Consider the following 144,179-nt stretch of genomic DNA (forward strand, 5'->3'; position numbering starts at 1 on the left):
GCTCACTGACAGCACAGGACGTCACTGAGCTGAAGCTTATAGGAGTAAGATTTGAGAGCTTTTTTTTTAAAGCGTTCAGGAATCATCAAAGTTACAAAACATCAGAACTCATCTTACCCCTTCATTTAACTTTGTCTTGTAATCGTGGAAGTCGACCTCGGTTTTAGTTGTGCAAAAAACAGGAAAGACTGAATGCTGCACATGCTCATTGAGGTTATCTATGTTGTTTGACATGGCAAACACTAATTAGAGCGAGAGACTGTTCTATATTGATGTGATAGATTGATATCAAGGAACAGCTGAGATTTATGGTTAAAGTTTTACAGCAGGAGGTGCCTTCAGTATACCAGGATCTTCTAGTCTTCTAATAGTCTAAGTGGATCTTTACTGTGTGTGGGTTATGGTGTGTGTCTCTGCGTGAGAGCGTCGTGTGTTTGAATGGTGTCTGTGAAATCATAAAAAGATGCTAATGTCTGGGTGCGTGCGTGCATATGTGCACATCTCTATGTCTGTTTGCATTAGTCCTTGTGATTTGCCCTGAGACTAGAGACAGAGGCCACAGCTGCAGCCCACAACCCTCCCCTCCCGCTGTGCTTCACTGTGTGCAGGACCCAGCGAGAGACACCCATCTCTGTGTCATTCCTAAATATAAAAATACACCTCGAATGAAGTAGTGCAAGGCCATGTCTGGTCACCATGTCTCAAGCTTGAAATTGGGCACTAGTTATATTATGAGGTTAGTATTTGAGCCTTTCCGTCGGGGTGCTAATTCAAGAAGCTAACCCACTGCTTGTGCTTCCTGCAGATTAAATACTTAAATAAAGTTTCACACTGTTTATTCTACTCAAGTCAATCCCAATACAATACTAACAGGCCCATATGCACATGGAAAGAGTTATGAATTGCTTAATTCAATCCTCCTGTTCATACCAACCTTGAACATTTTCAAGGTAAAAGATAAAATCCACATTCTTCATTTTGTGCAAAAATGCACGACAGCTGAATGCCAATGTGAGGTTTCAAGGGTCTGAATTTGTCAAATTATGTATTCAAGTCTTTTTAGTATGACATTCCCTCTTTGTGTCACTATCTCTTGTCTGTCTCACAGTCTGTGGGGAAACACAAAGGGGGAATTTCGTGCTCCACAGACATTGACTTTGTAAGATACCCACTTGATTTGACTGTCAACGGCTGATCAAGCCTCATGTTAGCTTCTACTGAACTTTAAAATGTATTTGTGGATTTTGTCTCCCATCTCTAACCTTGGCTTCACACTGTTAAGGAGTCATTTTATGGCCAGTATGAAAAGTACGTTTAGTCTACAGAAGGGTATTTGAGTCTTGTATTAACACAGATTTATAAGTATGTAAATCTTTCTTTTAAAGTTCTACTCCTTTTAAAATGACTGAATAAGCTCATTTAAAATGTATTTATTGAATAGCCATGACTGAAGTCGTTCAACAGCATCGTATTCTCAAGTACATCTAAATTAATTTGAACTCTGCCCGGTGATATATAAGTGGTGGGTGTTGACACACAGTTGCTTTCACACCTCCAGGTAGACCGACCCAACAGATCTACAGAGGGACATGGACAAGGTCACAGAGGTGGGAGTGGATGATATACAGTATGTTGGAACATGGCCCATGATAATGGCTGCCACGCAGATTATAGGTGGAGGTTAAAAGAATAAGCTACATTTCCTATTATGGTTTAAGGATTAAATGATTTCACTTTCCCTTGTTTTATTGTCAAATCCACTCTAGCTCCAGGTTATACAGATGAGATATTATGATCACTGCCGTCACATCGAGAGCCTGACTTTATTTTGAGTTAAAAGTTCACGCACAGATTGGGCTGCATGCAGGATCCTTGAGCCCTCACACTTCACAATAATGTTTCTCAAACACTGGGTATTTTTGAGCTTGTTATTTATGTGTAAATATTGTGGAGATTAATAGCAAAATCCAATGGGTGATCATTGAAAATGAGCTGCTTTTTGGGCATTTGTGTATTTACAGACCTGACCTGAACAGTGACAGAATAGCAATTATAAAACTGTGCTTACAATTCAGTGCTTTAGACGTCTTCAAAGACGAAAGATGCTTGTCAATATACAGCCTTGAAGTCTCTTTGACTGCTAACATTTTATGAAAAATCAGGACGGGAAATTCATAAATACTCTGTAAACTGCAAGGAAGAGCTGCTTTCTTTGGCACGTTCAGCTTCTAAATGTATTCAGTGCTTTTTCATACTAGGCTTTCCTCATCTTGAAAAACTCCATACTCGTTTAATGTACAAACAGGAATAGTTTTGAGGACATGGAAAGTTCCATTGCCATCCTAATCAGTGAAGTGGTGCCACCGTCTCTCACTGACTTCCTTTCTGGCTCACAGTCTTCAGAGATGGGCTAAAATGAGTGGGTCATCTATCACAACAGAGGGGAGAGTGGTAAATTTATAGCTGTGAAAATGGGTCAGAGCACAGCACTGATGGAATAGATAGAGTGTAATTAGGGCAAGGTTAGCCTGCCTCACACACAGGCATGCGTGCGCACACATACACACTATTTATTATTAATTACGTGACACACATACATTCAAGGGAGTGTTTGTGTGTCTTCGCTCGCAAACACTCAAATTCTTGAACCACCTCTCCTCTTTCATAACTTAAAACAAAGCGAAGAAAATTCAAATCTCTCAAGCAGTCGTGGTCAATTATTATATTGCACACGCATACATATGCCTTACATATTCACACTCATTTACACCCTCGCACCCTTTCTGGGATAAACACATGCATTGAACACTCTGCTAACTGACACACATCTCCTCCTCCGGTATCATCTGTTTACCTCTCTTCAGTTGAAAACTTCCAGCACATGCAAAAAAACAACAACAACTGAACTCTCTTGACATTAACCGCTCTCGCTCTTTCTCCTTCATGCTGTTTCTCCCCACTTGCTAAATTTCTGTCCCCAATGAACAGTTCACAACTCATACTCATTTTCACGCCGTCTCAGTGCTTTAATTTCCACTTCCGTCAAAACCCACACTTTTCTCCCCGCAGCTTTTGCCCCCACTTCTTTCTGTCCATCCCTCCTCACCAGCAGCCTGCAAGCATTCGGCCCCCTTGTTCCATGTAACACACACTGCCTTTAGACGCAGCACACTAACACACACACAGAGGGCTGCCCCCTGTCGTCCAGGGCAGTGCTGTAAGCCTATGGAGCAGATGGGCTCAGGGCTGACTGACTGAGCTGTGCTCTGACAAACTGTCTCTCTGTACAGTGTTGCTCAGATGAGGGGATGATGTCCTTTGCACGGGCGCTAATCTAAATCTGGCCGCCCACAGACTTGCCAATGTAGAAGCTGGCAACCGGTCGGAAAAATCTGGCATCTCAAGCGCTTCAGCACAGACAACCCAGAGACGTTTTGATACAGTATAGCCATCAGTTTTACTGTTTCCAGGATGGCAGAGCTTCTCTCTGTTAATGAAAATATTGGACGTAGGATTCTCACCCTGTCTTGGAGAGAGGAGTCCATTTGTTTGGGGAACTATTTCATGGCGGAACTCTTTCATGGCAGGAAATGTTTTAACTGGCTAATATTGTTTAAATGGATGAAATCTTCATTCAGTGAGTTTTTAAATAGTTAAATATTAAGACAGGTCCTTTACAGAAAGCAAAAAGAGGGATGTGTGACTGTTCAAAGACTGACAGAATGATGAAGTACTATATATTAGATGTGACAGTCCCCATTAGAGTTCACCCAATTTCGTTTTTTGAGAATCAAAAATTGATCCCAGTACTTTATATTTCTTCCTCCTATTTAACTCCTTTAAAGTTTAAACCCTCCCAAACACGTGTCCCTCTGTACCAACACTCTAGTATTTCTGACAAATTAGCAGTGGTGGACAGAAGCTGTATTTAAAGCTACGACAGGGAACTCTCCTATTGTGTTGATTTTGGCGGTCCCTGTGAACGAAGGTGGTAGTGTTTCCGAGCACCAGATTCCCTTTCCCAGCAGAAAACCTCTCATGTTACTGCAGCAGGGTCTGACAGTCTGCTCCGCTCAGTAAACCTGGTGAGCCTGTATGATATAATCTGCACCAATGACAAGCATTAGGAATGACAATCTATTCGCTGATGGTCTCGTTTACCTATGTAGGTCACACAGAGTCAATCAGTATTAAATTGAGACTGTAACCAGTTAAAAGGTCCTCACAATAACTTTACTTAATAGTTGTACTTTACTTGAGTATTTCTATTTGATGCTACTACTTCACTTCTACTATTGTACTTTTTACTTCACTACATGTATTTGATGGCAGCAGGAAGTAGTTACTTTTCCAATTTGGACTTTGCTTTAAATACATATGTACACGATAGTCTTATACAATACAATAAACAACAATAAACAGTATATTTTTCATTTCATTCAGGCTGGAAATATGTTGTCACTCTGATTCATGAGCATCATGAAGAGAAAATTGGCAACATAGTTTCAGGTATGGTTCTGGGAAACATTACTTGACATCCAGACAGACCTTTTTCATCACATCTCCAATGCTTTCTGTCAGACTCAGGGACTGACAAATATATCCTCACAACATCCCCACACGCTGTACGAAAACGTCAAGAGAGTGATGCAACGCTTGTATTGAGTGTTATCGCCCTCTTCTGGTCAGTGGCGTCAACTGCCCTGTGGCTCTGAGGTAGCGGTGGCCGAGAGAACGAGTAAGGTCATGAATTGGAGACGGTGCCAAACACCCCTTTCCCCACTTGAAGAGCAGATGGCAGCTCCCCAGTGCACAAGGCAGGGAGATGCTACCACCAGACGCTCTAAGCAGGGTGTAAAACACACCCAAACACAGACACATTAACATTCTTGTTTGCACTATTCTCTATGAGCACTGTACACACAGACTGAGATGCTCTTGTCTCTCCAGGCTAATGAATGCAGAGGCTTGACCTGAATTACTTGAAGCGTCACGTATGGGTCAAAATGTCTCTTGACCTCTATTATTAATACTTTGCAGTGATACTGTGGTAGGTTGGTGTCAAATCTACTAAAATTAGTGGTTATGAAAGATGCATAAATATATGCTGACAGGCTTAATGAAAACTGTATTACCTGCAACAACTGGGACCACACCCATCTTTGAACTTGGCCTTCATTTTGATCTCAACTACACAGCTGTAAAGTTTAACTGCATCTTGCGCGGTTGGGATGCTATCGCGGTGAAAAAATCAGTCCACTGACAGACAGACATTAACACCTGGCAAAGTACTCAAAACCACCTCGGTGGTAGTTCCCGCTGCAGTGGGTTTCTCCAGGACCACATTTTGTATATTCAATGATAACCATGTCGCATACTGTCACGGCTGGTAATCGCTGAGTATGCCTTTAATGACCTATGACTTAGCATCTTAATTAGCTCATAATCAGTGCTTTATTAAAGCCAATGCACTGGGAAGGTCAACCACTTAATAATATAGAACATGTCAACTATAAGACAAGTCTGCTATATGTTTTTCTGCTATAAATCTGTAATTAGAGGGATTGAGATCCAGGCCATTTCTAGGTCTTTAATATACAAAACAGACACATATTTCTCACTTCTCTTTTACTTGTATCTTACTTGTGTTTAGTATAGTTACCTACAATTATTGCGCATTTACCAAGAAACACTAACATTTTGTGAATGTGCTAAAGTGTCCAAAACTTTTGACTGGCAGGGTACAGTTTACAATCCCGCCTGCATTAATAATGCAGCTATCACTGTCATTTCGAGGCGTGCTGGTTGACACATTGAGGAGGGTACGCTAAGCTCAGCTGAGTGGCGTGTCGCAACGGGATATGAGGCAGTTAGTTAATGTGGTGTAAAAGGATTTAGAGGATTTGACCCTATCAGCAGAGATGGCACTCAGAGAGGCTCTGTTAATGACACTAAATGAGTCTGTGCCTGCAGCATGCTAATAATGGTGGCATGAAAGCCAGGCTTATAATTTATATGTTTTTTTGCAAATAGCTAATTGCTAGAAGTGTTTTAAAGTAATATGTGTGTGCACATACAGTATTATGTAAAGGCAAGGTCACACAATTCATTTCAGTGCCTTTTCTGACACAATCACAACAACTCACATTGGGCTTTTAATCTTTCTGGTATTTTTGCAATAAGAGTCCATACAATAAGAGCACTTGTAATAAGCGAAGCAGCTGAAAAATGATTGAATTCAAGATGTCGTTGGCAAGACTGGCTGACTTCCTCTTGATAAATTAAGAATAAATGTACCGTGCTGAGGATGAAATTGAGTTTTTAACACTTTATTAGTTTTCTTCACATCTGCTGGAACTCTGCAGGGGCTCTAATGACAAGATGTATCGTTCATCTTTTTTCTCCTGTTCAATCTAAATCTAACATCCTCCATGCTAGGTCACTATACACACTATAAACTACTATTTATCTTGGAGAGGAATTTGATGGGATGGCAAGGAATGATTTGAATATTAGATATTTGAATATTAGATATTTTGAGTTATCAGGGCTGATTTAAACATTCAGCTGCAGCTGCCAATACTAAATGACAAATGGATTGGGGAAAGTCTGGGTTTTTCAAACCTGTAGACCCGAAGCAGAACAATAATCTTTTAAACTGCATTCACTGAACTACACCAACAGAGATAAGAAAGGAGCATCCATACTGTTTTCAATAATGGTATCTGCCTCGACATGCAGGGCTCCTTTAGTCCAGAATGATTTTTTTTTGTAATATTGCAATACTTCATTTATTCTTAAGGAATAGTGATCTTTTTGCTCAAAATGTAAGCATGAGACCAACTCTGTTTGAATGCTCCCCGCCATTCTTTTACAGACGGTGGTGATTATTCCACACTGGATAAGGAGCCACTCATAAATAATACCTGTCAATGCATGAATACCATAACAATCTCGATCACATTCGCTTTCGTTTTCAATGCATGAAGTACCATCATTGCCGCCTTGCCAGGCAGGGCATTGGCACAGCTTGACTGATAGGACAAAGAGGTGTAGCTGCCAACTCCTGCAACCCACCCCCCCGCTGGTCAAATCCTCTTTACTGGTTTCACTATGACAGTCTGCCCCGCCGTCCTTGGCTCGCCATGCAAGGATAGGACGGGAGCTCAGTGACCAGTGCCAGGGATACCCACTAGAGGTGGGAGGAAGAGAGAGAGGGAGAGAGAGATAAACAGATGGAATAATGGGCAGAGAAAGAGCTACAAGCTGAAAGAAAGGGTTCTCCCAGAGATTAGGTTGTTGTGTATCACAGCTAACCTGTAGGATGTGCTGAGAGGCAGCAGGTCTATTATTGAAGGGCAAATGGTTCAATATCCAATGCTAGACCAACACAACGTTTCATTTGTGATTAATCCACATGAAGGGAAATGTTTGTGCTGTGTGGATTCGTTGTCTTTTTCTGAATGTGATTAGACCGAAAAGAGCAGATATTTGTTGACTGACTGCTGGCATACACTGTAGCCCCACATAGCTGTGGAGGTGTCTGGAGTTGCAGATGAGTGCCAGCGATTGTTCTTTTTCTCATAATGTATGCCCTAGCCCACTGGCTATTGCTCGTCAGTGTTCCACGCGTTGTTTTTCCATTCACTTCCAGCATTTTAACAGTGATGTTCTCTGTGGGAGGCAATGGAAAGCTGGCTCATTCGCTGCATAGTATTTCCCTTACAGCTAGCCTGTTTGTAGTCGGTTTTGGCACATACGTGGGCGTGTGTGTGTGGCTGAGCTGATAGGCACTGTTGAGTCTGCATGTGAATGTCTGTGTCCTGTATTACCCAGCTCTACATTAAACCTCTTCCGTCTCTCGTGTGTCTTTCTGCCCTCTAGGAATCACCCTCAAGGTAATCAATCATCTCTATTTGGCCTGGGGGTCTTCTAGAAGGTCGGACCTCCTCGCCACCATGAAAGGGCTGGGTACCAACCGTAACAGGCACCTGTCTGAGTCCTGTGAACCTTCCTCCGGCCATCCAGAGGCCCTCTACTCTCAGAAGACCAGCACGCTCACACGCAGCCCCTACCTGCTGAGCCCGACAATGGACCACTATGGCACCATGGACCCCCATCTCTATCCTTCAGCCAACCCAGGCTCCCTTCCACCGGACTGCATGCTGCCCCTCAACAACCAGCTGTCCAACAGCAGCACCTTCCCCAGGATTCACTACAACTCCTACGACCAGTCTGACTTCTCCCCACCTGGAGACAGCATCGGGGGGATAAGTACAGGGACCATGGGCACGTCCATGTCCATGGGCATGGGCATGGGAACAGGTATGGGCATGGGCATGGGCATGGCAGGGCTGAGCGGACGAACACCTATGATTACGAGTGGCTCAGCAACTATATCGCATCATATGACCAAGAACCAGGCACCATCCAGTCTGCTGGAGTTTGATAAGCAGCTACCTGGAGGCCGTGACGGATTCAGCACGTTGCAGTTTCATCGAACGTCTGCTGTTGCTGCTGCAAAGCAGCACACAGACAGTCCTGGCCGGATCCGTTACATGCTGCATTCAGTGCAGAAACTCTTTGCAAAGTCCCAGTCACTGGAAAGCCAAAACATGAAAGGAAATTTCAATGGACGCTCCACTGGCAGTGGTGGAGGCTCGTCTGGCACTGAAGATGGAGGAAAGCAGAATCGCAGGTCCAAAAGCAAAGATCGGGGTACAAAATCAGAGGCGACTGCCAAGCGACGACCACGCTCCAACATGTCAGGCTATTGGAGCTCAGACGATTTGGACAGCAGCGATTTGAGCAGCTACCATAACACCATGGCCATGATGACTCTGGGGCGTCCAACTGGCCATGACAGTCAGGGGGCGCAGACCAGATACATCCAAAGTGGCTACAACACTATCAGCTCCTCCAAAAGCAGCAATGACATGAAGTATCAGGCACTTACTGGGCCTGTGGGTGGAGGAGGTCGTGGACTAGGTGGAGCGGGAAGAATGGTGATAAATGATAATGACTATATGAAAGGAGGGTCCTGGTCCACACTGACCATGGGCCAGCCGAGACAGGTGATCCAGAAGGGCTCAGCTACTCTGGACAGATCCATGCTCAAGTCCAAATCCTGCCAACCTGAACTAACTTGCAACTACCTGCAGGTTGGACGAAGGGTGAGTAGGCCTGAAGTGAATGTAGTGCTTGACAAATATCAAGCTATGCTAACTATCAAGAGCTATAATACAGTGATAAAGGGCTGACATTGATTGTTAAAGACTAATTTTATCCACTTGATGCTGCCTGTAGGGGGATTGGAGTAGCACATTAGGCCGCAGCGGAGGTGCCAATGAAATCCCATGTCGGCGGATGCGCAGTGGTAGCTATGTGAAGGCCATGGGAGACATGGAAGACAGCGACGACTCGGAGGGAAGCCCCAAACCCTCGCCAAAATCCGCCGCTCGCCGCCAGAGCTACCTCAGGGCTACGCAGCAGTCTCTGAGCGACCAGCTACCCCCACGCAAGTAAGACAACAGACTGAGAAACAGAGCTGTGATTTATTAATGCAGTACATATTAATATTCAGCAGCAAGGAAGACAAACCTCATGTTAAACACCAGATTGCAACCTGCCATCAGCAGGATACAGGTTTGTTAAAAAAAGAGTCTAACATGAAACAGTTGTGAATCTGAGCTATTGTTTTCTGATGCCATTAAAAGTCTGTTTACCTTAGTAAAGGCCTTATATCCTGTTTGAGACATAGTGTACTTGGATTAAAAGATACTGTTTTGGCCTTTAACATTTGTGGCAATAAATGTTGTTCTTGTGTGTGTTGTTAAAAGTCAATAAATGTTGACTTTTAAGAACACACAGGTATAAAAACGGATTAGCACACCCTCTCAACTATCAAAGGAAAATAAATAAGCCACTCTTTTCTGGACATACAGGAAGGAAACTACCACTCCCAGCCTCACTATGACAGTATGCAGGAAAATACAAAATGCATGCAAGCACACACACTCCACGCTGCGCTAACTCATGCATAGAATTCAGTGGTGTCAGACTCCCTGTTGTCCCCCACATGCCAGCCTTACTACGATACCTCAGCTGTGATTTACCTTCCTATTGTTGGACCCACAAAGAACCAGTCTAGCTAAGAGGACACAGACAACATTGGTGTAGTTTACATAATATGGCGCTGGCATTTGTTTCCACTGAACCAGTAAATCACCACAAATCAGCCTCATCTCTCCGACTGACTGGCATTGCGCCTCACTTGTCTTTAAATTACATGCTTTCTGAAGCAGACATATTGCACAATATGTGATGCAGGCGCAGTGGGACAAAGCTGAGTTGACTGTGCCTTTCCAGAAAATGACAGAAAATGCATTCACATTCTTTTGATTTGCATCTAAGGCAATGTTGAGCAAATGTAAACGAGACAGAACTGTCATGTTTTGTAATGTCGAGGAACAATCACGACGCCCTGAAGTTACAAAAGGTTTCGTCAGCAGTTCCATCTGCTGTCTAATAGAAATTGTTTCTATGTTTCTATTTGAAATAACTGTCTGCAGGGGTTTGCTAAAGACATTTAAGGAATGTTTATCAAGATAAGATATAAAATAAAAACTTTTTTAAACTTATTATTCAATACATTGTTGTCTAGTGCCATAGATTTTCATGCTTTGGCATACTTGAAAGCTTCAAGACAATATCTTTGTGACAATACCTTCTATAAAGCAGCTCTTGTTTTTGTTTTCAGTGTGGTCCTCAAGTTTGGAGGTTGCAGTGTCAAAATATCAGTGCCGCACTATATGCAAACGCTTTAACAGTGGGTGCATTTCTGGTTGGATCAAAGGAGTATTGATGTAAGATTTCATTCACCCGAAACAAGAAGGCATCATCCTGAGAAACCCAGCCACAGGCCTACCTGAGATTCTCTCCTCCACTTACATAAAAAGATTTCAAGTCCGTTTAAAGTCTATGTTTAGAAAACATAAGGATTTATTCTTCCCTAAAGCGTGCTTGAATGACTAACCCTACTCCCCCTGCCGATCCCTGACCACCCAACCCCACTCTCTTTCGCTCCGCTCCACCCTGATTGGCTTGAGCAGCAGAACCCTGGATTACACCTCTTTGCAGGGGGAGCTGGATGCCCTGTGGTCTCCCCTCCACAGTGTGTCCTCTCTGCACCAGCTGGGCAGGTCAATGAGCAGGTCAGTGATAGGTCTGTAAGCCACGTCTCAGGAGCGTGGTGCAAAACACTTTTGTCTCATTGGATCATTTACAACCAATGGCTTTGCACTGCCCCACTCAGATGCCTGTAAAGTCAGTGGCAACTCCAAATGCCAATTCATGCCCTGCTGCTAACAACTGCCAACCTCCCTTAAGCTTGTAAATACCATCTGCCCGGTGCTTTTAGCAGAAAAGTAGCTGAGTGTGACTCTATTCCAACGGGGGAATGAGTGGACATCAGTGTCCATACACCATGTCATGGCAGCTTACTGTCACTGTGTGCCAACAAGGAATATGTAAATAATGTAGAGCTGCAGTTTGATTCAACTTAAACCTGTTCTTTGTCTTTGGCACCATGATGGCACAGAGGGCTGTATACATACGTCGCCTGACATCCCTGGCTTTGCATGCCCAGATGCTACAATGACGGATGCCAAAATGAGATGAAATTGAAACAGATTTAGGATTTGGAGTCACGATGACTCATGAATGAAAGTGGAAATGAAAGGGGGTAACTTGAATGACAACCTTATCCTCCTTTTATCTCTCTTTCAATTTTTTGTTTTGCTGATCATTCATTTTCTCCCCCCGATCCATGTTTCCCTTCTGCCTCCCTGTCATCGTATATTAACATCAACTGTCTTTTCCCTGAATATGTCCACATGCACTCCTGACATCGCGTTTCATTTCCCTCCTTATATTTCATATCCGTAACACATCTCCTTTGTTTTGTCTTACCTCTCACCTTACCCCTCTTCCTAGCTGTCTTCCATCTCTCAGAGAGCTCTCCAATAATCGCAGCCTGGACAACCTAGACTGCATCGGGGGTACCGTCTCATCTTCGCCCCACTGGGATGACGATGACTTCAGCCAGGCCTGCAGCACCTTGGGCAGACGTAGCTGCTTGGGACAGGTCAGTGCTTGCCTGGACAGGACAGACAGGGGTTGTATTAAATGTGAGCTGTCAAGAGTTGAAATACTAATTCTGTTTCTCTCTGTCTGTGTGTGCCTCTCTTTTACTCTCATTAGTTCAGCAGATATGTTTCTAATGAGTTGAGAATAGATTTGTACTAGCTCGAAATGTGCATGTCTTGGCTCCAAGCAAACTCTCTACTTTCAAATCAACAATCAGTTTCAAAGACCCTTTTCTCTGCCTTGAGCTACTAACACGTATTTCCGTAGTATAATTTGCATTTTCACAGATACAGCCTTGAATGACAGTAATAAAATGGGCTTCCTCTGAACACAGACTCCCTATTTTCCAAATGTATCTCATACTAATGTTATGAACCTAAGATCCAAATGAATGAAATTGGTGGTTTTAAGTCTAATTTATCCACTCGCATAAGAGCTATTAGCCTCCCACTGACAAGGTCACTAAGATAATGAACAACTACGCGGAGTGGCTCTGATCTTTTTCAATGAACTAGTCAAATGAGGCAGTGTAGGCTATTAGTATGGGATTTACATCCAATCTCTTGACAGGCCACCACATTACAACAAATGTGTCCAATATAGGAATTTATTGTTTGGATTTGCATGCACAGCAGCATGCCGAAACATTTAATATGCATTATAATTTAGATTGGTTGAGGTCAAGTTGTATAACTTGGAACGTTTTCCAAAACATAAATGTATTCAGAACAGGGAGCTTAATCCGAACAAGTGGAAATCACCCAAACACAAAATTTAACATAACTCCAAGATGTGTGTATGTGTATATTCTCTGCTTTATTTTCTTTTGTGCTGCCTCTCATGCACTCACCCCCTCATATGCCTCTGTTACCAGTCAGTGAACCATCATAATAACTTTGCTTCTAACACATTTTTAACTCCTACTCGGGCTCTTTCTGTCAATAAACAGAATATGAAACCTGTCATCTGTAGGGCTGGTTCTTACTCTTCAAAAGACGTCTCAGAAAGAGCATTCAGTTGTTGTATACAACTTTTCAAAGTGATGCCTCTCGCCTTGGCATTTCTTTTGTATTCTGTAAATTGACAGGTCTTACATAGCTGGCCATGCAAGAAATGTCAAAGAAATGAAAATGCATTTCACAGATGAAAGCAGATGAAGCCCATCCAGAAACCCAGCATGTGGAGGAGTAACGCTAGTTCCACTGGGGATGAACTGCACTGTGCTCTGCCCTACCTAGCACTAATTGTACCTCATTGTACCTGGTTGCCACACACTTAAACCTTTGACTCTTGGCTCCATTTCATTTCATCCCATCAGATGCGTCTCACAAATAAAGATTGCCCCTTTACAGAAACAGTCAGCTGGGTAGTCAGTGGTCACCTCCAGTTCTCCTTGCCACACTACTGCTGCTGTCTGTGCTAATCTTGCCCTTTGCTTTCATCCAGCTACGGGACCTGGAAATGAGTCATCAGTATGAGGACCGCAGCTCCGAGTCCACATACAGAGATTCCCGTTCCCACTCTCAGGACAACCCAGAGCCTCTAGACTTGCCCATGCCGACATGCTTCCGATCCCGCAGCCACAGCTACCTGAGAGCCATCCAGGCCGGCTGTTCCCAAGATGACGACACAGCATCCATAGACTCAGGCTGCTCACCGCCTCCTATTGACACCACTGTTCGCAGCTACAGCGCCAGCACTGGTGAGTCACTGGCTGAAAAAACAAATTCTACATTTGCTGCAAATGTATTTATTTGAATTCATAAACCATATGAGGTGGTCTCTTGGGGTTCTTACTATGATGCAGTGATATGTTTCCAAACTGTGATCTGAATGCCTTCTTTGTTACAATATGTATAGTGCAAATCTCTTTTGGTTATTTATTTGGTTTAAGCTTTAATGATTTTTTTGCAATTGTGACCCCTATTCCAGAGGGGCACATGGGCCAAATTCTTGGCTTCATTTGTATTTCCCATAACATTACCTTGACTGCTCTTCATAGCCTTGATCCTGGGTGGGACACTAGTCCTCCAACGGGCACGCCCCAGCATATTAGCTCAAATGCAGCCTCTTTTGCCCATGCTAGACGACCTTTCTACACAGTGGAAGACATGGAAAGAGCAGTTTGGCTCTTACCTGATAGCCACTGGCTTGGACAAAGCCCCAAAGGAGAAACAGCTTGCAATTTTTCTTCAGCGTTTTGGGACAGACAGACAACGCATCGTACCCCCACACACAGGTAATACATTCTAACCAGCTCATCTGCCCTAATCCTTTTTTTTTTTTTTAAATCAATGTACCACTTCAAGGACTACACAAGAAACTCACTATCAAGACAAATGCTAGTGGAGCTTTGGTTGTCATTGAAATTGATTACAGGACACAGCAGTACAAGAAAGCGCTGTGCAATCTGCTTTTGACTTTGATGTTGAATTTGCTATAGCAAAGGAATAGTGAATGTGTGTGATGACACACATTAGGCAACAACGCTTTGTACTGGTGGTTGACTTTCAGCTTATCTAGGCTCCTAGACTGTGTCAATGCTATTAGGGGCTGGATGGCAGAAGATTGTTTACGACTCACGACGGAGGTTGTGGTTATTGCACCAGATGAAGTTGTCCCTATGATCCAGCACAGTATTGGTCCATTCTCACATCACCCCCATACGCAGATCTCTTCACTGCCTCCCTGTAGCATATAGGATCCACTTTAAAATTCTCACTCTGACTTACAAAGTAATACACGGTCAGACTCCTGCATATGTGGCTGAACTACTTCCCTATTTACCAGCCCGCGCTCTGAGATCAGACTTGTTAAATTTTCTGTCCGTCCCACGCACTCGCCTTAAGGCCCGCGGTGACCCAGCTTTTGAGGCAGTAGCACCAAAGCCGTGGAACGCTCTGCCTGCACCCCTACAGTTTGCTGATTCAGTGAATTTGTTTAAAAATCAGCTCAAGACACACCTGTTTAGACTGGCGTTTGGGTACAATTCATGCTCTAGGTCTGCTTTTTAATCTATGTTTTTATTGTGTATTTCACTGTTTATTGTGCCTTCTTAAATACATTTCATGTTTTGAAAACGGCCCTTGGTTTTTAATTATTGGCCCCTGTATGGTCCCATTGTGTTATTTATGTTTGTGACCTTTTTCTGTAAAAAAAGCGCTCAATAAATACATTTTACTTACTTACTTATTTATTACTGGCTGCACCCCGTGTTCATAAAATAACGTGGATATTATGAGCATCTGCTTGGTTGAGTATTACCACGGAGTCTCCACCACGTGACGCTCTTCCCCATAGTCAAATAGACTTTAGAGAATATGCTGCCTTCAGGATAGTAGAACGTTTCAGGTTCCATTCTGATATTGCTGGAGATCTACAGGATCTTTACGGGTGTTTGTTCCCTGTAGTGTAGTACACATTTATTTATTCGTCCTATGCGAGAATAATACTGAATGTTGTTGGTTCTTTGTGATTCATCAAAGAGCTTAGAAGCTTTTTTACAACATGTAATAAAACTGTGTCCCCATAAAAAAAAACTATACAACGTGGTACAGTACCTACAGTATCCACGTTATTATTCAATTGCCTCATCAAAAGTGCATCAAAAGCACCTCAATGTGCACCATATTCACTTTTAGGTAAAATAGTCAAACTGTGGCGCTCGAGTGTCCAAGGCGGCCCTGGAGGCATCAGTAGACACGCCACCACGCCTCCCTCGGGCTCAGTGACACAAACAAAGGCAACGAAAGCCGGCGTTTCAACTCCACAGCCTGGACAAGAGGCAGTGGACGTCAGCTCCGGTTACAGTTACCCGGTAAATAATTAGCCTTCACTCAACACAGCGCTGTGCTGTATACTTGTTACTGTGCCTGACAGCAGGGTGAGTATTTTTTTTTAACCGTTATTGTTATAGAGTTTAACGTTAATTGTGTTGTGCACAGTGTGTTTTCCGTTCCAAACGACAACTACTAGCTCCAGGTGCAGGCACTTTTTGACCATTAAGCAGTGCTAAACAAGTGTGCAGGATATGAGGAGAGTCATCAGTTTGATATCTGCAAACTCCGAGAATAATATCGGTCTGTCGGTCTCCACAACTGCCTCCATCGTTGAAATGTGTTTATGGTCTCTCATACTTCCAGTGCTGCTATAAGATGCACTCTCTACTATATGTATTATTGAGTGTACCCTTCCATGTGTTCAGTGCAAAGTGCTGTGTTGCTGACCCCAGCAAAAAAGCATGTACCCACTATGTGTGCACTCCCATGCTTACACCATGGGAGTCAGATAAGTGGGGTGCTGTTAAAACTGTGTGAGGATGTTATAGTAGTATTATTATTATTACTTCAGTCGCTTACACCTAATAAAAGCTGCTTCTTTTCAGTTGCTGAAATGGAAAGTTGGTTTTCACAGGGGGATTATTTGAGGGTTGCCCCACTTTGGTCCCACATGGTGTCCTGTGTTTTGCAACATGGATTAAAATCCCATTTTGAGGTCACCTTTTAATACAAAGATTGTACGGATTTGTAGCTGTGTTGTTGTTGAAAGCATTTTAATGTGATCATTCATTTGGAATAATAATGGCTTCGCTCATAAGGGAGCCCGGATAGTTTCAGGCAAAGTTATCTGTGTCTTGTGACTGTTTTAATTGATTAAACAATACAGATGGGTCGACTGGCGGGCAGCAGGCGGCTTTGGCAAGCAGTACTAAACCGTTAAATAGAGCATCACAAGCCACCCTTTGTCTTTTGTTGTCCCTGGTTCTTGTCCAGCTCCAACTGACCACAAAACAGCGCCACCTAAACCAGTCAGCTTAAAATGTAGATTGTTGCTGTTGAATAGTTCACCAGGCTTTATACCACTAGAGAAAGCTAGACCAAAACTGTCATCCTGAGTGTCTCATCTGCCCCGCAACGTTTGAGATGTTGGACTGTATTACATAATGAAGAAGAGGAGAGATTGGATCAGGGCTCGTCAGTGAAATGATGCATTCTGTAACGTGACCAATGAGGGAATGAATCCACTAACATGGACATTTCAGACCCAAGTTTGCTAACTGAGTTAGAAATGCTTTCATTTCATCTATGTTAACAACAACAATCTTACCACATATGTTGCCACTTTGCAACATTACTGACAATTTAACGTGGACATTCTGTAATAATTAGGCGAAATATTTTAAAACCTGATCTTGAATTTCAGGGTCTAAAACAACGATGTCATTGCGGGCAGTGTGGTTGGTTAATTACCTCTCCACAGCTAACGTGGTAGAATGCTATTAACAGGGAGGAGATATCATCTGTTAGTGTGCAGAGAGTTGGTTACACTGGTGAGAGGAAAGCAGTCACGGGGTTGTTGCCGTAGCTTCATGCTATCAAGCCTATAGTTGTTTTCCGGCCTTGAAAATCCCGTCTTGAACCAGGGCTCACTGTGGACAGCAAAACCACTGTCCATATGGCATGAAGACAGCAGTGCTCAGTGCCCACTCAAGATTCCACTCCAACATTTTGGCACAAAGCATCTGCTTGTCTCTGTTGTTAAATTCCCTTCTGTAGAGCAACCATTAGTTCTACTGAGCAGCTCCTGCAGACAGTGGCTCTAAGCTATGATCTCTTGGCTTCACTTTTAAGTTCTGTTTATACCTTCGTTTTTTTAGTTTTGGACATTATTCAATTACTAATTACTCACCAGTTTCACAGCTGAGATCTGGGATGTGGCATAGCCAGTAGCTAACAGCCATAGTACAGTGTGTTCAGTGGACGATGTGGTCAAACTCAAAACCTGTTTGATCCCTTGTGTGGTTGTCCTGTGCATGCAATTGTTAAGCTGTGTCTCTTAGTAGAATCACAAAAATCTTAAAAACATAATGATGGGGCGCACCTTGTATTGAGTCTGAGTCCTTACCGCATCAGACCGGGTATGAATCTGACCCCCCTCTCGCTCCCCCTTTTCTATCTAATACCTGCCCAAAAAAAAGCCCATTAAATAATCTTTTTTTTCTTCTTTTTAAATGACAATGCTACTGATAATGTTTAGCATGTTCTCGACTTAAGTAACATTTCCTAATTGGCATCAAACACAAAGTACAGCTGAGGATGATTGGATTGTCTAGGTGTGTTAAGTCATACACTAAAGTATTGGTACATTTTAACCTGATGACAAAGGTATACAGGAAGTCCGAGGATAACCGAAGTTGTTGCAAACGATCCTGAAATGGGGCATGAATGTCTGTACCAACTCCCATGGCAATCCATCGTGGGGAAGCTACTGTATGTGATGACAACACCGTTTCCAAAATAAAGTACATCGTCTTTAGCATTCCTGTACTGCCGTTTCTTGTTACTTATTGGCCGACATATGTGGCATTTGTCATGAGCTGAAAATATTTTCCCGGCCCATTTATTGTGTCCAGCTCTGCTACTTTATCTCCTGTCTAATCTCAGAGGCAGCTGTCAGTTATGATTTTAGGGCTTGTTTCGGTGAGCCAAGCAGATTCTGTGGTATTAAGACTTAAGGGTGAATTCTGTTCGGAGTGACGAAAGCATGATGTGACGCTTGGAGAACTGCAGGGCACACACACACACACACACACACACACACACACATCTATGCCCTCTCACACCCAGTTAGTGAAAATGACAGTCCTGCAGACCGGGATGCAGGTGTGCAGCTGGTGCCGCATCAGCGACAATCCTATTCTGCCCAACATCTATCTCTGTCAGGAGAGGAAACATGGACAGTGAAAAAGCTGTCTCAGCAGGTTTTCCTAAGGCAAAGATGGTGGTCAGAGGCCAGTGGATAATCCATGGCTATAGGTGCATGTAGGCTACCGTTTAGCTATGGTGCATGCTAAACTGGATTTCAGCCTTTGAACTTGCCAAGAGTGGGCTCTGGATATCAGTAAGATGCTGTGGTTGACACTTCTATTTATCTATCTTGTGGATGTCGGGGGGGGACCGCAGGTCTGACTTTCAGACTGGGTTGGTGATTTACATCTTTAAAATGGGGAGCTGAGGGTGTGTTCCAACAATTTTTAAATCATCACAGTGAGCGAGTGATGTTCGTACTGTCAGCTTATTATTTACACTAAGGGCTGGATGTGCAAAAGGGTGTGTGTGTGTGTTTTTTTTGTGATGTACGTGTGTGTGGGATGTGAAGGCACAGCAAAGGTCTGGAGATGGTGCAATTTGGGTGTTGTCTCTGTTGTTTACAGAAGGTGTCAGTGTTTTAATTGATCGATCTTTATTGAAATGAATGTTTGAGAGCGTCGGAGCAGTTTGCTGTTTAGAGTTTCAGCTGGGGCTCTGTCCTGGAATAAGTCAGGTGTAGAATGTAGGAGTTCTGGTGTGTTCATGGTAAGATACGGATTAAAAAGACACTGATCAATAGCAGAACCAGTCTGTAATTGCCTCCGCACTACGTTTGCTCAGTGCAAACACGATGAATGGTTTGACTGAACCCACTGTCATTCTGGGTTGGGTATTTTTTTTTTTTGTTAGTGTGTTTAAACAGTCTGAGTCATCAAAGGGACAACCCGAACTATGCCAAAGAAGCTCTTGGGCAGAGGACCAGGTGGAGCTTGGGCCCGGTGATGTAACTATTCTTTGCAATAGTTTGACTGACTGCAGCTCGGTGTTGTGGGAGGTCATATGAGTTCTGTGATAGGTGAGGTTGCATGAACATTAGAGATGAAGCTAAGAAGCGGATTACAATAAACAACAACCCTTTTGTTGAGGTGTTTTCTCAGCAGATCACATGTTTGCTGCAAGCAGATCACAGCATTCAGTGCAATCCTGAGTGAAAGTTCTGCACACGGATGGGATGGGCCATTTATTTTCGCTCTCACTGATATACTTGAGACTGTAAGGGAACGTAGCATTGACCTCATCACAGACAGCTGACTGACTGGTTGGTGGACGAGAGAGAAGCGAATGAGCGGCTCTACTGGTAGTGAAATAATGTAGCCGGACGGAGCAGTGAAGGGAGATGTTTCAGTCTGTTCTGCGCAAATCAGCTTTTTATGTTGAGTGCTGTGGATTTCATCATGTAAGCCCACATTCACACTGTAAGGAGCTCAGCTTTAGATTTTTAACCTTGTATACAGGCTGCCATGTGACCGTGAAACTAAGCGCCGTAAAAATAATCCAACATTAACAAAGCTTAGTACTTTTGCCAATTGTATCCGTTTTTTGGAGGCTCCTCGGGACTTTTTGATGACGTGTATCCTTAAATCATTGAGAGAATGGGACTGAACATCTGCATTAAACAGGTTTTCGCTCTTTCTGTGGTTAATGTGCCTTTCTATGATCTCTTTTACAGCTGGAGGGTATATGTGGTCTGGCATTAGGGAGTGGTCCACCTAAATGTCCTCGTTCAACTTCGCAACCATAATTGGTCTTCAGAGTCTGATGGTCCACAAATTGCTTTGCTGATTTCATTACCTGTTTAATGATCGAGGCTTTTAAGCGTGGCGTGTGTGTGTGTGTGTGTGATTTCATTTCGTCACCTGCGTGACGATGTGGGAATGTTGGTTCAATGTCCTGCCTGATTTGATTTTCCGCCTTCCTGATGTTGCTGGTGTTCCAGCTAGTGCTGTGACTGCTGTCACTGCACCATTATCATGGACAAACTAGTTCACCATAACAGTATTATCGCAATATCTTTATAAAAAAACGATAATGCTTTCAGTCAAATTCAGCGTTCTATGTGCGGGATTCGCGGCATTGAGCAGAGAATGAAGTCACACTGTGTGCTTTGTTTACATAGTAGTCGGGCTGGCCGCACATGCATTTTAAGTGCATGTGAATCTCTGTTGTGCTCCACTGGCTGGCTAATCGTTGCCGCTCTGCGCTCATACGTTGGCTACTGTTGACCGCGCCGTCCCGACCCATGACGTCATAGGAGGGTAGGATTTGCTAAAACACCTTCACCTCCTTCATTTGTAATCCTTCAACCTTTTTCTTTCTCTCTTTCTCATGTCTTTTTCTTCTTGATTCCCCTCCCCCTCTTCTCTGCTTCAGTCTCCACATGCATCACCACCTGTAAGAAGGCCGCTCCTCCGCCGGTGCCGCCCCGTACGACCTCCAAGCCCTACATCTCTGTGACGGTGCAGAGCAGCACAGAGTCGGCCCAGGACAACTACCTGGACCAACAGGACCGGAGGTCGGAGGTCAACAGCCAGTCCAGCCACGCTCACAGCAACTCCTCTGACAGCCTTGACAGCACCCGTGCCAACAGCCTGGCCCGGGGTATCACCCGCCCTCCACACATCATCCCCACGCCCATCGCCATCCAGAGAGAGCCAATCGCACCCACCACCTCCAATGCTTCCACTGAGACAAGTGACTCAGTAGTGCAGCACGAATCCCTGAAATCAGGATTAAACAAAGTGAATCTGTTGGCAGAGGAACCCCAAGTGGCACCAGTACCCAGACGGAAACTGTCCTCCATTGGCATACAGGTAGGCAATGGGACTGTTGCACTATCCAGGGCTAGTACCGTTGGATCAACAGAGAGCCCGAGATACAGCTGGAGTACAGCTCCACAACGCCTGTTGAGTTTGAATCCAGAAAAAAAAAAAGTTTTTTAGCAGTAATGTCTGTGGTGTATGGCTACGTCTGTGTGTGTCGCCTCAAGCCAAAACATGTGCTTGCAAGCTAAAAGGTCTCATTAGGGTGAACGTCCCTCTATCATTAGAGCTGGCTGGACTTTTTTACAAAATTCCTATTTGTGATCCTCCTAAACCATAACGTTTCTGTTCCGTATGTACTGAAATAACAGAACCTCTTCTCCATTTTGCACTTTTTAATTGAAAATCAAGCACAAAATGATACAGATTTTCTCCGAATTATTCTTCTGGTGATTTGGTTTATCACTTGGAAAGTTAAAAACCCTGCATAACTGTACTTGCACTAGCTGGATTTAAAGGTCTGTGAAATCATTCGTGCCAAGATTTTAGTTTCAGAGTCGGTGATATTGTTTTTATTTACATTCCACTCTTTACTTGTTCTCAGGTTGACTGTATTCAGGAAGTTCCACGAGAGGAGACCCCACCTTTGGCCAAATTTCAGTCAATTGGAGTACAGGTGGAGGACGGGTGGCAGTAAGTCCTCTTCCTGTCCTTGTAACAACGTGAGGAATTTACATTATAGCCACACACACTGGTCTGACTATTCCTTCCCTTTACAGAAGCTTTGTAAATGTGAAAACAATGTGAATGTGGTTTTGTCTGTGTGGTGTTAAAATGGATTCCTGGCGTGAGTTGTCAATGTTTAAACTTGTCTCTGCTTACTGTATATTTGAGATGCGTTTCTAAGTTACTGCCGTCTTGTTTGCATTCGGTGCTTTTGACGATTTGAATGCCAGGAAGTTCCTCTGGCCTCCTCCTGTATTTATTGGTTTTGCATGCTGCAGTGCATTTAGTGTCTGGTATCTAGCAGCTGTTCTGAGTCCTGACAGATATTGTATCAACTTAACCAGCTAAACAAGAGTTCCTCTGTGATATGTTTTTCCTTCCTTGTGTTTTTATCAATGTTGTGCCCACATTTTGTACTGTGACATTCCCTCGGCTGCTTTTCCAGTCCTCCTCTGATTTTTCTTTAAAATCCTTCAGTCGGGCCAGCATAATATTTAGTTAATTGCAACTTCTAAGCATTTCCAGACAAGAAACGGAAGTAATGTTCAGCCTGTTCTTTCCTTTTGTCAAATGAAAACAAGAACCTAGACTCCCGCTGACGAGAGATCAGTTGAAACCAGTCTGAGTGCACCATTATCAAAGGCCAGCCTCTGATCGATCCTGTTTATTTATATCTGTATTGACCAGCAGAAGTCGATAATAAGTATTGTGTGTTTGTTCGTATTTCAGATATTCTTCTTAAATAATTTATTGTTTTCTTTGTCCGCTGTTTTGCATATAACAGTGAACAAAACAAAACAATTAAATTGGCAAAACTGTTTTGACTGAAAGGCCCCGTGTGTAACAGTGAGTCTCGCTCTTTGTTTCAGGCTCAGTCGCTCCAGTAGCATGGCCTCAAAACAAGAAACAGACTCAGACACACAAGACTTCCCTGTCATCTCGTATACCAATAATGCCAAACAATTTGAGAAGAAAGTCATGGTCAACAGTGCCAGCCAAGCCATGAGCTCCCCTCCCGGACACGACTATCTAGACAACGGAGACACTACCGGTGACATCGCGTCACCTCCACCGCCCAGGCAGTTCCTCAATCGCTCCACCACACGAAGTAGCTCCTCCTCCTTCTCAGAAAGTCTAGACCCGGCGCTGGACCCCTCGTCTCTACCGCCTCCGGACCCTTGGCTGGAGAGTGGGAATGGGAGTAACATCAGCGTTCCCCAGAGCGGAGGTGGGGGAACGCTCTGTCGGAGAGACGGCCACTGGTTCCTGAAGCTGCTGCAGGCCGAGACGGGACGCATGGAAGGCTGGTGCCAGCAGATGGAGCAGGAGACCAAAGACAACCAGCTCTCTGAGGAGGGTAAGGCTGTCCGGGTACTCTTCACCAAACCCAGGTGTTTTTGTCCTACTCCCTCCACGCCTCCAGGTTTCCAACGCCAGGCGAGGGTGTATTGTGAGGCACTGAATGAAACGAGTTGTTTCTGGGTAGCTTGCACAATGTGGGGATCATTGCACTATCCAATCCTTTTTTTTGTTCCCATACCAAAGCATGCAATATTTAGCTGCTAGACATACAAAAATGTTAGGGGCATGATCCGTATCTAACTAATATTCTTGAGGTGTCCTCTTGGGCTCGCGTAATTAATGTCCATCTACTATTTAATCTACTTTTTAATTTAAATACAGTTATTTGGCCCAGGAAAACCCCCAGAACAAAGCCAAATGTACAGTCAAAGCAGTGCTGAAGTCAAACATGTGCAGGCCCTCTGAATGAACCCTGCGTCTTGAGCCTCCTTCCAGAGGTCTGCTGCTGTCTGACCTCACCATGTGCTTTATCGGGCTCTGCCTCAGTCACAATCGCTCTATCAGACATACTCGGCATGGAGGGGATGAGGCGGTAATACCTGGGGTTACCACACACAAGCAGGCCTGTAATCCCCAGAATTACACAAATCTACTCTGGAACTGATTAAACCTCCAGATTAGATCAGTGCTCCAACATCAGCAAGTGAGGACACACACTGTACACATAAACAAACAAACAGTAGGAAGGCTTTGGATGCTCAGTTCATATCAGAAGCACATATGAACAAGGCTCTGTGTGTGTGTGTGTGAGAGACCTTTTTACTGTAAAGTAGTCTGTATTAAAATATGACATAAATCTGTACTATAGAGCTGCGTCTCACCACACAATAATCACATTGCCATAAATTTCCCTGTTTTGTCTGGTATAGGCTGGTCTTGGTGTGTCCTCCACTATAGCAGTAAAGACCGTTTCTGTGTCATACATCGCTTGATTAACAGGATGCTTCTGAGATTAACAATTATTAGAATAATTGTCACAAATGCATGTGTTTTGAAGTTGAAACAAATGAATGTGTGTTGCTTTCTGTTCTCTCTTCAGTGCTGGGGAAGGTTCGCAGTGCAGTCGGAAGTGCCCAGCTCCTAATGGCCCAGAAGTTCCAGCAGTTTCGGGGACTGTGTGACCAAAACGTGGTATGTCTGTAGCCTTTCTGGGACCTTCCACTCTACAGGTCCTCAGGGGCATGAAACCGAGACCCACGCTTTTTTTTTTTTTTAACCAAACCTAACGTTATATTTTTGTTATTCTGTCCTCTTCATTACATGCTTGCCACGATACACGTACAAGCGTTCTCACAAATATAAAAACGGGCTAATCTGGGAACAGCCATGATCACAACATATTAGGCCTACACAGAATAAGGCATGGTGGCCCACCAGCACAGAACACAAGGAGCTTATAATAAGCCAATAATCCATTCCTCTCTGTTGACGAGTTTTTATGGGCAAAGACTTTCTACACCGTAGCATTTCAAATGAATAAACTGTTTTTTAAATAACTTTTGGTTCATATGAAGCTCAACTTTCCAAATATTGGCCAGATGATCATGGCTGGAAAATGTCTTTCATTATGTCATCATGGTCTTAAGACGCTGCCATCATGACGAAAGACAGGAACATTTCTAAATAGATTATATCTGTAACCATAGGTAACAAAATGACCTAATACAGACATGTACCCTGTCAATGTGTCAGGGCTCGGCTAATTAAACATCTTATATTAATATTTTGCACAGGGTTCATTGGGTAGCTGCCCAGAGAAGCTGCTAGGCATATCTTCTGCTTTGCACATTCAATCCATTAGGAATGTAATCATGAGCAATCATTTGTTTTCTGTTTCCGGAACTTCACAGGTCCTTTAGCATGATCGCAACACAGCAAGTGTGTTTTGCCTAAAATGTCTGGACATCCCAGCAGTGAATGCAGCATCGTGAATATGAAGAGTAGTGTGCGAGCCCGCACAAACAAAAGCCAGTCTGCCTGGAGCATTACAAACTCTGTGTCAGGGGAACAGAAGTAGGAACAGGATATCCTTCATGTGTTTGCCAATCTGCGCTTTGTGCCAACGATAAACAGCAGCTGTTTGTAAGCAAGCGAGAGGTTTGATCTGTTGTTACTTTTTAATCTTAATGCGACGCTGGATCATTTCTTTTTGTTGACATTATCATAAATGTAATGCCCCCTTTTTGTATTACTCCGGCTCATCGTGTAGGCTTATTTTTCTTTGGCTGTGTTGAAACATTTTTAGTATTTTATCTTACTAAAAGAGACAAAGCTCAGTTGTGATCTTTTTAATTTTGTCTTGAGATAAACGTTTCAAAAGAATTTAGTTGTGAAATGGCTCCCTCTAGTGATGAATAGGCACAGAGCAACACTTGATGACGAGCAGTGTGTTAGTGATGCAGAGGTGGAGTACAGTAGTGAGCTGCACCCTGATGGTCTGGTGGATGTGACGCCCCGACCAGGAAACGCAACTTCCCTGGTTGTGTTGCATGACGTTCTCTATCTCTCTCCACGCGTTTCCTGTCATCTATCTTCTGTCAACTACCTAAAAAATGGGATAAACCGAGACGGTCGTTTTGCACCAGACCACCATCACTCTAATCTCACCTAAAAGCCATGCAATACAATACAAACAAGCAATATATAAGCTGAACCACAATTAGTTTGAGCAAGACACAATTCTGCAGTGACATTTTGATGCAATATAGTTATAATAAGTTGAATTACTCACTTAAAGTTAGTGACTGTCTGTAGTCTTTATATCGCATCAGCTGCTTAAGTTGCATTAGCAGAATGGATGTGAAGATGTGTCATAACACTATTTTATAACCAGGACCACCATGAGCTTGGATGGGTGGTTTTGTTGATCGTGACCCAAAAAAGCTCACCCACAGGTACCCCACCCACAGCCCTGATTTTCACAAAATTGACACATTTAGGACAAAGTATTTTTAGGAAAACAGCCTAGTTTTTACTTGCCGAATCTTCTTAAATATAGTTGAGAAGAATTTATTTTTGATATTTTTTTTGACTTGATCCATCTCTACCGCTGATCACAGTGGATGCATTGAAAGTAGACTCAGTCGTGTCTTTGTTTTGTTTTGTTTTGTTCTTCAAGGCCAAACAGTTTAGTGTGCACATAGGTAGCCTATAACAAGATGTAAAATAGACGTGTAACGGGCTCTGACTAGTTTATTCACAGCTGAACAAAAAGGACGACTTACACCAAACTCAACAAATGGAAAGAGCTGAGTAAAACCCCCAATGGGCATTTTTACATTTCAGTTTCAAAGATAAGGCATGATGCATTCCACACTCCACCATTGACTGTGTCCTCTCTCCTCATCATTCATTGTTTGTTCTTTCATTTTCCCTCCCCTCTCCCCCTCTCGGTCAGAATGTGAATGCCAACCCGCGGCCCACAGCCCAGGACCTGGCAGGTTTCTGGGACCTGCTGCAGCTCTCCATCGAGGACATCAGCCTCAAGTTTGATGAGCTCTACCATCTTAAGTCCAATGACTGGCAGCCCGTGCTGTCTGCGGCTGCCCAGTCGCCCCCTGAGTGGAAGGTACTTCCCACCCCTGCTGCCCAGTGCCCTGGCTGGGGTAGGAAAGCCGCCGAAACCGGCCTCTCTCCTCCCACCACCACCACCATTTCTCCCACTCTTTTTTTTTTTCTTCTTTTTTTTTAACCTCCCCTCTGCGTGGGATGAACTCTTAACAGGGCCTCCCTGTCCAATACAAAGGGGTCAGAGGGATCCCTTTAGGCATGCATGGAAGAAAAATCTTCTCAAAGAGGGCTGTCGTTGGTGTGTTTTTAAATGTAAAGCCCTGCTTTGAGCATGCATGCGTCACTTACTGCGCTGCTGGTTGCAGTGGAGCACTGGCTCATGTGACAGAATGCAGTCTTGCTTTTGCTACCGCTCTGTTTAGATCTCTTTGCTTGTGTAAGCGTGTCATTGTTTCTAGCTCTCTGTCTCTCTGTCTTTCTGGTCTGTGGTTTGTCTTTATATATTTGTGTGTGTGCGTGTGCGCGTGTGTGTGTGTGTGTGTGTGTGTGTGTGTGTGTGTGTGTGTGTGTGTGTGTGTGTGTGTGTGTGTGTGTGTGTGTGTGTGTGTGTGTGTGTGTGTGTGTGTGTGTGTGTGTGTGTGTGTGTGTGTGTGTGTGTTTCAAGTTTATGGTTCTGTGGCTGAGGTGCTCTTGCTTTATGTTGCTTTGCGGACTGTGTGTCTTGTGATCCCTTTATTGTCCTTTTAAGTTAGCTCCAATGTGGCCATCAATTCATGTTACCATTTCATGTCTACAAAAATGGTCATATAAATGTTTGCCTGTCTTTACCAGTTGTCTACCTGTCAGTGTTTGTCTGTTTAACGCCTAAAGCCACGAAATGTTGTTTCAAGCTTTAACGAATACAATCAGCATTGTCAAAGTGTGTTTGTCAAAGTCCTGTCTGCCAAACCTGTCTAGACGACCAAAACCTCCAGAAGACAGTTTCCATCGTACATTCTCTCACTGTCCTGTATCTGTCTCCTTTCTCCTCCTTCCTGTCTGTCATGTTTCATCGCTGCACACCACAGGACGAGGAGAAGGAGGCCGCTCCAGCGTCAAAGAAGCCCGGTAAGGGACGGCCATCGCTGGGCCGCGAGAAGAGCGCCGACTCCTCGTCCACCTCCTCTTCGGCCTCAGCAGAGAAGCAGAGACACGAGGCTCGCAAGCGTCTACTGGCTGCTAAGAAGGCCGCCTCGTTTCGCCAGAACTCCGCCACAGAGAGCGCGGACAGCATCGAAATCTATGTCCCCGAGGCCCAGACCCGCCTCTGAGACAGTGAGAAGGAAGGAAACTAGGGTCGGATCAAAGGACAGATAAGTGTCGCTGAAATACCTGGAAAAGGGAGTGGAAATCCTTTGCAATGCAAATGAGCTACTCTGAGTAAAGATGGTTGTGGGGGGGGGGGGTCAGATTCCGTAAGATTGGGGGGGGGGGGGGGGGGGGGGGGTGAATAGGGCATTTTTCACACACACTCTTTCACACATAGTTATGGGCTGGTCCTGGTGGCATCAAATACTCATCTTAAAAAAAAGAAATTAAACATGTTACTTTTGAGGACTCGACAGACTATGAAGCAGGAGACTCCTCATTTGAGGCTGCCATTGAAAACCTCAGCTGACGAACTTTTGTCTTTTCTTGTGACTACTCTTGATATCATAGAATTGTTAATGAAGCTATCGTTATTATGACAATTATATCTTAAAGAATCTATATGAAGACTGTTTTAAACGTTGCTCTATCTTGGCTATAAGATCTATTAAGTGGACAGAAGGCAAACATTACTGCTCTTCTGTCTCCCATCGTCGTCCTCTCTTTCCAGATCATTGGCCATCTTGTAGCTTTACACAACACCACCCTGTGGCCATCACGCACACTGCGCACACTACATCCACTGCGCTCGCACGCACATGACAAACTCACACACTATGTATGTCTTCCTTGTATTTATTTGTTTACTTTACTCATCCTTTTTGTTTTGTATAAATCCATTTGGATCTGGTTATTATGAATATTTTTGGTATGATGAAATTGGATGTCCGATTTGAAGGGGTGTTTATATATAGTTCCTAACAATTAACTCTTGTGTGTTTCCCTCCAAATGTTCTTGTGTCAAAGATTTAAACATCTGTAAAGTTTAGTTTCTTAATGGTTTTTAATGAAAGCAACATCCCGATATTAACGGTGACCGAGCATGACTATCTCCGTTTCAGTCAGAATGTCAGTGGCCACAATAATATTAGAAATAATTTTCTTTGGAGGGACAATATCTTCTTTTTTCTTTTCAATCTCTTTGTCCCATTAACTTTGGTTTTCATGTTTGTGCTCTAACTGCAGATTCAGGAATATTTCAGTCAGGATTTTTGTTCCATCTGTTTTAATGCTTCTTTAAGTGCTTTTAATAACCTCACTTAGCATTCAACTCGATCAATCTCAAATGAATTTAGGGCTTTTATTGAAATAATGCAGCAGGCTGATTATGCAGGGTAATGTGTGTTATTGTTTGTGGGGACACACAATCGGACATGTGTCTTGCTGTTGTTTTTATACTATGATTCCAAAAGCATTTGATTTATTTTTGCCTCCCTTCACTCAACAAATTCAATCTTCTTCAATTTGTTGTCATTATTGTTTCCCCGCATTGAACATCATCCAAAGTACCTGCACTTTTTTTATTCAAAGAAACAAATATTTAATTAAAACATTACATCCATCATTCTTGTGTTTTCATCATTTAATTAAATGCGACTTGCCTTTTTTAATTAATGGAAGACTGCATAAGCCAAAGATGAATTCACCGTTTCAAATTCGACTGACTGTATTTAAATGTCAGCAGCAGGGAGCTCGACAGTAGCGGTGCTTACTGTTGAAATGGAGTGGAGTGCAGCCACAGCACTGCATTTATTTCAGTTTTAACATTAATATATGCACATCCCCAAAGCTCAACTAGAATTGCCCATCACTACAACCGAGGTATTGCTCAGCAGAAGGACCCCCCCCCCCTTTCTCAGACAGGAAACTGACATTTTGAAATGTCTCATTTCTGACCTCTAGAGGGCAACAGTGGTTAATCAAATACACAGCACATTGTAGTATACCGTACTGTGTGCATTCACATTATAAGACGACATTGAGCCCTGCACTGTTCAGCTGGAAGGGGACACATTGTGTGCATTACACATATTTACAGACTCCTGTCTCATTTGAAGCCGTTTCCCAAAACAAAGCGGCCTCTTGGTTTTTGAGTCATTCACAAACTTCTGGATTTCACTAAGAAGTACACATCCAACCACAAAGTCAACCCACAGTAGTTCGTCTGACCACCACCCTCACATTTGGGTTCTTCCAAATGCTAAGCAAACATCACTTCCCCTTCCTAATTAGTTATGTTAAACTATGACAATGGGACTGATTCGGCTGCTGCTATGACTCATTCTCACCTTCTCTCGCCCAATAATGCCGCCTGAGGCGTTGAATTGGAAAAGTCAGATGGCCACTGTTCTCGCTCTATCTCGGCAAGAGCTTTCTCTTGATGGCAGGCCTTTGTTTGCCGGCTGGGGATGACTCCCAGCATGGAAAATGGCTCAGGGGTGTCAATAGTCTGTTCCCTGGGTGCTGTCAATGCCCCCCCCCCCCCCCCCCCCCCCCCTCTCTCTTTTAGTGGGGTGGAGAGCATCGTTAGCACCTATAGGCCTTTTGTGTGACTTGAAACTCAGTCGATGACTTGATTTGATTTGAGACCACCAGGAAAAAGTTGTCTGACAAGTTGTTTTTCTGAAAGAAGCGGTGGTTTCAATGTTGGTGTCTCACAGTTCTCCACAAAAAAATGATTGCCACATTTTGACAATCTTAATGTCATGAGTATTTAATATTCAGTCTTAGAAATGAATGAGTATTGTATAACATAGCTTGTGGGCAATATATTGCAACAACTACATTTAAAATCTCTTTCTCATATGCAAACCACTGCCAGAACATTTTTAACATTTAAAACCGTTTCATAACATATCATATCCCTTTTCTTCCCATTTGCCACATTTTGGGGCCCAAAACCCTGCTGTCTGTCACCCTCCTTCACACAAAACCGCAGGTCTGCCTGACGGATCAAACTAAATTGTGGCATCTCAAGTACGCTGAGGGAAGGAGGGCTGGAACGCAGAGAAAGTTGTGCTACGATCTAACCGTCACCAAACTGAAAAGCAATGCTTTTCCAGACGTTGGACGTCTACAAATGCTAAGAGATGTCAGTGACATACTTAAAGAGAGACAAGAGAGCTCATGCATTTAAACAAGTCTTCCCTCCAATACACACAGATATCACTGGGGTGATCCATGATCCAAACAGCTGCGGTGTGGCATTGCTGCTGTAAAGCCATTGATTTGAGGGTGATAACGGTCCCCCAAATTGGTGTGACGGGTTTGACCTTTTAGAGTCAAAACCTGTTTTGGTAAAGCTTCATTTTGACTAGTCAACTGGATTTTCACTGCTTCTATTCAGCTGCACTCCTTCAATCGCAATAGCGAAGTTATCATTCATAAAAGCAAGCAGAAAAAAAGTTTAGCAAAATGGTTTATGATGTAGCTATGCTCCAAATTGTACCATATCTTCTGTGATACCAATGTATGTTTTCACTTTTTCCCTCTAAAAATGGGTCTGACATCACACCTTTTATATAAAGTTTAGCTACCCTTTGACTTTGTTTTGTTTCTGCATTCCAGGACTGAGAAAATAGTTTTATCAGTACAGGCGAAGAGAGACAGTTTAATCCCAGTGAGAGCATACCTCAGCTGGGATAGTGAATCCATTCCCATACAGTAGTCCAAAGGCCTGCTTGCAAAAACAACAAGCTCATTAGCATCTGTGCTTTGTTCCTCCGAGTGGGGCATACAACTGGGGAAGGGGTGAGGGGCAGAGCTCCTACCACAAGGGATGATATAGCAAAAAGTGTCTGTAAAAAATACTAGAAGATATATTTTATGAAGCAAGCGCTTATTTTAAAGTGTTCGGTATTATACTCTGTAGGCTGTATGGCAGGGTTTGTAGGGTTTAGTATAAAAGGGTTGTTCTGTTTGAGACACGGTTGTGAGTGAGAGGGTCTGTTGTTCATAAAATGAGATTTACCTAGATTCTTGTCACTATATTCTGGTAAAAATGTAAGGTATAAGTGCAATACTGAGTAAAAGGGTTCTTTGATATTAAAATGAAACTAATAATCTTGCATTTCTCCCCCTGTGCTTCTTAAAGTTGTCTTCTGTAAATAGACCAGACTGAAAATTTTACAATGCTGTAGATCTATCTATTTATACTATTTCAAGGTTGTTCAAATGTATAATGGAGAGACGTAATATTCAATAAAATGCACACGATACTTTTCTCAAAAAGTCCATCATGGTTGTATGTGCTTACTGTTGTGAACGGACAAGATGTTTACATTTGTGGCTGTTATTTTTCTTTTGACTATTTTTAGAGATGCAGTACTTTACATTGCCTGTTGTTGTTTTTAACCCTGCTAAAATTCAATTATAGCTTTAAATCTGTGTCAATATGTTCTTTTTTTTTGTTGCTATTTCCTCTTTTCAAACTCAGAGCAGACTCAGTGACTCAGTGAGTATATTTTATCACAACACAGGTCGGTTACAACAGGTAGATTGAAGTGTTGTAATATTTCTTTTAATCTGAGCTCACTCCCGCTCCTTTGGCCTGGGGAATCTCCCAAGAGACTTTGGGGAATCAAATCATCACAACACATATTCAAACTGTAAAGCTGATGTCTAACTATCAGATCTGAAATGACTCCGGGCAGTGCGAGTCCAAATAACTTGGTTAATTGTGTTATGAGCTGGTTCAATGCGGTCACCGATCGACGCTTTCGACGTTTCTGATTTATGTAACCAGAACATTTTGCTCAACGTTACGTAAAGCCAATGTAGCCGTCTCCCGCACACAGGGATAGAAACGACCACGGTGCTTACAAACGAGCTCTACGGTTCTCTTCATATTCAGGCTCGTGTCAACGTAACCGTAGGATTTCAACCGCGTCGAGAAAATAACATTGTTTCAATTGACTGCGCTGTACTTTGAATGAAATGGCTCTCCCCGTCAGTCACAATTACACGAAGCCCGTCTGCTGTCTGGCGGAGCGCCGTGATTGGCTAACGACCGCCCAGGAGGCGCAATGGAGGTCCGTGATTGGTTGACAGCTGTCGATGAGGCGGGATCATTTCAGCTGCGACTGTCAAGATTGGTAAAAAAAAAAGAGAAAAAAAAAAAAAGCTGGCGCTGCTGCGTGCAGGTAAAAAGGAACAAGCGACACAAAACAGAAAACATTTGTCTTGGCAGAAAGCGAGGGCTGCGATGGAGACGGAGAAACATTTTCGTGCCACGGAACCCCAAAAGCGAAGCGTTTAAGTCGGTGAAAAAAGGCGCAACACCTTCGGCTTTCTTGGAAGAAAGTGCCGTTGTGTCAACCATCGCTCGGGCTCCCGGGGCACGCTTTGTACAGCGAGCAACTTGGACAGCTGCGTGTTTTCAAGCAAGCCATCAACAAAGAATGAAAGCATTCAAACGAGGTGAGCAGGCGTTCGCATCGTGTTGTGTTTTGTTTTTTTTAATCACTGCCATGCACGTTTATAACCCACGAAGTGTCCCGTCTGCGAGCACACTGTGTCTCCCCGCTGTTGGTTTTGCCTGGTATGCGGGCTTTTTTTTGTGTGTTGCGAAGCAAATGCAGCGTGTGTGTTGTGTGCTCCCGTTTGGAGGGACAGCTAGCCAGCTAGTTATCTCTGGAGGCGGGCATGGTGTCCATCTGGCGGCGTGACATGCGGGAGGCTGCGCTTTCCTGCCTGCCTCCTTTGTGCGCTCCAGATGGCTAATTTACCGAGTAGCTCGCTTTATATCTTTTATGAATGTAACATTTAGCATTATATTCCAGAGGGTTTGTTTTTTTGGCGTATATTTAGTTTCACTCTTGAGCGTGACGTTATCGCGCAACGAGACAAAGCGAGCGGATCTCCAAAGTTGATGTTTGGTGTGTAACGTTACTAACGGTCAGATTCAAATCCGTACCTCGGAGTGTGTTGTGAAGTTTAGTTCACCGTTGAGCTCTTTGGCCTCGTGTTCATATTAATATACAGAATGCTAGCAGCACTTTCCACATGACCAACGTGTACGTAACGTTAGAGGAGACGGTTGGTAAACAAAAAGTTGGGTTTGACTGCCTGTGAGTTGTTAACATGTGGCTGTTGCTGATGTGACACAATGTACTCTTAAGCTAACGTCAGTTTAAAATCTTTTGTTTTCTGTACTGAGTCTCGCATGGAATGAGGGCACATATGGTGCATCTTTAAATGTCTATGCGGTGATATAGTGGAGTGTTGTGGGCCACATAGTTTCTCTCAATGTTATTATAAGTAGGTTAACGTGAGATGTCTGTCAAGCATTAATGGGAGACTCGTGTTACAGACTACAGTACCTTCATACCAAATTAGACTTCATTTAACTCAGACATTATTAAAAGTTTACCTCATTCCAGAGGTTTTAAGAAAGATTTTTATTTATTTTTTGCCAAATGTCTGCAAAACTAGTGCAGTGATAAATGCATTATATCAGACAAGACACTTGATAAAACAAATGTTTCAGTAAGTGTTTTTTGTGTGCAAATGATCATTTAATTAATTGGGACCACAACATTTCATCCCAAATGATAAATCAGTCCTTAAATCTAGAGCTCAACTAAAACATTTAAATCAACAGGTCTGGTGTATTATTTTTAGGTGCTAGAGTGAAGCTCATTTAAAGAAATGGGGGGGGGGGGGGGGGGGGGGTGCATTGAGTTTGTATTTGTATGTTTTGTTTTTTTATTTGACCCCCACTAACTTGATTGTAGCACCCTCGTTGTCGAGGAATGCCGAATTCAAAAGATTTAGTCAACTACTCCTGCAGTACTGAGCCGAAGTGGCATGAGGTGAAAACGGCCTGCTTTGCATGGTCAATAGGCTCCTGGGCCACTGGCTACTGTGATGTTGATATGCACACAATCTTCTTTGTGAAGACAGGCGCTGCCCCGGGGGTCAGGTTTCACCCCAGCCCCACAGAAAGACATTCACTGCATTTTGTGGCCCACCCCTGGGATCAGGCATGCTCCATTTTGAGGGGAGATTCTCTCCAGTGGCCAACCGGAGACCGACCAAAAAAAAAAAAGCCCACAACAAAGTCCTGACCCCGAAGCCATTGTTTGAATTTATTCAGACCACAAACCTTACTTTTAAATTGGGTTAAATCGAGAGGTTAAAAGCAACCGTTGAGGATTGTGCACTTGTTCACAAATCAGGGAAAATCACTCCTTGAGTTTGCAAAACAGCCACTCGTACAACATGTTACAAGTTATCTGACACCTCATTTACAACGAGGGCCCATGATGAGCAACACAGAGGACTCTCTTAACTCTTTTATCTCAAATTATTTCCCCCTTTTCCCCTCAGCTCTGGAAGAAGAGCTTCGCCCGGAGCAGGAGCACTCCTCGGCCGTGTCGGACAGCGATGACGGCTCCCCGCTCGACCTGTCGGGACGGGGTCTATTTGGGAAACGCCGTCGCCGGGGCAACCTGCCGAAGGAGGCGGTGCATATCCTGCGGAGCTGGCTGTACGAGCACCGCTTCAACGCCTACCCGTCGGAGCAGGAGAAGCTCAGTCTGTCCGGTCAGACCAACCTCTCTGTGCTGCAGGTGAGGATTTATTTCATCTTGTTTTTGCCACAAGCACTCTGCACTTACCAGAGGAAATGACACTTTTGGTCTTCACTGTTTCTGCTTTCTGCTGGATGTATTCCCCTCTGAAGTAGAGCTGATTTTTACAGGTTCCACTGGATTTAAATGCTTTGTGTGTGAATATTATTTGTACTATTTGTAAAGCACATAAGTAGGTGGTAAATTATTACTCGTCTTGTAGCACAAAAGGCAGATCATCGGACTCAATTTAGTAATGTTTTATCTCTCTGAAGTTTGATTCACCGCAAGAACGGGGTTGGAACTATAGTCGTAACACCTTTTCCGTTTCTGTGATACTAAATTTTACCAACACGGTGAACACTTGAAAGCAAAACAACAACCTGGTGGTATTTGCACACTGCTGCTGAGAGTGAGCTTTTCCCAGCCCTCCCTTTTCACTTCATTACATCAGAAGAAGACATTTCCTCTTTCCCTCTCAACACTCGCAGGCATGCACGAACAGGCGGGCAGCATTAAAGACGGCATTACAGATTAGCATGAGGCAGCAGCAGCAGAGTTTCTTGGTGTGTAGTCAGTTCCCTGGAATGCCTTTGGCTGGCTTCTCTGTGGCTCAGCATATTTTAGCTCAGTCCTTCATTATTGCCAGCTGTCTGAGGGCTCTCATCTCGTCTGTCTCCCTCTCTTTCTTCCTTCCTTGTGTGGGAGGCCGTACCACTAGAGGGGGTAAGTAAGGCCTGTGTAAAGAAAATGTGTAGGTGGTTATTAAAATCACAGGCCTCAGATCATTTTTAGACCGTGGCTGTAATGCAGGCCCCCCAAGAGAAAAATGTAAAAGTACACCTTTGTGACTGAAAAGCCTTTTCTTTTTATTCAAGTAAAGCATCCGTGCAAGCAGCCAGTGTCAGTTATGTTCATGCAGAATTTCTTCCTCTTTTCCCAGATATGTAACTGGTTCATCAACGCACGTCGCCGCCTCCTCCCCGACCTGCTTCGCAAGGACGGCAAAGATCCCACAAAGTTCACCATCTCCCGCAAGGTCGGAGCTAAAAGTGAAGTCCACTCGGCTAACGGGGGCGGAGCCAGCTCTCCGGAAAGCAACTCCTCCACCGGCTCGTCTCAACAGCGGCCGTCCGTCATCCGCTCCGCCCCTACGCTGGACCTCAGTCTCCTCGGGAACACGGCGACGGCCATTCTGACCGGAGCGGGCTACCCGGGCAAGGAAGGGTCCGTCCAGGCGCTGATGAAGCTGGACACCCAAAGTCTGCTGAGGGAAGCGGAGGAACAGGGGGCCAATATGGTTTGTCTCACCAGCACAACAATGGCAGCTAGCCCCACCAGTGGCCTCTTCAACACGCCGCCCCCGACTCCTCCCGAGCTGTTCCCCACCCAGGACTTCAGCGACTTGAGGCTCCTGGTCGACGCGGCACTGCAAAGGGCGGCGGAGCAGGAGAACCTGAAGAGGCTCCAGGAGAGCCAGAACGGACCCGCAGAGGCTGTAAAGACTGAACTGGTGGAGGCAAAGTGTAGCGCGTACAGCAGTGACACGGGGCCCACACCGCCTCCAGAGGACAGCCAACAAGTCATGGATCCCTCCAGGGTGCAGAGTCTGATGGAGAAGGCTATGGCTGTTCCAGTGTCAACTGTGACTTCAGGAAAGGATCCAGTGCCTCTGTCTTTAACCGCGTCTGTCCCAGTCGCACCTCCGTTCTTGGTTTCTGCCTCGAGGCTATCTCCTCTCCTGATGGATAAAGTAATCTGGAGCCCCTTAGACAAGGACACAGCCTCCAGCCCAAACCAGCCTCAGCTCATCACAGCGCATCTGCCTACTGTAGTGCCAGTGTCTGCCTCAGTTTTAGAACAACCGAATTCCCAGAAACCAGCCGCTGCTTCAGCCTCGAGCTCACTTCCAGCTCCACTGCCCGTCTCTTTGCCATCAGCAGTCCTAGTCCCGGCCACAAGCCCCGCCTCTGTCACGGCTCCTAGCCAGGCTTCTTCCCAGACTGTAGCGCTTGTTCCAGCTGCTCCACCTCCAGCCGTCACCTCTTTCACAGACCCCAGAGGATTCCCGCTTTGCCTGCCGTTCCACATGTCCCCCATAATCCCAGTCAGTGTTCCGTGTCCGTCACCCGCTTCGACCGCAGAGTCGTCTCCAGCCCCCGTTCACAACCCAGTCTTTGCCTCGACGCAAACTCCAACTCCTCTGTCCGCCTCAGCACAAATATCCTCCTCTACGCCAGCGATGACGCCTCTTCTGGGCCTGGCTTCCCCCCTCACTGCTCCGCTCCAGCCTTCCTCCACTACCACCAGCATCAGTAGCAGGAATTCAGCAGCGGTGCCCAGTGTTTGGAGCATGGTCCATGCTGACACCAGGCAACCCAGTTCTCTTCAAGGGGTAAAGACCCCCATCACCACAGTGTGGGGCCCGCAGCACAGCCTGCACTCAGTGAGTGAAGCTGTTAACTAGGAGCCGGAAGTTGGCCCACCCCTTTTCTTTTTTTTTATATATATATCTGGGAGGAGAGAAGCCAAACATTCCTGTTGGCTGGACAACACTGTATATAGGAGAATGTATCTTCATCACAAGTCCCCTTTAGTCATTAACGCCTGTGCCTGCAGAATACAGGGAATGAGATCAGATGAACTGGGACAAAGTGAAGCAACAAACGAGAGGTGTTATAGAGACTTGCTGTTTCAAGCAACTTTTTATTGTTTAAATATGCTGTTCTTGACTGAGGCACCTGCGGGTAAGAACACTTTTTCCTTTTTTTTTTTTTTATGTCATATCTCGACAGGAGCATTCCTCGGTGCAGAGTCATTGTATTGTACAGTTTTTGATGCCATTTGTCTTTCCACATTACAATTTATAAACGAGGAGGAAATATCCCATAATTGTACAAAATGTCGAACGGTGTCGTTTTCAGGACCAGCAGTTAGCCTCTTCAGTAGCAGTACTGGACATTATTGAATGTACTAAAAGACATAGATATCATTGCCTATCATCCATTCTCCTCCAGGATAAAAAGGAGGACATGAATGGTTTTTCCCCACGCTCGGCAACAACACCATAGACCTCTTAAGAATTGAGTCTGTTTTTTACTCTTTACATTTCCCCCCATTTTTTCCTCTGAAATGACCAGAAAGGGAAATTGATTGTACTGCAGCGAGCCTGATTGAATGACGCGATGCATCTGTCTCCCCCCCCCCCCCCCCCCCCCTCCTGCCTTTTTATAGCTAAGGAGCTTCATTGTCATCTCAACCTTTCAACACATGCTCTCAAGCGCCACGTGTTCCTTTGTTTGCCGTTTCCAATTTATAAATAGGAGCCATGTTTTAGCTGGAAGTGAAGCGGTTCTGTCCGTTACTTTGTGCGTCCTTGATTGGTTGTGTACGATTTTCAGGGATTGTTGAGGAGGAGGAGGAGGGCTGTGGATAAAGGATGAAGGGGAGAGGGTCACATTGGATCTGTTACAGAAATCAATTTCAGTGGAGAGGCGATGACATCAAGCTCTTGCAGCTACTCGACTGAAACGTTTCACTTGCTGTGAGACTCGGTGCCTTTTTATCTTTTGTGGCGCGAAACACTTTAAACATTGGATCCTGTTATTTGGGGAAGAGATAAATTACCCAGATTTCCCTGTCGATTTAGGGCCTTATGATTTTGTTTTAGGTATTTCAAACCTGCATGTCTTACTAGTGGAAAGATGAATTGATGCGTATAGTGTCTTGGCAAAGCAAAATGTAGCAGATGTACTGAAATAGCTGACATTTTGAAGTTTGTTTTTTTTCTTCCCGGGGGGGGGCGACAGCATAAGAATATCATATTCCTCATTAGTGCTTTCCACCTGTGTTTAGAAATGGTTTCTTTTAGAGTTTCTAATCATTCACAGAGCTGTAGTTTCCATGAAACTGTCGTAGCATAAACCACAATATATCGGGCATCTCTTAACTGTAGCATCATGTGGAAAGGGTCCTATGTGAATAATACTATAGCAGGATTGTGCGTCACATCTTCAATACTGTCATGTTTACCAGCGTCATTGAGCTGTGCTCTGTTCAAACGGTCACATTTTACTTGTGCAAGGAGTTTGGGAAGACAAAGGGAGAACGTCAGGTGTTAGGCCAGAGTGCTGCTGAGTGCTGACACCATCAAAATTATTGTTGCGCAACTCTCCTCTTATTCCCACTTCTGTTGTTTTGTATGTCCCTCCTCACTGCCGGTGATGCTCTGTGGACGGCGATGGAAATGTTTTACTTGTTTTCTTTTGTTACAGGTACTCACTAGACTGATGTGCATTTATACCTCAATTTACACAGGTTATGTCAGGCTTGGGTCATATGTAGAATACTAAGTATTAAATTAATATTTTTATTGTTCATATACTACATCATGCCACTGTGACAACACCTTTTAATCAGTTGAGATATACTGGAAATAGCTGGCTAAAGATTAGGCAGGCAGTTTTTTTGTTTTTTTTTAGCAATGTTTATATGTGATTTTAGATTTCAAATGACACTCCACTCCGATCAGACAATGTGATGATGCATGTAAATATTTTCAGTCATGTTTTTTTTCTTTTTTGTTTGTATTGGCATGGACTTTATCTCGAACTATGTAGTTTCTTTACAGCCAAATGCATTCAAAATGTTGTTCCAGTTCATGTTGTGAATCATGACCGACCGTTGGCAGTATGACTGGCTGCTGTGCCTTAAACCTACGACTGAGGGACCAATGTTCCTTTTTATATAAAAACTTCTCAATAGTCTGTGCAATATATGCCTTAAACTTTAAATGTGTGTTTTGTATAAGCATTTCAAAGAAATAAAAGTTCAGTTTTTCATAATTGCCATTTCAGTGTTTTCTTGCCCTTAACGCTTGAGTTTATTTCGATTTCATTTTTTGAGTAACTATATTGCAACATATTTGCTCAATTACTTTCTTACAATAGCCCTTTTTACACACTAGGGTCCTGGTATTGTGCATGCTGACTCACTGTCACGGCTTACTGAGTGGCATGGTTAAATATATATTTGAAATTGTTAAATGTCAGTGCAATTAGTAAGTTCTTACAAGTCAAACTGTCTGCCGTGAAAATGGCATTTATAAAATCTTCCAAAACATTTTTAGTAAATATTTCTGTTGCTGTATTAATTTCTCCTGGATCAATTGAAAAGAATAAAGGTGACGTCACAATTATGTGCACCAATCAGGATTGATCAAATATTTGAAACTGACATTTGTTGGGTTGTTCAGCAACTGTCAATCAAATGTAGTCAAACTACACCTAACAGTCCCGATAAAGCAAATTTGTTTGAGTACTACTTGCAGTAGTGAACATTTAATTAACATTGAAAAGTAACTACGTTTCCAAGTTGGTGCATTCATGGTCATGTATACGGCTCAAACTATATTTTTTGGTAACCGGTCGTAGTGCAAAGTACAGTGTACTGCTTTGTTGGACAAAGCTCTAAAACTGAAAGCACTGATGAAACAGTGTGTAAGTAGTAGGAGGCACTTACTTGAAAAACATGGTACAAAAACACCGACACTGTTCTTCTGATCAACATGAATAAACTTTATTTGCCTGAGCAACAGTTCAAGCCCGAATTCCTTCAACAACACAAACTTGCCTGATCCTTCAAGTACACGCAACCAGCTGATGGGAAAAACAATTCAGTATAAAAGCGCTAATTATTTTCTTAAGCAGAAGCACTCACCACTTTCAATGAACACAATCAGAATGATCAGATTTCTTTTTATCCATTTTTAAACACAGGAATACAAATATTACAGGTATGGAGACGTGTTGCAGTGCTTGTGCAGTAGCTAATTGGCAGGTAAGAGGTAAACATTGCTGGTACTGTATGTGGCACCGAATCTTACAGTCCAAAAGCACCCTGCGCACACACACGATGTGTTGATGCATCCAACCAGCAGTCCGTGAAGCCGCAGGAGACTTGTAGCTATGCGATGCAAATACACCTCTTCATGGTAATCAACGATATTGCAAAATATTTCTGTGGATCCCAAATGAATCCCAAGCTCCTACCTTTAATACACATGTTTAAATCTAAACTTCAACACAATGGACAATTGATGCGTCTTTCAGTTTCTCTAAAACCTACAAGGTCTGTAAAAAGGTAGGAACTAAGGGTTAATTTGTGGTGGAGTATGTGTGCGGGGGCCCCCCAAGGAAGTCGGTGTCTCCCTCTACTCGTCGTCCTTGTCTTTGGCGCCGTGTTTGAGGATGCGCGTGAACTCTGCGTAGTTGAAGTTGCCCTTCTTGTCAATGGGCGCCTCGCGGAACAGCTCGTCCACATCTTCATCTGTGAAGCGGTCGCCCATGGTGGTCAGCAGCTCCCTCAGATGGTCCTCGTGGATCACACCTTGGACACAGGTAAGACCCATTGAGCTCCAAAATGCTTGAGAGCGAAAGGGCCATGAACCTTTGTTACCAGTATTGTGTTTATGCCGACTCACCAGACCCCTCCTCGTCAAAGCAGGCGAAAGCGTTGCGAATGACGTCCTCGGGGTCCGTTCCGTTGAGCCTCTCTCCAAACATGGTGAGGAACATGGTGAAGTTGATGGGCCCCGGTGCTTCGCTCATCATCCCCTCCAGGTATTCATCAGAGGGGTTCTTACCTGAGGACGAACAACACTGTTACATGCATCGTCTTTATCTTGGGACTACACAAAAAAACTAAAAACAGGAAGTGTTTCCTTGTGCTTCTAGAAGAACCCAGCTGCTATAAACGGTGGTCAACTTATTTAGTTGCGAAGAACTAATTAAGAACGCAATCCAGCAGTTCTGAAGGAACCTTTCGGAGGCACATAAATTCAGTTTTTTTAATTTCATCTATATGTAAAAAGACAATTAAGATATTGTGACCTTTAGCTCCATTAACAGTGAATCCGTACATGTCCTATAGTGCAGCTCTTTAGCATCTTTTGTCACACACCTAATAAATGCCCACGTCTTTCAAACGCCTCACTTCTGTTTTGTAATGAAGGCATTTCTTGGAGCACTAAAAACTAAGTGTAGTGAGAAGATGCCAGTTTACCCAGCGAGGCCAGCATGTCATGCAGATCCTCCTTGTCGATGAAACCGTCTCTGTTCTGGTCGATCATGTTGAACGCCTCTTTGAACTCCTGGATCTGAGACTGGTCGAACATGGCGAACACGTTGGAGGTGGCCCTCTGAGGACGCTTCTTGGTGGTCTTTCCCTTGGCACGCTTGCTCGACATGGTGGCGGCTGGATCTGGGCCTGTGCACATTCAAAAAGGCACGACTCATGGATTATATTGCAATAATGATGCACCACCAGGGGATAGCATGGCTTAAGGTATATTGCCTGCTACCACAGCTTGACATGAATACAGATTTCAGCATCCATGTGAAAAGACGAGCTGAATTTTATGCATATTTTGCAGTTCTGAAAGATGGGATGCAGCCATGTGGCTCTTTTATATGTTCTCTTCTGTTTGCCCCAAGCAGGAGAATCTTTTTCTCTGGCTTCCTCTAGAGAATCACACTCTCCCTAGATGTCGGGTACAGTGATGGGTGTGAAAATGACAGGTCTCCACTGTGCACACTGCAGCTAACTTCAGATCCTTCCAGAATTAGACCCGTCACTCATGTTCAGGTCTGCAAGGATTTGTCCTGCGTGCATGTGCGTGCGTGTGTTCTGTGATTGTGTTGTACCCAGTGGGAAATAGCAGACAGAAGACGGACGGACAGGCTGGACAGGCAGGAGGGAGCAGGTGAATGTGGCTGATTAGTCGCATACGAGGTATGATGGAATGCCTTGCGAGGCGCTGAGGTGAAGATAATTTATTCAGTGTGAGATTGCACACCCTTTCCTGAAATGCAAGGTTTTGTTTCCAGTCTTTAATTTACAACTTGAAAATTACATAATTATGCCACGTTTCTCAGATGTACATGCTATTTTGTTGTATTATCTTGTCCGCGATATTTGACTTCAGTGGAAGAGCATGTCTCAAATGCATCTTCAAATGTGCTGTGCTTAGACCTTTACCGGAAAGCTACAGCAATCCCCAAAGTGTTTATCGTGTCCAGACAAGTCACTTCCTCTCAAATATCAGGTGGCAAAAGGAAATCCCTCAAATAAACACAAACTTTGTTAAGGATAAGACAGAGAGTAGATGTCATTTTGTAAAATAAAAATAAGTGTTGATCTTCAGTGGGCCCAGGTAATTAAGATGTGAGGTTACAATAGGTAGGCTTAATTTACAATAATTTAAATCAATAAACAATTGCTATAACATGCCATCTAGTCTCTGTATCAGAATAATCTATATCACATATTTACTACAAATTCAAATAATTCTTCTGGCTACCAACATTTGAACACATTTCTGTATTTTAGGAGCAAAATACTTCTACATCCATGTATTTTATAGCACATTATAGTAAAGGCAACACTGCAGTGCAATCCACCACTTATAAATAGCTCCTTCCTGCCCTATATTCATCAAATCTCTGTCTCCAAAGACACCGTCTGTGTGACACCGTCATCATTTTTAATGGGCTATGTGTCTGTCTCAGCTGTCATGATTGCACTCAGAAAAGTTAGAATTGAGCAGCTTTGACTATCAATTTATCTTGAATCTATAGAGACGTTTATTTCTCAGTTGGTCTCTATACAAATGAATGCTACTGTATCACTAGGGCAGAATTATAACGTTTATTGTCGATGCAAATTAGTATGACCAGCCGGTTCTGTCCAGAGTTCATAATCTTGATGAATAACTGGATTGTCCACAGTAACATTTACATAAAATACATTAAATCCAAAAATGGATCTGTGTGTGTGTTTGGCTTTTCAGTATTAAAAAGGTTACAAGAAGCACATTCATGTACTTTCTCACAATACCAAACACACCCACAGTTTTTACCAGCGGTGATTCCACTCTTTATTGTCTCACACTTGCAGACACATGTTGGATCAGTCTCTCCTTTCATTCCACTACTGTTTGGCTCCTTGTGTCCCGTCATGTGCCAGAAAAGAGAAGAAATCTGGAAGGTGTGTGCTTTTGGCCCAAAGCCCTTTCATTCTCCATTTAACAGTTGCAGAGGAAGCTGGAAACAAAACAGCGTTTAGCTCCAATTTAAGGTTCCTGGGAACAGAGGAATTCCACAGACTCATTCTTGTTTGGCTCCTCTGATACAGTACAGTAGGGCACTGTTTCCTGGAGAGGCTGGTCGTCTGTTTCAAGCAATCAGTAAGATAGATTCTTTGACTTGTGCGATTATTAAACAACCTGGTGTCCAGGTGCCGTAGCGACCGCTGAAATCTTCTGCACAGAGTGGATCAACGAGGATTCACAAAGAGGCTGAGAACAAATAGTTCTGGGACTTCAGCGACGTCAGCATTTGGCTGACATGCCTCAATTGTATTTGTTCTCTGTCCACCACAGCTCCTCTGTGAACCCTTTCATCCAGTGGGATGACAAAGCTTCTCTGTCCCTTCACCCAAGCAAGAACACACAGACACACACACACACGCACACACACACACACACACACACACTTTGATATCACCAAACAGTCTGGCTGTCATCTTTCACTCTCTAATGCCAGGCCTCATAGGTCACCACTACTCAAGTGAAGACCGAAACGCCACCGGTCAGGAATTCCAAAAACAAACATGAGAATACGATGGAAGTTAAGCTCTCATCGCCTATTAAAAGACAACATCAGAGGCGCATATGTCTGTGTGTGTGTGCGTGTGTGTGTGTATGAGATCTAAATGGGTCACCTGCATTCAGAAATTCCTCTGTCTAATGTGCCGTAGTGATGAGATAGAAGTACACGGCACATGTATAGAGTACATTTACACTGCATACACAAACAAATACTCAGATCTAAAAGGTGAATTACAAGTCTCTGTTCGTGTTGATCAAAAGATGAAAAAGCAATATTGTAAGTTTATCAAAGAGCCACTGAACCTCTCTGTAACTTTATCCTCTCCCTCACTCTCAATACCACTGAGCTCTTACACATTCTGTCCTTTCTAAAAACATCAAATATGAGCTTTTTAACAATTTGTATGCATGACAATGTGCAACCCAGTGGTAAAATCAGCTTTCTTTCTCACCTTGGCTTCAGGTAGAAATATCTGGAAGTCCCTCAATCTCCTTTTAGTCTGGGTCCAACACAGCAGTGCGAAAGGGAAGCAGGCAGTTCTCCTGAAAAGTTTGTTTAAAGAATCAGACTCCCGGTTGGGTCCCTCCCCTTTCGGCCCCGGCCAATGGAGAGGACGGCATGTCCCATACAAAGACATCTCAGGCCAGGCCGTTTCTCCATACAAGGCAAAAGAATGCACGGGCTGCAGCTTGCTGCTGCCACAGACGCTGCTCGGGATGTTTGGGGAAAAGGCAGAAATGACAGGAACTACGATAAGGCTGCCTTATTTAGAGAAACGGGCCCAAACGTTTAGAGAAGCCTTTGTGTGCTGGAGAGTTGTGAGCAGATGCAGAGCAGTTTAGAAAGCCAGTGTTTCTGTTGTAGGGCCGTGGCTCTCCTTAAATAGGCAGTTTGGCTGGCCATCACTGGGGCCTGAACGTGAAGGGAACATCTTAAGTTGTGTCATTGAGTTAACATACAAACCTACTTGACAATTATTCACTGTAAGGAAATCTGCACTGCTGCAGCTTTAGGTGTTGTCATTTTTTGTATGTTAAGATGTTAAGATATTGATGCCTACTGTCTTGATGGAATAAGTTCATGTGTAGAATATTCATCTCCTTAATTGGGCAGAGCATAATGTAAGCACAAGAGTAGCTTGTATGTTTTTATTTTGGCATTTACTTTAATTGCAAATAATATACATGTTTTTTTATAGCCCCATAGCCCTTTTTATACTCTGTACATTTTAAAGGTATAACACATCAAAAATGTGTTTTTATTTAATTGTAAAATTACCATTATTTTGTCATTTCAGTGTTGCTTTGCTGTGATGGTCATGATAAAGTTCTTTGATAAAAGTGCGCAGCCTTCTGCGCATTGAAACTTTGATTTACAATTTACAACATAACTATGCTCTTGTCCTTCATCTCTCTTTCATTAGACCGAGTGTGCATTCTAAGAATATATGTATCAAATATATTCATATTGTTTTTTATCAATAAAACAGAAAATCATCTGTTTTGTGCATTGCAGCATCTGTTTGCAGCATTCCCACATTTTAGTAAAAATTTTGAGATAAAGTATTGTTATTTTATTGAGTTGAAATTATGGAAAAATAGACACAGAGCATGTTTAGAAGCGTTCAGTCAAAGAAAGGAGGCGTCTGAGGCTGTGTTCAGGTGCAGTGATGCCCTCTGCTGGACCACACTAGTTACCATTTCTGAAATACTGAAAACCTGTGAATGGATGATGACGAGGACTAAAATAACGTGGAACGGCTGTGAAATTGTTCCGTCTGGCTGCATGCACATGAAGCTGTGAGGCACACATATGATGCATATGCTAACTTTTTACAGTTAATTATATGCTCATACAGAAAGAAATATCTCACAGCGGCTAGTGTCTCAGAAATTGGAAAGAAATCGCATTACAGTTATCTCTTGCTGTCTGTAATTTATTCAGTTAGTTGCTCACAACGTATATTGATGTCAATCCACAGTTAATGCAGTGCAACTTACATAATAGTAGCATGCTTTATGAACCATAAATCATCATGTGACAGATATTTATATGCATAGCTTTACACCATGCCCATTTTCTTTGAACCAAACTGCATGTGTCTTCTTTTTGGCACCATTGCATCAGGAGCTCTCCTGTATACCAGCACAGTCTCTGCCACTAGCTACATTTAAACATGTCGTTTGCAGGGTGACACCTGTGGATTCACCGGCCAGAGAAGCTTCCACCCAGAGACTAAATTTAGCTCAACAGCATCATCTGAATCTGCTGACAACAGAGCAGACACTGTTGTCTGTCTGCTGTTTGATCGAGCTGTTGTATGGCAGCCCATAGTCTAACCGCCCATTTATTTGACTGTCCTCTGATATGTAGCATACACTTCATGATGTAATGTGAATACATGTTGAATGTAAGAGTAAATACACAGCCATGCATCTCAAATAAGTTATGTGTTGCATCACCGGAGATGAGTCTTTCATCAAAAAGCTGAATTTGTCAGACTGCCTTTGAGTTCAACTTTATGCATCAGTGTCGAGGTAATATTTGCCATGTATGTTAATGTTATTTTAACGTATTTTATAATTGTAAAATATCATAATGACTTGTTTATTTCTTATCTTATGTTAGGATGACAATTTAAACACCTAAAGAATATGCAGGTATGCATCATTGAACGCTTTGTTTACAAATTAACGCTAGAGGCGGGTCATGTGTCTTTTCCACTTCGCCCATTGGCTACTGGAGTGTTTGACTTGTGTTCCGCGCATGCACAGTAGCCTATACTAGGAAGCGTCCGATAATGGCTGTTATTCTCTCAATCTGAAAAGCTGACCCGAAAGGTAATCCGCTCTCTCTCTCTCTCTCTCTCACCGAAAGAACAAACTGTCTGTCACGTATTTAACAGTCGTGGAAAGATGTTAACCAGCCAGAGTTGTGTCCGTTTTTAAGACTATTTTGTTTTACTTGTTACACATCGTTCAAGACGAGTCGGTTAACGATGTTCCACCACTGAGTTCCTGTCAAACAAAGCAGATTCTTCCTGAAGTTGTGAAGGGTGAATACGTGGCTCTAGCTGGGTCGTGAAGAGGACGCGTCTCTAGTTTCTAAAACGTTTTGAATTAACGGGAGAGGACATTTGTTTCTTTGCTGCTGTTTTTTAAACTGAGTTTCAGTTGCCAACACAGGATTGCAACATACGGTGACACGTAAAGCCGCTGCGGAAGTTGTTTGAGGTATAGTTTGTATTTAACTGTTTTAAAGCTGAACATATCTGTCTTTAAAATCTTATTTCAACTTTTTGGTAAAATTGAGTTCTTCTCAAGACTTCCACCAAATGACTGACCGAGTCTTCCAGTGATGGGGACAGAAATGACGCGATCATCAAATGTGACGTATGAGGAAGTGGAGCAGTGTGCAAGAGAAGAAGGAGGCAGATGTAATCAACCACATTGAAGCGAGGGAACCTCTGTGTGTCTGTGGCAAAGGTCGTTAACACCCAAGCCTGCTCTCTAAACACACTTGGCTTTTTATTGACATTTGGAAACTGGTATATCAGCACAACTAGTGTGTGAATGAATGATTACATGTAATGTGTCATCCAGTGCTGAAATGATACCATTTTCATAGTTGGTTAAGCGCAAAGGTATTTGATAAAGCAAAAAAAAAAGTCATACTTTCAGAACTTCATTTAGAAAATTAACATCTTTCTGTTTGTAGGTCAGAAAAAAACAAGATGTTTGAAAATGCCACATTTTTCTTTCATTTCATAGACAAAAAGATGAATCAGTTAATTAAAAAAGGAGAATCTACTCATTAATACATGTTGAAAACAATGATAGTGCAGCCCTAGTGTCATCGTCATCAGTTAGGATCGTGCCAGGTTACACATGAGGGATAACTCGCTCTGTGTTTAATACATTAGAGGCGACGTTCTGCTGCAGATGGAAGCGTTTGATCCTTTTACATCAGTAGACGACCCCCTCGTCTTTCCCCTCTGTCATCCGTCTACTGCCCTACATTTTGTCGTCACTCACTGCCATTGTCTGCCGCGGGCTTTTGTTCCTCCTACTTTCTAAATACAGCTGACCTGGCAGTCTCAGTCAAGCATCACTCCAAATCGAATTTTCGGATAGAGAGGCCTGACTGGGTACAGAAAGAGGTAATTCACATCAGAAGGCCGCGATGAGCTCCACTCATATTTTACAGTCAGTGATAGGCCAGAGTGTTTTTTTTTAATTTGTTTTACTGCACATCAAGGCTGATGAGCTACATCAACGGCCACGACATCCTCTATTTGTTTGATAGCTTAGGCCTACCTTTCTGTTGTGTCCTCCTCCACAGGCAGAGATGTCCATCACAATCTGCAAGTTATTAGCTTGAGCTCCTCCCCGAGTCCTCTTCGCCTATCAAGGCTTTTCCCGCGTTGGTAGAGCACGGCTGCTGGAGGGTCCCCTCAGCGTCGATGGCCCAGAGAGCTGTGGTCAAGCCCAGAAACTCTGTGGTCGACCAGTTTGTGTGTGTGCGCGTTTGAATAGCCTTTCAGAAACTGCTGGTCTGGCTGTCACGTGCGGTGCAAGTGGGGAAGTATGAATTCGGTGTGACGGGAGGGGATGTATGTGCTTGTGAAATTGCGTGAGATAGAGGAAGCACCGGTGTGTGTGTGTGTGTGTGTGTGTGTGTGTGACTGAATATACTAGGACTCTCTCATATATTGCTATATTATAGGACTCAAGCGCTGTCGTCTCAGATCACCACCGATCAAGTGGAAAGTCCAAATCTAGCTCACCGGCTTGACTGTACGATCTTTTGTAGCTACGTCTCAGATGTCTAAGCTAACAACATGTAGCCTTACATCTACGGACAGATGTGGGGAGAGGGGGTGTGGGGGGTGTTAAGCGGCCTTAGCCTTGAGAGCTCAGCCGAGCATTCTGGGGGATGGAGTTGACCGGTTCCTGTGGTGGACATGGGCGCAAAGTTTCGTGAGTTCCAGTGGTGGGGAAAGCCTTCGTAGTGGGGCCGTATGGCAGGAGGGAGGTCAAGGGAACATCTGCATCCTTCACTGTGGGTAAGACGTGAGACTGGTAATGTGGACTCTAGACGGATGATGCTGTAGACGGGTGTGATTCATTGTGCAGGTGTGTGTGTGTGTGTGTGTGTGTGTGTGTGTGTGTGTGTGTGTGTGTGTGTGTGTGTGTGTGTGTGTGTGTGTGTGTGTGTGTGTGTGTGTGTGTGTGTGTGTGTGTTCAGTCCCTCTTTATGGTTTTTGGACTAATTGTAAATTCCTGAGTATTGCAGTGAAGGTTCCCTCCTCTGGCCTCCAGTTTGTCGCTTCAGTTTGCTGTAGAGTGAAAATATTCACTTCAGGTTCATTTTGATTTGAATAAAAGTATCGATTTGATTACAAGGTAATACGCTATTCTAGTATTTCTTTAAAACAGCTAGATGTGATAGGGGCTCGTAAGGCCACTTCAGGTAACATCGTTGTTTCTTAATCCCACTGAAGCTACTTTGACGGTCCTGCAATGTTGATGCGGATTCAATCGAGACCAGATATGATGTTTTCAGAAGCTTTCTTGACTTACGGAAGCTACTTGTTGTCAGACATGTGCTGTGCATCTGTACATAATGGGAGGAATTGTATTGGTCCGTTTTTTTCCGATCCAACTGATAAACTAACTTTGGTAAATTATCTAGAATGTGTGTCCTTTTGCTCCTGGTCTGGCATTAGTCATGTAGGGTGTGTAGTGAACCCTTTTCTCATAATTATCATGCCAGGCCCAGATAATGTCTTCTTCAGTTCCTGTTGTCTCATAGTGACAAACACCTTGATGAGTGTTACCTTCCCTTCCGGCTGTCGACCTTTAGCCCATTAATCATGACCGAGATCCGATTCCAAAGGTCTATATACGGTTTAGTCAAAACATTAGAAATGCCTCCCTCGCAGTCATTCAAGGGACGCGCTTCAGGTTGAACAGGTTTGAACTAAAGCTCTGTTTGCTGACAGGGAAATGTCCTAAATGTAGCATTTTAACACTAAATGTAGAACATGCTGAATGTGTTGTCTTGAATGTCACCTGCTTTTTTTAGTTTGCTCGATTGGAAGTTATAATTCTTTTGACGGCGGCGTCCACGTTAACTATTGACGGTGTTGTCGAGTGCTGCCGACAGACGCTGTGAGAAAAGGATGAAACCGCAGACAACAGAGAACACTGAATGCAGACACTCGTGGCTCCTCTGTCACAATGACCCCATGGCCTCTCTGTTCTCACTTCTTCTTTTCTCTCTCCAGTCCCAAACCATGAATATCGTGGGCCAGTTTGCGGAGACGGTGTTTGTGACGGTGAAGGAGCTGTACCGGGGCCTTAACCCCGCCACTCTCACCGGAGGCATCGACGTCATCGTGGTGCGACAGCCGGACGGATCGTTCCAGTGTTCTCCCTTTCACGTCCGCTTCGGCAAGCTGGGTGTGCTGCGCTCCAAGGAGAAGATTGTCAGTGCTTTCTCCGTCTTCGTCTCATTCCTTCAACGACAGTTCTACTGCAGTTCTGTCTTTGACACATACATGCGTGCCTGTGATTTTAGGTGGACATTGAGATAAATGGAGAATCGGTTGACCTGCACATGAAGCTGGGGGACAATGGAGAAGCTTTTTTCGTGGAGGAAAATGAAAACAAGGAGGTAAGATGACCAACATTGCATCAGTTTTGGGCGGTTTGTTTGTCTTTCACCCGTCATTGTAAACTTCTCTTTCTTTATCGCCCTCAGTCCGATGTCCCAGCCCATCTGTGCACCTCGCCGATTCCTCACGAGAACCCCGAGGAGATCGCGGAGACCCCTGAGGGATCCTCCGTCGCCGGGTCCGGCGCCCGCAGGAAGAAACGCCGGCGCAAGCGCATGCGCTCCGATACTCACCTGAGAGAAGAGGCCAGCTCCTCGTCGGATGAGCGAGAACGAGAGAAGGAGTGGGAGAGAGAGAGCGATCCGGCCGGCCAGGAGAGTCCGGCTAAGGAAGAGTCCGTCACGGCGCTGCACATCAGGTCAGTGATCATAGAAGAGGAAAGAGGGAGTCGTGGCTCAGTGTTCACGCCGTCAAAATGAACCCACTAGCTCAACAATATCTTCTTGCTTGTGTTAAAGTAAATCGGTGTACTACTCGCTGTCTGAGGAGCCCAATGAGGAGCTGGGGGCCTCGCAGGCCAGAGACACTCATCACCCTCACTCAGACGGAGAGCAGTCACCCTCGGAGAGGTGAGGAAGGTTCATATTGAAGAGGAATTCATTGATTGATTGCATTTGTTTGCTTTGAGCAGCTTCACTGTGGCAGTTTGAGTCAGTCGACATCCCGATTTGTTCAGTTTATTGATCTTTTTGCTCTTTATCTTATCTTTCTCCTTCCCAGCTGTGTGTTCTACAGCCGGCCATCCTCTCCTAAGAGCGACTCAGAGCTTCTGGTTAAACCCCAAGAGTCCTCTGGGCCTCAGATGCAGTGGAACTGGGGAGGTTTTCCCATGGTATGGTAACACACACACACACATATACGTGCTTTTACTGCCTACCCATGCTGCGGTAATGCTGTAGTATTTGAGATCATCGTGCTGACACACTGTCTCAATTTGCCCCCGAACAGCTGCGTCAATCTGAGAGGACACCAGTGGAGTTGCAGCACATCTCCCCTTCCGGCTGTTCTCACTTCCGCACCATTGAGAGACAGGACTCCTTTGACATGGGCCACGAGCCTGTGATCAGCTGTGGCAGAGTGGGCAGCGTAACAGTGGTCAGGCCACAGCCCAGGACTCAGTCCCTAGACCTATGTAGCCACACAATGCAAACCTCCCCTTTATTTGGGGGAGGAATTGCACATTCCTCCCAGAGTGACCTCTCCAAGTCTTGTGCATCACCAGCGAAGACGGACGTGACACAGGCACTAGAATCCCCGTCACGGGAAGAGGAGACCAGAGACTCATCTGCTAACCTAATAAACGATCATCTTGCCAGCAGAGAAAGCACAATCGGTGTTGAGCACATTAGCACCGCGGCTGACGGTGAGACCGAACCAGACAACGCACAGATACAACTCCTAAAAGAGAGCGAAGACCGCACGGTCACTGCAACGAGTAGTACAGAGTTGTCCGATCCACAACAGCAGTGCGCCTCAGCGGAACAAAGCGAACAGGGTACCACGAGCAGTGGCCCCGTCAGCGAGGGGGACAGCGGGATAGATCCCTCTGCTGAGGGAGGGGAGGAAGACGCTGGAGGGACTGAAGGCTCGCTGACCAACAAAACCGAGGAGTCGGCGAACTCCTCCGAGGCATCCTCCAAAGTGGAACAACAGGACAAGAAGAAAGGTGACACGTTTTTTCTAAGCTCTCTCATTTATGTTGCTTACATTTTGTTAAGTTGTTGTTGTTGTTGTGTCCTTCTGTTGCAGGCAAACGCAATCACCATCTAGGACCAACTGGTATTTACTTGGATGACCTGACCACGTTGGAGCCCGAGGTGGCTGCGCTCTACTTCCCCAAGAGGTAAAAAAAAAAAGAAAAAGACACATGAAAATTCTTCATGAAATACAGGACAGAGCAGCACAACTTTAATTATGTATGCAATACCCATCTACAAATTAAGAAACAAAAATGTTTGTGATTTCACACAGGGATGACACTAATTCCCACAGCGTTCGACGTCCATAGAAACAACTCAGTAACCCAACGATCGTGCTGCGCTATCTATGAAATGTTTCTCTTTATTGGGGTGAAATGGAGTGTCTGTGGTCCCTTGCAGTGAAGCGGAGGGAGCGTCTCAGCAAGGGGCCGACCAGGGCTCCTGCTCCGGGAGCCAGTCGCCTCAGTCGGTGGGCAGCGGGGCCATGGACAGCGGTACGGAGTACCTGTCGGATTCCACCTCCTACAACATGGACATCATCATGTCCCTCTGCGGACAAGAGGGGGACACCAGCCAAATCACCAAAGGCAAGTGAGAGTGAGTGAGTGCACGCCGGTGGGCTGCGTGCCGGAACATAAAGGAACGGGGCAGGTTCTCCGAGTGGAGTAACGTCAGTTGTCATGTTGCTTTTGTCGTCAATCCAGACAAGTTCATGGCGCACATTGTGACGTACCAGGATTTTGCCAACAATCCAGGAATCATTGAGGATCCAAGTCTTGTGATTTGCATCAACTCAAAGTGAGATTGGATATTTATTTGTTCACTTATTACAATTTGCATTGTAACCGTAGTTGGGTCTGTGTTTATGTATTCGTTGAAGAGGACGTCTTCTTGTGTGGTCATTTTAAACAAGTTCTTGTTCGTGATTGTTCATCAGCTGCCTTTCATTCATGTCATCCCACAGCTATTATAACTGGGCAGTGGCTGCTCCAATGGTCTTGTCAATGACAACGTTCCAGAAAAGCCTCCCCAAGGTATTTCACTGTTTCTACACTGGACCGCAACCATTTTCATTAATTAGGCTTCCTTTATTCCCAGTTACAAACATCGATGAGCGACTTACGACTGAGTTATTACATTGATTCTCACGTTAACAGCACGAGACGGATAAGATCGTAGTTACCTGGTGAATATGATCACAGTAGTCGTATAAGCATTGCCTTGTTTTTGTGCGCGTTTGTGCGTCTTATAGGGTGCGATAGAGCGGCTGGTGAAGGACAAGATGCCCAAAAAGTCTGGGCGCTGGTGGTTCTCCTGGAGGAAACGAGACATGGACAATAACAAGGTACATTCTTAGGAGTTCCTGCTAATGGTCATTCATTGAGTAGTGATGGTGTGTCGTAGGTCTGGACCTTTGCCACTTGACATTGTTGTTGATGAGCATGTACCTGATAATGTAATCTCCTCGTTTTCCAGCAAAAGATCTCAAAAGAGGGACAGGAGGACTCGCTGGCAAGTGATCTTTCCACAGTAAAGTAAGTGAACTCACGAAGACATTTTCTAACACAAGTTAAAAACCCTTCCACATGCTGTGTTTCAGTCGGAATCTGGTCCCGCTGATCCACAGCTGTTCTCTCTCGTGTTTGAGTGCACTTCAGGACAGGCAAACTTATTGCTGGGAAGATTAATGCAATGACTGCCAGGATGTGTTTTATCAGCTTTATTTGTTTGTCATAATGCACATAATGGAACAATTCTGTAAATAAGCCAACGCCTTAGCCTAAAATAATGGCATTTGTTTGTAGCTCACCAGGCAAATGTAAAAATAGAAGCAGCAGCAAAAGACATTTGTCCGTTCAGAAATTGTAGCTATTTGTAACTCTATTCTTTTCCTCTAAATGTCAAATTAAGAATTTTATCGGGGCTTGTATCACAACTACTGAATGACTTAAAATGTCTCAGGATTGTCTGTGGACACAATAGAATAAAACACAGCAGCCCAGGTAGACCAGTCACAGTTGTTGCAAACTCTTCATAGCTTGTATTTGTTACTTGCTTATACTTTAGATGGATTTTCTACTTCGCTAGGAAGTTTTCTCACAAAGGCTCCAAAAAAAAACAGAACTAATGAACTGGAGCAAACATAATTGGCATTATTAAGATTTAAAAAAAGAGACAGTAATTTGTGTATCAATTCAAACTCTCATCATGTAGTTTCTTTGCGCCATCAGAGTGTGACAGAGCTGTGTCCATATGTTACATTACTCAATAAATATTTGTTTAAACAATTGCCATGACACTCAACTATGAGTCAGTGTTTGATCAATTTAAGTTCAACATATCTGACAACCAATCAATCTTCTCTTATTTTCTTGTACAAGTCACTAAATCATTTAAAAAAAAAATCAATTATCATCAATAAATCCGCTGTGACAGAGAAATACAACTCAAGATACAAGGTGTTTAATAAGATTTGTGTTGTTCCTCCAGAGCCACACTGGATGACATTGACAGCGATGAGGTGGCGGGCCTCGGCCGCAAAGCCATGCTTCCTTCCAACCTTTCAACAGAAACCCTGAACGCCACTCAGTGTATCACCCAGATATACCGCAAGTCACTGCGTCTGACCTCTGAACAGATAGTAAGACACACACATATAAAAAATATGTCGAACTCTGCTGTCTAATGCGTGTGTAGAGGACTTTGTCCACTTAGCGCCGAGCTTACTCTCTCCTTTCTCATAACCAGGAGCACTTAAACCTGCGTGAAGGAGCCAACAAAGTGGTTTTCAGTGTGACCACGCAGTACCAAGGCACCTGTCGCTGTGAGGCTGCTATCTACCTGTGGAACTGGGACGATCACGTCATCATATCAGACATCGACGGCACCATCACTAAGTAAAAGCAACTGCCTTTCCTTGCACGCTCATGGTGTACAGATGGCCCAATAGACCATTGGATATAAAGCGATTCATAGAACCGGATCACTATGAAAGATGAACTGTAGGACATTGTTTGAAGCTACATTGTGACAGTGTTGTGAGTGGTCTTCACTGTCTGTCTCCTGCAGGTCGGACGCTCTGGGTCATATTCTACCTCAGTTTGGAAAAGACTGGACACACAAAGGCATCGCCAAACTCTACCACAAAATACACCAGTATGTGAAGTTAATTATTTGGAAAATGAAATGAAAAAAACTGTTTTTTGCCTCTTTTTTTTTACCAGTGTCTTACTGCACCTTCACAGGCATTACTCACACCACAACAAGCAACAACAGATGAAATGTATCCGCTGATGATGATTTCATCCTGATGTCATTCTAGTTGCAGCTGAGTGTCTCATCTGCGTTGCCAGATGTTTCCCCGTTTGTCCCCATTTTCAGACGCCTTATGTTCGGCTTTTAAAACGATCTCAGCTGCGGAGTTAATTGAAAAAAAAAAATAAATATTTAGTTTTGTTGCACATATCCGAGGAAACGGGATGCAGCGCAACTGTGTTGTTGAACGTATTGATGAAAGTGTTCCGGAGCTCCATGCTGTAGATTATCTCAATTACAAGCAGAAGTGGAAAACACTTTTCTTATTTGCTTTTATTCAAGTCAAATGCTAACAGATGGTTGCTCCTTGCCTTGCAGAAATGGCTATAAGTTCCTGTATTGTTCGGCGCGGGCCATAGGTATGGCTGCCATCACGAAGGACTACCTTCAGTGGGTCAATGACAAAGGCATTGTCCTCCCTCAGGGCCCTGTGCTGCTGGCCCCCAGCAGCCTCTTTTCAGCACTACACAGGTAACCAATGAATCCTACTACTACTAAAACGCTGTGGCGTTAATGAACTGAATTAATAGAACGTAGGATATGACTGTGAAATGTTTCATAGCTCTCTGAGAAAATGAATGTAATGTCCTGCTGACCTCTAGTGGCCACTCCTCTACATAAGCGAGAGCGACTCTGCTCCGCTAATAAATCCACTGTATGAACTACATAACTGTATGCAAGAAGACTTAAACAGATGTCAATGTTGACTGTGGACTGTCTCTCCTGACTTGTGCAGAGAGGTTATTGAGAAGAAGCCGGAGGTGTTTAAAATTGCCTGTCTCAGTGACATCAAGGACCTGTTCAACCCGCAGAGAAAGCCCTTCTACGCGGCATTCGGCAACAGGACTAACGTAAGCATCGCTGCACACGGACTCTTTAAACTTCAGCAACAAGTGTGTTGTCAGTCACGGTTCTCCAGGTGCTAGGTTCCATTATTTGGCGGTGAGATAAGCCTCTGTGTACATAATAATCACAAGACACCATGCCCGTTTAAAGGGCAAGCCTGTGTTTGTAGATGTTGTTCCATAATATTACTGTTAACACGCACTTCCTCTAATGTACTCTAGTGGGTAGAAATGAAGTGTGAGAAATGTGGAAGTAAAGTCTGGGCGTTCCTTGTTAGATATATAAACACTGGCTAATGATTTCTGATTATGGATTAGTGCCATAACAGCCAAACAATCTTTTTAGTGCACGTAGATACTGCGATGGTTAAAGTCACACTGAAGCTAGTCCGTGTAACTGTATTGGTTCGCTGCCTTTCCCTTTTGCAGGATGCTTTCGCCTATAAGCAGGTTGGGGTGCCCGATACCAGGTTATTTACCGTCAACCCGAAAGGAGAGCTCATCCAGGAGAGGACTAAAGTCAGCAAGTCCTCGTAAGTGTGCAACAGAACACAGAAAGGATATTCCTTTCCACCTTTTTTTTTTTTTTTAGGCTTTGAAAAAGTCTGACAAAGAAACACTGTGGCATACATCAATGCAGGTCTCCCCATCGGAAGGAATGGGCTGACAGCCACATGTAGCCTTCGGTCGAAAAAGTCTTTTTTTATTTTGCTTAGGGAGGTTCCTAACTGAGGTATTAAGTGGCAGCCATGATGATGATGAGAGCTGGTGGAATTCTCTAAAAAGCTAAGGAAAGGTGTTCCGATGCTTCCTTTCTTATCTCCTTTACAATAGGAAACACTGCAGCATCCTTTACGAAAGGAACTGAGATAATGCCGCTCCAAAATTCATAGCGGAAGCAACATTTTTAAAGCGACGCACGTCAACGATTTCAGCCGTTGCGTAATTACATGGCCTCGTGTTAGTGCAGTCGAATTCTCTCAGCACAGCCGTCGTCTTTTCCTAAGTCCTTATGACATCTCCTCCTGATGTTTTACATCGGGGTCAAGGAAAAGTGGTTAGGAAAAGACACAGGACGTATTGTTTTGACTATTCGACCGCAGCCCAACCCTAACCTGCACTCATTTTCACTGGGATTATTGATTTTGCTGCAAACATCAAAATAATACCACAGAGTTAAAGATGATATAGTTGCATGAAAACTGTGCACATACAACATCCAGACAAAAACCTGAGTCCTTTTCTCTGTGTGTGTGTTTTGCAGGTACAGCCACCTCAGTGAGTTGGTGGAACATTTCTTCCCCATGCTCTCTGTCGGGGGCAGCACGTCCTCTGCATTGGACTGTCCCGACTACAGCAGTTTCTCCTACTGGAAGGAGCCTCTGCCAGAACTTGACCTGGATGCACTACTGTAGACACACACATACACACACACACACCGACCAAAAGCCACACGCACGTTTTAAAGCAAGCACATATACTCTCTTTGTTTTTTTCTTTTCCAGAAAAGCATTTGAAAGGATTATTCCCACCATGCCTGAATATTGCCTTTGAATAAACTGGAAACTGAAAGAGGCGACTGTCCCATCTTTAAAAGACGGAGACAAATTAAGTCATAATATGCATGGACTCGACATTTCAAAAATATGTGTACAAATCATACAGTTCTTGGTCTCAGTGCTTGTTCACGGGCTGTGGCTGTTGACACAATATTTAGCTGAGTGTAAAATCCAACATTGAACATGACACAACTGGACAAATACGCCTTTAGACAGTTTTTCGTGGTTGTGTGTACCAGTACCATGGTCATTCCAAAATAATGAATTTAAACCCTATTAACACTGTCTTCATTTCAGCTCTGTACACTAACCAAAAACATATTTGAGATGCCTAAATGCTGCACATGCCAAAGCTATTGCCTGTTTTCTGTGGCTGATCTGGACATTTTCAGTTCACTCCTGGGAGCTTGTGCACAAAAGCTCAAACAGACCCAGGCACACACGGCACAGCTATAAAACCAACATGGGTGTGTAGTTGGCAAAGGAGCGTCGAGGGGATGATTTTTATAGCTACCTGTACCGATTAACAGATATGGTGTGAGAGTGTATTTACATTTTTATTGTTGTTTTAGAGTTTGTTTTACGGTAGTAAGTACGAGTAAACTGGGGTTTGCCCGGAGCAATATTTAGCATTATTCTGTTTTTGTCATGCACAAGAGTGTTTTCTAACAGCCTTTGACTCACCTGAGCTATACGTAATAAGAGCTTTGGATAGGAAGCTAGATGAAGTGCTGAATCAATCAGTAGCATTATTTTTTTCTTAATACCTGAGGATTTCAAGTTGATCTGAGCATATGATTAATGTGAAACTACAGCATGCACATTTCACATATCTTCCTTTCAGGTGCCTCACTACCGAGTTTAGAAAGGTTTGTACATGAATGCAGAGGTGGGTCCGACTGACGATGACTTTTATTCCAGAGACGTGTCAACAAACCTCGGAGGGGAACCGTAGTGGTTTAGCCTGGCACTGTGCCTTTGCCCTTTGTACTATCACGACTGTTATATTTATTGTTTGCATATCTTTCGTCATCCAATTGTGTGGAGATGCATTGGAGCTGAGGATTTTGCTTTTACTTTTTTTTTTAAACCAAATGTATAGAAATATAAATAAATTCAAATGAAGTTAACTCACGGATATTTGCATTCATTCTTTTTTTTTTCTTTTCTTTTTCTCCACTGCGGAGTTTGTTTAGCATTCTTACATATATTCTGTATATTGTGCAATATAGAACAACAACGTGACATTTAGCACATTAGACAGTAGGGGCTAAAGCTTTGGCACACGTGAAGTCGGGCTGAAACGTGCTGAAGATGGATGACCTCATTGAGCTCGAATGGGACATGAAGGCTGAAAGGCGGATTTGACGGCTGATCACCGCGTTTGTGCGTTTTATTGACTCTTATCTGAACAGGAAGCCCTGACGCGACACAGTGAAGTAACAGGTAAGCCTCTTTCCACACTTGTTTTTGACTTTTAGCGACGAATAATCCATATTTAGGATAGCTGTTTGTTCAGAATTAGCTTGACCGTATTAATAATTATATCGGCCTAATTATTTCGCGTCGCAGAATAAGTCTGCCTGTGTATAGTAAGTGTAATTAAACATGGAGGAATCAAAACTTGATTTGAGAGTGATTTGGCCGCATGATCCTGTTCGCAGGAAATCGAAACTAACCCAACGAGTTAGTTTCGCATTGCCAGAACACCCAAAGTCAAACAGACGACAGTGTGATCTACGTTGTTAGATCTCATTAACCATTCATGGCCAATAGACACGTTTACAACAGACATTCGTCGATGAAACCTTGGTCCAGCTTGTGTACAGTTTGGTCTGTGATTATACTTGCATGCGTAGACTGGGTTGCTTGTGCTGAGTCATGCTGGGGACGCATTGGTAACTTCCTTAGTGTTTTTTTTTACACCCGCAAGAAAGATAAGTTATGTTCTCAGTATTTTTTTTGTGGGAATTTGTTGTTTATAGCAGTTTATATTCAGTTAAAACGTAACACTTTATAGACTTATTTATGCACACATAAACATATATTTTCATGACTCTGAAACAGAACTGAACAGTTGGCACAATATAAATGAATGCAAGATAATCAACTTTAATATATTTGGTGTTTATTTATAACTTTCTTAGTGGGAGGGGACTCATTACTAAACTAGCTATGACTCAGATATGTTTATACTTTTTTATTTTTTACCGTAAATCATTTTAAAATGGTAAATATTTTATTTAAAAATTACAAAGTAAGAAGTTATTGACAGATTTTCAAATGTGAAACATAATTGGCGTCTCAGAATAAATAAATAAAAACACAACAACATAGCAAGTAGCTTTCCTTCCATTAAATGTAACACTTACAGGTTGACGTACAGCTTATACATTCTCATAACAGTGCAAAAATAAAAAGCATTTCAAAGTATCAACTGTTCAGCAGGATTCTAAAAAGCACTTTCTTATCTTATCTAATCTCAACTTCCTTCCTTTTTGAACCTTGAATCAACTTTCTACGTATCGACTCGATACGTAGAAGGTTCACACTTAAACAAAGTTAAATAATTCAGCCAAGTTTATCTAATAAACTATACTTTTCTCTAAGGTCTTACTCTGAGTTATCTGTTTGTTTTTTTCCAGGGCCTGTCACCATGTCTGTGAGAGAGACTGATGCAAATTTTTCAAAAATGGATCATCCAGAAGCTTTAGCTTTAGAGCTCACGTGCCCCATCTGCTTGCAGCTCTTCTCTGAGCCAGCTTCTCTTCCGTGTGGTCACATCTATTGCTTTGCCTGCCTTCACACCATGGGAGAAGGCCTTGACCAACACAGCTGCCCTGAGTGCCAGGCAGAGTACCAGGGCACCAAAGCCCTTGTGAAAAGCCTCAAAATGTGCAGCATCATAGAGACCTACAAAGCCACTGCTGGTAAAGTCAATTCCAGTAAAGTGGGCCATGTAACAATCAAGAGTGCCGACAGCTCCGTTACAGAAGAGTCAAACACAAAACACCACCAACACACAGCAACAGCTGGACCGAGCCGAGAGGAGAGCTCGGTGCATACGGGAAAGCACGGCATTCAAACTGGGTCTGGATCCACAAAGAAGTCCTTTTCTTTGGCTCAAGAACAAGGCAGCGGCAAACGCAAGATGGAAATGGATGAACCTAAATTTAGAATGGCATCTCAGGTCACAGAGTTGAGCCTCAAGTTGGAGATGGCAGAGAGTGTGCTGAGTAAGGAGAAGGAACGGGAGTTGGAGGTGACCACTGCTAACGGTCAGCTGAGAGAGAAAGCGCGCAGACTTTTAGGGCAGATAACCGAGTTGTCGCAGAGCTACACCGCGCAGGTGATGCAGCTTATTGAGGAAGAGCTCGGTCCAGGCGAGGCCAGCATGGGCGGCCGAGTCGGTCAAGCGTCTGAGCTGACAAAGCAGCTGAGGCAGGCCATGCTCAGAGCAGAGTCCCTTCTGACTGAGGACGACGAGGCTGCATTCAGTGACGAGCTTCGGACTCTACAACCAAACATTGTGGAGTTAATGGCCAGGCCCGTGGGAGAAGAGGACGACCACGTCGAATCAAAAGTCAACTCTGCGCGCGCCTGTCCCAAGCTGGAGGAAATGAACGCTGCGTTCAGGGATAGATCTGGAGAGATTCAGCGCTCCCTTCGAAACACCCTCAACCCTTCAGAGGTGACTTTTGACCCAGAAACGGCCCACCCCAACCTCGTCCTCTCAGGGGACTTGAAGACGGTGACGTTCAGCGCTGCCAAACAGCCCTACCCATCCTCTCCTCAGAGGTTCACCAACTTCATCCAGGTCCTCAGCACCCAGAGCTTCCATGAAGGTGATCATTGCTGGGATGTGGAGCTCGATGGTTCCCCGTGGATCTTTGGTGTGTGCTACAGCGGGAAGCTAGCACGCAGCGGGTTGCCCTCCGCTCTGGAAAGCAGCCGATACTCCTGGTGTCTGATGTGGTTCAACAACTTGCTGACAGCCTTCGAGCGGGGTCATGATGTGCCGCTGAAGAGGACCACCGTGTCACGCAGGCTGGAGATCAGACTGAGTTTCAAGACCCACAGGCTGAGCTTCTACAACGTGAGCCCCAGCAGCGGAAAGACTCATGTGTACACATTTAAGGCTAACCTTACTGAACCAGTGCACCTGGCCTACAGGATGATGTCAGGGAACCCTAAAGGCCGTGTCACTGTTTATTCATAATCATAACTGTATTTCTATCAACTATATATCCTTAGCAAATGTGATGCAGATAGAGAAAAGTAATAATATTTTTGAGACTTTGTATGATAATAAGTCTTGCGTTGTGTCTTGATAGAAGACCCTGATCACCCACTTACTTCTGCCTATTATTGTGGATGCTTTGCGTGGTAATATATGACTGCTTCTCAAGTCTACATAGGAATAATAAACATAAATGTGACTGAATTACTTGTTGCAGTGTGCCTGAAACGTAGTTTTCAAAACGATGTGCCAGATATTGTGTTTTTATGTTTTTCTATTTCTATCTAAAAAACTCTTTACACACTGGGCCTTTTTCACAGCAGACTAAAGCATAGGTTTCCATATGTCCTTGATGAAAAATCCCTATTCTATGCCAAGCGTAATAATGTAATTCTTCATATTATTACATCCTAAGCACATGACAATCTCTAGTCATGTGTATTTTACTTGCCTCAACTTGAAAAATAGAAGAAGAAAAAAAAAGAGCAATAAAGTACGTCAACAACGTGATCTCGCGAGACTTCCCCTGCTTGTTTGGTGAGAGTGTCAGCTGACCTTACTGGGAAGATTTTTGTTAAGGAAACTATCCCCAGTACAGCTATGTCCCGTATCGGTGATCAGTTTATTGATCGATTACAGCGTGTATGACGGCGTGTAACGCATGTACTGAAGTCATATTATTTCTAAAACCATTTTACAGCATTTGTACCACTGAATCGGTAAGATATATATCTATTTTAACCAGTTGAAGCTGTCGTTACGTTTGGGTCGGCGTCATCGCACTTGCACTAGTATCACGTTTGTTTTGATGCTAACGTTAGCTTTTGTAAACAGTGGTAGCTTTCCAGTGTTGTCATCTTTACTGTAATTGTCTGTAACGGAAGCTCGGAGAGTATTGTTTTAATTTACTAACAACCCATCCTCCGACAGCAGTTAGCGTTAGCAAGGTTAGCGTTAGCCGACGTCTGAAATCCCCTCCGCTAACTGAAAGTATTCCGATAAACCATACGACTTGATAGGTAGATAGGTGAGGCTATGTTATGATTAACTAGTTGAGACCTGTTGTCATTGTATGTTGTTTACTATAGCCAAGTTAGGTAACGTTAGTTCCATGTTAATTCTCCTATTGTTGACGCTAACAGGATTAGTTTTTTTCTATCGTTTCGAACTTTAAATGTAACACCACACATGGCTGACAAAACAGTCTATCTAGTTAGCTAGCTAGCTTCATGGTGTGTATCTTAAAGTGAAGCTGTGACAGTTGTACACCTCCCAACAATCCTAACCATCTGTAACGCTAGCGGAAGTGTTTTACTATCCTCTTGCTCCTATTTAACTATGATATGGCCTAAGAGGATTCAACATCCTTGTTTGTAGTCAGAGGACCTTCCCGCAATAAAGACCTTTTTGTGTTTTCCCCTCCTTTAGGGTCCGACACGATGCTAGCCACAGTGACTGCTGTGGTTAGGTTTGCGCAATACAATGGCAGTATTTCACCTGCACCATTGGAGAACACGTCAACATTCCCAACATGGCAACCTGATGCTGAGGCCAACATCTCAAAGCCTCACAAATGTCTACAGGTTTTGTACGAGGACGTTGGAGACTCCAGGTAACGTTGAAACCTTTTTGAAGTGTGGCATTGCAATAATTACAAAATGGACTACTGTACTTGAAACAAAACATCTTCAGAAAGTTCTGTATTCACCCCCCTCACGTTCCTCTCTCCGTCTCAGGGTGCGCTTCTGGGACATCTTACTGCTCGTGCCGAATGTGGCCTTCTTCGTGTTCCTGATGTGGAAGCTGCCCTCAGCCCGGGCAAAGATTAGACTCACCTCCAGCCCCATCTTCGTCACCTTTTACTTGCTGGTATGACACAAGCCACAGAAACACCAATAGTCATCATAGTAGTTATTTTGAGCGTGGCATTGTGCCACACTGTGAACTCTATTAATAACAGTGTTTCAGCCCATTATTTAAGATGAATCGATCCCCAAAAACTCTGAAGGGACAGTGCACCTGTTGATACCTTGCATAGTTGCTATAGGCTATACTTTTCCTCTAATTCTACTCCAGGACGTGTTTTTATTGGTCTGAGCAGACAGATTATTTTATATAATCTAACATGTGTTTTTGTTAAACTGTATTTGTCAGGTGTTTGTTGTAGCGGCGGTTGGAATCACCCGAGCCGTCGTGTCCATGACTGTCAGTGCGTCCAGTGCTGCTACCATCATAGACAAAGTAAGGAAGCGAATTAAGCATAAATACAACATGTTACAATGTGGACATAAAGTAAACGGTACATGGGTAAGGCATGTCTTTATCTTTCAGATTTACTTCACTTTATTTTACTGGAAACATTCAAACTTTCCAGTTTTTTTTCTTCCCCTAGTGTGGGTTTCATGGGGGGGGGGGGGGGGGTTATTCACTGGTAGTAAATGACAGATTTCAGCTTTGTAGCATAAATACATAAATACCCCATATACCCCATACTGAAGTAGCTGTCACCATCTCCTCCTTTATTGAATTACCCAGAGGGGCTAATATGAGCTTCAGCATGACTTTGTTTGGCTTTCATGTCCAAAAGGAAAGGCATTGCTGACATTCCTCACATACCAGACCGATCCCTGCGGAGTTCAGAGGGACGAACTGTTCCCATAGCACACCGTCATGGCTGCACTGTTGAAGAAAGACATACACATGATGATATATATATTGTGACCTGACGTGTGTTTCAGGTTGCTCTGTCACAGTGGATCCTCATTATGCCTGTTGTCTCTTCAGGTGCTGTGGGAAATCACCCGCTTCTTCCTGCTGGGGATTGAGCTCAGTGTCGTCATCCTGGGACTGGCTTTCGGTTCGTTCGCTCTGCTGGTTTCAGTTCTCATTTACTGTATATTTGACCCAGTGTGGTGTTTCTGTCTCTTTTCACATGATGGATCTATTTCAAATGTTTGGTTAATAATGCCCCCTTATCCGCCCTGAATCTAGTTATGAATATAACTGAATGCCTGTGTAGGTTTTGTTTCTGTTAAGCTTGTTTCTTTATTCATTTATCAGGTCACCTGGAGAGCAATTCTAGTATAAAGCGAGTGCTGGCTATCACTGCTGTGCTGGCTCTGGGCTACTCCATCACACAGGTAATGATGGATGATGGGAGCAGGCAGGACCTTTTTGGTAAGTTGTCATTCTGAATTCAATGGACAATAAATGATATATATTGTTCTAGGGCACACTAGAGATCCTGTATCCAGACAGTCACCTGTCTGCTGAGGACTTCAACATCTACGGTCACGGAGGACGCCACTTCTGGTTGGTCAGCTCCTGCTTCTTCTTCCTGGTTAGTAACATGTGACATTAGAAAAATAAAACTCATAACTGATGTCTAACAATAGATTGATGATGTAATCCTTTTTTTTTTTTCATAGGTGTACTCTTTGATCGTGATCTTGCCTAAAACTCCAGTGAGGGAGAGGATATCTCTTCCATGTAAGTTACGCGTTTCGATGCCGCAGAGATCAGAAATTAGATTTGAGGTTAAACATTTAGCATTATGTATCATGTAATCCATGTAAATGTATACGAGGATGTTCTGCACTTTTAGTAATGATCTTTATTACCACTGCATGATGACATCGAATTGAAAGAATTTGTCCTCTGTTGCCCATTAATCTTTTTTTTACTCCCTCTGTCCAGCTAAGAGGAGCTTCTATGTGTACGCTGCCATCCTGTCTTTACTGAACCTGGTGCAGGGCCTGGGCAGTGCTCTGCTATGTGCTGGAATCATAGAGGGACTCTGGTCAGTACCATCCTCTTTAGTGTTACACCAACAAATCCACATGTGGGAGTATTTTAGGAAGAAAAAAGATAAGTTGAAATAGACTTTTGGCTTCAGAGTGATTTGTTTTTAAACCTTCTTATAGTTGAGTTTGTTGTCGGAGAAGCAACAGGGGGGATGATGGACTGTTTTGCTGAGTCCTGTGAGGTTCAGTGCAGTTTAGGGCGGGCGGGGGGGGGGCATCTGTCTCAAAACATCTGTTATGAGAACATAACAGACGTTTTGCTTTTGGATTGAACTTTCCTTCTGGCAGAAACCTTTTGGTTGAGCTTTCTGTTTCTACTGAAGCTGATCGTGTCCTTATGTCTTTTCACTTTTAATGAGATTGTGAAACCTGTCTCTATTTTTGTGTCTTTCTGAAACAGCTGCGTGGATGTCACCACCTTCCTGTACTTCTCCGCCTTTGCGCCGCTCATTTATGTCACATTCCTCAAGGGCTTCTTTGGGTTTGTACAAGGAATCGTGTCTCACATCACAGACTACATCATAGTTGACAGTTGCCCTTGTTTCTTCCTTATTTCACCACTTTCTTCCTTTTCCACAGGTCAGAGCCCAAGATCCTGTTCTCTTACAAGTCCCAGGTGGACGAGCCGGACGAGAGTGACGTCCACCTTCCCCCGACCGTCGCCACGTCTCTTGGTCGCAAGGAGCTGACCGACCAGGGCCTGTTCTACTCCTCCACCCAGATCGACGGCTCTGGTCCCGGCAGCTCCCGTATGGTCGGAGCGGACCTAGATGACGTTGCCTCCGGACCCTATGGGTCCAGCAGCATTGAAGCAGACCGCTGGAGACCTATCAACGCGTGAACGCATGAACAGAGGTGGTCATACAGCTGGACTCAGATGTTTGTGTAATGCAGGCTGGCCAAAAAAAAAGAAAAAATGCAGAACAAAGTAGTCGGGACACCAAGAACGGGTAATCTTGGTCTTGCTTTAACGCCGGGATAAGTTAACGAGTGGACACTTAAAGGAGATAGCTTTTTCTAGCATACGATCTGGAGGACTGTGATTTACTGCTTTTGTAACACTGTTGCCAGAGTGCACTGCTGCTGTAGCGCCACACTAGAGGAGCCCTGTCCCCGATTGTGGCACCGTGTGGGTTCTGTTCAACGCGCCCTTGAATGTGCGGCGCTTACTGACTCAGCACATTTTCTGTCATTCCAGACTTCGAGTGTCAACTGCTCAATCCTCCAATAATTGAGTTTTAACCCCATTTTAAGTACCCAAGTCTTTAAAGTCTAACATTCTTTTGTTGGCAACTCAACATCTGCACATTCCAGCTAGGAGCTTTGAGTAACGGCATCTAAACTCACTTTGTCGGCTGCCTCCTGTTAGATTTGCGACTCAACTGGCTACAGCTAGTTCATTTTGATTGGTGTACCGTCTTATGAAAAAGGAACAACAGTGTTAAGTGTGATGTGTGTCACTGCAATATGATAAGATCATTAATACCTAAATACAGGCACGGCATGGACGCGTATCACAAACCATCTGTAACGCTCTCTACCAGGAATCATCTGTCATTTCTCTCCTCTTTAATTCATTCTGGACTTTTTGCTTTAATGTCTTATACCAGATTAATAATTCCTGCTACTGAAAGCACATTTGTTAGCTTCACGGTCATTTAGAAGGACTTATTACATGTGTGATTTGAACAACAAGCCTTCCAAATTAGACATGCCCTCATTCCATATCGGCAGATCTGGTTCATCTCTGCCTGCTGATGAAAAGCTTTTAGTTTTATGCCAATATCTATTGCTCCTGCGGTTGTATTTTCCAGACTGTTATTATAAGTGCTCAAATTAGACCATAAACAATATAGATACATTTGATGTTATCAAATGATGGTATTGATGCAGTGTAATCCTATAGATCTTAACTACATATTAAGAGAGGCTCAGGCCACCGGTATGTTCGATACGGGTCATTATAAGACGATGTCAAGAGAAAACTACTGGACTGTGGCACAACAAATGATCCACATATTGCAAAAATGCTTCTTTGTTCAGCCCATTAAATCAGTTATTTCACATCTCTTGGTATTACTACAATATCATACTTTAGTCTTTATAAACCACCAGACATCACATTTACTTATTCCTACCAAGGAAGTTTGATGTTTGCGAGTTTCCCCCTGAAAATGCTTTATGTTTGGTATGAATGGATTACTGTATTTAAGCTAGCAGTATTCATGGAGAGTGGGGACCTGGATGCAGTAAACACAGAGGTGCATTCATTTTTCCATCGTTTTAAAAGCAACAACGCCGTAAAGAAGTGGCGTATAACCAAGAATCTACAGTACTTGCCTTGACTCTTAGAAATATTATATATTCCATTTTGAGTGCCGGTGATTACTGCTGTGTGTAACTTAAGAGTTAGAGTTGTGTTCAGGGAATCGGTTCGCTGATTCGTGACATGGGGTTGGAAAGGTGCAATTATTTCGGAAGTCCTCTCTCTTGGTTGATTTTTGGTGTTTAAATCGTTTTGCAAATGATCTGTAAATTTTGCCTTTTTAAGTGCATTGATTGTATAATATTCAGCCCATATTAATGCAATGTATTGAGCATTCCGTGACCTGCAGAATAAACCATGGACTCTTTCGTTTTGTTTGTTTGTTGGGATTGAACAAGACACCACTCACTGGCTGCTTTTTGGTAATTCACTACTTTCAATTTCAGGACTCGTGACTCCTACTGTGTGTGCTTTTGTTCTGTTTCCTTAGTAAACTGTGGTTTCCTGATGTTGGGTTTGTCTTTAAACGTCTCAAATCATACTTCGTCAACTACACTTCCCATCGACCCTTTTAATTCACGCGACTCTGAGTCATGAGTCCGAATTATTTTATCCGACCAATGAGACAAGAGGATACTGTAGCGCCAGTTTGACCTTTATTGGTTTATTTCAACAACCGCCGGTCGCTGTGGCGGCGATTCCAGCCGCTCTCGCTCTCTCTCTCGCACATGTCTCCGTCCCATCACCCGGCAAGGTTTTTATTATTTTTTATCAACCAGGTGCCAGCGGACCGCTGGTGAAAATGGGAGGTAACGGCAGCACGTCGAGGAAAGTGTCATTCGGACTGGACGAGAACGAGAAGGTCACAGTAATTGAAGGAGTGAAGGTAGCTGTAATGTAACATTTTCCTCTTATTGGTAAAACCCAGAGCCAAAGTTTGAGTTGGTTATGATATCGGGTATGTCGGGTAATGGCGGTTAGCTAGTAACGTACGGGTGACGGTCTGAGGTTCACTGACAGGTCCCATGTCCTCAAATGAACCCGGTGTGTCGGTCATACCCTCTCTCTCCCCGTTACACTCAGATAGCGTTACCGTTACTCACTGCTTTAGTTAGCTAACGCTAGCTAAGTTACCTTTATAACAGCTTGACTTACGACGTGTTTAGTTTGTTGTAAAATATCATTAAAGTAGACATTAACGCAGCCATGACGCAGTGCAACTTTCACTTGCTGACATATCTTCATGAGCGCACAGTACGTGTCAGCTAACGCTAGATTAGCTACATCAACAACGTTCACTAGAGTAGCGTAGATTTACAGTTACGTTATTTAACTGTAACCTTATATGTAGAGATTTAGGGAGACAGACAGTTTTAGTTTCATAAAAAGCATAGTTTGCAATTGTATTTCGCTGGTGAACCTTCAAATTGTAGCGTTACAGTAGGATTACATGAATATTGTGTTCATCATACCATGTAGGCAGATAGCTACTCGTTGTCTCATTATTCAGGAGGGTCAGAGAGAGGAGAGCCACAGCTATACAGCAGCACATCTGGAGCATGTCAAGCAAGTAAGTGACTTGCTCAAGGGCATTACAGCAGGCTAGATGGTGGACTCAAAGGGGCTTGTGTGTGTGTGTGTGTGTGTGTTTATGTGCACATTTGTTAATTCTCACATTCCTGTCCAGCTCTCAGAGGATGTGCTCCGGCGGATGAGGGAGTCTCAGATGAAGGAGTCTCAGGGGTCTGACGGCGCCAAACCACCACCAAGTAAGTCCCAGTCCAAGACCTCTTCCTCTCTCACAGAGCGCCCACTGGGAGGCCCACTTTGTCAGCAAACATGTCCTCACACAGTGACCGACGAGAACAGAACAGCGTCAATAAAGGTCCATTTTTATGGCTGTGTGACTTTATATAGTAAACCTAAACTGTGTGATTTAGTAACTTACATATATTTGGGTATTTACTCTTGGTTTCAGAGAGTCTGTGTTTGGAGCTATCTCACTGTGTTGCTCAAACAACTGTTACCGTTTTATTTTCAGGTCCAAAACCAACAGGACCCTCCCCTACAGAAGTCCAGGAGGAAATCCGCAAAAAGTAGGTTCTCATAATGTCACAGGCACTGTCCCTTTTTGTTGTTCTCCTGCTATAACTCTGCATGGAACTTATGCATTGGTATTGGCTAACTTGGAATTAGATGCCCCCCTCAGATATCAATTGATTATTGCAAACTTGTGCAGAATATTTGATCCTATCCCATAATACATTTAGGGCCCTCTGTGTTGACACAGGCAGCTAAAGGTCAATGGAGGTGACGGATGTGTGAAATAGCTGACACTTGCAATGTTTATGGAGAACACACACATGTCAAGTGAGCTGTCAACAACATTGCCTGTGCTACATGACTGTGTGTGCAGCGGGCGTGTGGCTATGCTGCTGGAATGCACATATACTATCCTGAACCTCTGTAGATTTACTTGTTAGCAAGTCCAACAATTCTTAGCCTCTGTCACTAAAAATGTTTGGCTTTTTTACCAAAATATTGGTATCTGTGTTGATAAACAGAAGCTAATATCTGGTGCTACCTCGCTAAGTAGCTCTTTGTGTGAACGACGACGTGCATGTTCAGCAGACTTTCACTGGATGAATGAAGGTTAAAAAAACAGTGCTTATCTTCCCCTAACTCAGCTTCGAGCGTCAGCAGGCTCTGGTGCAGGAGCAGTTGGCCAGACTGGCCCAGAAGGAGAGAGAGACGGCAGCAGCCAAGGGCCCGGACGAGCTGAGCCCCGCCCTCCTCATGGAGAAAGGAAAAGCCCACGAAGAGCAAGAAAGGGCAAAGATACTGGTTAGTGCTGATTTCTGGGTCTATACCGTGAGTCAGCTGCACCACGTCCAAACCGCAGACCATCTGTGTTACACAGCAGCTGTGACCATGTCACCATGTGACCATGTGCCCTAAACAAGGAGTTTCTTACACATTTATTCAATACATTTTATCTAGACAGCCAAATTATTTACTTTCGTCCTTTCCCTCGTTTTGTAAGTGTGTCCTCTGAAGCTGCAACAGACAATTACATTTTTGTTATAGAATATTTTTAAGTTCAAAACAACTTGTCTGATCCATAATTTTGTGTGTTTTGGGCTTCAAGCAGGTTGAGTCCAAACTAAACTTAAGGTATGAAATATGCAAACATTTAAATATACCAAATTGTGTCTGTTAAGGCAAAGACGCAATGTTTTAAATTCAGCATATGACTTGATTACACATTTATACATAATCATTATTTAGCAGCAGCTACGTTTCCTCCAGAAAGCCTTTGTAGAACTCAACAGCACCCTCTACTGTTAAGACTGTTAATGGCACCTCTGCACTGAGTCACTGGTGAATTATTCAATTATTAGGATATATAATTATTACTACAACCCTGGTTTCTATATTGCAGAGTGCAAACCAAACACATTTTTGTAAAAGCAGTCTATCAAACATTCGAGTAGAAGTGATTTTATAAATATGATTCTCTTTGCTTGTTGTTTTGTTGTTAGTAACACTGAAGTTGAGATGCCTCATGTTCAGTGTCACATTGTCACGCTTTTTTAATAATAAGCTATTTTTCTATTCCAAATATGGAATTGGAACATTTTGCTACTTTAATTCAGTTTCTATAATCAGTTTTCACAGCTGTTGCAGTACTTTAGTTTCTGACTACCCTCGATGAATCTCCGCACTGAAGAGGTTAATGTGTGTGGTGTGGGAGCAATATAAATCAGAGACAAACTAGTATCTGTTTAGTTTAGTTTATTTGCACAATTTAAAAAAATCACAAACATAACGGAGATAAATAATATGACAGGAAACCCACTGGGCTTATTTGAAGCCTCCACCTAAATAATGTCAAACTGACATTATATTATAGAGAACACAAACATAAGATATGGCTATGTAGTATTGATGACAAAGTATTTTAACAAAATATAGGATATATAACAACAATAACAATACATTATCATCAACAAAAACCTGTACTTTATCAGAGCAGGGACATGTGATGGCTAAAACTATGATCATCCATTTCAACAATCTATATATTAACATTATTCACTATAGGATGGGAACAACAATATGAATGTTGACTTCTGCTTTGAATCTTAACACTTAACACGTCGCAGTCACATGGTTCAGATGCATTCTGTCATCTGATTCCCCCCCCCGCCTCCCAGCAGTAGTCTGGTTTCCAAAGTGCCGCATAAAGAAGAAACCTAGTGTGCGTTTTGTGTTTACGTTCAGATAAAGCGATGGCATTGATTGTTGTTTGCGTGTGCTTTCTGTGCGATAGCTCTGCTTTGTCAATGTTTAAAAATTGATGAGCAGTGATCTATTGCTGATCATTCATTTCCCTCCCCGCTGTTTTTTTTTTTTTACTTGCTTTGTTAATATTGAACACTCTGGATTTTCTCCAACTCTGTCTCTCCTCTCTAATTAATTCATCCTGCAGCATCTTTTTTGTTGCTCCGGCGAGCTGTACTGAATACTGACTGAAGCCGCTGGCTGAGCTCACACTGATACGGGCTCAATTTAATGATGTTGCATCACAACGTGAAACTGAACACTCTTAACTCACAGCTTTGTTTTCTACTTTTGCCTGATTTGACAAGTCAATACATCCAGTCAGCGTGTGTGCAGATGTGTGTGTGTGTGTGTGTGTGTGTGTGTGTGTGTGTGTATGTGTGTGTGTGGGGGGGGGTTATTGGTTGTACAAAGTAGAGAATAAGTAGTGACCCAACTCTGTCCTCGGTGATGGTTGTGTTTGACAGGTGGGAGCATCTTTTTGTTGACCCTGTTCATATCCTCCATTAGCATGTGTTATGGAACATCAGTCCACCATAGACTGAGTGCCCGTTTGTGATTGGATCTCACTTCAGTGTTTCCAGCTTGATGTCCTCGCAGCCTAAACTGTGACAAATACTTAAAGGTGCTTTATACAGCCCTCAATATGGGCCAAGCTGGCGGGCTCGCAGCTAACAGTGCGAATGGCGCTAGCAGTGCAAACTATGGCAAAAGTGCTGACGGAGCTGTTTTCCTCAGGGGTAACCAGAGGGTGGGCGCTACGCTTCAGCGACGACGCAGTCGATCAGGATGGCGCTATCAGCTGTAACCACCGTATAAATGCAATGCTGAGCGGCAGCTGTGAGCTTTATTAGGGCACGCTCACATACACGAAATATATATTCTATTATTCCACTATATCTTTACCTATTAGCAAATAGTTGTTTTCTGCTATATTATTGCTCTGAATCCTGTATATTGGGAATCTGTTTTCAAAGCTCCGCCACTATCACATCTCTCTGCTTAGCAGGTGGGCTTCCCTCACCTCTGCATTTTCCATCGACCTTGCATCCACTGGCAACAACACAGCTGGATGCCTAAAAGAAGCCCCCCCCCTCCCCCATTTCGCGATCAACACACTTCACTTTGAGTAGTTTGGGGACCGCCTTATTTCCCAGAGGAGAAGGCAGACACACACAGTCATGCATTCCCACACGTACTGCGGTGACGCCATCGCAACACACAAAGACATATATAGCGAGACCCCCCCCCCCCCCGCCATCAGCCTATTTCCCCCATCAGGCAGGCTGTGCGTTAGTGTTGAGTTGAGGGTACAAGGTGTCAGAGAGCTGATCTGCTCCCCAAACTGCCTCAGGCTGCCTGTCACAAACACTCACATTGGCCATTTACTCCTGTCTCAGTGCCATCCGCCACCGCTGGGACTATTTATGTGTATGAATATATCTGCGTCTGTATCTGTGCATACCTGTGCAATAAACAGGCTCTGTGTCGAATTGTATATCAGATGAATGTGTGTGTGTGTGTGTGTGTGTGTGTGTGTGTGTGTGTGTGTGTGTGTGTGTGTGTGTGTGTGTGTGTGTGTGTGTGTTGTGTATTGGGTATCTACTTCCAAGGTTCATCCACAGTTCAGTCAATACTAAATCATTTCAGCGTCTTGCATGCTATATGTTTCTTTTGCACTGTGGTATTTACATTTTTGTTTGGAACAAAATGTATTTTCCTTTCGTATCTGATGGTGTTAAGTCCGTCCTTCTATGCCACATTTTTCCTCGTAGTGTATGAACACCTACGTGTGCCAATATGTACCATTACTCTAAGATGTTGTTCGGTCTAAAAGCGGTGAAAAAACTCCTTTTTTGATGCTCCACAGTGATTGGTCAAGGCTGATCACATCCACTAATCCTCAGTAATACCTTTTAATTTTTACTGCCGGTCCAGAAATAATCTCTGTCCATAATACCACGCCTGAAAACGCACATCATAGGACCATTTACTGGGCATGCGCTAGCAGAGTTACACAAAGTACAGTTTTTGGTAACTGAAGATCTTCCTCCGTCTTTGTGACACACGCACTCAAGCAGAGACAAACCAGTTAGACTGCTGCTACTAAAGCCTAACTTAGGTCTCGCTGTATCCCTCTCTCACATACAACGAGTTCATTTTAAGTTTTACTAGATTCCGTCAAGAACTTTGGTGAACACACGTCTTCACTGGGTTCCCCTCGGTTCCGCGGTTCTCCGCTCTCACACTTGTAGCTCTGCCGTGTGGCTGGAGGTCGCTGCTGTCTAGAGAGCAGCGTCTGCACTTTGTCAGAGAGTCATTTACTGAATACTGGCAGTGGCTGATGAACGCTACCTTCACTCCATCATTTGAATGAAGTTTATTAAACACGCACGTGGCAGTATGTGTGCTCCTTAATATTTTCTATGTCGTGTGCCAACTGCTACTTCTGCACTGCTTCACTCTCGTTGATCCAGCTTTTCACCCCGCCTACCAAAGTGCTGTTAAAAAGTGTTCACGACTCAGCTTCTTCCACATGTAATCTTACGCTGTTTTGAGTGTACAGTCAGGCCTTCCACAGTTCCACCTTGAGTAAAGACACGTTCCAGTAACACCTCGTCTCTTCACCTCTCCTTTCTTTCATTAGCACCTCCTGTGTTTGTCCCCCCCCCTCCCCGGCTATTCTCTCCGCCTCAGAGGTGTCGTTCGTGCCGCAAACAAAATGCTATTAGTATGCGCAGGCATTCAGTGCTGAGCATCTCACACGCAAGCATCTGCTTTAAGCTGTTGAATTCCAGAAGCTTCTGAGGTGGGTGAGAACAATAGTCTTTACTCTTGGGGGGGGGGGGGGGGGAGTACTAGTTGACGTGCGTGCATGCTTCAGTATTACATTCATATTTGGGTTTTGAATGTCTCTGCATTAGCGGAAGTCACCTTAATTCCCCTCACCTCGATTCCGTTCTACTCGGTCCAGACGTTTATTATTCTTCATATTCATTTCAGTGTAGGAAAAAGGTTCCTCTTCATGGGTCACACCGCCTTGTCTTTGTTCCCTCGTCTCCTCCGGTCCATTCAAACCCAGGAGGGACATTTCCTCGACTCCTTCACACAAACTCACATTACATATGCTCCCCATGATTCAGATTGCCCACAATGCAACTGTGGCAAAAAGCCAAATCAGTTTAGCTAAGATTTAATTGTAATAAAGCCATGCATTTCTGTAAAAAAGGAATTTAAAATCCTCTATTTAACTGTAAAGCGTGATATCTTGATGTGAGAAGTTTGAGCTGAAATGTGTGGTCACCCCCAAATGTTCCTGTTTTCTCACACCAGCTCTTTCCTTTCACAACCGAGCCAGATTGTCGAGTAGGCAGCTGAACGGCAAACCAGGTCTTTTTTTTCACATTATTTATATATTGGTAAACATCACTGTCAGGCTGTGCTTATTTAGTAGGAATTTGAAGTCGCATGCTATCATTTGTTGAGGTGTTTTAGTCTATCATTTGTTGAGGTGTTTTAGTTCCATTCAAGTTGGACCCACCCTGTTCCCTTTCTCATTTGACCACATATTACCTGTGGCTGCATATTCTGAGCTATTGGTTGGTTTGTCTTGTGCTTGAATGGGGGAGGTGTGTGACTGTGATGAGGACACAGGATGTAACCCTGTAAATAGTCACTAGATGGCATTGTTGAAGCATGTGTGGGTTTGCCAGGAGATTAAAAAACGCTGGATGGATGCATGCTCTGCACAGCAACATGTGCTCCCAGCATTCATTCCTTCTCCTCTGTCTCTCTTCAACCCCTCAGTCCCCGTCCTTAGTGTGTGTGTGCGTGCGTGCGTGCGTGCGTGCGTGCGTGCGTGTGCGTGAATGATGACTCGGAGCGAAGCATTTGACATTGTCCAAAAGAAAGATGATGGAAGCCAGGGTGAAGAGCCCAGCATTCATTGAAGTCAGACCTGAGATGGCAAAATGACGGCAGCAGCTGATTCCACATGTTAACAGTGTTGCCTCGCTGCTGCTGCTGCTGCTGCTGCTGCTGCTGCTGCGTAGAAACGAAAGGAAAAGACACTCAACAAGGGCGGAAATGTTGAGTTTTGCTCTGAATATTCAGCCTTTCAATTACAAGATAACCAGAAGGCCCTCTTTGCTTTCTCATTCTTAAAGACATTTGTAAATGATGAAATACAACGTTTTATTTAATACCCTTACTTTTAAAGATTTCTTTAAACATGTTTTCATTGTTAGTTTTATTTCCATTATTACATATCATTTAATCTGTGGCACGTTTAAAGACTTGATCACACATAATAAATAGAGCGTTTCTACCCACCACCTCCTCTGTCCTCACTAAACTATCAGTCTGTCAATTCACATCACATCAGCTGCTGTGCGTCTTCTCTTTCTAGCACCAGATGGACATGTTGCATTAACTCTATACAGCACAGTGCCAAAATAATCTCTGGACGGGTTTTTCTTTTTTGTTTTCCCCCGCTTGACCCCGAGATGACGCCGTGAATCTAAAATGAGAACCATAAATCCGTTGTGTTTCTGCAGATGATAGCACATCATTGTACAAATCACACAGTGGCAAACGTAACAATAAGATGCCCCGCTGTGCATCTGTTCAGCGTCTGTCCATCACCCGGTAGTTATTTGTTGCACACACTCAGGATATCTGTTGAGAGAAATGTACGATATACAGTAGTAGTCAGCGGCTAGGGCAGCCAGCATTAGGCCTGGCGAGCTCGGAGAGAGAGAGAGAGAGAAACACGGACAGGGATGGGCTGTAGGAGCTGAAAGGCGGAGAGCAGAGACTCTGAGTGTGGTTTAGTAATATATTCGGATGTCTGACTCCGACAGCCAGCCGGCTAGATGGCTAACGCTGCTTGTTAGCCAAAGACGGGGTGGGAGAGGGAGCAGCGAATGGGTGCAAGGATCCAGAGGAGAGGAGAAAGCTGGATCATTAGATAGAGAAAGAGAAAGCTGTGGCAGTGGAGTGAGAGAGAGATTTATGTTGACGCCAAGTGGGTCTTTACCACAACGATGGCTTTTTGAGTGTGACACACTGTGAAGGTAAATATATGTGCAGACACACACGCGGATATAAACTCACGGGTATAATTTCTTTTCTCATAGATGTAAAATGCAACAGCAATTCAGACACACATTCACACACGGCTAAACCACTTGTTATCAGCGAGTGTAATCACAGACATGACATCTTTTCTGCGTGTTAAAGCAGCTAAGCCCTTTGTGCACTCACACACACACACACACACATGCACATGCACACCCGCACAGGACTCCTCCATCGTCTCGAGCGACGGTAATTGCTGACGAGCAGAGCGTTCACCAACTGAGGAGATTTTGATCGGTGTAGAGCAGCGAATGTGGGGGGAAAGGGGGGGGGGGGGGGGGTGGAGCACGAATCCTGTCGGTTCAAAGGGACAAATGAGTAGGAGTGGAATACCTCCTCCATCAGAGAGCAGTCGGAATGTAATGAGACAGCTGGACACGACTTATTATCCAGAGGAAGCGTAGTGTTTCCCATGATGCTTGTTCTGGTATAGGAATATAAGGATTCATGCTGGAACAATGAAAGTACGAGTCAAAGGTGTCTGAACTGAAGATTTCCTGTCAGTTAGGCAGGTTAAGTTGCATTTATCACAGTCAAGGAAAAGGCAGTGGACACTCATGGGTCTCTGGTTGTATGTCTGGTATTACGTCACTGAATTTGAGTTGTGCAGCAGTGTATTTTTACCATTATAAATTCTGAACATCAGTTTTTTTCCACATGTGGAATCATATCTCATGTGACCCTCGAGACACAACAGTGTTATGTACGGAAACTGAACTGAACATTTTACTTGTGATATATATATATATATATGTATATATAACTTTGTGTTTAAACGTGTTTTACTGTTGCCCAGTATTAGTACACGGAGGACTCAAACGTGTTCATTAATGAGACTGTGTTTCTGCTGGTTGGAGCAGTGCGTTCAAATAATCGCTGCAATCTTTCTCGATATAGTTTTGTTGTTTCTTTCAATTAGAAGATTTCAAGATTTCAAGCAAAATCCAGTCAATAAAAGAAAATCCAATGCCGAGGGCAGCTATAGCGAAACTGTACAGGTGGTCAAGATGAGAACATGTTCTTGATTGAAAACGTTGCTGAAAGTCACTATTCTCTCTCTCTCTCTCTCTCTCTCTCTCTCTCTCTCTCTCTCTCTCTCTCTCTCTCTCTCTCTCTCTCTCCTCTCTCTCTCTCTCTCTCTCCTCCTCTCTCTCTCTCTCTCTCTCTCTCTCTCTCTCTCTCTCCCCTCTCCTCTTAACCTTGTCTTTTCTTATCTTCTCTCATTTCCTCCGTCCTTCATTTTCTCCTCGAAGAAACCTCTTCATCTCGTCCACCCGACGTCTCTCTCTCTCTCCATCCTGCTTCTATCTCTCTGCCTTTTTTTCTTTCCCCGTTCTCTATCTGTCTGTGTGACAGTCTGTGGTGTGAAATGCGGGGCTGATGATGAAGTGTTAATTCATTTAACCTCCCCCGATGCGACGAGAACACACATTTAATGAGCAAACAGCTAGAGTAACCAATCCGTGCCTCTGGTATCTCCACTGCACTGTCTGCATGCTGATGTGTGTGTGTGTGTGTGTGTTTCTGAGGGTGCATGCAGGTGTGCACATCACGCACAGGTGTGATGAGTCGTGGATGTGTATTTGGACCGCTGTCTTGCTCTGATGGAGGCTGAGCAGTTTGAGTTTATGTGCCGAAAAGTTGCCTGCCATGCTTTCCCCCGGCTAAGATTGTTCAGTACACTCGGCTCGCATGCTGCTGGTGATTCCTGTACATCCCGACTTCCTGTCTCCGACACTCCCTGTACGTACTGGACTGCTACCCATATACACAAATATAATACAAATACTGCAGATGCCACTGCCAAGTTTGTTTGTGACATATATGTCATATATATATATATACATTTATTGTTGTCAGTTGAAACGCCGTACGCCAGAAGAAATCGTCACGGTATGGTAGCACAGATTTGCTGAAATGTCATAAAATGTATGGCTTTTGTTTGGAGTTGTTTATGTTCATTCATCTATATATGGTGAATACATATTGTGGGGATATAATTTGAATACAGAAGGTAGAAGGAACAGCTTTGTGATTTTAAGTTGCTCAGGCATTTCAATTTCAATTGTTAAGTGATAACAGCGTTTCTCTGTGTTTAAGTATCCCAAAGTCCTTTGATTATGTCAAAAGTGAAAGCTTTAATCTGTATATTATTGAAGCACGTCAGCTTTTTTAACACAACATCGTTCATTGTGCCTTTTGAGGGCAAATCCATAGAACCACTCTGGAGGTTTACTAAGGATCAGCATGGACCAAACTAGAGCTGCAGTGAAAGCACTCGGTTGTATCGATGACATTTATTACTGGCACACATGATGAATGTGCTTACCGTGTGTATTTCCACAGAGATATGACAGGAAGAGACCTGTCAGTGATGTAGCTCTTATTTTCTTCTCTTTGTCTGTATCTCTGCCTTTCTCTCTTTCTTCCTAATTAAAAAGCCAAATCAGGTGTGTGACTACATAAACTGTGTCTACCAGTGACATTCTCCAGCCTAATCCTCATTTTTACTCTCTCTCACTCTCCACTCCTGACTACAAGTAGAAAACCACACCAAAATCTTTCCACCCCCAAACACACAGATTTATTCAAATGCGACATTTGCATAATTCAGTATTTACATAATTGATTTCCAAGGAAGCGTATCTCACCATGTGAGATGGTGTTAGAGACCAAAAGGTCTCATCGTGTCACAGCTCTGTCACTTTTTTCGTTTCACCGCCACACTACACACACACACACTCACTCACTCACACACACACACACACACACACACACACACACACACACACACACACACACACACACACACACACACACACACACACACACACACACACACACACACACACACTGTTGGCAGACCGTTGGGGTTTGGAGTCTAAATCAAGCATGAAGCGTTGTGAAGCTGGTGCATCTGGTGACCCCTGTGGTACAACCACATAAACATAATTCAGGTGAGCGTAGATAATAAAATGTATTGAGGTCCATTAGATCAGTGAGGTTAGAAGGGTTCTCCTTAATTTCACGATGCTGGTAATAAATGATTTGCCCCTTTCCACCTATAGAATAGTTTTTATAGTTTTGTTCCAGTTCGGATGGGATGCATTGAACACGTAGCTCCTATTTGTCTTCATGAAATAGTAATAAATACAAAAAAATTCAATAAATTAATAATAATCCAATATATTCTAATATGTGAAGAGGGTAAGCTGGGTCCATCTCTACTGGTGTGCACGATTCACGCTCTATTATTGGGCGTCTACATAAATGTAAGACCAGGATGAAGTTGGTGGTTGTTTCCAATACGGCCACATTGGAAGGTGGAGTTAAAAGCCCTCGATTATAGAGAGAGGGGGGGGTACTCAACATTGTTAAAATATGTATATATATATAGCGGCGCATATCTTCAGACCGTATTTCCTGGACTGAGTTCACAGAGTCACAATCAGATTCACATTTGTGATTTAAAATAATGAAAAAGAGCTTTAGAGCGAAGTTCAAACCGTGGCTCCTTTCTTATCTCTTTACGGCTGACTCATCACGGCAGGAAGTCAGCGTCGATGTCAGTTGTCGGTTTCCTTTTCGCTACAGAAATGTTCTGCTTTAGTCGGAGGGAAGAGCGGTAATTGTGAAGATTGTTATTGTTCACTTAAATGAATGATATATAGTATTCAGCTGGGTCCACTATCCATGTAAGTCTCACAGCACTATAATACATCCACGGCATGTGACACCTACAAGCCACTTAGTCTGTGGTCTTATTTATGTTTACTAAAGGATCACAATTAACTTGGTTTAATAATGCATTAACGCTGCATGTTTGAGCTTTATCTTGGTAGAAATACTGAGGAATATATCAGCCTCGGCCTATGTGGAGAACTTTGCTGGTGGTGTTTTGCTGGCTCAGTTGATCCAGACTTTTAATGTGCAGACTGAGGCTGCTGACTGGTAATCACTAGAGAGCCCAGAGCTGCAAAAAAAACCCTAAAAAACAATGAGTGGATGTACCTGAAATGTCTTTGTCCGTTATGGCCCATGGACCGCGCCAAACTACTTGGGTGTGTGTTTGTCTGCATCCGTAACACAACAAGCTCCTTCACCTCCTTTCAGGAGTCTATCATCTATGGAAATGGGACCTCCACACTCCTGTGAGCACTCTGTGGGGTTCCACACACACACACACACACACACACACACACACACACACACACACACACACACACACACTCAGTTTAGGGCCTGCCACCAAAGAGCATGGAGGTTAAACAGATGGCATCGGTTGTATCCGTTACGCAGATTACCCAACACACACACACACACACGCACACACGCACACATACGCACACACACATTCTGCAGCAACCGGCTTTGTGAGTTCACCTCATTTAACTGAATGGTGTTTTTATGAGGCATGGCAACATTAGAGCCACCCACCGCTCTAATCTATCCCTTTCTGTTCTGTTTCTAATGCCGGACTGGGAGCACTTGGTTTGAGTGGGCAAGGGCCAGACTCGCCCAAATACAGTGTGCTGTCTGTCTGCGTTATATACTTGAACTCGACATGATTTTGGTCACACACATCCAAATGTCGGAACACATGGTCTAATCTAAATGAATAATAACGAGCACATACTACCTCAACTTTCTCAGAAAATCTGAATTGATGATAATTCTGCTTATGGGAATACCTCAGTGTGGTTAAATCAGATTTAACCGTTCGTTATTTGTGTGCATGCACGTAAACGTAGACAGAGTGAAGCTGGAAATATTAATTCACTTTTACCTCTGTAATTTAACTTGAAAGGTCGTATTAAATGAGAAAATACCTTTTTATTTGTTTGTTTAAAGTATTTAATTCACACAGGAGTAAAGAACGACAGACTTTACAATGAGGTTATTTCATATAGACTATTCATTCATTGAATTACCAGAAAACATGCTATGTCATGATATATATGTAACATTATTGAGATATGCGGAAAAAAAGTACATAAGGAAATAACAGTAATGGAAAAGCCATACCTCTGAATATCAAACATATTTTATTTATATACATTATATCACATTCATCATCATGCGTTTAAGACTCGTACACATACAACAGGGCTGTCAATTATCATAAAAAACTGTTGCTTTCTGACTGGCCTACTAAGAGCTGTTGTAAAATAGTCAATAAAGCCACATATTTATGACATAATTGCCTTTTAAACATTAATGTGCGAGCTGATTATTGACTACAATCTAGAATTATTTGGTTTTCATTGCGTTTCTGGATTTTTATGAACGCAATACTTTAATTTGATGTTTCTGGCATACAAGCGCCAACTGTCGTGCGACTTGTATATCCTGAAACGGTAATAATAATAATAACAATAACAATAATAGGTAATCGCTCAGATTTTTCATCAGTAGATTTTCAGCCAATTGGACAAAAAGTATAAAAGCAACCAACGCTGGTTCTATCGGTTACTCATTTAAAAGCTGTTTAAAGATGTACCTGCCTGTGCCACCAGGTTGCCCAACGCAGCGATTAATGAGGAGAATTTCATGTGTTGTTTCATTACCTTAGAGAAGTTACTTGGTTACAGTATGACTTGTACATAATGGTGTTGATTACTCTTTGACGGCTGTATTAACCTCGTTCCCTTCATCACACATTTCTACTGTTACCTCGTTCTCTCTGATGCACGTTCTCTCATTATCCGCCTTATTCCTGGCTCTTTACTTCACTTTCCTCCTCATACCTGCCTTTTATCCTCTCGTTGTCTCTCCCATCTTGTCCAACCCTGTGCCTCCCTCACGCCGTCCACCGTCTTACTAACCCCTGCTCCTTCTCTCCCTCCTAGCCAGCAGATTTGGATGCCTGGGTAAGCAACACTGCCATTGCTGGTGCCTCCTTTTTTTTTTTTTCCTCTCCACCTTTCTTTCTCTCTTTCACTCTCTCTCTCTCTTCTCTATTCAAATGTCATGTTTTCATTGTGCATTAAAGCAAGGCTGCGAGTGTGCCGCCGCCGCCGCCGCCACCATTCCACACAACAACACTTTGGGAGGTATTCAGCTAGAAAATTACACATCATCTGTGCTGCTAGCAGAGGTGATTTTACACACAAACACACATACACACACACACACACAGCCCTTAAGCATCAAACAGCCGGCTGCAGAAAGAAAAAGTGCGGTGAGCCTCGTATAAGGATTTGCAGATGTGCTCTTTGTGAATGCATGTGCCTGTTAAGTTGGGATAAGATTAGATTGGAACACCATGAATGTAATGTCAGTCCGTGCGTAACTGTGCGAGTCTGCACTCCTGTCTTCCCCATACCAGCAGAGAGCACAGACGATGAGTAGATCACCCAGAGAAGAAGAAGGCGTTGCTCCATCTGATCTATATCACACTCACTAATGCACAACTCGGGTGTGGTAATCTGTCAACATTACACCATGGCATAACACAGCATACTATGCATTAGTGTGTGTGTGTAATACACACTATTTCAATCCTACATAAATCTCCGCCCCATTGCTGCCTTTTTCTGCCTCACTCTCAGCCAGCTTCATTGTGTTGGTGCACCATTTAGTGTTCATACTGCTGCAGCCCTGTTTCACTCATCATTCTTATTCAGAAGCAGTGTGTGGCCACTATTGATACTCCTTTCAATAGCAGATAATTCAACCTCCCTGTGTACACCATGCGCATGTGGCCTATCCTTTTGTGCATTTAGCCCCCGTATGTGATTCCCATTGTACAGCTGTTGAACCGCTGCATACTCTCCACAGCATGACCAAACCTCCGACGCATGCACTAAGATCCAATACCAAGCCGCAGGGGTTTTTGTGCATCAGTCCAATTCAGTTTAGAGTGAGTCGTTTTAGAAATACAGTGTGTGGTATGTCTTTGGAAAATAGATTTGATATTATGTTTTCATGTAAAGATACTGCCCCATATCATCACTCTGTGACTGACCATGCAAAATGTATGAGCATTGCTTTTATGTTCCAAGAGTTATATTCAGATTGAATGATTTAGAAAGAGATGTAGTGATGGATTAGCAGACAGTAAAAGACATTGAGTTGATTGCAGGGTGAAGGATTATAGCTAGAGATGTTCTGATACCTAAACCTGCGTATCGGGCCGATACTCAAACACCTCGCCTTTTAACTGGTGGGATTTGTATTGTGTAAAATATTGCCAAAATGCTGACATTGCCATAGCTCTGGCTAGCGTTACACTTTCCCCCGAGCACCTGCCTGATTAGTGTTGTGCGACTCTCTACAGAGGTGAGAAAGAAGCAGATTGATCATCAATTTCTGACTGATGATGGAAGAAGCTAAAAAGTGAACCATCTCGCTTCTTTGTCTTCTCCGTTGAGAGGTAACATGTGCAATACCGTACATACGATCATGCCCATCTCCTTTGACTATATCTGTGTTATTTTCTTTTTACAGCCCTGCAAAGAGCTCCTTATTACTCTTTTTCCAATTCTGTTTATGGTGGTATTTTGATAAATAATCCCCATAAAGGAATTCCTTTTCATTCCTCTTTTATCAGAACGAGTGATCGATGATATTGACACACTGTGAAGCCTCGTGTCGTTAAAACAAGGTGTCCACATTGCGTAACTCGTGTTACTTCCTCGCGTGAATCTTTCCTCAAAAAGAAAATATGAATCTTTCAATGAAAAGTTTAAACACTTTCTGAAGCTGGCAACTTGTCTTCACAGTGCATCTTTTTGACGTCCGCCTCCTATCTTCCGCTGCTTGCATGCTGCTGCTCCACGGCCCAAAACTGTGGGTCTTCCTACAGCAAAGTCTGCCATCTTGCTGCCATTCAAAGCTTGGCTCAGCGGGCATGTTAAAGCCTTTCGCCTCATCCTAACGCCGGCATCGCCATGTCAGGCCCCGCCTCCGCAGTGTCAGTCACACGCCACCTGATTAGTGTTGTAAGTTCTGGACCTTGCTATTGAACAGCCACTTTTATTGTGTTGTACTTTGTGGTGCAGGTGTGTTGTACTTAACATATTGTTGTATATTTCCATCAAGCATCATAGATATGTGATGTATCCGTAGAGTAGTGGGTGTATGAGGTAACATATGGGAAGCGCCACATAGATTAATAATGCTTTGATAAACATTAACCTGCGATTTGATGCTATAACTACACCCTGTGGAAGGATATGATCCTTTTTTTACCGCGGCCTCCTCAAACATCTGTGCCATTAATCTGTTTTTAGAAGAAACTATTTTATGTTGTGTTTGCTCTCTGCTACAGAAAAGAGCTTAGCTTGCATTTGGTAAAAATGTGGTACATTTCTGTACTGTTATCTACATTAAGTGGTAGTGCATCTGCTGATAAAGTTCATTAAATAGAACATAAAGTAGAGTTGAGTTATAGTTAATAGGTGTGCATTCAACCGATTTTCCTCATTTCTCATGTTTTCTCAGTCTGTTGTGCAGTGAGAGCAACAGGCTGCGGCATTTCTTCTCCCTTCAGCATTTACCTCTGCTGGTGTCCCGTGTGTGTCATGCTCATAAGCTAAGAAGTGAATGTGATGTTTTAGGCCATTCCTTTCTCTAAAATGAGAAGCTGAATAACTACCTGGATTGATTTTTCTTTTCCTCCTCTTTTTTGCCAGGCAGTCAGAATTTCATATTTGCACACAGGCCTAAACAAGTCATATTAGTGCAGTAAATTGTCATGTGTCAATATAAGCAACCTCGACAAAAGTCTTCTCTTCTTCTCTTCTCTTCTCCCTTTCTCAGGCAAAACAGCTGCGGAGTAAAGAGAAGGAACTGGCCAGCATATCCAGCTTCTATAAAGAGCAACTGGAAATACTGGAGAAAAAGGTAAGAATATCTCATAAACACGTATATTATTAAAAGGAAATAGCCAGAACTCATCGGAAAGGCTTTTTCTTGCCTTCCAATGATTTGATGAAATCATTCTTTTTCTTGTTGGGGGGGGGGGGGGGGGGGTTCAGAGAGCACGATGCGAGCCCTTTTAGCCCTCGACGGAGGAGACCTCCCAAACCAGATAAAAACATCCTGTAGGCTCTCAGTGAAAAGAAGTCTTCACACATTGGGAATATCACAACTCGTCTTGACGTGACGTATTACTCACTCTCCTTGGGGAGTAAAATCTTTTTGAGAAACAAGACACTCTTGGAAATGTGGAGCTCACATACCAATGTCGAAATGTAAATGAATTGAAAGTTTCAGCAGGCAGATGTGAGTCACGACTCAGTGTTGTGAGCACTCAAGAGAGGTTTCACAGCGTTGTCTCGTCAAATGTGCTGTGCTTTTCTCATCACTGTGTCCTTTAGCCAGGAACCCTGTTGTCTCTTTTTTTTGTTTGATTTTTAAATGGAAAAAAATAAAAGCCGTTTGTTGGTTGCTTTTAAGAAATTATGACCTGTGTTCCCTCCATTCAAGTGCTAATGTGTCGTTGATATTTTTGCGTCCCTGTAAAAAGCCACAAGCACAGTGGCTTGATAAATGTGGCTTGACTTTGTGAGAAGCGAGGTTGGTATTGGAGTGTGATTTAAGGACGGGAAAAAGTGCATTATGCTTTTAGGAGTGGACGGAAAGGACGAGAGTCGGGAGAGTGAACTACAGACTACAGAGTGCAAGTGAAGTAAAGAAAGGAGGGGAACTATCAGACTAACACAAATGACCAAAGAAAGTTGTTTTCAGTTATTATGTATCCTTAATAACTGAAAACAGCATATGCAGGAAGGCAAATAGGAGGAAATGTACACATACACTCTCCTTCCTCCCTCATCCTTCAATCCCCTTCCCGTGTCTCTCTCTCTCCCTCGCTCCCTCCAGTATTCAGTAGACACTCTTTGGGACTTGACTCCCCTCCATCCCTCTCCCCCGTCTCTCCCTCCATCCGGCGGGGCCCCATCAGGCAGACGGGGGGACCTTATCTAGTCCCTGGCACTCGCCTCCTTTAGGCCTCTGAGAAAACCTTTTACATAGCCGAGTTAAATGGAAGGGCCCCTGCACGCCGTGCAGCGAGCATCGCGCGCTGCAATGCTTGACGGAAGAGACTGATTGGCAGACGAGTGGAGGATGCTCTATCTTTCTCTGCCGCAGTCGCCTTTTTCTATCGCCTTCTTTTTTTTCTTCTTCTCCACCCCTCACTAGCTCGCAGCTGACCTGCATGCGGATGAGGGAGTGAGAAAGAGAGGGACTGAGAGCGATAGATAAAGAGGCTATATGGACTGTGCATTAAACAGTCTATCCTGAGCCGGCGTCCATCTCCCTCCTTCTCTTCCTTCATTTTCCAATCTCGCACTCCATTCATCCAGGCCTCCTTTCATGCCCCCTTTTTCCTTTACCCCGGCCTATTTTTCCTTTTCCTATCACTCCCTCATACCTGTGGCAAATACCAGTTTGGGCTGAAATAAATGGCCACTTAAACGTTGAATTGTGTTTCGCATTTATGTATATGACCTGTGTCAATCACAATTTGAAACAGTAATCTGTCTCACTTTTCACACACATTATGATCCAAGCATGTGAAAGACAGCTCTACGTTCCGATATTGCATGCCAAAAGATTTAAAGGTGTTGGACGCCATTGTGCACAAGCAGACACTCATCCGCATGCAATCGCATTGATGTGTTGATGATCTCAGGCAGAGATTTAAGCCAAAGGCGAGAGCAGCGAGATTAGAAGGAGAATCCACTGGTAATTGCTGTGTGATCTTCCCCTGAATCAACATTTTACTTGGGCTCAGCAGCAGCCTCTTCCAACAGGCTAATAGAGAATGTGTGTGTGTGTGTGTGTGTGTGTGTGTGTGTGTGTGTGTGTGGTTGATTACCTGTATGAAAACACACACAAATACGCACTGGTGTCCAGTTTGCTTAAGGGCTGAATGACGATAACAGACTGTTGTGTTTGTCCAAAGGCTGTGGACGTTGTTAGAATCCACTACTGACACAAATGCGTGTGTGTGTTTTATTGTGACGGGTTTGTGTGTGTTTATTGTGACAGGTTTGCGTGTATGCTGTCACTTCAGAAGTAATTGTGATCGAGAGGCCAATCCACTGCACAACTTTGCATTTCCCCTCTTCCACACATATGCAGGTTCACACACTAAAAGACATCCCGAGACTCAAACCCCCCTCCCCCCCCAAACATACCAGTGCATCCTCAACTTCTCCTCACTCCCAATCCTTTCCACCCTATTTATTTGTGGATGCCTCCCTAATCTCTTCCCAGTGTACAGGTGGAGTATATCCATCTCCCTGTGGCAACGTATCCCGTGACTCTGTAAACAAGTCTGTTTATAATTCACCTCTTTTTAATCCCCCTCCCCCTAGTCGACTGCTGCCTCCGAAAGAGAAAAGGAAGAAATTAATCCGCCTTCGTCCAAGCGCGGAGCGTAAAAACCACCCCTCCCTCAAAATCCTGACATCAGCCCATCTCAATCCACACCTGCTGGAAGAGTGTGCATACAAGGATCATCTGAGCACGAGCATTCATATACAAACACAGATTTAGTCACACACCTGCATGTATGCAAGCTTACACACACCCGCAGCATGCATGCACTCGCACTAATCCCCGCCATGAGTCTTTTCCAACACCCCCAAAAACCTTGCTCCCCCCCCCCCCCCATTGAGGGTTATCACCCCTCCCTTTCTGTCTCTCCACATCGGGCTTTTGTCCCCATGGGTGGAAAACGACTGGGAAGAGCTCAGAGCATGTGTGCCAGTGATAGTGCTGCCACTTCTCCGGTGTCATGAGAGCTGAGCTGGGGCTGTTGCTCTGGGTCTGTTCTGTCAACAGACACAAACACATCAACACCCCCAACAGTTCCACTGGGTAAGCTGCCGTCCAAACACTACATTTACAACTCATGTCTCCTCATTTTACCCATATTACAACGTTGTATTGCCAAGACCAGAGACAATGTAGTTGTATCACTAACTTCTGGTGCAACATCCCTCCCATAACGATCCAACTGACCATGGATAAAAGATTAGAGTTGTTTGACTGTAAGTGTGCGTTTGTATGTTTGTTTGAGAGGAGACACGATTCAGGGAATGTCAATTGGTTCCCAAATTGTGAGATTCCTGAGAATCTCTCCAGAACACATGATTTACAAGCTTGTTTTCTAATGTTGGACTCATGGCACAGACAATATTTAATGATATGTGGCCATGTTTTACCAAACCAGGCGATGAGGGGAACATTTTATATTTGCAAAGCACTGATTTCAAGCAACCAATTTTCCCAGTTAAACATTTAGTTACCAATGCATTGGATTATATTAAAGGAATTCTATGATTTTTTTATAGTTTTTATGGATGAGAGCTGCATACCTATTGAGTTTGGAGTAGAGCATCCGTTACCTAAGGTATGAGGATATATATAAATCATTCAATATATAAATGTGTATTTTCCAATTTCATCTGTTTTAGGCATTTTTTTTATACTGAAGCTGCGATTCGTGCTGTTAAAACCAGATGTTATTTTAAATGAGTTTGGTTGTCGTTGTTTTTGAAAGATTTCTACACTTTCAATCACCCAATTCTCCGTTTACTACATTCCCTCCTCTAGCTAACGCTCTCTTGGCCTTGGATGGAAAAAAACGTAAAAGAGAAGAATCCGCATTGGCTGCTAACGTTGCTAAATGTTTATCCTCTAGTGGGAGGCACTACGTTAGCTACTGCCTGACCCCACCAAACCCACACCATAGAGGCGTGGTCTCATCAGTGAGGAGTTCACTTTACCTTTAAACCATCGTCTTGCTGGTGCCCTACTCTCTTGTGTCCTGCATAATCTCAGGCACTCATGGGTTTAAGCCCCTGTGGAGACTTTGCTCCAACACTGGATGTCCCTCAAGGCAAACAGACTTTCAAGTTTCAGCTCAGCTGTCCTCTGTTGAGTGTACCCACTGAGGCTAAAGGCTAAGACGCTAACATGTGGCTAACTTCTTACTCCAAACTCCCAGGGAGTCCGCCCTGTATTAACTCTTCTTCAGAAAGAAGTGAGACCTACTCTCTCTTTAATGTCTATAAATCCACGACTTGGTTTTTCAAAGGTATTTTTTTTTTTGTAATGTCTAATGCTTAGTAGATTAATAAACCACCGGAGCAGGGGCTCCGAGGTCTGGAACTGTCTTTTATTCCAAAGGTACACGATGATTGGATGAAGTGTGCTTCATCTCTTCGGAGCTGCAGTCAAGGTGTGCTATTTAAACCTAGACCACATTTCTGCAGTTGGGAGACTTAGCAGCAAGAGGAGTGAAATCCTGAGTCCTGTCCTGGAAAATCCAATATAACACAGCCAGAAAACACAGCTGGCAGGGATACAAATCTTATACCAAGCGATGTATGGAATTGTGAATTATCATGACAACCGAAACGAGACACAAATTTAGATGATATAAGAAATTTAAACTGTAGTTGGACACATTTATTTATTTCTTTTCTAATCTACTGGTTTCAGGTGGCTGAATTTCTCTTCAGGGATTCTAATAGGTGCTAATATGTCTGTCTCTGAACCAGTCAGAACATTTTTAGGCGGAAGTAAGAATGGCGATGTCATCTTCCTTAGCCAAAGCCACAAATATGGCAAAGTATAGAAGAGTTTTTCTAAGTCCTCTCACATAAGCAACTCTTGATTTTGCCGTATTTCTTCAGTCGACTGCAGCGGTTTCTGGGATGACTGAAACTGAAGTGAACTGGGCGGATACCACAGCGCTGATTGGGCCTCCTCCTTCATACCAGACTCATGACTTATACTTCTCTGTCGTCTCTTAAAAGAAGAGGAAATAAAAGGATTGAGGCGCAGATTATTACATTGTAGTGCATCGTAGCAGATAGGATTAAGGAAAAAGACGGCTACGACACTACTTGAGTCTTTTCCAACACTAGACATTCCGATCAGGAGAAGCATGTCTGCGGATCAGCGTGAAATAATGAGATATGAAAATGACTCGGGGGCACCGGAGGAGTAGAGGGGCCAGGGAATGTGGAGGAGGGTTTGTGTTTGATCCCATCTCTTTCCCTGCTCAGTCACTTCAATTATCTTCCTCTCCTATCACCTCATCTGTTGGGAATATAGGGAATAATTAAGTAAAAGCATGAGCGCTGTGGTTATTGGTTTAAAATGGTGATTACTGCGCAGTGAGTGTGTAAGAGAGAGAGAGAGAGAGAGAGAGAGAGAGAGAGAGAGAGAGAGAGAGCGATTCGCCTGGTGTTTGGGGGCATTTCAGACTACTGATACTCTTGATGTCTTCCTAGTCAGTGCAGCTCTGTACTTCCTGGTCGATGCAGGATAGTTAACCCCGTGACCACTGATTACTCTTGTAGAGGTGTGCGTTATGTGACCTCGCCCTCTGGCCACCTGCGCAGCGATTGCTTGTTCAAACGCCAGTCAAAGGTCACTATTTTAACAAACGTGACATTTGGCGTGGTGCTTTATGCATTTTTCTCATCACCGTTGGCTTGTTTGAGCTTGAATTGAAGCTCTTAAAGTGTGGTGATGTTAGCTACATAATACAAGTCATTACGTTCTAATTCACGGGACTTGATTTAAGCACTTAGACAATAGTGTTTATGTATGTTTTGTAATGATGTGATGTAATAAGTTGATAATGTTAAAGCCCTAATCAAAACCCACTTGATGTTTGAAATGTAAAGTGAAGTGCAACTTCTTCAGAGCTGTATAATACCACTGAATGGGTTTTCACCTTGGTCTCTTTGCCTCCAGAACCTTGACAACTACAAGCAGACGGCAGAGCAGTACAACGAGGCAGCAACTAAAGCGGAGGCCCACATCCGGTAAACACTGTGAATTCCTTTGCAACACCATTTTCTGTGGAATGAACCATTCAGTGTACTCATTACGTTGTTGCTGCTTACTGCCTCAGCGTGCCTTTACGAGCCTATCATAGGCTTAAGCAGTTGAATGATTGAATATGCCTGTAAATAACATATTAGTGCTAACCGTGCACATCTAAATTCAAGGCAGACATCGTATGACAAATTAGGGGAAAAAAAGCACAGCAAACCTCTGCACAGTGGAGGACAGAGAGAGACCGACCCTGACGAGCAGGTTGTCCACACAATTATCACTTCTCATCTCTCATGTAATACTATTGTAACGCAATTCTCATATTATTTTATCAGGGCTCACTAGACAAGTTAAAGACTTCTGACATCCGTCACTGCTCAGTTTTAATACTTGAGAAAATATACACTTATTGAGTCAAGTATTTCAAACAATGGGATAAACATATTTTTAAGTTTTCATCATGTGATTTTGTCATAACATGCATATTATAACAAAACAGTATATTCAGGTGATTATTTATTTATTTATAGTAGTTTCATCTATTTCCCCTGCTTCTGTTCGGTGGTCTCTGCAAGTATACCAATTATCTTCTCAGATAATAGAAGATAATAGATCGATTTTGACCCATATTAACATGTTTCTGAGAATGGCACTATAATAGCCTAATGGATAAAACAGAGCATTAACAACTGCTGCTTATGTTAGTTCTGTTAAGTCTACTGCTTTCTTTATCTGTTTTATGCTCTTTTTGTTTAATTAGACCCGGTCAAAGAGAGCTGAAATATACCAGAGTATCATTGTCTTGGTTGTTTCATTGTATTCTCTCTCGTGCTCAATTGTGTGAAGCCGATTCGCTGCTGTGGAATATGCGTTCTGTGTAGTAATGAGCGCAGTATTTACATGTATATACATTGTGGTGGCATGTTGGGTATCTCTCCCCACTCTCCAATGTGGTATTATGATATTACCATTAACATCCCCGCCTTTCTTCTTATTGTCTACAATGATGCATGTCAATATTCTCATGTGTCTTGTCGCCACCGGCAGCTTGGTCATCATGGCGGTAGATTATGGACGACTTGGCCTTTTTTAAATGGCCCCATCCTGCTGGTAGGGAAACAGAAACAAGAAGCAGGAGTGCTCCTCTTCAGAATTCACCTGCTGTCAAAAAGCGTGTCAGAGTCATTTCACAGTGAATCGCCGCCACACTGGCACTGCCTGAGCATGAGGGCCTTGCCAATTTACGCCCCTCTTTAGCAGCCATTCAGAGCAGAGGAGTCTCTGTGAATCCAATTTAGTCAGAACGCCATTCATTTTCCCTCCTGACAATGATTATTGCAAAAATGGCGAAAGATGGCTGATTAATTCAAATCTATCTTTTCTCACATGCTCATTCCTCACCTTTGAGTTCCCATTAACACATAAAGCCTTTGTTGTTGTTTTTTACCCCACCGCTAACTATTAAAACCTGAATTTCAGTTCAAAAACCTGTAAAAGTTGCACAGTTATTGTAGTTAGCTATTTCCCCTCTGCTGCCAGCAGCGTAATATGTATCCAAGTCTAATGATTCACCAGGAACATAAAAAACACGACAGGAAAGTCAACAATCTCCCCGCTCAACAGTAATAATTTCACATTGGGGTTGATTAGAAAGTTTTGCATTGATATTTTAATAGCAATATCTGAAAAGATACATTTCCATTGGATAATAATGAATGAGTCAATTTGTGGCTCCAGTCATTAAAGGGTGTGTTGATGTGATAGCAGCACAGAGGCCGAAATTCACTCTCAACAAACTCAATCGCAAACAAATTCACTTCGTCATTTCCTAACAAGGTGGCAAATGAAAGAAAGTCAGCAGTATAGTGTCACGTAGCAGTTGTGCAGCATTAGTTTGTTATTTGCATTATTAGGCGTTGTTAAGGCGCTGTACCTTGAAAAAGCAACATTCTGTTCCTCACTTAAGTCGCATGGCATCCCTCACTTTATTATTTAAGCTCTCATACAAAGGAAGTACACAAAACAAAGCTGTCCTAGAAGTAAATGTGTGAATGTTACTAGTACGTCAGTGTTGTACTGTAGCAGCACACAGTCTAGTGTGCTGTCCTGGAAGCAGCCAGAGGAAACAGTAGATGCTTGGTGCTTTTTGCTCGCGTTGCATTGTATGACGGGCGGCGACCTCATCCTGCCGTCTCCTTCCACCTGGTCCGTTGAATTTAACAGCATACAATTCAAGTCCCAAATTTTGTCCAAATGATTACATTAGCAAGGATTTTGCTATTGTCCATCGCTGCATGGAAGAGGTTAGAAGATCAATTCTGCACGAGTTTGCCAAAAGAAGCACATTTTGTCCTGCCACAATGTGTCGCTCACTATGTTTGCGCACACACAACACTTCTCTCCCCCTTTTTTCCCTTTTTCTATCTCTGCCACACACGCAGGCACACTTTGTATTCAAGCAGCCACGTGCTCGTCATGTTCTGTCAGCATTTGGGCAGCGTTTCATTGTGCCGTGGTCACGCTGTCATTTCACACTACACTGACCACTCCGTAATTATTCTATTTACCCACCGCTGGAGGGTGGGGGTGGGGGAGCTGTAGGGGGGAGAACACAGTCCAACAGACTATGTCTTTGTGTTCCTCTCTGTCTCCACCTATGAATCTCTCTCTTATCGTCTCATTTTCTTAATTATACAAGATTTTTTCGATCTCACTCACACTTGTTCTTCCTCTGCCCACGGTTGTGATTTTGTCTTTTATTTATTGTCCTCAGCATCTTTTTTCTTGGAACTTCTATCCTCTTCTGTCTTCATATTTTCTGTAGGTATGAGAATGAAGAGTGGTGATCTCAAAGGCAGGTGACTCGTGTGGTTCTTCTTCCTCTGTGTAGTTTGGTTGAATTAATGACAACTGCAGAATGATAGGTGCCTAAATAAGGAGTGAAAAAGTCAGGACTCCATAATCCTGTAATTATGAAGAGATCATTTAAGAGTGAATTGCTGAAAGAAAGAAATAGAATATGCATATTTTAAAGAACGAAATGGAATAGATTGTTTTGGAGATCAGACTCAGCCATAGCACATTATTCAGTGGAGGAGGAGGGGATTGGGGCTTTTCTGTATGCAGTGGTTATGGTCAGCAGATTCACCACGAGGAAAAGCAGAGGAAGACATGTATTCATTCATTTAATGTTTATTTGATAGGGACAAATATATAATATAGAGTTGCACAACAATTATTCAATGCAATGTATCACAGCATTTATAGCTGCTGCTAATTCACCGTTTCCCTAGAAGCGTCTTTCAGCTACAGCGCTTTTCAATAAGGGACACCACCGTCTCAAACTCCTTCTAGTCATTTCCAGTTGTTTGTTGCCAGTTGTGGTGGTCCCACTTTGGCCGCTAATTCCTAGCTGTGATTCCGAACCGCTTCCGAATAGTTTAAGTGCAAAAGTTGACGCTAAAAGCTGCCTCTCACACCTGAGGAGGGCACTCTGTTGATTGCAGGGTGGAAGGAAGCCTCTCGGGTTATTGCCTCCCTTTTCCTACCCTTGACAGGTCACACTGTCTAAAACATTATCCTCGAGTGGGGACACGCTGAGCGGTAAAATGTTATTTAGTGCTATTTTCTACTCCTTGCGCAACTGCATAGGGGCATTTTAGAAAGGTTTATCCGTTAGCCTTGCCTCGGGGTATCAGACTACCCAGGTTCCACAGAAATACCTCACCCAAGAGACCCACAACATTGCAGTTTAGCTTACCTTAGAATCTAAAAAATACATTAATCCTCTTAGAAAAAACTTGTTACCCTCAAAGTGTTAGCAAAGACAGAACCTAAGGGAACCTCAGGTGGATGTGTCTGTGAGGATTCACCGTGAAGGAACTGCTGACAGTTTGTGGTTAAAAGCCTTCTTTCATGTGGGTTTGTTATATCTACTTTATTGTGTGTGTGTGTGTGTGTGTGTGTGTGTGTGTGTGTGTGTGTGTGTGTGTGTGTGTGTGTGTGTGTGTGTGTGTGTGTGTGTGTGTGTGTGTGTGTGTGTGTGTGTGTGTGTGTGTGTGTGTGTGTGGCGTGTCCAATTAATGAAACAGACAGGTAGCGAACTGTAAGGATCTCTGTGGCCCACAAGGTAGAAGACTCCGAGTCATTACAAGAGACAAAACCTGTCTGCACTGTGTGGTGCAGCAAAGATTTACCATTAAGACAGAAGGCTGCAGTCACTTACACACTCACACTGCCTCTCTTTGACTGCCTCTGTACAGTATATATATATATATATAGAAACACCTACACACACAAACAATCCTGCAAAAGAACCACAGACAGCTCAGAGTTGGTCTGTGCAGTTACAGTAGATACATGTGAGAAGACAAGCAAGTGTAAATTCACGTGTTACATTTTTCACTGCTGCATCAATTAACAGATGTACATCCCGTCACAGTTCAGAGACAGGAAGCATGGGAATCACACTGTGGACATTGCGTTCATACCACCTTTTAAGATGCTAAATGCAACATTTTGAGCATTAAAATAGCAGAAACAACTATTTGTGACGTATCAATGGAATAATAGATACATATTGGCACAGAGGACAAGAATAACAGGACCTCTCATACATAGTAACACAAAGGGACAGCACAGGACGAGCGACATTTGAAATTCAGTAGAATAGCTAACACTCACTGAGCCGAGCAGTGTGACATGCAGCAGGTTGTACGTAATACAGTTTCCTCGATAAGAGCCAGAGTAACAGATTACTAATCTTTTTCGTTTTTGAAAAGCTACAGTGTTGTTGTTGTTGTTTTACAGGAAAGGTGAAGTTGTTATCAAAAGAAATGGGCTTTCCAAATAAAAGACAGAAAACCGGAGTTGAAACAGTTGATGATAAAAAAGGCTAGCGATGGAAGGTGGTGGCAGGGAAACGCTCCAGAGAGCGCGCCTCACCCCACATCGCCCGCAACTCGAGTGATTCGTCCAACCGCGAGGTCTGCTGATTGAAAAGCTATCAGCGGTGAGATGTAACACACGTGCACATGTGCCCCTTATCTTGTTACCGCGTGTCACCTGTTTTAATGGAACACTCTCCTTATCCCCTCCCATCGCTCCCTCCCTATACTCCCGCAAAGTGAGTTTGGTGGGGATCAATCAGCTAGGCTAACAGAGAGACAATTGTTCTCCTACGTTCCTACGTTCCTATCTCCCTTCAGCACTTCAGCTGTCAGCAGATACGGACAGAGTTCTGTCTGTCGTCAGTAGTTGTTTTTGATTGCTGTTCCCATTCAGAGACGTAGACTTAAGATTTCCCTTTGTGAGGTTTTTTTAGGGTGTTGTCAGATTATGAGCTTATGATTTAGTTTGTTGGATCCCTTAAGGTACGATAAGTGATTATTATGACGACCACAATAATGGTGGCTTCTGAGTTCCGTCAGTCCTCAGACGGACCTTTTAATGTTCTTTATGATCCATCTCATTGGATGTGATTGTGACGGTAAGAGTTCTGCCAGTTGAAATGTGATGTTGTGGATCTTATCCTTGTGGTAGCGTCATAAAAGCTTTACAAAGCCTCTCACAATACCCGATGCATGCTCTGTTATTCTTCTTGATCTCACCCCGGCAGTGACATGAAATCCAAAAGTACAATGCCATGGCTGCTGCTTTAAAAGGACCCAAATCCTTGTCATCATGCATTAATAACTGTTCACACCACACACTAAGACAAAGAGAGAATAATAAAACGCTACGCCAGTACGATTTCTCCTTTTTCTTCTTATTGCTTTATTCCCCAATGTCACGCTTTGCAGCAACTCACAACTTGAGCTCTCTTCATGAAAACCACACACAGCCAAGGTGAGACGAAAAGAAATAATGAAATACAATTTGAACCTAATCTTTCTGCCCCGACTCGCGCACGTATTTATGCAAAACGTCACAGGCGGAAAGAAAATGACAGCGTTGTGTTTTGCTTCCTCTCCCTGCAAAAGTTGGCTATCAAACTAGCTGGGGCGGCTAATGTTTTTTTCCAATAAGAGCTCACCTTTAATTTCAGTCAAACGAAGCAGTTGGTGGAGATTAGCAGAGGCAATTTTCTGCTTCAGATTCCATTATTAAAACACTCCTGGTATCAGAAAGTTTCTCTTGTTGAATTGAGAATAGTTTTTTCTTTCCTATTTGAGCTTGAGTTAATACCTTTGGGCTATTGTTGCCGTTATCTCCTCCTCTTAGCGAGTGATTCAGAATGCCGACCAGCTGTCACAGTGCAGCCAAACATCAGCCGGTCGTAGAATTTTAATCATGTGATTGAAACTCTTGGCGACGGATTTTAAAGTGACCAACACAACAACTCCCTTCTCCTTTTTTTTTTTAGTGCAACAATACAAATTAACAATACAAGAGCAGCTGACCGTGGCAAATCCTCTCTTTTCAAACTCGTATTCATCATAATAATGAAGTATTTGAATGATACCAACACACCTCAGAAGTGTCCAGCTTGCTTTAATATGATTGAAACTCTTGTGGCTCTTATTAACATCAGCTAGTGAATTATACAGACCACGATAACGCCTTGTCAGGTGTCCCAGCTACATGATCTGTTGGCCAAACGTTACGCAATGTGCACCAATATTCAACTGTCATCCTGGGCACAGAGGGGCGGGGCAACGGTAAAACGCAGACTGTGATGGTTGCCATGGGTTCCTGTTTGTCTACGCTTGTGAGCTGCAACGGTTATTTATCATTTAATAAGTCGCTGTCACGTCTCTCTCTCTCTCTCTCTCTCAGGTTGCATTCACTTCTCTATTCATGAATATTCTCTCTGCCAGTGATTTATTTAATCCTGTCGCTCTACCCTTCACTGCACACACACACACAACACACACACACTCAGACTACACAATACACAATACACATACCAATGCGGAGGAATTTCTCCCCCCAGTCCTCCGTGTGTACAGTTAATCTCACACACGTGCAGCACATTTACGAAGCACAGTTCAAACACACGCACACATATTTATTGTGTGCGTTTGTCAGTGAAGGCAGAGACTACTGAGCTCATTCGTATGTGCATGATTCTGTAATTGCTTTGAGGGATAGCATGAGGGCAGTGTGTGTGTGTTTTTATATGTGTGTGTGCGCATGATTGCGTATGTGAATGTCAGGTGGTCAGCTGCCCAAAATAAATAGGCATGTCCCATCATGTTAAAGGAAGCCACGCCTCTCCTCGTCAGACTGAACTCTAATTCTCACTCTTTCCCTCTTTTTCAGTCTTGTCTAGTGTTACACGTAGCGTGCACACAGCGGGAGAGGACCTCTGTTCTATTCTAGTTGAGGTGAAGTTCTTTATTGACAGCAGTTGACAAAACAATCTCAACTTAACAAAAGTTGTCACGAATGAGAATTCATTTAGGTGTTCTATAATTCCATGAAAGTTGGGCAAAAGCAAAAAACGATCATGTGTGATTTACTATATGATCTACTTAATGGACTCACCGTGTTCTATACAATTCTATTTTCTTCAGTTATATGTTTTTTTCTATTCTATCCTGTTGTGCTATTATATTCTGGTCTATTCTGTTATGTTATCTTCTATTTTGTTATGTTCCATATACTCTATTCTGTTCTACTGTGTTCTGTTCTGTTCTGATCCGTTCTGTTCTGTTGTATTCTATTTTGTACTATTCTGTTGCTAGTGGACTGAGTGCGCATATGAGAGGTTGTACAAGATGCAGTACTGTGAATGATAAGGTGTCTTTGTCTGTGTGTGTGTGTGTGTGCTCGTGTGTGTACATATCCATATCCCAATCCTTCCCGTTACGAGTTCTGTCACAACAGCAGGTAAATTACTCCAAGCAACAGAGCACTCAAGGATTACCCTCATGTAGGATTAGCATTCACTACCTGTGTGTGTCTGTGTGCGTGTGTGTACTTGTTTGTGCGTGTACTTGATTGTGTGCCTTTGTCTACACCCACATGTACTGTATGTGTTAGTCAGATAAAAAGAAAAGAGAAAGTTTGACTTTGACTCGTAAGCTGCTTTGTCGATGCATAATTCATCTTTCTCCACAGGCTGCACCTTGAAGCCTTTGGAACTGTCTTAGCTTCTCCAACTGTGACTAAAACAAACCGTAAACACTCTCAAGTATTTTTATTTTATTTTGCTCCTCATGAGATTTAATGACATCACACAGACGGTGCTGCTCATACTGTGGTGGAGTAGGTGACGTTAAGTCACACGGACCTATTTTCTGTTTGCACAAACCTGACGTTTTCAAATTTAAATTTGGCAATTACAGTAAAAATGACTTATTTGGTATTGGTACCCCATCTTTATCTTTTCATCTTAGACTGAAACTGTAGGTTTATACTGTACTGCACCTTAGCTAATGTTATCTTAGCATAGTGCTTGACATATGTTACAGCTTTACAGTGCTTTGACTCAACATTAAGGGATAGTTCTATTTATTTAATTTTACCACCTATAGATCTTAGTTTCATGGCTGTTTATAATCTGTCTGATCATGTGACTTTTACGCTCCTCCACGTCTGATCTCAGCTCGAAGTTTGTCAGCAAAATGTCATCGTAACAATCATAATTGAGAATTAAAGTCAAAGCTATGACCATGAGACCCAGGGTTGGTAAAGAAGCAGCTTCATATATGCTCCATCTATCTAATGTGATGAGCTTCAAAGCGAACACAATTCAGAACAGATTTATAGAGAATGAAGGATCATGCTGTTTTATTTGATTAAAAGGGTATAATGTGTCACTCTTACTTCCAAAAAAAGTCTTATAGCATTAATCTGAAATGATGTGTCAAAAGGAAGATGGAACATATGCACAACGGGATAATTGTCGCCAGGAGGTTTGAGCGCACACAGTGAATGAAGACGTTGTCGGTGTTCTCGTCCCACTGACTCTCCTCTCTGTTTCCCACGTAGCCCTCGGCAGACTGCGTCTGTGTGCGGTGAGCTGCAGGCCCGGGTGCTCCAGTGCTACAGAGACAATCCGCAGCAGACCCTGCGCTGCTCCGGCCTGGCCAGACAGTACATGACCTGTGTCCAGCAATGCAAGAAGGTGGGCGAGGGCTACACACTGTATGTGGGTGTGGGGGAGCGTTGGTGTACTAGACTGCTGTATATGTGTGTGTGTGTGTGTGTATGTGTTTGAGAGAGACGGGTAACTCCACACATCTCTACTTTCAATCAATGTCCCACTCCTATTGTTTAGTTATTACCATAATCACTCCTTGCTCATTCCCTTTGAGTATCACACTTGGCCAGAGTACTTGGAGTAGCTCCTTTTCCCTTTCAGATCATATTTGTTTAATTTGTTTCCCTTTTTAAAATAAAATAAAAGAGGAGATCAGGTAATTAGTGAGACCTGGAAGGAGCTTGGCAGTGACACTGATGGTGGAACAACAAAGGTGAAGCGACCAGTAATCCTTTCAGTCCTGATACGGAATCAGTTCATTTCTGAGAACTGTAATCTGCACGTTGGGTTACTTCCACACTTCAGATAGGACGCTAAATCAATGACACATGCTTATTGAGCGGATTTATAAGTCACCAGGCGTGCACCGTGTTTTTGGAACTTTGTGATAGGAAGATTACACCGTTATTAGTCTATTCAAAATCAGTTTGGGCATTCAGCTCTTTGAAATGCATTTCTGCTGACACTTTCGCAAATAATGTTCAGACACTACGCTTATCTACAAAGTGCTTATTTTACCCAATTTCTCCATTAAAAAAACCCAGTAATGACTGGATGCAATTTGCACATTATTATCACGACAAAATGCACTGATACTGCTCCAAAGTAGATAAAAGGCACAAGAACAACAATTGGTGAATTTGGCAGTGTTAAACGGTCGATAAAAGCGAGGCAAAGGCTCACAATAAAAGCAATCAGTCTTTTTTTAAACTGGTTCAAAAGATCCATTTACTAGTGGGATGGTGCTCTTTGAGGGAAAATCTGTGTGTTTGTACGTGGGTCAGTCTTCTGTGAGCATGTGTTGTATAAATTCAGATTGTAAGTGTCAGAGTAAAGTGCAGAGTAAAGGCAAGCTGTTTTTCTTTTGAGGCACTTGTTTAATACAGATTCAATCAGGCATATCCTTGACAGAGTGAGTGTGAAGAGGAGAAAAAAGGGAGAGAGAAAACACAGAAGAGACAGAAAGCGAGAGTAAAAGGTCAAACGAATGAGAAAGAAAAGCTTCAGTCTGTATCGAACGCATCAACGCTGCACTCAAGGTCTGTGAGGGAAAGTGTTGTGGCCTGAAAGCCAGAGCGGGCTCAGACCTTACACTCTGAATAGCGATGAAAAGTCCACAACTTCTACTCTAGTGGCAGAAGGTGGATCTGACTGACGTTGATACATGAGGTCTAGTCCTTTCCAGGCAGTGGTTTAGAAGCCAAACATTACAGTGCTCTACGGAACACTTATTGTTTTAGATCTCTGTTGGTGCTAAAGTGTTGAATGACGGAACTGTATTCTCACTTTTGTTCACCTGAAAGCCAGACAATTCTAAGAGTTGGCACCTTTTTTTTAAAATTCCCCGCAGTTGCTGTCTCACTTTGAAAAGAAGAATCTCGATCCAAAACATTTTATCGCTGACATCTTCTCCGTCTAACCTTTCTTTTTTGGGGGATAATCTAACAGAGATGAAATCTCGCTCCTCTGAAGACGGTTGGATTTTCAGGTTGACCTTTAAGACTTCAGACGATTGCTCCATCCCATGCTCAAACTTCAACATATAAATGTTTCAAGATTCAAGATATAGATGTGTAAACTTACACTGAAGTGTCCAATTGAACTGCACATCCAATACACATCCTATATTATACCCTTTACATCTGTCACACATCTGGAGTATTATCTGCTATTCCGTGGGTCTTTCATGCTGCTGTCATTGTTGATCCATCTCTTTAGCACCAGTTCCCATCCCCCTTTCGCCCCCCCCCCCCCCCTTCCTAAATGAACGCCTATTTCTCTGCTCTTCACGGCACACTTTGTCACATTAGCCAGCGCATTAGCTCCAGATGCTATAGCCACGGAGCTCTGGAGGGTCCTCGGTAGGTTTGGCACTATCCCAACCCGACACTCAGACCTTGGCTTGGCTTCTTCTCTTTGCCGTCCCGGTATCCGAGAAGAGGAGAGACGATGTCCTGCTTTAATCCAGGTTCTCGCGAAAGTCACTGGATCCGATTTGTCCAAAGGGGGTCCACTTAGGTCCACAAACAGACGTGAAGACGGGCTCGCGTCACGCAAACCTGCTGCATCTCTGCCTGGCTGTGATCTTTTCTCCCACTCACTATTCATATCTGTGAATAAGTGTTTTGCAGTTTTAAATAATAAAAAGCGCTGGGCATTAGTAAGCTTTTTTTAAAGACATTTTAAGTGACAACTGCAAGTGACAAATAATTGTCTTAATGGTTTTTATAAATTGCTATTGAGGCTTTTGGGGGGCTCTGAAGTGTTACGTGTTGATCTGGTCCGGAGGTTTTCAAACGTTGAGAAATGGGTGAGTTGAAGGGGGGGGGGGGGGGGGGGAGATGTGAGGAAAAGACATTGTGGGAGGCGAAGGGGATAGACGCATGCCGGTGTTCTGAAAACAAAGGGAAGATAATTGTGGTACTTTGACACACAGAGGTTGACACACAGCTCGTTTAAGCAAATTGAATTGGAATCATCACAATCTATATATGTATTACACAGATTAAAAAATGGATTTTTAAGACTTCTGTCGATAAAACAGGTTCCGTTTTAGAGCTTACGCCTTTCTTAGTTTTCAATGGAAGTAATTAGCACTGCCGGGTTAATGGTGAATACTGAAACAGCACTTCGGAGTGATACCCAAATGGCTGAGATTAGGTCAAATAGAGAGGTAGTAGAGCTGCCACTGGAGGCTCCCCCTTATTCAGCCTTAATGAAAAGAAATGAGTGGGCGGTCCTAAGACCCCTCCGGACACACCGGCAGCTGTCCAGTCTGCCTGTCTATAAATGGATGTGACAGAGCCAGCAGCTTGGCAGTGCAGAGCACTTGGACGAGAGTTTTACAAGGTGAAGTTTCAGTATGGCTGCAGGTAGTAAAGGGTCAACAGGGAGCAATAAGCACTGCAGATTTAGTAATGAGAGACGCGCACTGGATCATATTTCATTATGAAATGTGATATTCTATAGACCCTGGAGGAAACATTTTGTTAAGGGCGAGACTGTGAGTAATGGAAGTTTTGCCTTTGCCTGAATGAGGTGCCTGTGTGTTCGTTCAGAAAAGGGGAACAGAAGGTTTTTAGGTAATTACATTCACCTGCCATGAGCTCATCAAGTACTGCGAGTGACGATGTGAAAGATTACAAGGCAAAATGTCACGTTTTGGAAACTGTTGATTTGTCGCATTCAGAAAGTCTTTGAAAAAACATCTGATTGTGTCATCAGAAAGCCAACAATTCAACAACCAAATGTCCGAACATGATGTCAGATGTTGTAATGTTATCTTATTATCCACTTATCTGCTGCGCTGAAGGACGACAATAAGACACCAACATATAGGCATTTTATTTAAACTAACAAGCCAAATAAACTGGCTTTTTATGGGTAGATAAAATAGCTAGTGAGTTAGAAAAGACACACAATGTAATTGGATGCAGTCAGCGTTGTGCCACAATAACATGACTGCTCAACAGACAGCAAAGCTTCTAGCCGGCTGAAACCTCGCGACAGCTTAAAAGCTCTGTTCTTTTGTTCTCTGTTTGTGCTTTTAAGGATTTTTCTGAAGCAGATGCATTCTTCCCTGTGATTAAAAGGAAGAATGCTGTAATTTTCTCCCCAAAATTAATCGTTTTAGTTCTCTTCCTCTCTTTTGTGTCTTTCTGCACATGAATGAACACCTATCTAATACCGTCCGTCTGCCTGAAACCTACCATTTCCCACGTAGGCATCTGGTATTCTCTGTATCATGGAGTCATGTAAGTAAAGTTTGTGTTCATGACTCACAGCAGCAGCAGGTCCATTCCGTCCTGGCTTGGATCAGTTCTGTCTGTCGCCCAGCTAACACTGACCTGTATCATTTCCCGAGAGTTTATTCATATGGGCTCTACTGTATATATCTACTGTGTGTATATATAGTATACTGTTCAGCCCGTCTGTTTGTCAATCAACCTGCGTATGGAGCCCGTGGGCTGCTTCTCTGTCTCTGTCTTGATCTGAACATCACGAGAGTATCTATCTTACTATTTCTGTCTCCCGCTTGAAGTCCACCCAACTCACTATCTACAGTGGCACAGCCTTCCTTATATGTCACTCAAAAGTTCTTTTATGTTTTATGATTCATGCATGCACACACACATACACACATACTGCCCTCTGCCATCCATTAAAGATGGCTGCTTCAGGATATGGCCTGGCGCCCCCCCTACACACACACACACACACACACCCCTGTCCCTCTCCTGTCTCTGGTTGGGCCATTGTCATGCATATGTCACCTTAAGAGTGTGTGTGTGTGTCCGTGTGTGTGTTGAGGATGCAGGGTAAATGTCAGCTCACCAAGGCCCTGCGTCCCATGAAGCTTTGTGGGTTTTGTCTCTTTTTTGGTTATCTTATATTTTGTCAGTATATGGTCATTGTGATAGGACAGTGTGTGTGTGTGTTAGCGGGCTTGCATTAATGCGTTTGCGTGAGTGTAAGCCCATGAGAGACGCCGTGAGTTCACCCTTTACCTCTCATCATCTTTCCTCTCTTTCAACCTCCTCAGCGAAACAAAACACACCCGTCCTCAAAGTCACGTTCAAGAACAAACCGACACTTACTGTAAGTGTCAGCCCCCCCCCCCCCCCCCCCCCCAATACTCAAACGGCTCCAGTGCCAACCATTTGCAGAATGCTAGCGCTGTGCCATTTAATACCATTAGCAGCGGCCAGCAGCATTGTCGCAACGCTTGCTAATGTATCCCACACACTTGACCCACTTGAACGCGTCGGCCTCCTGAACGCGGTGTCCGTTATCAGCGTGTGCTGGCCTCTGAGATGTTTGGTGAAGTGCCGCTCTAGTTCTGCCTTGATTACTGAGGCAGAAGCAGAGCGTTGCTGAAGCTAAAGAGTAAGTGGAACAGATTATTTTTGTACTTATATATATATATATATGGGGATATTTTGTAAAGGTAATCAGCGATCTGTTTATTCTCAGTTGTTGCTTTTAAATAGTACATTTTGAAAAAGGTAGAAAATATACTCGGAGGATGTTGATGGTCCTGGCGGGGGGCTGATAATATGCAAATGACATTACACAGAAGTCACGGTTGGGTTCATACCCGAGTTTAGGAGTCGCATTTCGGTGAAAATCCGATACATGAGGATGAACAAAGCAAATTATGCATTAGTTTATTTTATTTTCATTTATTTTGAACAGACGGTAGTGCAAGTGTCAAAGACCAAATCCTCTTGCTGGGGACTGAGGTAGAGTTTTGCTGACTGGCAACTTTGGTAAACTATTTCCATTATAGAACATTTCAAGCCCATATGTGTTACACTGTACGGACACTTTCCCAGATCACACCTCTATTGTGTGACACTAATCAGTGGGTGGGAGGAGCTTGGTTCTCTATCGGTGTGCAAGTTTGTGTTGTTGCACTTTTTAAAACTTGCGTTTTACACGGCCAGGACATTTTGGTGTTTCCTTTTTCATGGAGCTGTTGGAAGACTTGGGCTGGATTTAAGAATTTGGTTAAGACTCCATTCATCAATATGTTGATTGACAGAAAATCTCCTTTCTGGGCTCAACTTGGGCTCTGGGAACTTGTGTTGGGTATTTTCTTTTAACAATTTTTCCCACAATGTTTATGCAAAATGATTAATAGAAGAAATAAACAATGACTTAATTAATCAATTGTGTAAATAATTGTTTGCTGTAACCCCAGTATACAGCTATCATGGGCAACAATACTCATCTTGAGTTCCTCAGAGCTTTAGTGACAAAGGACAAAAATTAAGTTACGTTTAAGTGCTACTCTCTAAATGTCACCTCCATCAGTTGTGCCGTTTGTGTGTTGCATCTGTGTGTGTGTGTCAGGATCTGTGCATCTTCTGTGTCTACGTAAACTCGAGCTATCTCCCGTTCTTCAAAACATTTAAGTTGACATTTTCCACACCAGCCACTTCAAACTACAAACTGACTCGACAACGTTTTCTTAAGGAGCCGTCCATTTCTAAATGTAGTGCCAGCAGCATCTTAAGCACCTCTCAGACAACATTCAGTCCAGGGAAATGGTTAAACCTTCCTGAATGTCTTCAGTAATGGCAGACTATATCTCTGTCTTCCTGCCACAGCAAATCACAGCAACAACAAAAAAATCAAGACGTCTCCATTCAAACCTGTTTGGTGTGTCCAGGTGGAGAAATTGATTGAAAGGAAGAGGAATTTTGCCATTTCCAGCTAAAAAGAGGGGAGGAAAAAAAAAATGAGGGATGCGTTTTTGTTTGCCGGGATGACGAATAGAAGGTGCCTGTCAATGGGGGAATGGATGAAGACCGATGAAAGAGAGGAAAAGTAGGGGAGGTAGAGGCTTAAGGGTGCCTGTCAGTGAAGAAGGGTTAATAGAAAACTGTAAAGGAGAGATACAGTAGGAATGAGGAGACGATGGGAGGAATGTAGAGAGCACGAGTAAAGAGGAGAGGAGAGGTTTATGTCAGCGGAGGGGATGAGGGGATGACAGAAAGTATGGAAGGAAGAAGAAAGAGGAGAGGATGATCTGTCAATCACCACTGTGGGATAGAAAGGAGAGACTGAGACAAAAAAAAAAGATAAATAAAGTTTATGTATGGCTATCTGTAGTTGCAGGTGGTGAGCCCCACTGTGAGCCTTGGCCGGCCTGCCAACTCTGATCTGATAACAGAGCCACTCTATTCAGCAGTAATCTGGTCCTGCACACACACACACACACACACACACACACAAACACTGTTCTGTATATGGTAATATCCCTTTTATTAATATCCGCATTATAAAATACAAGCATACACTGATTATAGCTTTTGTGTGATTGCTACTTGCTGTACGTCTGTACCAATACTAACACGATGTACTGTGTGTATTTTTGCTCTCCATAAATAAACTACCGTATTACTATTGAGATTACCTACCTCTTAGTTTTATGCCTCCACAGTTTATGATAGCGGCGGCCAGAGGCATTATGTTTTATGTTTAGTGAATGTAGTATCTTAGGAATGCCTGGAGGAAGTTTCTTTAAATCTGCCTCAAACATCCCATGAGACTTAAAGGATGAACTAATTAGGGCTCCGGGAGTAGCGATCAATGGAATAGGACATTGGAATATATCAAAAATCCTACAAATGTTTTGCATTTTATCCAACACTTCCGACTTCTTGCTGTCAAGGGCTGTAACTTATGACTCATTTTCTGTTGATCAATCTATTGACTATTTTACAGATTAGTCGAGTCATCTAAACCAATCATTTTCTTCCAAAAAAAATCTAATTAACCATTTCATCAAGTTCATTTAAGTGTATTTTATTTGACAAAATGTAGACTGTCCTTGTATAATGCAACACACAACGAAATACGCAAACCCCTGAAATCTTAAATACAGATATCGTAATCAAAATATATATATTTGTTGATTTAAAATCTGGATGTTGATGCGTTTACAGCTTCAACGTCATTGATTAGGCCGACTAATTGCAGAAGCCTTATTACTGACCAAAACGCCTGAAAAAAAGCAAAACCGGAAGAACATCTGCAAAAACCTCAGCGGCCTGCTCCGCTCCTTCTCCCGCATGCACGGAGAACTTCTCAGCCATCAGACAGAGCTACAGCCAGTGACATCTGACTCACTCTATGTATTCCCAACACAAAAACCTTGCTTTCCACCTGCAGAGACGACATCGCCACTCTTGTTCATGAAACACTCCTAAACTTGAGAAAGAGCCTCTCCGGAGCCGGCTGAGCGCCCCTGCACAATAACCGTGTGATGCATCGTACGGACTGTGTTGATATTCTGTGGTGAATCAGAGCTCAACTACAAATCAAAAGTCGGGAGACGGGGGTCATCTCTGTCTTTCCTGATTACACCGCGAAGACAACTCCCGCCCCGAGGCAGCCTTCGGTGACATCCGGCGGCAGCTCTGTGAGATACCAGGGATACAATTTGACCTGCTTTTCCCTTCGAGTTACGCATAACGGCGCGGAGAGGGAGTTTCAATCACAAGAAGATGCCGGGACATTCATTCAAATACCTAGCAAGTGATACGATGTTGAGGTGGATTTGTTAATTTGTGCCTCATTGCCTGAAAGAAAGAAACTAAATATTTTATTTACGTAATTTATGTGCACTCGTTTTATTTCAGTTCGTCGCGCTAGTTTCTCTCGACACCTTTTTGTTTCACTGAGGGCGGAGCTCTGCACACAACCATAACTGTAATTGTTGTGCTGATTTGCTGCTACATTTCTTGATTCAAGCTGTATTTCTCTTCGGCAAAAAAGCTCTTATCTTAGTTGTGAAATATTGGATTGACTTTGCAGATGTCTGCGTCCTGCTGCTCATATCAGTTTGCCTTTCACGAAGTAACAGTCCGCTCTGCTGGAAGAACGGTGTGACCATACCATTCCTGAATCACTCAAACAACACTTTCTATATTGGATACTTTAAAATCGATGTTTCCATATCGAAGCAAATCACACAGCATACGGGCAGATAACGATATATCAGCAATAAACTAATATGGGCCGTCAGGCAAATCTGTCCCTCCCCATATTACCATATTTGGGTTTCCAGAGGACTGCAACCATCAAGCCAATCTCTGTCCCCTGACTGGCTCACTTTGTTTTGCTTTAGTTAGTTTGAACATTGATTAGTATGATTACATCTTTATCATGCAGAAGGTATGGCTTGTTTTTCTTTTGATTACATCGTTATTATTCATGTTTCCACTTTTGCACTCTGATTGTCTTTGTTAAACTGCCATTTGTTTCTCTTTCCATGCACTATATTTATTAATAGAAATATTAAACAGGAAAAAAGGATTAACACGGTGACTTCATAAAACACATTTTTGGCCATAACTCAAGAATTGTTTTGCTAATTATAACAATTTCACACACATGATAAAATGATGAAGTGATGACATTTTGGACCGGCATTGATGTAAAGTGCAACTTGACATGTTGGTGAAGGTTTATTTTTATTTTTTCATTTTCATTTTCATTTCATTCCTTTGTAGGGCTTTGGTAACACATTTAAAAAGAAACATTGACATATGTGTTGTGATATATACCCGTACATATCGCCCTCACAAGCGCACTCACACATATTTATATCTCTTTACGTCTCTCTCTCTCTCTCTCTTTCCCTCCTTTCATCCCACCTCTCCTTCACATCCATAATCTCCATGGCGACTGCCCTGTAAATGCACAGGGCACATAAAGATTAGCTCTCTCATGCCCCCCCCCCCCCCCCCCCATCGCTCCATCAGCATCCAGCTAAACTTCTCATCCGTGCCGCTACGATCCACTGATCGCCATCTCTGTAACATTACGATCATTACAATCTGTGATTGATTCTTAAATTGTGACAAAGGGACTCACTAGGTGTAGACTGAGGTGTTGTCATTATCAACTTCACTGTCCTATTGTTAGATATCCAAGCTGCTCAGTCTCACTGACATGTTGTCATTTGGTCTTTTTATGTGTACAGAATTTTATTTTTCCTGCTCAAGTCTTGGCCCGGATATCCGCTGGCTACAATGGAATCCCGGTAATATGCCCCCAAAAACTTTGCCGTCATCATAGCGTCAACAAACAGACTTGAGTGAATCAACGGTTACGATGGATCTGCGCGTGTAACTAACTAGCTGTCTGACTGATTAAGAGGCTTCCTCAGAGCACTGACTGATTGACTGTTTGGCTGTCTTTCTGACCGTGTAATCAGTGAAAGTTGTGTCTTTATTAAGCAGCCAAAGCCACGGCCATTCTGCGAGCGTCTGACTGACATCCCTGCCTGGCAACTGTCTCCGTTCTTCCAGAGAGAGCGAGAGAACTGAGTGCTGTTGGCACTGAGCAGAGAAGACGGCTATTGATTTTCTACTTGTCTATTATTTTTGTTTTTCGCAGAGAAAAGTGTGTGTGTGTGTGTGTGTGTGTGTGTGTGTGTGTGTGTGTGTGTGTGTGTGTGTGTGTGTGTGTGTGTGTGTGTGTGTGTGTGTGTGTGTGTGTGTGTGTGTGTGTGTGTGTGCGTCTCCCTACATTTGATGCAGATGTGTTTACATGTGGGTCTGCTGTCAGTATACAGTTGCTTCTACGATTCCAGGCCAACAAACACAACGATCTATCTGCTCCTCACACTGCTCACTAATTGGATGAAAGTTGGCAGGTGGAAGAAAACATGTGTTAGTGTGTCTATATGCTGTGTGTCACTGTGTGTGTGTGTGTGTGTGTGTGTGTATTCAATCTAACCTCAACGGACCCTTTTCCATCTCGGCAAGAGTCGGTGTTAATGAAGTGAAATAGTTTGTTTCGACTTTACACTTTTTGAACCAACACAGTGTAATAATTGGTTCCAACTCATGTGAAATAGGTTAAGAAAGCGTAAATGAAGAAATTATTCCTGGAACTTACTCATTCCCTCTGATAGCGACACAAAAGATAACCAAATGAGAGTAACGTTAGCATTACAGCCACATCCACCTGGTCGATGTAAACCATTGCAACTGATATCCTCATATGGTGCCATCGGAGCGTCCTTTCATCCAAGGACCCGGCACCCAGCACAGAGGGAGGGTAACTTCTAGGTGGCTGCATCTGTAATAAAGCCTTGGACGGCAGAAGTGGATGAACCAGGTTTAGTTAACCACCTGTCGGGGACAATCTAGTAAACCGAACCGACCCGCAACAAAGCAGGGATCATTTCATTGGTCAGCACTGCACCCGGCATTCAATTGGTTGGGGAATTTTGACCGGGTTATTGCACAGAAGAGCAGAGGGGAAATGTGGGATCAGACGTTTCACGATCACACAGAAGCAGCCTGAGTATGAGGAGAAGGCCTGAAGCTGGAGCACAGGAAATCTATGCAAGCAACAATGTATCTGCAATATCCATATGTCAACCGCAAGCGAGGGCTATTTGAGTGCGACGACGGGGTTTTGAGGGAAAGCATTACAAAATCTGAACGTGAAATCAATAAGTCGTGCTCTCAGATTGAAAGACTACGCTCTTGAATAAGAGGAAAAGGCTCCGTACAAAATCAACTTCTCAACACGAGATATTAGTGGACCTTCAGTCCACAACATCTAGCGGATATACTGGAAATGGGGTGACAATAAAATTGGAAGTAGCTCTCAGTATAACAGCACCACAAAGTGCATCCTCTGGAATGACCATGAAGTTGAATCAGCACCTCTTTAAAAATGTTTCAACATTTTACCTTGATGAAGGAAGGATTTATTGTCGGATCCGACTGCATTAGCTTTAGTTCGGTGTACCTAATAAACAGGCAACTGAGTGTACATCTTGAATCCGGCACAGACCTTGAGCTTGAATATTTGGCTGCCCTCCCTGCCCAAGTTGCCGTGCATAAAAAGCTTTTCCTGTCTTTAAATTATCCAAGTGTGGATGATGGCGGCAGTCCAAATCTGGACCCGGGAACCAAATTAAACCGTGTGTTCTGTTGGAGGGGCCAGGGGGTCAGTTTGAAATCAGGGACTGCTTCATACACTATGCATGAGGCATCATTTCCCATCACACTGTTGTATACGAGTGTGGCAATACCTACGCGCACTGCCGCCACACACTCGCACACGCACACACCTGCGCGCACGTTAACGCCCGCACGAACTACGGCGAACACAGTCGGAGCCACTTTCATGCACATATGCAGATACACACTGTCCCCCCTTTTATGTCTCGGGACGTGAGTGGAACGGTAAAGCTAAATCCCCTTGTCACATTTGCCGCTCATCTCCAATTCAATGGCACAGGCTGCGATGCCCTCGGATGCACTTGGCAAGTGAACCGCTAACCTGCCCGCCAGCATATCTGCCTGCCAGCCAGCCGAGCACCGAGGTAGTTAGCATGCCAACTAGCCCGCCCAGCTAATGCTTCACTAACCCTGGGTTGCCCTGTGTCTTTCTCTGTGGCTTTGTGTTTGTATGTGTGTTGACGCAAGAGGTGTTTAGTTGTCAATCAGTGTTTCGTACACTACATCAGCACAAGTTGACGATTCCAAAGGCATTTCCATCCGTCCATTGTCTTCCAGTAACGGTTAATACACTTGTCTCATTTTAATACACCACTCTGGATTCTTTAGCGCTGTGTTTTTATATTTTAAGCCCAGTGTAAATACCCAGCTTAAGTTTGAGTTCATTTAACCATCGGTCACACTCTCACTCGCGTGTCCATAGCTGTCTTCCAGCAACAGATCACGTGACGCACATTAACAAACAGACCGGATCAAGTGAAAGGTAAAGAAAAGCCTTTTATTTCTTTGTAGGCTTCTATAATGTTGTCAGAGACTTATGATAACAATCTGTCAGTGGCAGAAACAAATACTTTAAGTGGATGTACAATGACTGTGCGGAACTGCCCTGAGCCATTACATTGCAGTCTGTTTAGCATCTGCCGTCTGCAGCGTTCTCGCTCAATATTGGACCCATTTTTTAAAAAGATTCACTGAGACACATAAACATTGGAAAACACCAAAGTTACTCTTTGATTTCTTGCAGAGCCAATTTATTTGCATCAGCTAAAACAAGGCGAGGAAACAGCGGTATAGAGTTTACATTGTGGCACACATGTTCACAACAGTAACAACAGTCTTATTAACAGTAACAACAGTCTTATTAATGTGATAGCTAACAGGATAAAGGATTGATGGATGTTTATCAATCTGACATTATTTTTGGCTGATGGTAATACCTGAGGCAAGAGGGAGAAATTAAATGATAAAATATAAATATTACATACATTTAGAAGTATAGAGTTAAATGACGTTACCTCCGTCTGCTTCTGCAACCCCTTTCTCCCTCGTCCACAGTCGTCTTCATGACCAGTCTGCCTCGTCTGGTGCTGTCACTTCAGCGCTAAGCGTTGGTGCTATGGCAACAGTACAGAGCAAGCAAAAGGCAGCAACAAGCTTTTGGATTTTACGGTGGAGTAAAGAACTCGGTCTGTTGCAATTCTTGCTGTTGCACAAAAAAAAAAACACACTGGCCAAAATCTCTCTCTGCTGTTGGCTTATTGTACTAATAAACCACTTCAGACTTTCCCTGCAGCTCCTGTGAGTCACTGCGTTAGAACTCACATCTACTGCTGCAGGCCAAACACTTCCAGGGCAGCGCGCGCATCACGCTACAATTTACTGGGAACACAGTACATCATTTATATATCTCTTACTCTCAAGGCTGAGAAATGTTGACCAGTTTTGTGCTAGTCTACATCAACAGTTTTGCTTTTTTTTTTTTAAACTAAAGTTCCTGACAAAGAAGCTGTGTTTCCAAGTTAGCGAGGATCATCTCTCGTAGAGAAAGCGCCCCCAAAATCGCAAGCTATGATTTTATACTTTTCATAAAACGACAGTTCACCCCAAAATTTAAGTTCCCTAGTTTTGGAGACATTGGCCGTAGAGATTACAACCTTCTCTCCAATGTAATGGGACTATTTGGCACTCAGCTTGAGGTGCTCAAAGTGCTTAAAAAGCAATGTCTCTTTCCAGAAGTCATGACCTGGTCACTCTGAATAATCCTCAGACCTTGTTGTGAGCTGTTTCATTTAGGAGCTGTGGTTGAAAGAAATTGGATAGAGGTGATACTTAACATTTACTACCTTTGTAATGTGTGACTTTGTTTTTGTGTGAGGGATTAGATTTCCCATGATGCATCCTGACTTTTGTGAGTTTCCCTTCTTTGGATCCCAGTAATGTAAATTTGTAATTTGATGGTTTCTCTTTTCTTGTCTCCCTCCCCCTGTTCTTTATTTTTTTTTTTAGAGCTCACTGACGAATCATGGCTGAGAATCCCAAAGAAAGCAGGAGGAGAAGAAGTCAAGAAGGAGAGAGCATCAAATCTTCTCCTATCCATCCATCCATTTATTTATTCACCATCACTGAATACCCCCCCCTCCTCCTCCCCACTCCCCGTCCTCCTTTGGTTTTTGAGTGTATTATCTTGACATGTCACTCCAGAGTGTATGATGTGTTGATTTATTGTCATGTTGCGGCGGCACACCCCTGCCGTCGCTGAAATAAATCCCGGTGGTCCGGTGATGATGAGACTGCAGGTTGTGTGTCTTGTGTGTGTGTGTGTGTGTGTGTGTGTTGTGAGGATGGCTGCCTCTTGTCACGGCACGCTAATAGTGCTTCCACTGCTGAAAATGGGGTCGTGTGCATCCTTATGACAATGCTGTGCCATACTCATGGTCTCATTAAGAGAGAAGGGAATGACGGATAAATGAAGTGCAGAACAGATTAATATGTGTCTATTGACGTGTTTTCCCACTACAGTGAACACATGTATACATACGTGTCGCCATTTACAGGCGCTTGTGTGAATGCGTGCTCATGAGCAACACACCGGACGGGCCACATGTTGTCCCTGCCAGCTGTGTTTCCATGGTGACTGCAAGGGTCGGTGCTAGCAGCAAGGTGTGGAGGAACCTTCCAGATAACCCCGGAGGTCAGCTCACAGAGCGTCAGCTCATAGCACGAGTCTGTACTCGCACACTTAACCCTCTTTTTTTCTCTCTGTGTGTGTGTGTGTGTGTGTGTGTGTGTGTGTGTGTGTGTGTGTGTGTGTGTGTGTGTGTGTGTGTGTGTGTGTGAGAGAGAGACTCAGTTAAGATGCATTTCCACTTATATATGGACATGGTTGGCCACCCTCAGAATGACAGAGGCTTGTTATCGCGCACCACAAACACACATACGTACTGCACACAGTCACACAGCAGACACAGACAGAATATTAATGGACTTGCAATATGTCCTCGCGGTTGTTCCTGGATGAAAGTACACATTCACCCACAAGTGGTAATCAATGTGAATGTAGTAGAGTGCATTTGTTAATGATAGCAGCGAGAAGTGATCTATTGATCACAGTTTGACTCTCACTCGCCATCACGGCATCGATCACGTCATACCACTCACAGCGTCATTGACCAATCCATACAATGTATGCTCTATTATAGAAATCTAGTAACGGGAAATACTGAGGCCAATGAAATGGATTTAGGAGTGTGTGGGTGTGTGTGTGTCTTATCATTTCTGTCAGTCCAGTTTTGTGTGTGAGCCAGCGAACACCTCCAACCACAAACTCCACTTCCTCACCGGGGATTAGGCTGCTCTAACCCAACAGACGTGATGCACATATAATAAAGCCAGCCTCATATTAGAGGTTTCAGTCAGTGACTCTCATATCCCTCCTCTCTCCCTGACATTTCTTTACAAATACCAGACTCTATTCACTCTGTTATTGCCTTCTCCCATTCAGCAATTCTCTGATTAAACAAACTCCTGAAAAGCCCGGGCACCGCTATCTGCCATTTGGCTTTTATTAGAAACCCACCCCCTTTTAATTAAAGTGGCTGAATTACAGAAGTATCGTGGATATTTCACCAATATATGGGATAAGAGAAGCACAATGGGTGAAGAAAATAAAAAGGGAAGACTGGGCTTTATGAGATGTTCTGAATGTGGTTTTGTGGTGAAATGAGATAAACACAATCTTGATGGCGGGCGGTGGTCGTTTTTGTGCGTGTTCGATCTGAAACCCTCACTGCCGGTAATTTAGTTTTTCTTTTTTTGACAGAGCATCTTGACTCTCAACCCTGCACCTATAGTGCGGAGCCTTCTCTTTCCCCGCCGTATTACTGCCGAAGATTGGGGATTGAGGTTGCCGTGGTAACCGGCCCGTACTTTTGATGTTGCGAAGGCGAGCCGCGCGGCGCGGCGCGGGGTTAGAAGATGGCTCCTCGCGCCTCACAATGCGCCGCTACTCATTTCTAGTCCTCGACGACGATTCCCCGGGCGGAGGGGCTGGTGATGGGGCTCCTGTAATGCTCACTCTGCATTCAACATAAATGCCCCCCCCAAGTGCAGCTGTTTATCTGAAAGAAATATTCTTTGAGTTTGACTTAAACCTCTCAGACGTCCTGTAGCTTGAGCCGAACGTAAGCGTTTCAGCAGCCCTGCGCTCGGCTCTTGCAGCGCTGTTCTTTCTTATCCAGCTGAAAGGGTTTCGGCAAATGCGAGGCGGTGTCAGACTTTGACAAACCGTTGCCCTTTGTATACACTTAATGGGGATCAATTCAAGTGAAGACACTTGTAGAATGCTCGTGCTGTCAGACACACCTGGAGTTCACTTACTGCCGGGAATCTTTTACCCCACACTTTTCTCTGTTTCCCCTCTCCTCTTTTGTTCTCCTCACCCTCAGCCAACTTGGCGTTGCATATGTGAGAAGTCGACAGTGAGCCTAATTAGAGCGTGCGGCTCCATCAATGACAGTCGCCGTTCTGTTGCTGCACGCAGCACACGCTCACATGGGGCTCTGCAGCTAATTGAATAGTCTTTTATTAAACTGTGTTAATGTGAACTGGAACTGGCTGCCGGTGAATTGAATTAGACCCCCCGCAAACAATCACCGAGCGTCCACATAAACATACGCAGCTCAGTGAAGCAGTTGGATGGATGGAACCTCAGCATGGAGGGGAGGAGGAGGAGGAGGAGGAGGAGGAGGGAGGAGGAGAGTGTGAGAGGTGAGTGTTTCGGTACATTCCTTGTTGTGTTTGTAATTTAGAAGAACCGTGGTCAGTGTGTGAAATGTGTAAAAGGTTTATGGGCCGTCGTATCACAACAGAATTGTGGTGAAGTTAAGTCAGTTTGGGGAGCAGAAGTTAAAGGGCCACTTCACCCAAATCCAGTGTGAGACATGTTACTTGAAAAATACAAGGAATTACTCATTACATATTCAAAAAAACTCATTACATTACTTTATAAACAGTTTGTATTACTCCTCAGCAGAAGTAATCGCTTACATCACCAGCTAATCAAACTCAGACATCAAACAACGCAACCCCCAAAGTTAAAGTGACGGAGCATTTCTAGGAACAGTCACTGTCATGGTTTACACTACTCACAACAGTTCTGCCCTATCTGGGAAGGCCTAACTGCCTCACACCGGCTAAATAATCACAAAACAGACGCTGATATCTCAAAACCTGGGGAAATCAAACCAGAGCTATGGGCGTGGTCAGAATTACGTTGTTTTTTTATTATTATTTGGGTGAACGAACCTTTTATGTTGTATATCAAGGAGCTGACACACCTACATCTTAAAGACTTGATCAGTGAGCTTTGACAGCTGAAGGTAGATGTTCCCTCCAATATATTTATTGTGTGTGTATATATATATATATATATATATAAATATAAAATGAATAAATATCTGCGGGCCTGGAACAGCAAGGTACATCTGGAATAATTTACAGTATTAAAATGTTTCTGTGTACGTTTCCCTTGATCATGCATCGTGGAATGACTCCCCATCATTGAAAACTAACTGCACTGCTTGTGCCATCTCCATTTGACCCCCCGGGGAGACCCACTTTCTATTTCATCCAGCATCCACAGACAAAGACAGAGTGACAGGATACAAAGGATGGTGTTACTTTAGAGGGAATGTAGAGATAACCAGAGGGGCCCGGAGCAGCAGGGGACCTGACCCATGTGTGTGGAGTGAAACTCAGGCTGACAAAGGGTGGAGCGATTTCACATCCCCTACACTGTCATGGCTGACACTGGAGAAGGAGAGGAGCCGTAGAAGAAAGGGAACAAAAGGAAAATCAGAAGGCCGAACTAACCCAATACGCCAGTGAGGACAAGAGAGTAAGGAAAGGAAAAGAGGTCACGGTCATTCAGGACAGAGTTTACCATCGGGGTGCAGAGAGAGAGAGAGAGAGAGAGAGACACGGTGGGCGAAGTTAAGAAGGTAGGGAAAACAGAAGGATTCGGAGAGACAGTCCACCGAGGCCTGTGGAGGCAGCTCGAAGACGATAGCTCCCTCCCTTCTGCTTTATTACATTACGTTGGTGGATAAAAAGAATCCGACATCCTCTAAAGTCATTACAGCCCAGTAAGACTGGCTCAGAGGGCAGCGCAGCTCCTTAACCCCGCTCAGCACATGGCTGGATGTGTGTGTGTGTGTGTGTGTGTCTCAGAGGGGGATTGAAAGGGTGTGTGCACACGAATGAAAGACTGAGCAGGCCTGTTTGTTTGTTTGTGTGCATACACACATTCACCAAACTAAAGTGGCACATCACTTAATCCTTCCCCAACTAGGATAAGCCACCAGTCTTATCTTTCCTATTCCCCCTCGTTCTTTTCCTCACTCTTTCTTTCCTCAGAAAACTATTGTCCCTTATCCCAACACACACACACACAAGCACACACACACCCCTCCCTCTTTCATTCGTATTATTATTACCCTCCTCAGCCCCAGACTTTAATGACTCATTATTCTGTATTTAGGGTCTGGAATCTTCTCTTGGGCTGGCAGTAGGGGCTAACATGGATTCTGCATTTCTTTGGGTCTTTATTGTCAGGCTGTGCACTGCAGGATTTGAGAGCAGCTTTCCAGGAGCTGAAGGATTTAGCTGCCATCGATAATCATGCCGCCGGCTCCTGGCAAGTTGCGATATTTTGATATTATGCCAGGAAGTGTCGCTACATCTACCCCTGGGAATGGAGTAACAAGTTAAGGGAGAATCTGAGGTTACTTTGATTCGTAGGTGCAGTAAATGTTTTTAAAGCAACCAGCAGTCGAGGGGAATGTATCAGTGTACGGTATCAATTTCAAATCAAACCAACTTTGCTTGCAACAGAAAAGAAAATCATTCGGGTGACTTCCCTTAAATGTTTTTAGAGCAATTCTGACAAACGTGCTGTTAGATTTCATTTAATTGCAAAGTTGTTAACCAACACAAACTCGTACATGGGCCAACTATACAAAAATAACCGTGATAACATCATTGAAACACTTTACTTTAAGATGGCTAACTGAGTATGGCAAATGTTTGTAGGATGGACTCGTGCTTCCAGAGTTCCTCTCTTAAACTGGACTCATAGCAGCTGTAAAAGCCAGGTTCTGCTGCCGGGGTACGCTTTAAACAAACTAGTTTCTACAAAGTGTCAGCCGCCCGAAAGGCAAAGGTGTTTATAACTGTTCTTGGTCTGCAATTGAAGCCGGTGTGTAAAGCCTGCCATCATTTTAAGGGTCAAGATGTGGCGAATGGTACAAACGTGGATAACAACCCACTTTCTGACCGTCTCTCTTCAGATGTATTCATGGCATTGCACTCTTTACTATGCATGAAAAGAGGCAAAAGCAACTATAGACAGGCAATTTGTTCAAAGCATACGGTCACCTTAAGAGAGTTACTCCAACCATAGACACCTTTATTTATTTAACACGCACTCATTTTTCCTTCTTCATACTCAGTCATGCACTCACACACAAGTGCAGTGTCAATAATGACAGGGGGCTGTTTGTATAATGATCCCATCTTCCCGGATTGACAGGGTGCGATCACAAAGAGAGGAGAGGCAGTGCGAGTAGTGGATCACCCCTCCACACACACACACACACACACCTAACTCTTCTATCATGGCGTCCTCCCATAGACTCCCTGTGTCAACAGAAGCTTTGATTAACCAGAGACAGGGACTAGCCTTTGTGTCGCTTGGACAAAAGCAGAGTTACATGGTGAATTTCTATTGAAGGCGGCACGCTGCAGGTTGTAGCAGTTGAAATTATGTGGGACAAATTGGAACAGCATGACAGTTGAAAGAAATAATATTTGATTTCGATACATCAAATCATTTTCTTCCTTTCAACCCTGCTGCTTTCATTTTCCGCTGCTTGTTTTTGATTAATACTCAGAATACCTTCCTATATGTGCTGTCTCTCATCTTGTAACTTCAGCCAGGAATCGTCTAGGGAACATAAATTAAACAGACAATTTCCCTCCCCACTGACAGTGTGATTTCTACCTTAAACCTCCAATCAGCTGCCTTCCCTTTAGCTATCCATCACTCTCCAGAAAGGCTTTCGCTACCCACCACATGATGTACATCAGCCACACTCTGATCAATTGAACTCTGATTATAGGCATGTGGGCTGTATCCATCAAAACCCGGCTGTTTATGACAGCAAATGGAAATTAATATGTAGCTGCTTTCAGTGCACAACTTTGAGGCGGATGCTGTGTGTGCGCTAGCATTCCTCTGAAGGTAGGAAGTGTGTCGGTGTGTGTGTGTGTGTGTGTGTGTGTACCAGCAGATAAGTGACAGGGTTCAGGACCTCTGAATGATGCCCGCTGCCTCTTTACCTGCTGGCAGGGTGTCTGCCAGGTGAGACGCTGACCAGTGCCAACAGGGCAACTGAATGCCAATCAGCAGTGGCCTGCAGGTCATGTGTGGTCCACTTCCGTTAGATGAGTGGAGTGTGGCCGTCGTGATGTTTTCATGAGCTATATCTGGGGGTGTATATGTGGGGGTGTTCTGGTGGAAGCAGGAGCCTGATTTGGACACATGTATGAGAAGAAATGGAGTGTCTGAAGTTAATGAAAGCTCAGTTCTACCCATAGATGGCAGCATTACTCTCAGAGTCCTCCCCAGTGTCACACCCCTCTTGCAAGGGTTTCATTGCAGCACAGCAAAGATTTTCTCTGTGGCACTGTTGATCCCTAAAGGGAAATTCGCTTTTCACATCATACGGAGGTCAACGCCGGTTCTAAGTGTCTTCGAACCGCTTGAGGTCTCAGTTCAAGGACACTAAGGCATGCCAGGTTCCCTGCTGTCATCGGCCTGCTTGGTGAACTAGACAGATTTGTAATGCATGTACAGTAACTTTATTGCACTATTAGTATTTCAGAGTGGTAATTACAACATTTTCTCTTCCAGAGAACATCCTGGAATTCTGTCTACTAGACCCTTAAAAAGACCTGTGAAAAATCCTCTCTCCACTTTGTCCCCAAACCAAACGTCACAATCACCCCTCACCTCCAACACACTACCTGCCAATGAGCAGTTTGCGACGGTATGGAGTATTGAAGTAGTAGAAGTAGTACCTCTATACTTGCAAGTTTGTCATTTACAGTGATGATCATGATATTGTGTATGTGGCTAGTTTTACGGCCATTCACTTCCACTATGCCGTCACTCTCTACTGTCTCCGGTAACAATTTCTTGGACTCTGGGTGACCATCAGACGTTCTATGTTTGCATTAAAACCCGATAGAGGAACACTGGAGAAACAATCTAGAGCAGAGAGAGACAGTCAGTTTTGAAATATCATTTTTGGATTTGTGAAGAGGGCGAGTTCAAGCTGAAACAGGATGTTAAGTTGCTACTTAAAGGGTTTCCAGTGTGATATTGCATGAATAGGTCATTTGCAGTAATGTAGTTATGTAGTGGACTATTTCTTGGACAAAGTCACTGTTCTTGGCCAAAAAATAGTGGGACACACAACCCATAGTAAAACCCGAACGCAGGGGTATATTCCACTTGGACTACACCTTTAAACCAGAGGACTAACTTGATAGGCACACAGCCTTCATAAACTGGGTCACACAATCTGTTGTGCAGATGCCTCTACCTTGTGTTTACTATCGTGACCCATGAAATTGATTCTTTTTATCTGCGTGTTTGTGAGCGCTTTCATGATGTGAAACAGGTTGCTCTCCCTCTTTCCCTCCATGCCCTCGCCATACAGTACCTGGTACGTCTGTGTTGTGTGCGATATACTCATTTCATGGTTCATTTGTTGCTTCACGAGCTCCGTTAATAAACAAGAGCCTTTGTTGCCGGCGTCTCTCTGACGCCTCCCTGTGTGTCGGCTGTCGGACGACTTGTCTTCAGCGCTATAGTGTGGGATTAGGCGAGGCGTCGTGCTCATCAGCATCCTGCTGCGAACAAAATACTGTTAAACTCATTACCAACTTCACCATCACCCCATAGGGATTACAACTCCTTCCAGCAACAAATCAGTAAATCGTATTGATCTCGGATTGTATGTCAATGGATTTTTTAATTGAAAAATTATGCATTTTTTTGATTTTTTTTTAACTATTTTCTTCTTTTTTTCTGGCTTCCTGTTCATGTGTCCGTCTATATGTATCTGTGGGGTAAAACAAAATATTACATGAGAATTGCTCAACGGCAGGGTTTTATCTCCAATCGGACCAGAATGCACCTGTGATGAGAGAGAGCAGCGCTAAGTGTGCACAAAGGAAGGTACATTTTTTTCCATTCACCCTCTCCTCTCCTAGTTATTTACGTATTTTCAGTCTGAAAAATTCTTCTCTTTCACAGCCAGCTTGTGACAAGCTTTGAGGAAGATGTAAAAAAGAACAGTAGGCATAAATATGACTATAATAATAGCCATGATGAATCTCAGAGTAGTGTCGTTTCTTTTCTTTCACATGTTTTTTAAATTAGTTTGTGACGATGAAGAGGATATCACAGTAATTCGTATTATTTTCACTTCATGCCAACTCTCTCTATTATAAAGCAGTTTCCTTGGAGCCTAACATTGAATATTGTGTTTATTTTTTCCTCTCAGACAGCATGAAGGAGTGTTTATATGTTGTGTTATTAAAAGGGAGAGCGCTGAGACAGTGACTAATCTATTTCCTTTCAAACACAGCAGCCAGTAATCACTGTTCTATGGAGCTGCTCACTCATCCATCCATAATGTTATCAAGACACATTATCTGTCTGTGTGTGTTTATGAGCGCTTATGTGTGTCCGTGCACTTCTGTGATTTTTAGGGGCTTTGAAAGTAGGTGTTGAAAATGCTCGTGTTGGCATTTTGGTGTGTGCAAGAGTGCACATTTGTTTTTCTCACAAGTTGAAAACTGCGTGTGCTTTAATGTCAGAGCTGCGACCGCCCTGCAGATCCAAATGCAACACATTCTCCATGCAGCCTGTGGCTCGATCTCACATTGTCAACCGGCGGAGGTCATACTCTAATGTGTGAACATCGGCCGCTCTGCCTGGTCCTGAAAGGCAGATGAAGCTTTCTGCTTGGATAAGGCCACAAAGACACGTCTCCCAGCTGTTTTTTTTTAACAAGGTCTGGCTTACTGTGCTGCCACCAAGGTCTCTGTATTTGTTTTTTTTTATCAGTGTCAGATATTGTACATTTGTGAAATCAATATTAGTGCACATACAGGTGAAGCAGTCGTGGTTTGGATTGAAGGCTGCATTGCTGTTGTGGTCAGTATCTCATCTAGTGCAAAGGTGTAGATGGTTGAGTAAAGACAGCGGATGCAGAGCTGGAGGAAAACGCACACCAACGCTGGTGAGGTGCTGCAGCTTTCACGTGTAGCTGGTACCTAGAATGCAGACATGTTGATATTAGAGGCCTTTTTGGACATTAATGGTCTCTTTATGGACTCTATATTCATGCAAATATATTCAAAAAGATTGCATTTCCCACTTTTGTGAAAAGAGGAACCACCATTTTCACTTGTTTTCTGATTCATTCACCGTTACTGGATGTTCTCAGTAGTCTGCTCTATTTGCTGTATTTGTTAGTGTGGGAAGATGGCGTGTAGTGGTGGGGCAGTGGTCCTCGTGAGAGAGTCAGGACCTCGACCTCCGCGTGACCCAGCTCTGTTTTACTGCCCGTCAGCCTGCTAGCACCTACGCCTGTCGTCACCCGTTAGATAGTATGGCAAACAACGCCACAGGAGGTATTCTCTTTTTGACCTCTCTTTATGTAAGATGTATACATGACGTACAGTACAGAGTAAACCTCTCCCCTTGATCATGTTATATAACCTATTCCACACAGCAGAGGGCTGAACCTAACAACTGAGTAATCCAAATAGTCCAAATCGCAATGATACCCAATTTACAGTGAGAGAAAACACAGAAAAGAAGCTGGTGACACTTTATAACGCAGCATGCTATTACAGCGTAATTACCAATTAAATATTTTCCTGATCCTACTGGTACTTAAATGTGGATACAGAGGAAGAAGACACGACTATGGAACTGGGAACATTGTGAGTACAGAGTACGCAAAAAAACACTGAATCCACAAAGACACTTAAATGATCAAAATTGTCTGCAGTTTATTGCAGTCACCGTAGTTGAATTGATTAACTGACTGATCAATTCAGCACTAATTACACACATGCAAATCAATTTACATGCATGTTTGATAAATCGAGTATGTAAGTATCAGTCTAACCCAAGAAAAGCTATACATGGTATTTCAAACAGACGGTCACAGCAGCAGGCCGGTCTCAGGTAAGGTGGGGAAATATTTGGGTCATGCACTGGTTCTCCTGCAGCGCCTCTCTTTATATTGGAAAGCAGCCTGTGCTCCTTGACTCATTCCCCTCTCTCTGGGGAGTCCTTTCTGTCAGACTGCAGGGGAAAATGACCTGTGAGTAAAGCGGGCATTTCGGGGGAATGGTTATTTATTGAACTGGTAGAGAGGAGACTTTATGATTCACTGACAGGTTCAGCAACAAACACACACCAGATGCACACAAATACAAAGGTTCTCCATGCACTTTTATGACCAGAGTACCAGGATAACTTCAACCGGCAAATGTAGCAAAGATCTTTCTTTCACTCCGCAGTCAAGAGCGTTTTCTTTTCTTCATCCCACGTTTATTCTCTGACTCTTAAAGGAGCTTTCTGTTGGTGCGGTCTAGTCAGTATAACTGTTTCTGAGGTCTCTGTCATATGTTTTCACCAGCCCCTTGTTTTATTTAACTTTATCTTGTTGCCGTCCGATAAAAACTGTATTAGCAAACAAGCTTTGAGGAGCTAAGAGATACACTAATTGAATCTACCAGTAGGGTTTGAAATAAGGGATGGAAAATGTTTCTGAATTACATTAGACCAAGGACGATAGCTTTGTCCAAGACTTCTAAGTCACCGCTCAATTCATCAATTTTTCAGTGACATTAAAACAAATCATCGAATTTGATTCATAATGTTTTTCAGCCAACAAGGCCATCATTTATAACTGAATTAATTATGTCTGTAACAGATAACCAATAACCAGCAGATACAACATTAGCATTGATTTGGAGTCGTGTTTCTGGTCAACTGGCGAATGTAAGTCCAATATTAAGTCTGGTTCAGCTCTGTTTTGGTCTCCACCAACTCCTGAGGGAAATATTTGGCACTTTAGCTGCTAAATGCTCCGCTCTGTTCACCAGCTAGTCGCTTACTTTGGCTGTCCACTATTGAGCGCTGAGCGGTAGTGTGCAGTGGATTTATCAGAGCTTCCTGCTGCTGCTGCTGGAAACAATGCTGAGACAGTGAGATGTGAAAGTGAATCAGAACAGGGAAGTTGCACACCACAAAAAAAACCAAACAATTAGCTGAGAGACGCTAAAATGCTAAGAGGAACTGCAGAGTTGGTTGATAATTACCTGTAGGTTTGTCACCACAAGTGACCTCTTTAACATTAAACATGGTTATTTGATCCAATCTTGATATAAATAATACTGTTTAAATCAGCTGTAAAAGCTTTAGATATTTAAATAACCACAGATTTAGACATCTATAGTTAATTATTTGGAAATTGTAAGTAACATGTAGACATCTATGGGGGCCTCAGATGTGTTTAACATCAAAACAGTTGTCTCAAGATGACAGAAATTGAAAACATTTATCCTGAGAGTGTCTTTTTTTTCATTCTTGCTCTACAGGGTTCAACCACCCAAACTGAACCCAATAAACAAAGAAACACTGAAATGCCTCGAGAGCATTTCATGATACCATTCTTTGAGAAACACACAAACGCAACCCCACCCCGGCCGGCGGCCCAGCTGATCTGATGCTTAGCGACATGACCTTCATGTCTTGCCCGGCACCATGGAAAGCCCCCCGGGTGCTCTCTCTCTCTCTCTCTCTCTCTCTCTCTATCACCTTCCCCCACCATGCTGCCTGTTTGGGGCTCTTCCTGCTCTTGTGTAGTACCTACTGTCACTTGCTATTCTGAGACAACATAGGCACAGCTACCTCACCACACACAGGTGCAGCCGAGCATGATTTAAGACGCACCAAAATCATATCGACCACGCACACAAATGACAAATACGGATAATCAAACACACATACATGTTCTAAAAAGTAAATATCTAGGACACAGGTTGGAGGAGGGTGCAGAAAAATGTGTTGTTGGCTGGTTGGTATTTATTGAGTGACGAGTCAAAGTTCTGTAAAGAGACAGTGTTGTCCAAGACCGCATATTTCAGTTAAGCTTGTAGTGATTTTAATGTTGTGATCATCCGTTCTCTTTAAACGTACTGTTGCTGATGTGAAGTAAATCACCAGGACATGAGGAGTTAGAGGCACTGCAGGACCTGCCACACCCTGATTTCTAGTTGGTGGTCATGATCATTGTGTGTGTGTGTGTGTGTGTGTGTGTGTGTGTGCGGTAACAGGCAGGATTGTAATTCTGTCCCGACATGAACTGGCCACTTACGATCCTGAAGACACGCTCCTTCTGACAGCTTACATTATAATTCATGAGGTGGATGCTAGTCTCCTCCACACACACACACACACACACACGCACCATATTTAACCTTTGGTGCTCGTCGACACAGCAGTGAGATTTCTACTCCCTTCATCTCACAGTCACAGCTACAAAGAAAGCCCCCGCAGCCTTCCTGCGTTATTGCCGCAGATAGTTTCCCTTACTGCGTCAACAACATAATAAGTTGATCTGCTCTGTCGGTGATGTAAAAAACTCCAGTTGTATCTCTGGAGTGGTCTATCAACTGTTGACCGGGTAAACGTGTTTTCTGCCGTGGTAATGATTTTCATAGCAAAACATTGATTTGATGTGTGAGATTGCTAGCAAACGCTAATCTTGAATTGCTATAATCAGAAAATGATCTCAAACCTGCGAGGTACTTTCTAGCCATGCTAGCTAGCGGCGTGGCACTAAGCATGTTAGCATTGTTAGCATGCTGACGTAAGCATTGACCTCAAAGCCGCACAGCCTCACTGAGGTGATAGCATGGCTACAGACTAGTCTTGTTGCCATGAATCTCTCAAAAGAAAGGCTGCTTTGCTGGCGGTCTTTTACTGTGAAGCAGCTGCGACATATGCAGATGTGTACGTCGTGTTGGCCCAGAATGCTAACTTATGCTTGATTTCATATATTGAATATCTTGCAGTAGGCCCAGTTGTTTGTCGTCCATCTAGAACAGAATATTTGTCAGTGCATGCTGAACATGTAAAATGGTTTTAATACAGCCCAGTAAGCTGAAAATAGTTTTTTATAAATAGAAAACACAAACTGAAGCTGCCTTTACACAAGAGCCAAGTATCTGACTTTTTCCACCTTTGTAGCAGGCCTGATCTAGTCGTGACTGTGAATAGGGAAAAGTTATACACCATGATGTTGCTTTTCAATGTAGTCAGCCATGAGAGCATCAGATGTGCCACAAGGGCTATAAAAATAATCAGAAATTCTGTCAGTATAAATAAATGGAGCCTCAGATGTAGCAGCCATCACTGGTATGTGAGGTTGACAACAGGACAGGAACACAAACATAGCACGTCAACTGTGACAAGAAAAAACCAACACCCACAAAACAACCGTAGAACATTTCTGTTCGTTTGGTCGTCGTCTGCTTCTTTTTTCTCTCCCCTCTGCCGCCTGTGTTTCCTTTACTGACTCCGTGTGAGAAACTGGAATGTTACATTGCCTGAAAGGAGAAGCCTGTGTTTCAGAGGGTTGTGTTTGTGTGTGTATTGGCCTCTCAGGGTGTGTAAGTTAGAGAAGTGAAAATGCACTTTGGTCCACAAGCTTATTAATGCATGTATCACCCCGTGACACGTCCGTCTGGGGGAAAGTCCAGGTCAGATTCTCTGTTTTTCTTTGAGGGTTAGAAAAACTTGTTTGCATCAGTGTCTGTTTTCCCTCTTGGTTTAGGAATCTCTGAGGTTTTAATTTACGAAATCCTCTGTCCAAAAAAGCTTAATTGTTCCACAGCTGTGCTGAAATGTTTTTTTTAATCCTTCCTTTGCAGTGAGAATTAGGCCAGTGTGAGCAAATTCCCTGGGTTTGTGCCTTGCTGGAATAGATAGCTGGATAACGTCTGCGCTATCCAATCTCACCTCAAAGAACTCAGTACATCATGGTGTGTTGTTCACACACGTTCACACGCACGCAAAGTTAAACTGAAAACAGGATTTAAAAAAAAAAATACTTGGTCCAGTTCTTCCGGACACAGAGTCCACGGAAGTGCTAGACACCGCCAGCGGGCTCAAGAAAATGTGTGTGTGTGTGTGTGTGTCAGTCAGCCTGTCTTTTTTATGTGTCTGTGCAGTATGTGTGTGGGTGTGTTTGAAGGAACCAGGGGTGACTGTACTGTGAGAAAGTATGTATGAACAAGAATGTGCGTTTAAAGGAAAATACATTTTTTCCCCCTGTATTACTTCTATCCAATTTTCATACTCATGGCCATTATCATTATCAGGTATTGTAACATTTACTTTGGATGGAATGATTTGAAGTATACAAAATTTCCGTGTCTGCAGTCTTTGTGGTGCAGATGCATCGTTGAAAAAAGCCGATTGACAGCCAGTTACCTGTATTCGAGACTAAGATATCTGCCTTTTCCTGCAGAAATGTAACAGAGGAATACCCACAATATCAGATTACAGAGTCCGGTTTGTTGGTCACATGACATTTAGGAAGTGGAGAAAGCCGACAGTAACCTGGCAATGTATCCGCATGCTCCCATTTCTACGATATCGTTAGAAAAGACAAAACTACCTGGTTAGGTTTAGGAAAAGATCGTGGTTTGGGTTAAAATAAGTTACGTTTGTTACATCACTTGCGTGGGTGGTTAGTTAAGGGCGGAAGTTACGTAACAAAAGTAATGTAAAAGAAGTCAACATTGACTTTTGTTTTCGCTCAGGACACAAACAGTGGTCACTTGGGTGGAAGTCATGTGTTTGTTTGACTCATCCGTCCACCAGGACTAAGACCCTATTTATATTTAATAACACCGTCCTGTCTGGTGATGCATGTCTTCACCTGTATGTCTATACACATGGAACCCCGCTTATGTAAAGTCACGTAAAGCGGTACGATGTATACAGTACAACATAAAAATATATGATTGGTTGTGAAAATATCTTTTTCTTCGTGCCACACACGCTCTCAAGTGAGACGGAGAGCAGCAGCTTGTGCGGGGAGACAGGTGCACTCATCTTCAAGACATTTCCCTCTCTAATATCTACATCTGCATCTCTTTCTACCCCGCCTCCCTCCTCCATGCTCCAGTCTCTCTCTCTCTCTCTCTCTGCAGTGTTCAGGTGGGATGGTGACGCATGGGCTCAAGCAGGCGTCTTATTAGCCGAGCGCTAACAGGAGGCCCGTGTTCCCGTGGGGGCTGAAAGCTGCTGAGTCATCCTGTACAAGCTGAACAGTACGAGTGTTCTGCCTGACACACACACACACACACACAGGCAGCTGATATGCACTCATGCACATACACATGAACGTCTGATTTGCTGGATTCCAATGAGAGTTTTACTGTGTAGGTGCATCAGGTTCAGTATGTGTGTGTGTGGGGGAGCCACACGAAGAAGGAGTGTTTGTCCATGTAACTGCTGCAGCCAAACTCCAGCTCTCTTTCTCTCCGTCACCTGTCCAGCTCATTGAAACAGCAGCGTGAGACCAGAGTCGTCAACAGATCTTCTCTCCACCCTATCAGCCTCTTCTTTCGTCTACATTACCCGATGACACCAAGTTTGAAACATTCTGTACAGTGATGGATCGCTCACTGTCGTAATCATTCACAACCTCCTCTTCCTGAGTAATTCTATGAATTGTCCGTTTTACCAAGCAACCGCTCGTGTATTTCGAAAGGAACAACATTGGACATTTTTGTTACGTGGAAGTTAGTTTTACACTTTTACAACTGAAGTCTGAAGCTGAAATAAGTTGCAAGTTCAAGGCACTTCCTCATTGGCTTCACTTTTCAGAAATGGATGTTAAGAACCTGATGAAATACAACAAAATAATGTTCGTTTATACTTCTTGGCTTTGGAAGTAAAACTTGTACGTTTTTAGTACAAGTTAGAGCAGACACATTTTCTTAAATCATTTTGTACAACACCGCTCTTGTGTTTTGAGTTTTTGAACGACTATAAACTTTAAACTCTTTGTATACCCAATGCACACCACTTTGGCATGTCGAGAAATACATAAATAACTTGACAGGCCTCCCGTGCTGAGTTAGGGTTGGACAATCGCTGTTCGGGGAAGGGATTTAGTGTGTGGTCAAATTTCTTTTTTTTAAATGAGACAAGAGGTTGCATCTTTGCCAGCTAGAGACATTCTCAGTGTTAACAAGGTTGGCCGCTCTGCTGAGTTTACTCTGCTGCTGTATATTTCAGAGGGAGTTTATTTCTGATGTTCTCACACTTTCTCTCTGACAAATATACTGCCAATTTCCCCCTATATACCGAGAAACAAGCCTGTTTCCTCAGCTGACAGAACACTTACTTTACACTGTTAGTCTTGGGTTGTGCACACTGGGTTCAGTCCATGAAGTTATCCGAAAAACATCCGTCAATATCCCCTTTTCACCTAATGAATGTTTTTATCCATTTCCAAAAATTCATGACGCCGTGTGTGGTGGAGAAATAAAGAGAGGTCGTGTGGGGTCAAGCGCTGTTGCGTTAAAATGCGTGAGAGACAAGAGGCGATGTGATAGGAGGGCTAGCCGGACAGAGGGAGTAAAATAAAGAACGAAAGAGCGATTGAGAGTAACAGTAAACAGTCGAATGATCGATGTGACGTGACTCAGCTCTCTGTTGCCGGCCCAGCATTTCCATGACTGGCGAGCCGCCTGCACGACGAAGACAAACGACCCGGCAATGAAGGAAAATGAGGATTTTATCACCCATTTCCCTCACACCGTTGCTGGCCCACGTTACCCAGATTGCTTGTGTGTGTGTGTGTGTGTTTGTGTGTTTTCTACGCTGAGAAGTTAACCAAATGTGTGTCCCGTGTTCCTGAAAGACTGGTTTATGGTCATACGCTGGCCCAAGGGTGCAGTTTAGAGAAATCACTCACTCATTTGGAGACTTGTGGAGAAATGCCCAAGGTCTGGAACATCTGTACGTTACCAGGGATCCTGTGTGTGTGTGTATATGCAACGGAGTGTTTAAAAGGACATTTATCTCATCCCAGATATAATTACACTGCCCCGGGGTAGAGGTTATACAGTTCTCCCTCCTCTCTCTCTCTCTTAAACCCCTCTCTCCCTCTCCTTCACCCTCCCTCTTTCTCTCTTACCTTCTCTTTATGATCCAAGCTAAGAAAGACGATCCGACTCTGCCGTCTTCGGAAGTCATTATGGGATTAACTCATTCCCAGAGTATGGATCTCTTCGCTTGGAGCCCATGAAGGGGGCTCCCCTGTTCTTTTACCTCCCCAGACACGGCTCACTCTCGCTGGGGTAATGAACCCAGCAGCACTCCTTCCTCCAGCCTGGAGCTCCACCTCGGGGGGAAATCGCTTCTCGCTTCTCCTCACGTCATCCAAAATATGAATCCTCCCAAAATCTAAAAAAAATAGAATTAATTAAATAAAAGTCTTCTGGAGGAGGGTTATTACAGTGGAGGGAAGGTTATGAAAAACGTTGGTGTTTTTGTTTTAATATTCACCGTGTAAAGTAATAGCTGCGGCTGCCGGAGCCGACGAACAAGCGAACGCTTCTGGAATGATAATAACAGCGTTTCCCGCAGACCTGACAGGAATCCGTAGCCTGGGGGGGCAAGCGGTGTAATATCACCACTTCCTGTTTGTGAATCCCACGCCCCCATGGGCTGTTGGGTAATGACACCTGCCAACACGCCAACGACTCTCACTTACTCTGAGGGCAAGATTAACAGTTGAAAGCGAACCAGTTTGTTCTGAAGGGAGAAGTTGATTGAACAGGCTTCGGAGGGTTTATAATGCTCCTCACCTCGACAAATACACATGCAACGCGGTAAACGACGGGTACACTGCTGCGATGTGCCGTACAGTGATGAATGTCACATCTTAGACTAACTGAATCTCTTTAGGATTAAGCCTCAAACATAGCGGGGGAAAAAGGTATTCAAAGTTATGAATCTGTTGCATCACACAATGTCTCTGTTGATGGAATAATTCAAGAATCTCTCAGGCCACTGGGCACCATTTTATGAGCGTGCGGTACAGAGAAATCATGTTCAGGAGGCCCTTTCCATTCTCTACTGTCTTCACCACTGTGCAGCTGTCTTCAGCCTTGCTCGGGGGCATAACAACTATGTGTTGGTGCCACACACACACACACACACACTCTCATGCACTCCCATACACACAGTGTTATCTTCAGAGTCACAAGTTAGTGTTTTTCTAACTTGGGCCATGTGGCAGCCTCCTGTTACAAAGAAGCCACACATATTTTGGCGCAGGCTGGGCATTTATCTCGCATAATGTGATTGTGGTGACGTGCCCTCGCTCTCAGTGGCGGCGGGTCAGGGTGGGCCACATGGTTTGGGGTCGGCCCCTCCCCTGGGCCCTGTTTTACTCACAGTGGCGCTCGCTCTTATTTGTTCACATGTCGTCCGTCAGGAGAGCCAGGCAGATCACAAGTGACGACTCCTGGTTTTAAGTGCTGCTACTCCTGCTTTCGTCTTTCCTCTTTGTTTTTGTCCTTATGTCACTGCCTGTGCTTTATCACAAAATCAGATACTACTGCTGTTAAAGCCACTATTTACATTCGCATTGTTCAAATGAGGCTGAGGTCATACAGTTCTGTATGGAGGGAGGTTTGACTGCCTCAGTGTCTTTTTTGATATTACCGCTGTCAAAGCTATTTTGTACTTTTCTTTGCCAATCGGGGGCAGTGGAAATGGTTGATATTGCAAACTTGTGAAGTGAATAGTGTAGGCTTGCATAGCCATATTTATCTCCACAGTGCGCTAAAGAAAGGTCTGGCTCCACACGTTATCGTTCCACTGGCTTGTTTGTATCTCTTAAAACCAATCACAATGGTCTTGGGCAGGGCTAAGCTTGTGATGCAGCCACGGTGCCCTTGCAAAATAAATAGTTTGAGTTGTTTTCCGATGATTGATTAAAGCAGCTTTAAGCAACAAGCAAGTATGCAAACTTACTCACAGGCCTATACTGTATTCCAGTTGAAAAAAAAGATCCCAGCATGTGTAATATCATCAACAGCATCAAACAAAATAACTGACCTTCATCAACCCTAAAATGTCTGCTACATAATGCACAACCCTGTCTCCTACAAAATGACATTCCCATACAACTAACCTGCATTCTCAATTACGTTTTACGGGAAAAGATATTCTCCCACATTATGCTTGTAGTTTTGAACACGTTGAACAACTTAAACGTTACAAAAACGCGTTCAAATTATTTGGTTATGTTACGGACGTATATTAAAATAAGTCAAAGTTGGCTTCTGGTTACACAAACAGCAGTCGGATAGGTGAAAGTCATGTGTTTCTTTGACCCTCCCATCTGCCCGAGCCCCTCCCGCATAGCCGCCTGACTTCCTCCCTCTGCGGACGTCTGCGTAGTATGATAACAAAAGTATTTGTGATACATCAAAAACAAACGTTTCCCTTTAAATGTATGGGAATGCCATTTTTAGGAGACCAGGCTTTAACTCATCCACCTTCTGCCACATGCCACCAACAACATGGCCTTTATCTGCCCTCTGTCCACTGCACCCTTCGCACATATGCTCACTGCACACACACACGTGGGCGTCCCTGGGGGCCTTTGATGTTTTTTGATGTTCCATTTCAACCAATGTGTGTGTGTGTGTAGTCCGACTTTAATTTCCCTTTCCCCTCGAGCTCAATTTTTCATCACTTCCATCCATATATAGAAGTTGGTGTTCCTCCCTCACCTACATTTTATCATCCCCCATTTCACCTTTCTCCATCTGACCCTTCACTGCCTTCCCCTGCATACGTCTTCCCCGTCATCTTCCCCCATCACTCTCTTTGCTTTCTTCCCCTCTCCACCCTCCCCCCTTTTCCCCACCGGGGAGCCTGCAAGCCCATCTCCAGAGTTACGGCTCATTCTGACCGAGCGTTACGACTCTTTTGACCACAGATGTCTCATGAGTGACAGCCTGCGAGAGGAGTAAAATGCTTGTCAGATTGCTGTTTAAGATTGGCCAGGGATGAGACAGAGGAGCCAATCTGTGCTGGCTGAGAGTTTAAATATTCCACCTGGATTTAGCCGCCGCGACACAGCTGCGAGATGAGAAGCAACACTCAACAATAGCAATTTCCTACAGCGGAGATGTCTCTCTTGAGGAGCAGAGAGAGGTTGCTGGATTAACTCCCTGTTGAAAGAAGACTATGTGTTGCTCTTAAGGGAGTGGGTGTATGCGCTCCAACAGGAGACATATGCAGCTTATCCTGCGCCTGTGCATCGCTGTTGTTTACTGTATAGACCAACAGATCACTAGATCTCTCCATCTTTCTTTCTCTCTGTCACTCACGTCTTTCTCCCCTCCTCCTCCTCCTCCTCCTCCTTTCCATCCCCCTCCACTGCTCACTGCTTTCCTCTGCTCGCCGCTGTGGTGGGTTCAGTTCTTGACAAGGCCCCACATCCTGCTAGTTGCTAAATGAATAATACATGCATGTTCTAGCAGCGCTGGTAGACAGCGGGTGAGAGAGAGAGAGAGAGAGAGAGAGAGAGAGCAAAAGAAAGCCGATGAGAGATGCTGTGTGTGTTGGTGTGTGTGTGTCTTGAAGCCCCTTATGGAAAGGCCAAAGCTGTCACAGAACTTTAGATCCAGGCTATATACGGCGTGTAGAGGAGACGTCTACATTCGACAATCTTGTGACTGATCCCCCTCTTCTTTCTTTTAGTCCTTCAGCAGAGATGGAAACTAGAGGTTGTTGGTGCAGATGAAAAAAAGGCCAATGCAGCCCGAAGGAGAATGATGGAGAACATAATATCAGTCCGATTTGATTTCCAACACTCCGTGTGTGTGTGTGTGTGTGTGTGCGTGTGTGTGTGTGTATGTGTGTTAGCAATACAGCAGTTAGGTCTCGACATTTATTCCAAGCACCACTAGTTCCCTTTAACCCAGCAGAACGAGGGTTGCCCTACATTCTATCAGCTGCTCTCGTTCAGTTTTGACGGAGATCAAAGCTGTGTGCCAGCAGCCAGCGGAGCATGCATGCATTATCAATCATGTCTGTGGCTTTTTGTTGTGCGGGAAAAAAATATTGCAGAACACGGATCAAAGGGAAAAGGTCATCAAAGGCAAAATCATTTTCTAGATGCAGGGTAGTAGATTTACACATATATATACAAAGGCAGGGGGCACAAACAAATCCCAAATACTTTAGCTGCGTGCACTATTGTGTAGTTCTGTGTGCATGATAAAAAAAAAAATAAGAATGAACAAAAACATTTCGTGCAATCTGTCCTCTGACCCTGAAATTAGACATGTGGAACGATATGCTTTGTACTTCAGAGAGCTTGTTATTTCTCCTCTCGTTCCCTCTCTCTCTTCTAAAGACTAGAGATCTGTGGTGTAGCCGTGGCACGTTATCTCAAAGGACACATGCGGAGTCAAATGATTCACCTCTTGCTCTGAACTATTTCCACTTTTATTTGGAGAAACCGAGCGAGTGAATGGGAGCAGCGGGGGTGTCTTAGTCCAGTTAGTGGAAGCAAGTGAGCCCAGATTGTCTTCAGACGACATTTATAAAGTGAGTTTTTTTGGGGGGGGTTTGGAGACGGTGTTTAACCAGGTATGAAGCGCAGTCTCAGCAATTTCAAGCGCTACAGGTACACTGTAGGTTCTGGCCCCTGAGACGACAGGTTGCTGATTGATGCGCCATGACTTCATGCTTCTCACACCGACAGGCAGCTCAGGAATCCGTCTAACCAGCCTCTGCAGCAGACGCACACAAACATGCACCGACGCTTTGTTTCTGGGCAAAGTATACCTGCGAGAGCGGCCTCGCCATTGGCGGTGCCGTTAACCTTGACATACACTGCACATGACCCACCCCAGATGTATGACTGCTGTTTTCTCCCAGCCTCCCCACACAAACACACACACACACACACACACACCAGCAATCACGCACGCTGTACTGCAACACGCCATGCTGATACCACTGAGACTTCACTCCGATCAGTTGTAACACGAGCGTGTGATCTTCTTCCACATGCACCTTGTGAATGTTGTGGTGAGTTTTTGTCATATATGGATCAGCCCATCTAACTTTAACCCTCAGAAACAATGTAAACAGTTGCTGTTGTTGCTGCTAACTGCTAACATGCTAACTGCACAACAACTGTTGGATCATGCTGTTGGATTGATTTGAAAAGCTTTAGTGGATGTCTCGATGCTTTTGCCGTTAAGATGAGTCGTCTTTGGAAATCTTTGTGACCGTCACAGTTCAAAGCAGACTAAATCAGCTACACTTTTCAGAACCACCTCTTAAGCTTTCAGTGGGTGAGTATTTAATCTGGTGATATTTCCGTAAATCTTTTTGCTCTCTCCGTCGATCTATGTCTGAATCAGCCATTTGATGTACAATTTTGTGTCGGGCTTTGAAGTTGTCTGTGTGATGCTCGACATGTCAGCAATTCAGCCAGGGAGGATAAACAGCCATTCAACTCCAGGATCAGTTTCCGACTACAACGTTTGGACAGTCTGTGTGGAAAAATTAAAACACTCTTATTCTGTTGTGTTGTTATGATCCGGCAGTATGGCCACCCATGGGGAAAAGAGATAATGTGCGGCACGTGTCGTAAGAAGGCAGTGTGAATGAAACCATATGCGTGTGCTCTGAAGACCAAACTGAAAGTTTGAACGTGTGAAACCGTGTGCGTGTGTCAATGTGTGTCAGTGTTGGTGTGTGTCTAAAAGTGGATCAAGTCTGCGATAAGTTGACAGTTTAGTTTTTGAGGCTGGATAATGCTGTGTTTGTGCAAGAAGCTTAAAGAAAGACAGAAAATATTTGGCATTTAACCATCATCCAGAAACACTGCTGCCCTGAAAGCGTTACCGCGATACGATGACGCAACCTCAAGCCTTTTTATGTGTTTCAGACACACAAATAGTGATGCAGCAGAGGCTTCAAGTTCAGCCAGCAAGCCAAGGTCTCAAAGAAATGTGAAGACTTTATTTGTGTATCAACCGGACAAACTTTGTTTCCATAGCAACTGTGCTGACAGCTTAAAGGGGACTGTATGTGCACGTTTGCCAAAGTGGCTGCTATGTAAGCGCACTAAAAACTCAAAAGGGTCAGTTCACCTAAATCACAGTAGTTTATGTTTTATTCAAACACGTTTCTGATGCTCAAAGCATTAAAAAGATGAAAATGTTTGTCTTTCCATAAATATATAAATAATTCACGGGCCTTCACAGTTGACAGTCTTCAGGTTTACAAGCAAGTCCTACAAATGAAGTAGCACATCAAACCAAAACATCCACAATGGTCGATACCACTCAAGTGAGAACATGTCAATTGTGATTTGCATGAACTGACTTTTATTGTTGAATTAATTTTACCGTTAGAATAAAGAATCAGTTCAGCATGACCTGACTCTTTTTTAAAAGACACAGTGACACAAGCATCATTCAAGATGTACTGCAGTCAAATTATTAAAAAAATGCCCAAAGCACAAGCTAAGCTCCTCACACATGTGTGTGAGTCTGTTTGAGTGTGTACGAGTTGCTGTGACCCTAAATATGGCTTTGAAAGTATGAGAAGACAGGAAGACAGAGAAACTCTCCTGATTAACCGGAGGGCAGACAAGCTTAAAGCTGGGAGCAGATGCCACGGCACAACCTAGCGCGCTTCAGCTGGCACAGCATCTCAGCACCTACACAAGTAGCATGACACAGTAGCATGTGAAGTCATACTGCCGCATGACAACCCTTCTGCCATTAAATATGCTTCAGCACCAAGGACGAGGGCGGGATGTGATCTCCATTCTGCCCTCTCTTCCGCATCTGTGTGATTGCATCTACGCTGTTGTCTGTTTCTCGTTCACACGCGCACAAACCCGCAGTCTGTAATTTACCTTCCCCATCCCAAGTGTCTCTTAATCGCTTGTTCTCTCTCCTCTCTTTCGATCTCCCTCCCTCTCCCTTTCTTTCTCGCCTCCTCTGCCTGCGAATCCATTGAGGATTCACAAGAATAGAGTTGTAGACTGGATTAAGCAATACAATGTCTGATGGAGGGGGTGTAGTTGGGAGAAATCAATGGGCAGATGTGATTTCCTAAGCCGCTAAACATCCTTAGACACGTCGACCAATTAGCTGTGTCAAATGGGGATATCTTTACTCCGTGTACAAGGTCATTAGATAAGTACGTCCACTGCACTGGAGATTTCTGCACATGTATTCGAGTGTGTGTGTGTGTGTGTGTGCATGCGCTAAGACAAAGGGAGGTATGAGATGGAAACATTTAACAATTGAGCTCAGCGTAGTTTCTTCGTCTTGATTACCTGTCTGCATTGCTTAATAACATATGGGATTGCACAATTTGCAGCTTGTCACACTCATTGCTATTGCATTCAGTTTAGAGAAATGACTCGAAAAGCAATTTTGCCATCCTTTCTGTTTCATACGGTGAATAAATGCAGTTAGAGAAAGCTTTATTGCTGTGTACGTACACCTTTCAATACACCCGCTGCTTTTCATTCCTCTTCTGTCTGCTGTCACGAAAACACCTACTGAAGAAAAATGAATGACAGAATAGCATCTTTTATTTTCTTACCTGCAGGTAGAAAAACACCTTTCAGTTGCAAACAATAGCTCAGAAATATAACTGTGCTGTGTTCTGGTGTTCTTGGGTGGAAAGGATGCCATGTGTGCTCATTGCTTGTTCATTTATCTTGGTAAAGAAACTAATAAAAATAAAATGTGTGCAAGTTTGTGTTTTGTCATCTTCTGCTTGTCATCTGTTGTCCAGATCGGATATGTTAAAGTGAAACTCGTATGAAACCTGGGAGCTCCTGGTAGAGAGAGTGTTGTGAGGTTTTATTAGGGGAGCAGTTATTTCTGACCGTTGCCTCGAGCTAAAACATGTTGGCTGCGAAAGTGGAACAGAGCCCTTGATGAAACGCCCATGGTGACACTCGCAAAACTTTTTCAGAGCAGGTGGAAGAGATTAAGTTCAAGGATTTGTGATGTGGATTTTTACCTCTGCTTAAAATGTAAATGCAATTCAATGCTAATCACAAGAATTAGCTAAATACATATTACAGTCAGCGGTTCTCTTCTCTGCAGGCAATATGGTAGTGGTAGCTGAGAAGAGGGGCCTTTTCTCAGTAAATGGACGACGGGTGATGATTGGAGTGACTTATTTGCTAAAACACAGAGATAACAAAAGCTGAGGATCTATTGTGAATCATTTCTCGATATGGTACTGAAGCAGGGAGACATACGGAATCACTTGAGGCCAATTTCTCACGGTGGTTTTGCACCCAGAGCAAAAAAAGAGAGTCGGATATTTCCCCTGCTCCGAGACAACATAGTAGGTCATCGTCTCCTCATTAGCCAAAAATGAAAGCTGCTTTTTTAGCAGGGTGGAAATCTCATTCTGAACAAACCACCGCTTCCTCCAACCTTCACCCTTCTTTATTCTGTATCTAACCTTGGCCATCATTTCCCCCACTAAACCTGAGAATAGAGTGACAGTGTCCATATTTCATCAACAGCACACATTTAAATACTTGAAATGGTAAATTTGAATTCTGTCCACTCTAAACATTTGGCAGAATATGTTGAGTCCTCATATAAGAAAGGAATAATCCCCACATTTCCATATCAAACATAACACTTACAGTTATGATGATGTTTGGGATGCTTTGAAACTCAAATAGAGAATTATATAAGCCCTGACGCCTGTAGTCCGACATTTTTCTCCTTTCATTAGCTGTCACATCAGCCAGTGGCCCCGTGGGTTGTTAATATACAGTATATGAACCTTGATTAAGCTCCTTACTTCAAACATGTACCTTCTTTTCTCCTCCATATGGCACCAAGCTGCATGTCATATTTGATGAGGCAGCCTTAATTGTGCTCTGTGCTATATTGCAGGAAGGCTGTTTTATCTAATGTTGAACAACTTTATTCTTGCTCTTCAAGTTCTAGATGGTGTCGATTTTCTGTAATCCTTCTGACAAAAAGACAAACAAACTAAAACAAAAACTATGTTCAGTTGAGCTAACAAGCGTGTATGGTTAGGGTTAGTAAAAAGATCATGGTTTGTGTTCAAATAATAACGTAATAACACTACAAACGAAACGTCACAACCGTAATAATGTTACTTTCGTAACAGCGTTACTATCTTAAATAAATAACAACCACTCTTAGCAGACTTTCTTGCAAACGTAACAAGCTTACTTTTAGTTTCACATTGGACACAAACAGCTGTCTCCTGGGTGAAAGTCCTGTGTTTGTTTGACCCATCCAGCACCCCTCCTACTTGTCCTTTATGGACTTTTTTTTGCTCTTTATATTCTTATACTATTTTCTGTGACTTAATACATTTGTCTACCGTCTAGTTTTTAACACATCATTTGTAATTGTTTTGATTGCAGATACAGTAGATTCATGACCAAGTCAATAAAATGACCCTGTACCGGCACAATCAACCTCAGGGTATTTCTCCACCTTCCTCATGCGTGGCCTCGCGCATCGCATCCTGTATGACCGATCCGACCAGGAAGTCATCAGGAAGCTGTCTGGGGGTTACAGCAACAGGTTGCATTGTTTAGCATTTAAATAACTCCCTGTCCCTCTATCTCTTCTTGGAGGAAAATTGCACTGCCAGGCGCATCTTAGC

The 144,179-nt window shown here is 43.5% G+C and overlaps 6 protein-coding genes across 8 annotated transcripts; 5 read left to right on the top strand and 1 right to left on the bottom strand.

Moving 5' to 3' along the window:
• Nucleotides 1-7,958: 7,958 nt before the first annotated feature.
• dlgap4b (discs, large homolog-associated protein 4b) lies at nucleotides 7,959-28,524 on the top strand (the record flags this gene model as incomplete). Its single annotated transcript, XM_079156825.1, has 12 exons — nucleotides 7,959-9,173; nucleotides 9,307-9,521; nucleotides 11,112-11,213; nucleotides 11,995-12,145; nucleotides 13,594-13,849; nucleotides 14,234-14,386; nucleotides 21,168-21,607; nucleotides 22,161-22,249; nucleotides 23,152-23,639; nucleotides 24,684-24,775; nucleotides 27,042-27,212; nucleotides 28,222-28,524. The coding sequence occupies 12 exons, from the start codon at nucleotides 7,959-7,961 to the stop codon at nucleotides 28,462-28,464; spliced, it is 3,615 nt and encodes a 1,204-aa protein (XP_079012951.1). The 3' UTR covers nucleotides 28,465-28,524.
• Nucleotides 28,525-41,474: 12,950 nt separating this feature from the next.
• On the bottom strand, nucleotides 41,475-46,154 carry myl9b (myosin, light chain 9b, regulatory). Its single transcript, XM_079183697.1, has 4 exons — nucleotides 46,033-46,154; nucleotides 42,976-43,179; nucleotides 42,395-42,556; nucleotides 41,475-42,300 (listed from the first exon to the last, which is right to left on the bottom strand). Exons 2-4 carry the CDS (start codon nucleotides 43,157-43,159, stop codon nucleotides 42,125-42,127), a joined length of 522 nt encoding a protein of 173 aa, XP_079039823.1. The 5' UTR covers nucleotides 43,160-43,179; nucleotides 46,033-46,154; the 3' UTR covers nucleotides 41,475-42,124.
• Nucleotides 46,155-48,373: 2,219 nt separating this feature from the next.
• Nucleotides 48,374-60,803, top strand: LOC306713703 (phosphatidate phosphatase LPIN2). 2 transcript variants are annotated; one of them, XM_079183508.1, is made up of 20 exons: nucleotides 48,374-48,421; nucleotides 51,871-52,071; nucleotides 52,164-52,259; nucleotides 52,347-52,618; nucleotides 52,719-52,829; nucleotides 52,981-53,092; nucleotides 53,209-53,926; nucleotides 54,010-54,103; nucleotides 54,360-54,547; nucleotides 54,665-54,758; nucleotides 54,925-54,994; nucleotides 55,213-55,305; nucleotides 55,437-55,495; nucleotides 56,451-56,601; nucleotides 56,709-56,857; nucleotides 57,030-57,116; nucleotides 57,594-57,746; nucleotides 58,012-58,126; nucleotides 58,550-58,653; nucleotides 59,385-60,803. In XM_079183508.1, exons 2-20 carry the CDS (start codon nucleotides 51,880-51,882, stop codon nucleotides 59,533-59,535), a joined length of 3,009 nt encoding a protein of 1,002 aa, XP_079039634.1. In that variant the 5' UTR covers nucleotides 48,374-48,421; nucleotides 51,871-51,879; the 3' UTR covers nucleotides 59,536-60,803. The 2 variants fall into 2 exon arrangements, with proteins under 2 accessions (XP_079039634.1, XP_079039635.1); XM_079183509.1 differs by lacking the exon at nucleotides 48,374-48,421 and adding an exon at nucleotides 48,764-48,814.
• A 199-nt stretch (nucleotides 60,804-61,002) lies between these two features.
• On the top strand, nucleotides 61,003-64,324 carry trim107 (tripartite motif containing 107). The gene is made up of 2 exons (XM_079184082.1): nucleotides 61,003-61,125; nucleotides 62,325-64,324. Exon 2 carries the CDS (start codon nucleotides 62,336-62,338, stop codon nucleotides 63,896-63,898), a length of 1,563 nt encoding a protein of 520 aa, XP_079040208.1. The 5' UTR covers nucleotides 61,003-61,125; nucleotides 62,325-62,335; the 3' UTR covers nucleotides 63,899-64,324.
• Nucleotides 64,325-64,497: 173 nt separating this feature from the next.
• On the top strand, nucleotides 64,498-70,356 carry tpra1 (transmembrane protein, adipocyte asscociated 1). 2 transcript variants are annotated; one of them, XM_079184217.1, is made up of 11 exons: nucleotides 64,498-64,638; nucleotides 65,348-65,531; nucleotides 65,656-65,788; nucleotides 66,074-66,160; nucleotides 66,704-66,776; nucleotides 66,980-67,059; nucleotides 67,149-67,259; nucleotides 67,348-67,408; nucleotides 67,616-67,718; nucleotides 68,123-68,203; nucleotides 68,302-70,356. In XM_079184217.1, exons 2-11 carry the CDS (start codon nucleotides 65,359-65,361, stop codon nucleotides 68,561-68,563), a joined length of 1,164 nt encoding a protein of 387 aa, XP_079040343.1. In that variant the 5' UTR covers nucleotides 64,498-64,638; nucleotides 65,348-65,358; the 3' UTR covers nucleotides 68,564-70,356. The 2 variants fall into 2 exon arrangements, with proteins under 2 accessions (XP_079040343.1, XP_079040344.1); XM_079184218.1 differs by lacking the exon at nucleotides 64,498-64,638 and adding an exon at nucleotides 64,811-64,866.
• Nucleotides 70,357-70,630: 274 nt separating this feature from the next.
• Nucleotides 70,631-117,563, top strand: chchd6b (coiled-coil-helix-coiled-coil-helix domain containing 6b). The gene is made up of 8 exons (XM_079157045.1): nucleotides 70,631-70,874; nucleotides 71,676-71,757; nucleotides 72,030-72,084; nucleotides 72,676-72,832; nucleotides 88,235-88,318; nucleotides 94,202-94,272; nucleotides 103,223-103,358; nucleotides 117,275-117,563. Exons 1-8 carry the CDS (start codon nucleotides 70,791-70,793, stop codon nucleotides 117,296-117,298), a joined length of 693 nt encoding a protein of 230 aa, XP_079013171.1. The 5' UTR covers nucleotides 70,631-70,790; the 3' UTR covers nucleotides 117,299-117,563.
• Nucleotides 117,564-144,179: the final 26,616 nt, after the last annotated feature.

Source organism: Pholis gunnellus (genome assembly GCF_910591455.1).
Source record: "Pholis gunnellus genome assembly, chromosome: 3".
In the NCBI taxonomy this organism is placed as follows: Eukaryota; Metazoa; Chordata; class Actinopteri; order Perciformes; family Pholidae; genus Pholis; species Pholis gunnellus.

Excerpts from the sequence above, each read along its gene's own strand:
- LOC306713703 (XM_079183508.1), top strand. The coding sequence starts at position 51,880 with ATGAATATCGTGGGCCAGTTTGCGGAGACGGTGTTTGTGACGGTGAAG. Across the intron at positions 57,117-57,593 it reads CTCTACCACAAAATACACCA|AAATGGCTATAAGTTCCTGT; the intron begins GTATGTGAAGTT and ends CTTGCCTTGCAG. Across the intron at positions 57,747-58,011 it reads CTCTTTTCAGCACTACACAG|AGAGGTTATTGAGAAGAAGC; the intron begins GTAACCAATGAA and ends TGACTTGTGCAG.
- tpra1 (XM_079184217.1), top strand. The coding sequence starts at position 65,359 with ATGCTAGCCACAGTGACTGCTGTGGTTAGGTTTGCGCAATACAATGGC. Across the intron at positions 65,532-65,655 it reads GAGGACGTTGGAGACTCCAG|GGTGCGCTTCTGGGACATCT; the intron begins GTAACGTTGAAA and ends TCTCCGTCTCAG. Across the intron at positions 66,161-66,703 it reads CTGCTACCATCATAGACAAA|GTGCTGTGGGAAATCACCCG; the intron begins GTAAGGAAGCGA and ends TTGTCTCTTCAG.
- chchd6b (XM_079157045.1), top strand. The coding sequence starts at position 70,791 with ATGGGAGGTAACGGCAGCACGTCGAGGAAAGTGTCATTCGGACTGGAC. Across the intron at positions 94,273-103,222 it reads AAAGCGGAGGCCCACATCCG|CCCTCGGCAGACTGCGTCTG; the intron begins GTAAACACTGTG and ends TTTCCCACGTAG. Across the intron at positions 103,359-117,274 it reads GTGTCCAGCAATGCAAGAAG|AGCTCACTGACGAATCATGG; the intron begins GTGGGCGAGGGC and ends TTTTTTTTTTAG.
- trim107 (XM_079184082.1), top strand. The coding sequence starts at position 62,336 with ATGTCTGTGAGAGAGACTGATGCAAATTTTTCAAAAATGGATCATCCA.
- myl9b (XM_079183697.1), bottom strand. The coding sequence starts at position 43,159 with ATGTCGAGCAAGCGTGCCAAGGGAAAGACCACCAAGAAGCGTCCTCAG. Across the intron at positions 42,557-42,975 it reads TGACATGCTGGCCTCGCTGG|GTAAGAACCCCTCTGATGAA; the intron begins GTAAACTGGCAT and ends GTTCGTCCTCAG. Across the intron at positions 42,301-42,394 it reads CTTTGACGAGGAGGGGTCTG|GTGTGATCCACGAGGACCAT; the intron begins GTGAGTCGGCAT and ends CCTGTGTCCAAG.